At 32.2% G+C, this 110,816-nt stretch overlaps 3 protein-coding genes and 1 non-coding gene across 7 annotated transcripts; 1 reads left to right on the top strand and 3 right to left on the bottom strand.

Annotated features, from left to right (window-relative positions):
* Positions 1-8,701: 8,701 nt before the first annotated feature.
* On the top strand, positions 8,702-13,261 carry LOC102627526 (carbon catabolite repressor protein 4 homolog 4). 2 transcript variants are annotated; one of them, XM_006471570.4, is made up of 9 exons: positions 8,702-8,895; positions 9,002-9,146; positions 9,233-9,282; positions 9,981-10,050; positions 10,202-10,320; positions 11,205-11,332; positions 11,960-12,110; positions 12,241-12,388; positions 12,684-13,261. In XM_006471570.4, exons 1-9 carry the CDS (start codon positions 8,837-8,839, stop codon positions 12,990-12,992), a joined length of 1,179 nt encoding a protein of 392 aa, XP_006471633.2. In that variant the 5' UTR covers positions 8,702-8,836; the 3' UTR covers positions 12,993-13,261. The 2 variants fall into 2 exon arrangements, with proteins under 2 accessions (XP_006471633.2, XP_006471632.2); XM_006471569.4 differs by having other exon boundaries at positions 11,205-11,335.
* Positions 13,262-13,332: 71 nt separating this feature from the next.
* Positions 13,333-14,623, bottom strand: LOC102627240 (universal stress protein PHOS32). The gene is made up of 4 exons (XM_006471568.4): positions 14,291-14,623; positions 14,083-14,192; positions 13,852-13,970; positions 13,333-13,751 (listed from the first exon to the last, which is right to left on the bottom strand). Exons 1-4 carry the CDS (start codon positions 14,463-14,465, stop codon positions 13,661-13,663), a joined length of 495 nt encoding a protein of 164 aa, XP_006471631.2. The 5' UTR covers positions 14,466-14,623; the 3' UTR covers positions 13,333-13,660.
* A 15,672-nt stretch (positions 14,624-30,295) lies between these two features.
* On the bottom strand, positions 30,296-100,669 carry LOC112497538 (uncharacterized). Of its 3 annotated transcripts, none has more exons than XM_052440694.1 (4): positions 100,566-100,642; positions 31,146-31,316; positions 30,973-31,026; positions 30,296-30,716 (listed from the first exon to the last, which is right to left on the bottom strand). In XM_052440694.1, the coding sequence occupies exons 1-4, from the start codon at positions 100,638-100,640 to the stop codon at positions 30,375-30,377; spliced, it is 642 nt and encodes a 213-aa protein (XP_052296654.1). In that variant the 5' UTR covers positions 100,641-100,642; the 3' UTR covers positions 30,296-30,374. The 3 variants fall into 3 exon arrangements, with proteins under 3 accessions (XP_052296654.1, XP_024951772.2, XP_024951771.2); XM_025096004.2 differs by lacking the exon at positions 100,566-100,642 and adding an exon at positions 31,404-31,457; XM_025096003.2 differs by lacking the exons at positions 30,296-30,716; positions 30,973-31,026; positions 31,146-31,316 and adding exons at positions 99,518-99,921; positions 100,136-100,189; positions 100,309-100,479 and having other exon boundaries at positions 100,566-100,669.
* Positions 100,670-107,340: 6,671 nt separating this feature from the next.
* Positions 107,341-107,444, bottom strand: LOC127902900 (small nucleolar RNA R71). Its single transcript, XR_008055537.1, has one exon. It is a non-coding gene; the product is annotated as a small nucleolar RNA R71 (small nucleolar RNA).
* Positions 107,445-110,816: the final 3,372 nt, after the last annotated feature.

Genomic DNA, 110,816 nt, shown 5'->3' with positions numbered 1-110,816 from the left:
CACATGATAAAATATTTTTAATAAATAATATAAATATAGTTTGCTTTTGCGAGAGACAAAATTTGCCCATGACGATAGCTTATTTGCGGATGAGATGAGGGAAAATCAATATTTTCGTGCTTTCATTCGTCTAGCTTTGAAAAAAAAAAAGGAAAAAAAAAGAAAAAAAAATTGTCTGTGTGACTGTATGATTGTTATGCGTCACGACCCACAAAATCACATTGCATCACTAATTCTCTATACTGGATTTCCGAGGAGCCCATGAACCAGTGAGTTAAGAGCAGCCCAAATACAGTTTCTTGAGGCCCACGAGTACTTCCAGCCACATTAGTAGTTACCAAACTGCATTACCTAAAAATTCTTCAGTAAATTTTTCTATACTTAAATAAAAAAATATAATAAAAAGGGGGCTAAATAAAATTTTCTTCCTTTGAGGAGCTCAAAATTTTTTTATTTATTTTCTAAAGGGAATTCATTTTTTCTTTGTAGACTACTTAGCTTAACGATTAAAATCTTACTTTCTTTAAAAAGAAAAACAATGAAACAAGAGGAAAAATCCCATTTGGGTCCATAAGGGCATGTTTGGTTATAATATTAAGAGGGTATTAAAATACTGTTTATATTAACTTAATATCAATATCATGTTTGGTAAAATTTTACAAGGGATTAAGGGGTATGCTAATGCAGCAAACTGCCGCATTAGCTTTTGTGCTTTTGCATTTGCTGCTTTTTTTTTTTTTAACTTTTGCTTTTGCTTTTTTTTTAATAATAACAAATAATATAACTTTTTAATATAATATAATACAATATTTTATTTTATTTTATTTTTATATCATAATTATTAATATAAATTAATAATTTATTATTCATATTTTAATTTTCATTATATTAAAAATATTACTAAATAATGTATTATTTAATTATATAATAATTAATATATCAAATTGATTAATAAGTACTTAAATAATATATAAAAATAAGAATATAACTTGATATTACATTATTTAATTATATTATAGTAATTCATATATAAAAATTTAATATAACTAATAAAAATATTTATATATGAATAAATTTAAAATAATATTAATTTAAAATAAATGTTATGTTGTCGATTATAAGGCTATAAGCTTCAATCTTTATGGAATTTTTTTAATATTTATACTAAAAAATAATGTTAAATTTCTAAAATTTAAGACTTCTATATTTTGTATTTTTCTAGGTACTAATAAATATTATTTTCTAAATATATAATTTAAGTTAATAAAAAAAATAAATACAGTACAATGTAGCACCAAACATTATACAATATTATTATAATACAATGCTAATACAATACACCATAATACAATATACCAATATTAAAATAATGCAATACAACATAATACAATACAGTGTGCTAAATGCACCATAAGTGTCTAAAACTTAACACATAGGTCCATCCTATTTATTTCCATCCACTAAGCCTAAATAAATAAATGATAATTTCTGTCATGATGACTTCGAAAAGGATAGACTTGATAATTTCCCAATCCCATTATTTTTAAGAAAATACATTTGGTTATAACTACTAAATAAAAACCTTAATTAAAAAAAAAAGATGAGATAAAATAATGCATTAAAATTACCTTTTAGTTTTTTCAGTTTTCATTTAAATTCACTCACATTCGTACATAAGAATGATATTGAAAAAGATCACTCATACTCCAAAGTTTATTGAAATGGTCATATAAACTCCTTTAATTTAAAAAATAGTCATGTAGACTCCATTTTCATTTCGTTTATTTAAAAGTGATTCTTCAGCAAGTAATAATAGGATGCCAACATTTGAGTCGGAAATAATGTGACACTCATTATCAAATGATTGAATAGATAAATAAGAAATTTTACATTTATTATCTAATAAATTAGTGACACATAACATATGACTCAAACGTTGAGATCCTTTCGAAAGTAATTCACACTTCTTGAGTATGATTGAACTTTTTTTGCATTTATTTGATTAATATAGGAGAAAAAAATTAGTTGTCACTACTACAAAAATGACTTTTATTGACACTTAGCTACTGACACTTTGTAAAAAATGTCAGTAATTGTGTACATATGCACTATTTTTCGCTTTTAACAAATAAGTATCATAAATTATTGATACTGATGTGTCAGTAAATTAAACATCAGTGATCACTGACATTGAAGTATTAAAGATTAAAAAAAAAATCATTAAAATTTGCTTTAATTCCAACTCGAACCTAGGACTTTTAAAATTCAAAGCTTTAACATATGGACAATACACCATTGGACCTTGTAGAATTAAGATATAATAGCAGTAATAAATTAAAAAACAAAATTAAAATAACAAAAGCAAAATATAACCCAGACTTGAAAACTTTATTTCGTTTATGGATGCAAATATTTGAACCAAACCCTATCACTATGTTGCTTTCTCCTTCTCTTTTTCCTTTTTTCTCTTCTCAATCTCTTTTGTTTCCAGTTGTCCATTTGCAAACTCAATTCAATTAATTCAGACAGATAATGAAAAGCTAAACCCTAATTGAGGCTTCTCTTTTCTTTTTTCCCCATATCGAAAAACAAAGTGAAACCCTAATTGAGGCTTCTCTTTCCTTTTTCCTTTTTTCTCCAAATCGAAAACAAAGCGAAACCTTTTTTTCCCCAAATCGAAGAACAAAGCGAAACCCTAATTGAGGCTTCTTTCATCGGAGTTTTTTTATTTTCCTGCTCAAATTTCACTTTTTTTGTTCGCTACTCAAAACCCATTTGCTTGAATTTGAGATAATTGTTGAGAAGTTAGTTAATTTATTTGCTATAGAAGGTTCGACTATGCCTAGAATTGTAGAGGAGGATTTCAACGATTTTAAAGGCAGAGAGGTTTATTTTAACAATTGGTAATGGCTTAATATTTTTTTGTCAATTTAATTACTGGGTTTGTTTTATTTTAGCTTATGATTATTTTTTGTAATTTTAATTTTCTGGGTTGTTGCCGATGTTGAGAAATTCATGTTTATTTGGAAGGTCGCACTTTTCTTTACGTATTGATTTAAATTCTTGTTTAAGTCTTGTGGCTTTGAGGCTTTAAGCGAAATGAGGTTTATTTTATAAATGAGGATCCTATGTGGGCTTATGGAAATTGGATGTGTTTTAGCTTAGCTGCCTGATTAATAAGTTCTTGTTTTTGTTCTCTGTTGAGCCTTTTTATTTTGGAGTTTGCAGCAATTTGTCATTCCATAGTACGATGGAAGTTTAAAGGGGAGTTTATTGGTGGATTGTGTTAGGAGTTGGCCCCTTTTTTTGTTTGAACTTTATGTGATCTGTTTTAAGATTGAGAACAAAAGCTTTGATCGGTACTTGTGTAATAGTCCATAATTTGAGTAGTAGACAGTAGGACACCATTCCATGATAATGAGCATGGGATGCTCTGTATATGTAAAGCAAGGCAATAGTTTCTTCAGCAGCTGACTGGTCTCCACTGTGAACATGTTATTTCACATTTATATTTTATATATGAAAGTTGTATGAAGTACTTCAAACTGACTGGTGTACTTCAAATTTTTAAGTTTATCCATCAATTGTTTTAAAACCAAATTATGAACTTTTTAAAACTCCATCATGGCTTTTATTATTATTTTGGATATTGTTGTACCCATGGACTTCAGTGCAGGTGGGCTCCTGGCTAGAGAAAATCACAAGCTTTGGTATTCATGACTGTCAGGTTCTTATGGTTATTATAGTGGCAAGAAGCATATGGTTAGTTCAGTCTACTTACTAAAATAATTAACTTTTTGCTTAGTTGTTTTAATTTCATATCCATGCTTGCTGTTGGTGATCTCTGTATGTCTGCTATGTTTTGATGGTCTTTTATTTTTATGTATGCGCGTGCGCACACTCACACACACATAGAGATATATAACACATCAATTTGTGAATAAAATTCAATGAAATTCTTAATTAATCACGTTGCTTTCTACTTTCACTATTCTTTTAATTAAAACTTTAGCTTGGTGTTTTTTCCCCCTTTTGTGTGGATAAAATTTAATTCATAACTAGGTTGTAAAATTGAGCTCTCCCTCTAAATATGCTTTAGACATGAGAAAAAAAAAACTTATACGATAATTAAACAAAATGAAGACATTTTTAATTTAAGTCTTAATTTTTATTAGTTACTTAACTTATGAATTAGCTTGGCTAATTAAAAAGTCATTATGGCTCATCTAACTTGTTCCTCTCTTGTTTTAATTTCAAAGCTTCTTTTGTTTCAATTTTGGGATTTTGTCTGAATTATTATTATAAGTGCTTAATTATAAACCTTCTAAATATCTAATTTTACTCGTCCATCTTCTACTGCTTGTTACTCGCTTACGTTTTAAGAGAGGTTAATAATAGTGATTGGAAAAGTGGTAGCTAGATTTTTATTTTTTATTTTTTTATTTTGGTTTCTCTAGATTAATTAAGTGATGAACATTTGATTGGGCAGAACCAGCTTCCGGATGATCATGTAATATGCGGAATGCACTACTAGATTTATGTGATTTTCTTTTTACACAGTTTTGAAATTTACATTTCTTTGTTTAAGATTGCCACAGTTTCTTATAAATGTCTCTCTAATTTATAGGTGGAGCATCAGTTGCTGGTCAACTAGAGGACATTCCAACAATTTAAGATTGATCAGGATTACTTGTAAGTTGAATGCTTTCAAATTAATACATATGTTCATTGTTAATTTATAAGGTTTTCATTAGATAAGCATGCCATGTAATTTTCGAAAATAAAAATTATTTCAAATTAATATTAGTGTACTGGAAAAATTATTGCACTTTATATATTGTTTCCAAATATCCAAGACTTATTTTTTGAGGTGTACTAATTGATTTTATGTACTTGTAGGTGGGAAAAAAAATGAAGCCATGTGTGGATATTCAGTGACATTCTGCTGCTTAATTTTGTAGGTTAATGTTTGATGACACTTAATTTTGTATTCTGTTGTTTAGAACTGGTCGAAACTCAATTTGGTACTTATATTTTTCTTTTCCAGACAATGATGTAGTTAAATTATATTAATGTAAGTGATGTATTGGGATGTTTATTATATGAATTGTGTTGTGAGATCTGGTATATTTAATATATTTTGAGTTTTATTTTGATTGTAAAACAAGCAGGAAAATAAAAATAAAAATAAAAATATACTATTAACCAACAGTAGCATAATATCATTAAATATTAACGCTAAATATTTAAAATGACAATAATAACTTTTGAGGTTATTGAATCAGTGTGCTCTTGATACTATAGTCACATAAATCACTGAGGTATAAATAATATCATCAAATACTAACACCATCGTGTCATTATTTAGGTGGTACTATAACGACGCTAATTACTGACACAATAATCACTGACACTAAAAATTAGTGTCAGTGTTTTCTGGCTTGAGCATCATTGACACAATTAATAAGTGTCAGAAAAAGTAATTACTGACACTAAATTAGTATCAGTAAAGCCTATTTTTCTAGTAGTATGTGTAACATTTTGCCAATTGGGTTTTGTATTGTAATTTAATTATAATATGTGTACAAAGATGCTGGGGACTTAGACTTTGTTTGGTATATCTTTTTAAAAAGAGCTTATTTAAGTAAAACTTTTATTGATAAATCTTATATATATAGAGTGCTTATCCAAAAAAAAAAAAAAAAAGCTATTTGGTTATCAATAAGAGTTTTTATTAAATATTTAAAATTACTTTAATTGATAGATTCTTAAATATGTTATGAAATGAATGAAATTAGATTGTGAAATAAATTAAAGGTATTATAAATAATTTATCTCTTTAAATAAGTTTTAAAACCCTCAAAAATCTAAAATTTGAGCTTGGGAGAGGTGAAATAACTTATTTAATTCCCAAAAGTTCTACTCAAAATACAATTAAATAATGCTAAATTTGAAAATAACTTATATAATTAAATAAACACTCTCGATCATTAAATAAGTCATGTGAAATAGGTACTTACTCAAGCACAAATTTTCTTAAGAAAAATCCTTTGGGTTTATATCTCTGGGATTATCAGTTTGCTAAGGATTTTTTTTCCCCTTCGAATGCATCTCTCTTGTTTTATTTTTTACCGTAACAAAACTTAATATTTCAACATAGCATGAAAGTTTAGTTGATAATTAAAGAGATAAAGACTACATGAGTCATTGAGTGTTGATGATCGAAGGCATCCCTCCTCAACGTTCAATCTTCATAAAGAAGTTTTGAATGAATTATGAAAAAGCTGACAATGTTGTTACATGATTAAGACACTTGTTAAAGTTTAGAAGATTTTCTGGAATTGAGTTAGAAAATATTTTCAAATCAAATCGATGATGCAGCACTCAATGCGAATAATCACCACAATTCTGCCCTTCACATGATAAAATATTTTCAATAACAATAATATAAATATAGCTTGCTTCGCGGGGGACAAAATGTCCATGACAATAGCTTGCAGACCAAATCCAGAACAAACATAATTTTTTACAGACCCATCAAGGGTGCAAGTTTTTAACTTATCAACTGGTTACCATAAAAAAGAAATCTTGAATTTTCATTTTCCCCCCCTATTCTCTCATAAAATATTGGCAAATTACCTCTCTTTTGTTTTTTCTCTGAGCATGAGGCTTTTTTGAGAAACTGCCATTACCCCACCTTTTTTTTTTCTCCCCTTTGAATATGTTGTGCATAAAAATTACCTTTACCTGCGTTAGCTTTTTCCCTTCCGAAATATGTTATATTAAATGTACAGTTTGAAAATTTGCATTATAACAATATTTATATACAAAAAGAAGATGATGATGCTTTATTTTGCTACCACCACCACCAACATCAAAATTTACAATAAAATGTCAATGGCGACCATCAAATGTCACTAACTGCAGCACCCCGTTTCATGCGCCACTTCAATTTCAACACACCCCACCAACCAAATTCTTCTTGACTTCTAAATCCGATTATTAACAAAATGTTTGGAAACCATCTCAATCTACTTTCGTCGTGGCGACATCTAAACATGAATTTAATTAAACTAGAGATTGCACGATCGTATGTTGGTTGTTGACTGTAAAAAGCTTGCGTCTAATAGGTATTCATTTTTCTTTATCTTTCTTTTTTCAATAAGTTTTAACATGCATATCAACATTAGAAAAACAAAAAAAAAATCTTAAAAAAATCTTGAATTGTTTTTACTATTTTCTGATGGATATAAGTAGAAGAAAATGACGATGATGTTTGTTTACTATAAGCACCAACATGTATATATAGTACCATGATGATGATATTGATTTTATTTTCTGTCTTTTTTTCTTTGAATATGTTTTAACATATTTATATATATGTTTCATTTCTAAGAAAATTAAAAATGGGATTTTTTCTTAGAAGCAGTTATTTACTATCAAGATAATGATTCAATACACTCTTTTGTAAAATTGAGGTTTTCTTTCATTAGAATGAACAAATATTAAAATTGTTATGATGGACTGGTTTCCCTATAAATTATTTTAATTTCCATATGTGGCACGAAGTATAGGAAAGGAAGTTGATTGGTCAAAAAATGGTACCATAAGCCTTTGTTGGGCTGGGCTCGGATTTCTTAGTTTTTCAATTCGTGAGGGGTTACTAGAGGTCTTTCTTGGGGTGGAGCAACAAAAATGTTCGATTACTTAGGCCCCTTTGGCACCGATCCCCTTTAATATCCTCATAGAACCCCTTTTTTGGGATCATAGTTTTATTTTGAGAAGAAATTACAAGAAAGGATAAAATTTCTTTACAAATCATCAAACTTAACTATCTTTAAATCCTAATTTTTTATGTAATTATTTTTTTATAAAATCAAAATAAATTTTGAAACAATGAAAAAAATAAATTCCCTAATAATATGAATATTATTATGAAAAATATATTTACAAATTTAATTAATTTATTCTAGATGATAGTAACTTTAATTAAATTATGTGTAATTTTTTGGGTAATTTTTAAAAACCTCCCCTGAGGTTTGGGCTTGTTGCAAGTAGATGGCGAGAATTTGTTTATTTGTAAAAACCCCCCTACCGTCAGTTAACTTTAACATTGACCGTTAGTTGACTGTGCAAAGATAATATTACCCTTAACAATAGTTTGTAAACGGAAATAACTAAAAAAAAATTAAAATTGTTGGCGCGAAAAGCACAAACCCTATTTTTTGACAATTTTATCCTTGTCAATTCCAAAAATTTACAATATCATAGGTAAAAATTATAACTATTTTATTTTCAAGTTTTTAATTTTATCTTTTTTGTAGGAACTTTAAGAAAATATCAATAATTTAAAGAGGATTTTTAAAATTTTTAATTTTATCTTTCTTGTAGGAACTTTAAGAAAATAACAATAATTTAAATAGAGTAAAATAGCCAACAATTTTAATTTTTTTTTAGTTATTTCCATCTATAAACTATTGTTAAGGGTAATATTGTCTTTGCACAGTCAACTAACGGTCAATGTTAAAGTTAACTGACGGTAGGAGATTTTTTACAAATAAATAAATTCTCACCATCTACTTACAACAAGCCCAAACCTCAGGGGAGGTTTTTAAAAATTACCCGTAATTTTTTTTATCCTTTTTGTGATTTTATTAAATTAATTTGGTTAAGTTATAGTGTCTATGACACATCACATAGACTTTTCCGTTGACGTGTCGGTTTGAGTTTTCACGTAGGTTAACGAAACCGCTGAAAAGGCGGCATTACAACAAACGAGTGGCGTGCACTAGATATATATTCGCTAAATTTCAAAATCTCTCTTCTCTTCGCACTAATGCTGAAGGCTTTGCCTCCGCTTCCGTTTCATCGATTACCTGTTGCGTCTTCCAAAAGGCAACACTCTCTCTTTCTTTCTAATGCGAAGTAACAAACATGTTGATAATATATTGCGTTGCTTAAATTTAAATTTATTTATTTTTTGTCTGTTCAAAATCTGCAGAAGAATTCGTTGTAGCAGAATGAGCACAAATCCCGCTCCAATCTGCCCTAAATTCATTCCCGCCGAAGGCGGCGGCAATATAAACTCCACGAGTAAATTTGAAGGAATCAGATTCAGTCTCGTCTCTTACAACATTTTAGCTCAGGTATCCGAAACTAAATTTCCAATATTTCAATGTGATTATAGTAATTCTTTATTTTAATTTTCTTTTTAATTTTAATGTGTTTTCAGGTTTATGTGAGGAGTGCTCTTTATCCACATTCTCCATCTGCTTGCCTCAAGTAAATCTTCTAAGTTTATTTTATTTTTTTTCGTATTTTAAATATTTATAGGCGGTGGTGGTTATTTATAGGAACCGAAAATTGTAAGCTTAAGCTGTATTTTGAGTTAGGAGAGCGAAAAAAGAAACTGGATTATTTGGAACTTTTATATGATTTATTTATTTCTCTTGCTGAAACAATAGAGCTTAACCAAGTTAGGATTGTGTAAAATAAGACAAAATTATGAAAATTATTACATCTATGACCTAGGCTCTATTTGCTATTGAGGTGCTGTGGAAAGAAAAGTTGTAATTGTAAAAGTTAATACTGTGCGGTAAATCTGTGAAAGAAAAGTTGTAACTATAAAATCAAAGTTAACGGTGTGCGGTAAATATAACTCTTAAAGAACAATTTGACAAAAATAGTGAAGATATTATAGGTTTTTCATCATACAAGTGGTGGATCAAATCAACTTAGCTTCCACGTTGTAGTCGCTAGTGTTTATTGAATATTTTGTGCTGTACTCTTAAGCTACAGCTACCCAACCTTAGTACCAAATAGGGTCTTATAGAGCACTATAAAATCTGAATTCGTTCCATACTGCTTATAAGCTTCTTGTGATAACTTAATAATGTATACTATAGAGGCAGAGTTTAAATCAGACCATATTTATTAACATTATAGGTACTTAACAAATTTGCTAATTGTGCACATTACAGGTGGAAGAATCGTTCAGATGCAGTTTTGACTGTTTTAAAGAGCTTTGGTGCTGACTTCCTCTGCCTGCAGGTTCTGTTTATTCATCTATATACTGTTTTCTGGGGAGGCAAGAAAAAGGGTGGGGGTGGTGGTGGTCGTAGTGGAAGACTTGGCCTTTGTAAATTTTTCCTTCTCGTAAATTAAGTTTCTTTAATATACTAATTTTCTGGTTATACTATAGGAATTAGACAATGAGGACTTTTACAAAGGAAATATGGAGACTGAAGGTTATTCTAGCTTGTATATTCAGAGAAGTGGGCAGAAGCGTGATGGATGTGGAATTTTTTACAAAATCAGCTGGTATGTTAAGACTTCTCTTATTTTGATTAAAGATAGATGGGTTTTGGTCAAGAGTAATGCAGCTCACTTGGGAAAAAGTTTGCTTGAATTGTTTGCTTGCAAGTCACTGAAGTGTTTAATATATGGTTTGAATTTGACTAAACTGTGTTGTGACTACAACAAAATCTGTAGGCATCCATTAGTTCAATCACTAAAGTTAATTTCAACTGAACTCAAATTGTTCAAACTCCACAATTTTTGTTGGCATTTGCTCAAGTGGTCTGCATTGGAATCGCATTGCTTTTTGTCTTGGGTTAAAATATTACAATTTGTTTAAACAATCTAGAGTTTAAATTTATATCAAGCAATGGTAATTAGTAAATAAATTAAAAACATGTTAGGCTACTTATTTAGAATTTAGTTGGCTACTTCATTTAAACTTTTACTTCTAGCTATGCACAGGTAGTTTGAGCCAAATCCATTATTAAACTCATAGCAACCTTGCCATATTTCTGTTTTAACTCATACCTTTTGGTCTTTGTTTCCGTTCTTTGGGAGCTATAACTTCAATCACTGCTATCAAAGTTAAAGGTTCTAGAAAATTTTAAATTTTATCTTCCTAAATTTATGTAATGCTTTATCCCTTGCACAAAATCAGTTCCAAAGGTCCTACAATTTTTTGGATACTATCAAAGTTGAAGGTTCTAGAAAATTTTGAAAATTTATCTTCCTAAATTTATGTTGGAAGTGGAAGAATGCTTTAGTCTTCAATGCATTAACTCATTTTAGACAACATCTTTTTTGTCATCATGTGCATTGAGGAAGATGGCACTGCAGCTTTACAGAATTATGTATTCCTTGAATCATAGGAAAGGACTAAATTATTTCATTGTCATTTGCTTCAGTGCAGAGTTGCTTGTCGAGGACAGAATAGATTACAATGAACTCGTAAACTCAATAAAAGATGGAAGTTCATGTGGCGATGATCAGAATAATACACTGGCTGGAGGAAATAATGATTCTGATTTAAAGAGTGGTAACTTCTTGTTCAGTTTTGTAATTTTTGGTTTACTAATATGAGTTATTAATGTTATGTGGCAAAATAATAATCTGTTTTTCTACAAAGAAATTCTGACTTTTGTGCAATAGGGGAAGCAGAAAAGAATTACGAAGTTGAACCAGCAGATATTACCATTTTATGCTAACAAAATCTGGTCATAGAATGACAATAAGTATATAAATACAATTTGGTTGGCTACTTGATATAATTATTTATTTATTTTTTCCCCATGCATGCACAACTAGTTTGAGCCAGTTAGGTAGTTAAGCCCTTAGCAAGTAGCAACCATGCCTTACTTTCGACTTCTCTCACTTTTTTTCCCTATTCTTTTGGAGCAAAATCTTCAAAAGTACTTCATATCGAGGAGGCTCTTTTATATTGTATCCTGTGCATGAGTCTTTACTAATCAACTGCACAAAAATTGTAGATATCAATGTTTATTTTATCTTTTATTTGAGTCGTGCTTTTCTGTTTCTATAGAACACTTGTTTTTCCTACCAATTTTTTTTCCTTTTTCTTCATTTATAACGATGACCATGCAACTTTAAAATGCCCATTTCATGGTAGCTGGCAGCTTACTTCTTTAATATCTGTCTTCAGGTTCATGGTCAAAAAAGGATTCAAGGGATCATGGAGATCTCAATGACCCTTATGTAAGGCTTAAACGCGATTGTGTAGGAATTATGGCTGCATTTAGACTCAAAGGTCCATTTGATCATGTTGTTATTGTGGCAACAACACACCTTTATTGGTAAGTGGTTCATTTGTAGCTATTATTTGTCTTTTGTTCTTTAGTTTTATTTTGTGGCTTCTATGGTTCTCTAAGTATTAGATATTTTTCTTAATTGAATTTGTGATCGATGTTATTTTTTCTGCTTCAGGGACCCAGAATTGGCTGATGTCAAGCTTGCACAAGCTAAGTATCTATCATCACGATTGGCTGAATTCAGGACACAGGTTTCCGACAGATATGATTGCGTACCTTCTGTAATTGTGGCTGGTGACTTCAATTCAGTCCCGGGGGATAAGGTGTTTATTACTTTCCATTTCTTTTGACTTTTATTCCTCTTTTTCATTCCTACAATATCATTGCATAAGATTGATCTAGATTTTCCCTTGAGGCTTTTATAGGAATACTTGAAGATATATGATAGTGGAGGATATTAAGTATAAAATTATTGCCAAAAGATGCTCATACACTGAGTACTTTGTTGTCTGCTTAGCTTATTACTAAAGTTAGATCAACTTGGTCAGTGACATCAAGCACTTTATTCTTGAATGTCCAATGTTATGTAAGTAGTTCTAAAAGTGCTGCTTCTTCCAGGTCTATCAGTATCTTACTTTGCGTTGCCCAAAATCAGCAACCCTGGTGGAATGTATCGAAGAACATCCTATTCCCTTATGCAGTGTCCATGCTTCTACAAGAGGAGAACCAAGATTCACAAACTGCACCCCTGACTTCACAGATACGCTTGATTATATTTTCTTCTCTCCTTCTGACCGCATAAAACCGGTCAGTATCCTTGAGCTTCCGGACGCAGACTCGCCTAGTGTTGTTGGCTGTTTACCAAATTACTACCACCCAAGTGATCATATCCCAATCGGTGCTGAATTTGAAATCACTAAGGATTGAAAATTTCCTTTGATGTTCTTAGATTTTTTGTCCCTATCTTGTTAGGCAGGCGGGGTAAGAGAGTTTTTTTTTTTTTTTTTTTAATTTTTACTTTTTCATTGATGCAATTAATTCTATTGTTGCAAAATTTTGGTCCTTGTCCTTGTTGCTAAAATTCATGGAAGTCTATAGTGCGTGATTTGATTTTTTCCGTACTGAAACTATGTTCGGATGAATAAATTTGATTTATTACTCTCCCATAGATGTAAAATTGGGAGGCATTTTTGAAAGTGAGATTGAATTTATTTGTCCAACTTATGAACCAAAAACAAAAAAAAAAAAGAAAAAGAAAAAAGAGGACTGCATAATAAATTATCTTAATTTGATGCTTTAAGCATTACATCACTTGAACGAAATTTTCAAATCAACAGTGCTACTCCAAAAAGTAATATTGCATGTATCATGTAAGTTATTTAAAACTTTGCTTTAAATTGGTAATCTGTTTTTTTTTTTTTTTTTAATTTTTAAAATAACTGAACTAAAAATGAAGCCCTTTAGTCATTTACACGAAGACAAAATTATTAATGGCAATAGGGCTAAATAAACACGCACTTCCAATACCAAATCATCAATGGCACACTGATAACAAACATTAATAAGCTCCAAACAAATACTCTCCTTAACAATTATTATTTGGCAGAGACTGGATTTCCCTTGACCACAGTAACCGGACACGAAGAATTTGTCACCACATGGTTGCTGACACTTCCAAGCAAAACCCTGTTAAAAATTTAAACAAATTCATTCAAATTAATTAAATTTAAATTCATTGTATTAATACTTGAACCAAAATTCAATAGAACTAGTTATTGAGGTATACCTTTTGAGAGCACCGAGACCCCTGCTTCCAACAACAAGTGTGTCAAGCTTCAAATCTTCAACAGCATCACACAATTTCTCTCTTGGATCCCCCCAGTAGACCTTCGCCACCACCTTGGCCTGCACATTTTATGCATACAAACGATTCTGTGAGCAACTTCGACTATCATATGGCGAGCATCTGGACACGTGATACAAACACATATTGAGATATATATTACAAGGTACTTACCCCTTTGGTTCTTGATAGTGTATCTAGAATATCGAGAACTTCAGGATCGCTAGTAAGGCCATATTGCTTGGAGAAATTAATCTCCCTGAATTCCTCTAGAGGAACCAGAGCTGCAAATGAAAACCAAAATAATTATTAGACGATTATATCAATATCGAAGTGTTGATTAAAAGCAATTAAATATACATGATTAAGCCTAATCAATTACGCGATCCGGTGTCTTCGAAAAGCTGCTTCCTTGTATGATCAGCGTTCGGAGGTTGGACATGGATTAAAATTATCAGATCGCCGGAGTCAATCAGATTGTCGGCAGCCCACCGGAGGGCTGCTTTGCTGTTGGGAGAATTGTCCATGCCAACACCAACCGTACGTGCCTTGCTCATCTTGGTCTTGATTTGATCTTTCTAATTAATCTCTCTATACTGAGTTTGATAATAGAGTTGCGTGTACTTATAATAAAATGTCTAGCTTGATATTTATTCTGATTGATTTTTTGTGGGGGGTTTAATTTAATTTTGTAGATAGATGGAGGGAGCAGGTTCTTGAAGGTACCATCGACCAAGTCATAATATACGTTGAATAATTTATGTGTGTAATATATATTTAAAATTTTTGTCACTTTATTCTTTGATGATAATGATGTTTATGAAAGGTAAAAGGAAATTAGGACAAAGGGGAGGAATTTTGATTTTAGAATGAAGGTTGGTTGGCCCTACAATGCCACTTGGTCAGTTGGTTGTTATGCACTTATGCTTTAATAATACAACTATACATTTATGTATATATATAAAATTTAAACAAGTGTCCCTCCTCATCTGATTTCGTTGTACTTATATGTGAAAAGTATTGATAGGAATTTGTGACACGGTGGCCCAGAGAAAATTTGAGGCGTTAGACGAAAATTTTAACTTGGACAGTTATTTCAACGGTGGCCCAAAGACAAGTGTATTTTTTTATTTGACCTAAACACGAGAAATAGAATATTGACAATTTGACATGGAAAGTGGACAGACAACCATTAACTAGAAGCTTTTCAAACAAAAGCAGAAATTGATTTCACATGGGAAGTAAGTACTTGACATTTTCAAAACAATAATGGCAAAATTAACCATTAACTTTTTGTTTCTCTTTTTCATTTTTAGAAAATTGACTGTTATAAAATTTCATTTCAGACATGATTTTAATAGAAGTAAGGTACCATTGTTTTTAACAATTAAATTGAGTAATAAACCATTTCAATTATTTACATACTTTTTCCATTTTTTTTCTCTAATGCTAAAAATATGTTACTTGTATATTTGGGTGAAACTAAGAAAAAAAACTTTAATTTGAAAATCATTGCTAAGTATGGTCTGTCATTAGGCTCATTTAAAATTTAGTCAAATAATGTAAAATTGTGCATGTTATATGTAATACCTTTTATTTGAAATATTTATTTATTTTCATATAATATTAATATATGTGGATAAAGAGACCGTTTGTAAAACTAAAATTACAAAATTAAAAGACCATTAGCTAAAGCAAAATAAAATCAAAGTTAGCCTATTTATCTCGAAATGCTTTAATTTGTAGTTTGCAAAAAATTGAAAAAAAACACCATTAACTCTACTTTCTATTTTTCTTTTTGAAAAATTGTCATTGTAAAATTTCACTTTACATGGGAGAATTAGTCTATTTTCCAACAAAATTACGTCTAATATTTTAAATTTTAATTTGTAAACAAGTTCTAGATGACAAGTCCTTTGTCATTTGATAATAAAATGACATGCCATCAAAAGTATTAAAGTAAATAGTATGCAATTTGTGATTTGTCATTTGCCTTTTAGTGTAAAACGGCAGGTTGTTTACTTTATCAATGGTCAGACGGTAAGGCATTTGTATATGTTACTAGAAAATGACATATCATCTATTAAATTGAATTCCACTTGATTTTATGAAAGTAAGAGATTGTTTATATTTTAATAATTAAATAGAATATTAAATCATTTCAATTATTCATATATTTTTACATATTTATTTTCTTTCAAAGAAAATAATTTTGAAAATAACAGTTAAGTACGAATATATACACACACTTATATACAAATAACAATTTTAAATTCTTTTTTAATCAAAAAAGAAAAATAAAATTGGATATATACAAAAAAAATTGATTGAGATGGACGAGATGCTTAATTTTATTAATTTGCTTACTTTCATATACATTGTTCTCTATCTAAAGAAAACTTGGTGCCGAAAACGACATGAAGTTGCGAGTTGCTGCTCATGGCTGCTGATTCGTAATAATAAAAAAACTAGATAAATAAATTAAACTCAGGCCTATATGTTGGATATAATAGGACTAATAAATATTCATTCTTAGAGAGGTGAAATAAATTACAAAACTTCAATAACAAGGAGGAGTTTGCCTCTTAACTTAAGTTGCCCTTCTGTATTAATCGCATTAACAAAGTACCGTGCTTCTAGAAATCTATCCACCAGTGGGTTTTGAAAACATTAATACCATAATTATAGGTGGAATCAAATAGGAGTTTAAATTCTAACAAATTAAATAATGCCGTGACCGACATTCAATTCTGTCGGCCAACTATGCCGTTAGCAACAGGAGAAAATATATGATGTCCTTCTCTTATGTTTTTCGGTGGTCGTTAAATGACATGATCATATGAATTTTATTTTATTTTTTATGGTGGTCGAAATTTGAAAACTTATAAAGATGGGCGTAAGTAATGGAAAAAGATTAAACATTAGATTGGGAAACAAGTACCAATTTGTTCAACACATTAACTGTAAACAGAATGTAATACTCCAGAAGGCCAATACCATTGAAATCAACGGCTGACCTAGACAATTAAATCAGGGGCATAGTTTAAAAAAATTATTTAATTTGGAGTTTTTTTTTTTTTTTTATGTTCACTTGAATATATTTTAAGTCTCATAAACTCAAATTTCATTAATTTCTTTTAAATTTTAAATAATAATAATAATAAAAAATTATTTATTTTAAATGCGTGAAAGTATCTTTTTTTTAAAATAGTTTCCAAAAGATATTTAAAAAATAAAATAATGCGGCTATTAAGGTTTGAACCAAGGCTCTAAAAACATCAAATAACATGCTTACCATTAAAATATAAATTTTTTGTTATATAAAAAGTATATCCCAATTCTTTTTTATTTAACACTTTTAAAAGAGGCTCGGGGTGCATTTAAAAGAAAAATTAATGGTCCAAAATCCCTCTTGAGCCTTAATTGGGTCCATCCATAATTGAATTGACATATATGGTGGCCATTTCTCGTACTACGATTTTGTACATATTATATAGATTGTTTAGTTAAATTTTAAATGAATTTTTTAAAACGTTACAAGCCCATTATGAGTGATTCCAAGTATTGTACACATTATTCTTTAGGAGATCCGTTTCCCATTAGAAGTTTCTAGGTCTTAATTTTAACCATGTATATTCCAGAATCATCTCGTGGTTCGGTAGTTCTCAGGGCCGGCTTTAAAGAATTCGAGACTTTAAGCAAACTTTTTATCAACTGAATGTACATTCAACAACATCAACTCTGAAAAGAATATAAATAACTTAAAATTTGTTTTTAAATTATACAAGTCATATGTCAATATAAAAAACAAAGTAAATTGAATTTTTTTTAAAAAAGCAAAAGAACAACAATAATTTAAAATGGATAATAAAATAATAGCACCCAAAAGGTTGACTAGTTGAGATGCATATGATATTCTGATGATGGCAATACATTTTTTAAAGAATAATTTTCTTTGTAGCGAAAAAAGAAGAATTTTTTTAGTTGAGATAATTGTTGATTCAATGTTCATTGGTTTTGAGGTTTTTAATAGAGTTTAAAGGAATAATAAAAGTCAGTTCTAATATTAATAATTTTAGTAGAGTATTCTTTTTTAGAAGGAGAAAAGTCATCCACACCCCTAAGATTTACTTAAATGGTCATTAAGATCCCCTTAATTTCATAAATGGTCATAAAGACTCATTTTTTTATTATTATACCCGTCGATTACAACAATCCAATAATTGACTTTAAATAAACTTCCACAATAATGATAAGATTATTAATAAAATATACGAATAAAGACATCTACACCCTCAAGATTTGGAGAAATTGTCACCAACTCCCCTAAGTTTTCAAAGAGGGACACCAAAATCTCCTTTCGACCATTATACCGTTTACCTCTATTATTCTAAAAAATTGACTTTAAAATTTTTGGTAAACACAAATACCATAAAAATAATGTAATCTATGTAGTAGACTAATAATATTAAAATATTTAATATTTTAATAAATTTTAATATGTAAATTATTATAGTTATTTAATAATATATTTTTATTCATTGTAGAGATTTTAAATAAATGTTTGCATTAAATACGTTCTACAATTAAAAACATTCTCACATACTAATATTGTTAAAATTATTATTTTGCATAATATTCAAAATAATTTAAAATTTTAATACAATTATTTCAATATTATGATTCTATTTATCATAAAATTTACTTTAATATAATAAAATATATCTAATATATTATAAAATATTAAAATATTTTTAAATATTGAAATTATTTTAAAATTTATATATTATTACATTTATTTTAGTATTATATTTCTATTTACTGTAAAATATTAGAGTTAATTCTTTTGGGATAATAGAAATAAAAGGTATAATCATCAAAAGAGGGTCTTGGTGTCCCTCTTCGAAAACTTAGGGGTGTTGATGACTATTTTCCTAAAACTTAGAGGTGTAGATGTCCTTTTCACTTAATTTTAACCATATATACCATTTTTTAACAATTAAATTGAGTAATAAACCATTTCAATTATTTATATATTTTTTACATTTTTTTTCTATGATGCTAAAAATATGTTATTTGTATATTTGGGCAAAATTAAGAAAAAAAAACTTTAATTTGAAAATCACTGCTAAGTATGGTTTATCATTAGGCTCATTTAAAATTTAGTCAAATAATGTAAAATTGTGCATTCATATGTAATACCTTTTATTTGAAATATTTATTTTTTATTGCATAATATTAATATATCTAGATAAAGAGACAGTTTGTAAAACTAAAATTACAAAACTGAAAGACCATTAGATAAAGCAAAATAAAATCAAAGTTAGACTATTTATTGAAAAAAAAACACCATTAACTCTACTTTCTATTTTCTTTTTGAAAAACCATCATTGTAAAATTTCACTTTACATGGGCAACGTAATCTATTTTCCAACAAAATTACATCTAATATTTTAAATTTTAATTTGTAAGCATGTTTTAGATGACATGTCCTTTGTCATTTAATAATAAAACGACATGCCGTCCAAAGTATTAACGTAAATAGTATGCGTTGGCATATACAATTGTAATTTGTCATTTGCCTTTTGGTGCAAACGACAGATTGTTTACTTTATCAGTGATCAAACGGTAAGACATCTGTATATGTTACTAGAAAATGACATGTCATCTATTAAATTGAATTCCACTTCATTTATGAAAGCAAGAGATTGTTTATATTTTAACAGTTAAATAGAATATTAAATCATTTCAATTATTCATATATTTTTACATGTTTATTTTCTTTCAAAGAATTTTTTTTTTGAAAATAACAGTTAAGTACGAATATATATACGCACATATATACAAATAATAATTTTAAATTATTTTTTAATCAAAAAAGGAAAAATAAAATTGTATATATACAAAAAAAGTTGATCAAGATGGACAAGATGCTTAATTTTATTTATTTGCTTACTTTTGTATACAGTCTTTCTATCTAAAGAAAGCTTAGTGGTCAGAATGACACGAAGTCGGGAGTTGCTGTCCATGGTGTGGATTAATAATAACAAAACTAGAAAAATTGTTGTGGAAGTAAACTGTTTACCATGTTAGGTGTGTGAATTATTGTTAGTGGAAAAAGTTAGGTATGCTTGAATGGATTGAGTTAGGCTTATGTTTTGTTAGTGGAACAAATACATGACTATGAAATAATTGGCTTTGCTTATATGTGTGGTGTGGATTGATCATAAGCTAGTATAAATAGTTTATTGATCACTTGTTTTTAGTATTACAATAAGAAGAAAAATCTAAGTTGTATTGGAGTGAGTTTCGAGCTTTGAGAGTTATATGAGTGTTGAGTTTTAATGATATAAAAGTGTTTGATTTTTCAGAATTCTCAATAAAATTGTACTAGAGCTAATAATCAGTTCTCCACAGTGTAGCATATCAAATCGAAGAGCTTGACGAGAGGAACGTGATGCTGCAAAAATCAGCTTGATCGGAGTAAGCATATCAATACTTGACATCATTATAGAAGGATAACAGGAAATGATGTAAAAGTTAATTATGTGATGTTAAAAGACCAAGTAGGTGATATATTCACCAAGCCACTTAAGCTAGAAGGTTTTATTAGATTAAAAAATTTACTTGGTATTGTAAAATAAGTTTAAGAGGGGGTGTTGTGAAAGTAAACTTGTTTACCATATTAGGCGTGTGAATTGTTAGTGAAATAAGTTAGGTATACTTAAGTGAATTAAGTTAAGTTTATGTTCGGTTAGTGGAATAAATGTATGGTAATGAAATTGGCTTTGTTTATGTGTGTGGTGTGGATTGATCAAGGAGCTATTTATACTAGCTTACGATCAATCCATGCCACACACATAAATAAAACCAATTATTTCATGGCCATGCACTTGTTCCACTAACCAAACATAAACTTAACTCAATCCATTCAAGCATACTAACTTATTCTACTAATAATTCACACACCTAACGTGGTAAACAAGTTTACTTTCATAATGCCCCCTCTTAAACTTGTTTTACAATACCATGTAAATTTCTCAATCTGATAAAATCTTCTAGATTGAGTGGCTTGGTGAAAATATCATCTACTTGGTCTTTTGACATCACATAATCAACTTGAATATCTTTTCTTGTGATGCACTTCCTTATGTAATGATAGCAAGTGTCGATATGCTTAGCTAAATATTTTGCTGACTTGTTATCGATACAAAGCTTGGTGGGTTCTTCTAGCGGTCCTTAACCTATTCAACAAATTTCTGACCAATTTTTTTGAAAAATCAAACACAAATAAATTATTTCAGGCCTATATGTACGTATACTTTCTTATATTATATATATAGAGAGTATGAATATGGTGTCCCATTCATATTAAGACTAAGAAATAATGATTCTTAGAGAGGTGAATAAATTACAAAACTTCAATAAGAAGGAGTTTGCCTATAACTTTACTTGCCCTTCTTTATTAATAACAGTAATAATTAATTCCCTGTAATTAGGGAAGCCTAGCGCAATTAAAATCATACAGGGCATCATCCCTTGTGAAGCTCTAATTTTAATGATGCTCTATTTATTTAATTATTTTATAATCCGTCCGGCCCCCCGAATCTTTTCTGATTTAATCACACGTTCAAGAAGATTTTCCTGAATTTTCTTCAAGAGGAGTTGGATCTGTGTCTCTCCGATTAGCCAAAGAATTCATTACCATATCGTAATGCCCCAATGTTGTGAAAAATTTTAATATACTCGCAAGCACACGAATCTATAAATAGAATAGTGTTAACGAGGTCAAATCTGTAGGGATTGTAATAAATTGAAAAGTCTAATTTAAATATAAAATTAATATTAATTCTAACCTAATTGAGCAAATTGAGTTTTTAAGAGAAATACAACTAATTAAACTAAGAAAACAATTAAAGCAAAGGAAAATTTAATAAGACAAAAATTACCAAGGTTTTAGAATCCACCACTATTCAACTAATAAGTATCTAATTGTTAATTAATCCTCAATTTTTAAGTGACAATTCGAAATCAATCTATGTCATCTTATAGATATAACAATTAAGTTCAATTAAAATTAATCTTGTGTAGGTTATTTTTCTGCTTAAAAGTATGATATCTAAGCATCCCATGCGAATATATTGAATAACATAGAATCAAAGTTTTTCTAAACATTATATGTAAACAATTTAATGAAATACATAGAATCAAAGACAATCATATATCAACTTCATAGGTCCAAGTATAGATTTAGACAAATATTAATCCTAACAATCAATAATGCATGACATAATTGGTGAAAAGATGTAATTACACCCAACTAATTATGTGAAATAAGAACTATAAATATTAAAGAACATATGTAGGGAATTAATTAAATAAAAAGATAATTATTTCATTGAATAGGATTTAATCCGTAACCTCAATATAAGAAAATTAGCTAGACATACTTGAATTGAGAGCAACAAATAAAATAAAACCAGCCATCGGGAATATTAAAGCTCTGCTGCGGCTCACGTCCTTTTCTTCTCTGTGTCTCGCGGCTGCTCCTCTTGCAAAAGCCAAAGTTCGACTTATATGATGTTACCGACCGACCTATTTCATCCAAAGGCTAAAGGCTTGGCTTTCTAAGCTTTGATTTGATCTTGCACGTGCTCTCCACTTAGAATCACATTAGTATTTTCATTCCTTTTTAATGCCATGCATTAAAATGGCAATTGCATCTCCCGTAAATTTATGCATCCCCTCTGAATTAAATCTTAATAAATTAATTCTTTTAATTCTTTTTCCTTCAATTGATTCTCAATTTAATCTCCATTACTTCCTAAATTGAACTTCTTCATGTCCTTTTTATCCATAATCTTCAATTAATTTCCTGTTCAATAAAATAATTCAATTAATTAAAAATGATAAATAAAAATAACTAATAATTATATAATTAAGGGTAAAAAATGTATATATTATATGCTCATCACCCAACAAATTATACGAGTGAATTCTGTCTACCCCCAGTAAATATGGTTAATTATTGTAACAAAAGTTTAATGTGTATAAAAATTCATTAGTTTGATTTCTTTTTTTTTTTTAAATAATTAAGTTCGACAAAGCAAGGAATAACATGGGTTGGGTTCGGTATGTTCAAATGGTGAAAGCCCTGGCAACATTGCCATTAACTTTTCAATGAAAGGCTATTGCTAGAAAGTTTAGGATCAATAGTGATATATAGAAATTTAGACTTTTGAATAAAGGTTAGTGGGCCTACAATGCCGCTTGATTGCTTTGTTTTAATAATACAATTATATGTATATAAATAATTTAAACAAGTGTCTCTACTTGTATGATTTAGTTGTACTTAAGGATGAAAAGTATTGATAGCAATTTGTGACACGGTGGCTCAAACAAATTTGAGGCATTAGAGATTTTTTTTTAAAAACTACATGCAGACACAGGAAAGGAGTAGAATTTGAGTGATTGTGGGTTGGATGCGCAAAACCAAAATCTTGATCAAGGCGGGTCAAAGAGAAAAACATAATAGTTATGTTTTTTTAGTGTAAATAATAGAAAGATCGGGATCCTCTAAAATTTCACAAAAATTTAGTTGCCTATACTCCCATCCCTCCTTTTGTGTAACACAACACCACATTTATTTTATTTTTAGTACTTTCGTTCGTATTGATGAGTAAAATTTTTTTTTGGGTAAGAAAAATTAAAGACTTTTTGACATAAGTTTTAGTAATTAATTAATTATCATCAGTATGCTCTTTGTATACATCTTCTCCCTGCTGTGCTGTTGATTCTCACTATATTAGAAAAATCCAAAAAGAATTTTTGATTTAGAAACTACTGTATGTACATCAGGATGTTGCAACGTCTTCAACCTTGGAACATGTTTCTCTTTTACTTCAAATGAGTCATAGCAATGTTGGGAGAGTAGTCAATGAATGTCTACTTTGATGCCATTGAAATTTCCTCGAGCTACCAAGCTAGAAAATCATCATTACAGGCATTTGTTGATTGCTTTCATCACTTTTACGCTTCAAGTGTAAGCTATAATATGGATAATCAAAGACAAAGTTTTACTGCTAACTGGATATTCTGGTCATTAAAGAAATAAAAAAATATATTATGAAAAAAAAGGTTTGGCACGTACGCATGTTGTTGTCTGCGAAGGAAGTGTGAGAATGGGAAATCCAGTTGCCTAAAAGAGTAAAAATGTCATCCAGTGGGGTTTATTTACAAATTAACATGTTTTCAAAGATTTTAATGGGTTGTGATTAGAATTGGGTGCTATACATCGAAAAACAAAAGGTGGAAATAATAATTAAATCAATATATCGATATCTATGTGTTTTAACTAGATTTGGGGCTGAAAAAAAAAAAGAAACTAAAAACCTACTTAAACACAATAAAATTTGTATTAAAGTGACAAGGTGCCTTCCGTGGTGAGACGCATTACTGGATATGGCCTTAGATGAAGCTTGAGAGTGAAGGGAGGAGGTGAGGGTGTTGTCAGAGACTTAGATCTAGAGTGAGAGTTGAATTGATGGGCTGTGTTTAGCCTACAAAATTGAGAAAAGAGGTTACACATGGAGCTGGTGATGACCGACGACTAACTCTGATGTCAAGTTAGCTTCTAGTACTATTTTTTGGGTGTTAAGAGCTTGCAAGCTCTTAATACTGATGGTTGAATGCTGAAGAAAGCCTCTGCCTTGTTGTGTGTGGATTTTTATGATGAATGAGAAAAATAGAATCTGATCGCTTTATATGGATTGCCTTGATCGCTTTATATGGATTGCCTTGAGGTGCTTGCCAACTTGAGCATTTTTATTGCTTTATACAAAGGACATTCTCGTCCGTTTGGAACATTGGGAGTATGATTGGAGAGTAAGTAGGTGTGCCATTTGTGTATTTTGTTCACACATACTCGTGCTGGACAATGCTTGGTGGTCTTACGTGCTTCTGAGAGGCTGTCTGGCGTGGCAGGTAAGGACAGATGGTCCTAACTCGCTTGATAGGTTGCTTTGGCCGTTTTTACAAACGTGGCAGGCTGCTGCCTCTACTTTTTCGACATGGTATCTCCTCATTGATTCCCCAATATCAGCTAAGGAATCAATATCTTTTTGTGATGATAATCACACCTCACATGCTTGACCTTTTAGGCGTTTTCTCTGACCATTTTGGCTCTGATATAGGAAAGTTCGCATACCAATCTAATTTTTTAGGGTATCCGACATAAGTCAACCTCACTTGGGTGACTTTACAAACTCTATATCCACACGTTGCATTTTATCATTTGTCTTTTATTTCTTCCCCAAACATTATGTTTTATCCATGAACAATAAGAGTGTCTTAATTAAACTGGGATGTTGGAGTCAATTAAAAGATAATAGAATTTATTTATTTTATTTCCTTTATGTATATGGCATTGTCTTTACTTTTAAATTCGTGAGCGAGAGAATTTCACGACATATGTGCAACTTGCGTGGAAACACAACAAGAAATTAAATAATATTTATGCTTGCTCTTCTTTAGATTCAGATAGGGGAGGTAATTTAGGTTAGGATTCGTTTATTCAATATTTAAATGACTTTGGGTTTGAAAAAATTGATTTGTTTAATAAATGGGCGAATTCGATTCTATTCACTAACTAAATGAATTGAATCTGGATTCGAGTACATTGATTCGTTTATTTGTTTATGATTTACTTAATAAATGGATCATAACAAATTAAATATGGTTAATTCGATGAAAATTCATTTATTAAATTACTTATTTATCCTTAAACGTTTTTAAAAAAAATTTAAAGTTGGATGGCTAATATAATAATTTATATTGGTAATAATTCAAATTATATAAGTGAAACAAAAATTAGGGCATAACCGGCCCGAATTTTTGTTCTCATCGTTTCCAATTCCAATCTTTCTTTCGCTTCTCTCATCCCACTCTTCCCTTAGTCTCCACTCTTCATAGCCGACCACAGTCATTTTGTTTTGTCTTGTTTGCAACTTAGCTAGCAGTGTAGAACCATCTCACTCTCACCTAAGACACGGTAAGCTCCTTTTTTTTTTTTTATAATTTTTGAGCTATGTTTTTTTTTATGGTGATTATAAATTCTAAATATTGATTATCAGTTCCAGATTAGAATATAGAGATGTTTAGTGGTCTCTTTGGTTATTCATGAGGATCTAGGAATTTTGTTTAGTGGTGGTCATTTGGGAAGAAAAAAGAAATCCGTGAATGCTTATCCTCAATAGTGATTCCACACTCGTGGCAAGCTAGTTAAGTGATTAATATTTCAACTAAGTTCAGTTTCAATTCTTTTGATTTGTGTACTCGGGAATTGGCATCAGCTTGGTCACTTGAATAAAACAAAAAGAAGAATTTTTACATATGCCCTTGCATATTCAATCTCAATCATCTTAGTGACATCATCGCATGCATCACCGCTGTAGGGCCTACAGTACAATGCAATTTACTTGGCAATTACAGTCCGAATTTAGATAATATCCACGTGACTTAACGGACTTATACAAAGCAATATTCCTAATTGTCAGCAGTTTCTATCGTTTGATTCGTTTCCTTCCGCCAGTAATCTCTGTATAAATAGGAATCAGCAATCACCAGCACTCCAGTTCGTAGTCTTTGAAAGTCGTAGCAGCAACAGCCACCAACAATAGCTTCTATTATCCGACCTTGCATCTACTATTAAAAGTTTTTCCTTTTTTTTTTCCCCTTTTTTGCTTTGTAGATTTAATTATTATTTCCTTAATAATATTACAAATTCACTATATATCTGATATTTTAAAATATTACAATGACTTATCAATGTTGCAATATATTAATATCATCTTATTTACTTTTTATGCGCAGGATTCTTGTTTTCAAGATGACAAAGACAAAATGAGGAGAATTAAAGAAATCATTTTGGTTTATAATTTGAATTTGAATTACTTTTATTTGTATTGTTAAGAATTTGTAATTTGGTGTTTCAATGTTTGTATATTTTAATCTTAGAATATGATTTGGATTATGTGTATTTTGTAGGATGTTAAATTTATGGTATTTTATATTTTCTTTGGCTTAATTTTTGTTTATTAATTATATTTTAGTAAACCAATTCATATTCAATTCGATTCATTGTAGATTTATTATAGGAAAAATGAATAGTAATGAATCCAAATTCGATTTGATTTGTTTATTAAATCCACTAAATGAATTAAGTGAATTGAACTTGATATTTGTTTAATAAATGAATGGAATCTAAATCCTGAGATTTCCATTCTTTTATTTGAATCAGTAGAATTTTGACCGAATTTGTTTATGATTTGATTTGAATTCGATTCATTTATTCATTTTACCGCTCTTAGATTCATGATAATTTGGATAGTTTGCCACTCTTAAAGAGAAATGCTTTAAATTTATTGGGTATCTTGTATTTTATGATATATCAATTTTTTCTAATTCATTTTTTTTTATAAATTCATTATCTTCAAACAAGCATTATTTCTTCAAACAAAATACTCAACTTCATAAAACAAATAAATATGGGGAGAGGAGGCAACCTTGTACGAGCCCTCCTTGTGGAATTATTTTATCTCGAGTCTCTCACCATTAATAAGAAATGTAATGCAAGCAAGCAAATAAAGGACATAATTAAATCAACACACCTGACTGAAAATCCCAGCTTTAGCATATGTACAACCTTTAAAAACGTCTACTTGTAGAACTTAAATTTAAAGGAAAAGAGAAGTTAATAGGTCATTTGCTTGATAATTCATCTTGAAAATATAAAAAAATATATTTATTATACGAAAATGTTTAAAAATAACAAAAAGTTGTAAAAATATCTTATTATTAATTTTTTTATTCTCACTAAAACATGTATTTCTTATTTTTATACTAAAATTTTTTATTTGAACTTTATTTTTTATAGTTTTCAATTTATAATAAATATAAATAAAAATATATTTAAAAATAAGGATAATAGTGTAAGATTATACTGTCAAGGAGGTTATTGACTATTATAAAAGTGCTAGCTGGATATATTGATTTACGTATAAGAAAAGTGAAAATATCCGCATCATTTTACTATATAACTTTTAGATATAGTTCAAATTAGGTATCTACAATATTACTTTTAATCATTATCTTGGGTTAAATAATTCATAATCAAAACTTCAAACTTGTGACCTAACTAGAGTGCCCTGTTATTTTACATTTGCTTTTTTTTTTGGGGGGGGGGGGGGGGTTTGGCGGTGTGTGTGGTGGGGAGATAAATGAAGTTTATAGTATTGTAAATTAGATAAATTTACAATAGTATATTTGACATATGCTTTCGGCAAAATTTGAATTATTAATTTTTATAACATGTGTCTCATGATCGATCGTGAATGTTCTCCTCTCTCTAGTGAGAGGGATATAGTTATGAAGAAATAGTGGATCGCTTCCCGTTAGGACTCAATCTTTCTTGTAACGAGCTAATCATTGAGATTCCTCCTCAAATTGGAAATTTGACTAGGATTCAAATATTAAATCTGTCACACAACAACTGACTGTATCAATCCCTTCAATATTTTCAAACTTGAAGTAAATCGAAAAGTTTGGATTTTTCTGTTGAAAAATAGCGCACCAGTCGCTATTTTGAGGCATGATTTTGAGTGGGACCTTAGTGAAAGTAAAGGTCTAGGGCGATTCAAATGCTCCTTCGCAGGTACTTCAAATTAGTATATTTATATGATCAAAATGATATTAGAGTGAATGAGAAATTGTTACTCAAAGTACAACCATGGAGTTGGAAAAATTAAAGAAAAAATGCACTTGTCTTACACGGGAGAAAGTTAAGGTATGAAAGGTTATATATGATTTCTCATGTCTATTTGATTAAGAATATAAGCACAAAGTCTCCCTCTTGCATGTACTCACGCAGTGGGGTGCAAGTCGCAGCCTGGTTAGCTTGATTCGTGTGCGCTCACATTCTACATACATGAACATCAGCTTGATTTGTATGCAGTCGCATTCTGTGTAGACGAATGTCAGCCCAAATAGTGCCAAGCTCATCTTAGTTGTGTTTTGCAATTTTTATTCAAATTTTTTTTAATGTTTAACTGCAAGGATTATTATTTTTAATTGATTTGCTGATTCAGCATGAATTTAAATTCAAAACAGTGATTATGCCATTTAATCAAACAAATAATGGCTAACAGTTATACATGCTTTTAATTACTAAATTGTAAAAGATTTTTCCTCCCTTGACATTTTCTTTGGCGAACAGTTTAAGCACTTCGGATGTCCTCGGAATAGATTTGTTGATGTGCCAAAATTATTTCATACCCGTTGTATTTTAGGAAACAAATGTCGTCCAATCCTACAGCACCGAACAATAGATGGCGAATGTATTTTAAGAAAACTGTCTAGCACAAGCCTTGGGTGTTCTACAATTTTATATTGTTTACAGCTTCTATTTAGTTACTGTATTTGTTGTAATTTAGCTTTATAGTTTAGTTGCATTTTAGTTCTGTTCTACTCACAATATTATATATTTCAACACTTTCACACAACAAACTGAATGGGAAATCCCTCGTCAACTAGTGGATTTAAACACATTTAGTTGTTTTCAGTGTGCACACTATAACTTTTGAGGCTAACCCCATAGTGGACTGCACAATTTGCAAACAAATAATTTTCAAACGCACGAGGGAAATCCTTTTCTTTGTGGATTGCCATTGCCCAAAGGTTGCAACGAAAATGGAATCCAATTTTAATAACTATATTCAGGGTAAGCTGATAGTATAATTTTCGAGGCTTGATCAAGTTTATAGGAATTTGATATTGCTTTCAGTCCTGATCAAGTAAAAAGTTTAAATATTTAGGTCATCATTACTCATTGCTCTTTCAAGTGGAATAGGAAGAGGAAGATTATGCTACCATACATTCTCCGGGATGCTACCAGATATTTACAAGTCAATGCTCGGAGATTTCAGAATTTTATGATTGGAAATTAAGTTTCACGATGACTCGAGAAATTCTGGATTCAACCTCCATCTGAGGCCAATTCAGGCAGGAAGTGATTATTGATATCAAGCAACTGATCAGGCAGGAATTGAAGTAAAGTAAAACTGGGAAGAAATATTAGTAGAAATTTACCATTAAACATTATATCATCTGATGCCAATTCCTTTATTTGCAAGGAATGAATAAGAATTAGTTGTGCTTACCGCAATAATTGATTGCGTTAACCATGCAACTATATATAATAACAAGATTTCAACTGCTAGCTAGTGACATAATTAACGAGCTGATCTTCAATTGTTATAAGTACACGCACACACACAGATATATATTTACATATATATGTATGTATGCATCGCTCTAGGATCTTGTTATAAAATAAAAACAAATAATTGCAAATGAGTAATTGATTATTAAATAAGACAAAATTAAGTTAAATAATTTTATAAAGAAAGAAGTCACACAATTTCGTCTGAGCCTGAGCTCTCAGCTGGTTCTTTTGCTGTAGTAGCAGCAGCGGTTGTGGTTTCCGAGAAAACGAGGGGTTGGCTCCTAATAAACTTGAAGCTATCAGCATCGCAATTTAGTAGCAGCGGCTGTATAAAACTTATTTGGAGACATGAGAAGCCCGACAGAACATAACACATTAAATAGTAAAAGCCGTCTCCTTGCAGTTCGAGAAACAATACCAGTGGTGCTATGTAAAGGACGGCCGCATTTAGAAAACCCGCAAAATTTAGGAATACAAAGGATGACAACATGAAAGATTTTGGTGTCGCCTGATGGTGATCATACATTATCTGTAAAACAAAAATTAATTAATTGTAGTTCTTTCGTTCGTTCATTAGCTAACTGCAACTGGTTAATTTATTTATTAAACAATATGCAATTAACTAGCAACATACATTATTACTATATAAAAAATTTTCCGATCTATGAATCTCGATTGTATTTTGATCTACTAATAACGAATTTTAATAAAAATTTGAGTTTACTGGATTGGAAGCTGACGACACTGATTATATATATGTAATATTATTAATAATAGATATATACCTGACAATAATGTAGGGTTTCAGTAAATTGAATGATATTCTCCAAATCTGCCTCCTGAAACACAATATACAAAACATAATTAAATAAATTAAAAGAAATAACATTACCAAATTAATCTCCTTCTCATACCAAAACCTCAATAATAACCACATATAATTAGATCTTTTACGTACCTTTTTAAAATATTTGAATAGACACCTCCACCGTACCTCAAACAAAACTGTCAATATTAGTGCCATGGAGCATGTTTCGGCCGTCAAAGTAATGAGAGGGGCGTCGACGCCATACATGACGAACCACCAACAGAATAGCAACAGCACAGGAAAATAATCCAACAAAATCAACTGCATATACGCATATATGCAGATGCAAAGAGTAATTTTAAATTCTTTTTTTTAATAAAAAAGGAAGAAGATAATTAATTTACTTACTTTCATATACATTGTCTTTCTATCTAATGAAAGCTTGGTGGTGAGAACGACATGAAGCTCCGGGTTACTGCCCATAGCAGCTGAATAATAATAAAACGAGGCAAATTAATTAAACTTAGGCCTATATGTATATAAACTTCTTATTTGATTAATATATACAGAGTCTTTCTTATTCCTAACAGGACTAAAATAATCTTTAATAACAAGCTAATAGGAGTTTGCCTCTAACTTTACTTGCCCTTCTTTATCAATAGCATTAATAATTAATCCTCTGCAATTTGGGAAACCTAGCGCAATTAAAATCGTGCTGAGCATTTTCCCTTGTGAAGCTCTAACTTTAATGATGCAATACTTATTTATTTTATAGTCCTTCCGGCCACCACATTCTTTTTATGATATAACCACATTTTCAAGAAGATTTTCCTGATTTTTTTTTCTCCATGAGGATTAGGATCTGATTAACCAAAAATTCGTGGTAATATTATATTGCCCACCCAATAAATATGAGTGAATTCTGCTCGCCCCTAGTAAATGAAGTTAATTATTATAACAAAACTTTAACATACATAAAAATTCATAAATTTAATTTAAAAAAAATTAGTGAAGGTGGACGAAGCAGGGAATCATAGGCCATGTGGTTAATTATTGTAACAAAACTTTAACATACATAAAAATTCATAAATTTGATTTTTTAAAAGTAAAATTGCCCAGGCAACATCTTAATGACTGGCATGTTACTACAACAAAAATGACTTTTAACGGCCCCCACCCCCCCCCCCCCACCCCAAAATGCTGTCAAATAGTTGAACAGCAACAATTGCTCTCCCGTTATAATTAAAATAATGAATTCTATTTGTTAGGGTGAAATTGCCGTGGATTTAGTACATATTTTTTTTTAAAAAATACTTTTTTATATTTATCCGTCACATGCCCCATCCAATAAAAACAGTACTCTTGAAAAAAACAATCAATAATAAATCCAATCAAGCAAAACTGTATAATTCATTAAGATATGAAAGAAAAGTAAAAGCTTTTGAAGTAGAAGGGCAGAAGGAAATAACTAAAACACAGCCTTCTTTTTGCACCTAAATGCTAAAATCACTGCGAAAATAACAAAACAAATGTTAAAGTCTAGAGAAAACAAATGGAATATATTTAATTAAATAACTTTTCATTATTCTATTGAAAACTAATTTTTGTATTCGATATGCTCACCTCAACTTATCACCAACACTTTCTAAATCTTTCGTCCTTTCTTCATTATAGAACTCTATTATAATTATTTCCAAGTAGTTACCTACACTTGCTCAATTCCGATTCATCATATGACTTATCCAATTACAATATTTGATAGTAACGTTGGTTATTTGCCTGATTCGGTTGTATCAAGGAACAAACAAACCAGAAAAATAGAGAAGAAAACAAAATACTTACAGAGAAGACAAGAAAAATGTATCAATTTTATTTCTTAATGATCTTAGTCTTACAATTGAGATATATATATATTGTAGCTTTAACCCTTTGACAATAAGGAGTTTATCTAATCTAATATAATATAAAATTATAGGACTTCCAATTGTTGTGGAAGTGTAGCTTGAGTAAATATCAATATCAAGATGACTGAAACGCAAAGAAAATTATACACAACAATTTACGTGGTTCAGATTAAAACTTACATTCATCAGACAAAGTCTGAAAGATAATTTTACTAATAAATGAGAATTTACAAAATTCAGGAAAAACCCTCAAAACCCACAACCCCAATACACCCATTTATATCCTCACTAAAGCACTCAAGTAGAAGCTCTCTCAAATCTTTCAAGTTGCTTCATTTGCAATTGCTCTCAAACTTGGTATTTTAGGATGGATTACAAATGCATTCTGCTCTATTTATAGGCAAAGCTTACAATATGAACACATGGAAAAAAATAATCTTGGTTGTCTTTCAATTTTAATGGCTTTAGTGTTGACTTTGTTGAAGAGTAGGAAATTTCATGGTAGGACATGTAATTACAGCCAAAAGTTTCTAGCCATACGTATATGTTCAACAAAAGTTGGCTTCGTTGCTGATTTTTCAACAATTCTCCACCTCAGAGATTGTTTCAATCCATAAATTGATTTTGTCAATTTGCAAACCCAATTTTCTTTTCCAATAATCTTGAATCCATCTGGCTGGGTCAAGTAGATTTCCTCTTCGAAATCACCATGTAAAAATGCAATTTTCACATCACGCTGAACTAATTCAAGATTAAATTGTGCGACCATGGTTAACAAAATTTGAATAGACAAGTGTTTCACAATTGGAGAAAACACCTCATTGTAGTCTATTCCTTTCTTCTGAATATAACGTTTCGCTATCAATCTTTCCTTGTATCAAATTTCATTTTAACGAGGAAATCCTTCCTTCTTTGTATATACCCATTTGAACCCAATTAGCTTCTTTTCCTTGGGCAGTGTAACTAAATTTTAAGTTCCATTTTTATGAGGGGATTGTATTTCTTCATCAATTGTTAGCTTGTATACTTTCAGGCTACTTACTAATTCTCTATAAGTGGAAAGAACACCATCATTGTCTACAACTAGAAATGCAGAAGCCACCATATCAATAAAGTGAGCAGATCTAGAATCTCTCTTCGTCCCCTTCTATATGCAATTGAATCTTGTTGCTACGAAAGTTTCTAGGTCAGAACCTCTTCTTTATTCTCGGTTGTTGGAGAATCATTATCTGTTTCCTCAAAACTAATTGGATTATCTTTAATCTTTTCAAACTCCACCTACTGCAAAGTATTATTGGTTTTGTCATCCTTTTGTGAATCTTTTTGTTTCAATAATGACTGATTCATCAAAAGTCACATCTCTACTAAAAATAATATTCTTTGTATGAGGACACTAAAGACAATTTCCTCTTACTTCACTAGTTATACCTATGAACAATGCTTTCTCTACTCTTAGGTCTAACTTAGATTCCTTTACATGATAATAAGTAGTGGAGCCAAAAACATGTAAAGATTCATAATCATTAGTAGGTTTACTAGTCTACATCTCCATGGGTGTTTTGTCCTCAATTACAGTTGAAAAAATGAAATCAAATTTTGTGGGCACCGAATTCAAAGTGCTAAAAAATAAAACTTGGTGCAAACCAAAATTGAATACAATTTGCCAATTTGGCAATGAAGCCAAATTGAAACTTGTGGTAGGTGAGCAATGCTCCCTATAAATAGAAGGTCAATTCTTCATTTCTTACACACCCCACATTTGAGAACAATAGCAAGTGAAGTAATTTGAGTGATTTAAGAGAGTTTTTGCTTGAGTGTTCTAGTGAGGATACAATTAGGTGATTTGTGGTTTTTTTTTTGTTTGTTTTTTAAAATTTTGTAAATTTTCATTTATTAATGAAATTATCTTCCAATTTTTGCTCGTGAACGTAAGCTTTAAGCTGAACCACATAAATTATTGTATCCTTTTTTCTTTGCATTTATTTCTCACCATGTTTATGTTTTTCCAAAAGTCACAGTCACCATAATATTGACAATTGCTTAACCCACGCTTTCACAATAATTGGCATCATAGTAGAGGTTTGTGCTTGGAAGATAGTCTATTGTAACTAATGTGTATTTATGCCGTCTAGGAAAGGTTTGTCAACAAGACAATAAGAATTTAAGGAGTTTGACTTTTAAGTGAGACTTTTGTGATCCCTATATTCTCTTGGAAACTTTCCTACTGCATTTATTCACGCGAATTAATATCATAGAAGATGTTCTTTCAAGTGTAAATAATTGTTGAAGGCATTGGTTATTGGGGTTAAGAAAGATAGCAAAGGTGTCGTCGTCATCTTCGTCAGCAAGGACTGCTATGACTAAGGCGAAATTTAACGCGGAGAAATTCGACAGTACTAATAACTTTGGTATGTGGCGATTTAAGGTGTTGGATGTCTTATGTCAGCAAGAGTTGGATCTCGTCCTTGAAAAAAAGCCTAAAAAGATGAATGATAAGGAGTTAATAAAGATCAATAGACAGGCATGTGGTATTGTTTGCCTATGTCCAGCTAAAAATCAGAAATGTTCTTTCATGAGGGAGACATCAACAAAGAAATTATAGAAGACGCTGGAAGAAAAGTACACAAAAAAGCCTTGAAAATAAGGTTTGTATGAAGAAAAAAAACTATATCGATTCATATATGCACTTGAGGTGTGAACGAATGACTATGTGAACTTATTCAAGAAGATATTGGTGGATTTATTATATTTAGATGAGAAATTTGAAGATTAAGATAAATAATTATTGTCATTGAATTCTCTTCTTGATGAATATAACCATCTCACAACCACTTTACTTTATAGAAAGGACAATGTCACATTCGATGCTACGTGCAGTACGTTATATAACTCTAGAACCAGAAAGATCTACATTGCAGAAGCATTGATAGTGAAAGGTCCTTTATAAATTCCCAAAACCTGTAAGAAGAAGTAAGTCTAAAGGGAGGCATGCCAAAGATGAATGTGCTTTTTGTCCCTAGAAAGGGTATTAGAAAAATAATTGTCTTAAGTTACAAAAGGGTAAGGCTATTTCTGATGCATGTGTAGTATAGCATGATAAAGAGTCATACTTTAGTTTGTCTGGCATAAGATTGAAAAGTCACATAGATGAATAAATTTTGAATTCGGCTTCTACTTATTATATGTGTCTTAACAAAGACTGGATTTCTAGCTTCAAAGAGCTGGAGAGTGGAGTTGTTTTTATAGGTAATGACCATGCCTGTAAACCCATGAGAGTAGTGTAACACTCCACTTAAATATCTATTTTTAAAAAGATGTTTAATACATGATTACTTTTAATACGAATTTTAAAAGTTTAACACAACAAATAAAACTTTTTTACATAAAGTAAAAGTTATACAAAGATTCCATAGTTTATTTCAAAACTTAATTATTACATAAAGCTAAGATACTTATTTTTTTGATTAAAACCAAGCTAAGCCGATTATAAAATCCTAAGGTCGGTTATGTCCATATGCACTTCGTCTTAGTTAGGACTTGGCGTCAGCTTGCCCTACTCATCATTACCTGTAATGTAAGGACTTTATGAGCTAATTCCTAGTAAGATAACACTTTTATGCATGTATAAATTATGATGCATATGGATGACCATATTAAGCTTTTAAAAGAAACATGGAAAATACAAAACAACTTCTCCTTAGGTATGTTGCACTACAAGGTTAGCACTTTTACTCTTTAAACAATATGCCCTTGGGCCTCATTAGTTGATATTTTGGGTGTTACATATTGCCGTCCCTAAAAGATTCATTTTTGCTTATCTTTGAGGGCTTGCCCTCCTTAAAACTTTGCCACCTGGTAGTACAACCAATTATTTTTCATAAATTCATTTTCTAAATTCTTCATAATGTAATCCATGATATGCATGCATCCAATGCAACTTATGTCATAACATTTAAAGTTCTTAAATGCATAACAGAATCAATACACAACACTATTTAAGAACAAGATTCTTTAATGTAGGCGGCATAGCCGACTATAGCATAATTAAGTATAAGTATCATAAATTAGGTGGTAGGGCCGACCATAACATAACCAAGCATCATAGATTAGGCGGCAGAGCCGACCATAATATAACTAAGCATCATAGATTAGGCGGCAGAGCCAACCGTAACATAATTAAGCATCATAGATTAGGCGACATAGCCGACCATATAAGGATAAATACGAAAATATCATAATATAGGCAGCATAACCGATCATATAAGAATTTAGATTATAACTAATCACATTATAATAGCCATCACAATATAAAAGAATGGTTAAAATTGAAGTTAAGTATGAAAAGAATTTTGTCCCTACATTGCAGTTGAAGTGTTACTTACCTCTTGACCTTGACTTCTCTAGACCTTTGTAAATTAAGGATTTCTCTACTCTTGTTGTTATGACTTTAGAATAAAAGAGAATGAAATTTTCTAGGTTGCATTTAAAATGAAGGTGGTGGGGAGTATTTTTAGGATTTCTTAAGGCTAATAGATGACTAGGATTTTGCCACCAATACTCTTGATCAATGGTTGAAATTAACCTTCATAAATACCTTACTAAATTCTAGAATTCTTATCTTTCTTTATATACTTCTCTTATATCATCACTTATGTCATTGCTTATGTCATCATTACCTACGTAATTACTTATGTAATCTTATTAAATATCTAAGTAAAGATGAGATTATCCTTCATAAATATCTTACTAAATTCTAGAATTCTTAACGATCTCTACAAACTTCCTTTACATCATCACTTATGTCATCATTTCTTATGGCATTGCTTATGTCATTATTAACTAAATATTTTATATAATAATAATAATACTACTACTACTACTACTTAAGGGACTGATTAACTTAAAATAAATTATATTATATTTAAGTGAGAAAATTATACCTCACAAATAGGTTTAATCCAATTGAAGAATCATGATGGCTTGATCTAAGTCTTGACAGATATTCGCTACATGCCAAGTTTGAAGAAAAATCTCATCTCCTTAGGAGTCCTAAAATCGTAAGGCTTACAATCACTCTGAGAGATGGATTTTTAAAAGTAGTAGCTGAGGCAATGATAGTGATAAAAGGCACTAAAAGAAATAACTTGTACTGTCTTTAAGCAAGTACAGTTATTGGATCCATGTTAATAATGTCGGGAAAAGTTGCATATTGTGGAACATGCATTTAGACATAGTGGTGAAAAAACTTTGCAAACTTTAGTAAAGCAAAGCTTATTGAAAGGTGAAAATTCTTGTAAATTAAAATTTTGGAAAATTCTTGTAAATTAAAATTTTGTCAACATTGTGTTCTAGGTAAGAAAATAAGGGTAAATGTTTGGCTAAAAAATTCATCGTACAAAAGGAATTCTGGACTATGTTCACAATGATGTTTGGGAACCTATCTCAGCAGCTTCTTCAGGCGGTATGTGTTAAGATATATGTTTCCATAATGTTGATTTTGATGATAACAAACAAGATTAAGAATGATTAATCTTTTAAGCTCAAATTATTTTTTATATATTTTAAATAAATCATTATTTTCACATTATAAAGGTTTCATATTTAATGGAAAAATGATTTTATGAAATTAGTTGTTTTTCAAGTTTATGATTTAATTGAAAGAGTTTTGAAATATTTGAAATCAACAAGTATTGCTTGAAATTTTGGAAAAAGACTTATTTGAAAAGTTTCATATCATTTTGGGCCATATCACAATTTCAAAAAGTTTTGAGATTGACAAAGCATTATTTAAAAATTCTGAAATTGGACCTACTTGAAAGCTTTCATAACGTTTTGGGCCATAATATAGTTTTATACAATTTTGGAGTCAAACTGTAAATTTGGAAAATATTTCACTGTAGCAAGCGGCTAACTAGATATGGTAAACGGCAATTCAGATTTTGGGTAGTAAGCTTCTAGAGCATAAACGGCTATCCGGATTTCCAAATCGGCAATCCGGATTTCAAAAGCGGCTAACCGGATATGAAAAGCGGCATGCCGTATATTCTTAAATTTAAATTTTTACCTTAACGGTAACATAAAAACGGCTAATAGGATTCCATAAACGGTAAGCCGGTTATGACCAAAAAGTGCATAACGGCTAGTTTTTAAGTTCAAACTATATAAACTCAAAACCATTTCATTTTTGGTAATCTTGGCAAGCAAAAATAAGCGCACACAACATATATTGAGCTTCAATTTTGTAAATCATCAATTATTAAATCATCTTTGTTCTTCAATTTGTATATCCACTCTTAAAGAGAGTTTCATTGTTGTAATTTTCATTTCTCATCAAATTGTGAGTGTACAAGTGTGAGAAATACTTGGGGTGAAGAGATTGGAGAGATAATCTCTTGTTGTAAAGGTTCATTGATACCTTGAAGTCAATTGTAAACGTTTGAAGCCTTGGAAAGGGTCGGATAGTGAAATCCTCAAGCTCGGTGTGCTTGGAGGAATGAACGTAGGTAGGGATTGCCGAACCACGTAAAAATCCTTGAGTTTGCTTTCTCTTCCCTTGCTCATTTATTATTGTGCTTTCATTGAATTTATTGTTTTCGAATTTATTAAGGCATTAGATTAGATTGTTGTGTGGTTTGCTTAGCTTAATTTTTAAAATCCCAATTCACCCCCCTCTTGGGTTGCCTAGTTAGTATTTCAGTATGCACTATTTTGTTACTCTTGTTGATGATTATTCAAGAAAAGTATGAGTGTATTTAATGATTATTCAAGAAAAGTATGGGTGTATTTAATGAAAAACAAGAATAAAGCTTTACGCATATTTCTAAAATGAAAGAAGATGGTCGAGATTTAAAATAGTTGAAAAGTCAAAAGAATTCACTCAGAAAATAGTGGTGGTACAGGAATAATCCGTTTCTACAAGCATGCCTAATCGAGGTTATTATGAGACGCCTAATTGTTCGAGATACACCACAATAAAATGGGGTGGGAGAACGCATGAACTAAATTATACTAGAGAAAGTTTGGTGTATGTTGTCTAATGTTAGATTGGACAAGGAGTTTTAGGGGGTTGAGGCAATTGTATATGCATGCCATTCGATCAATCGTTTGCCATTGGCTGCAATTGTGGGCAAAACACTTATAGAGATATGGAGTGGTAAACTTGCTACTAATTATGATTCTTTACATATTTTTAGTTGCACTACTTATTATCATCTAAAGGAATCTAAATTAGACCCAAAAACAAAGAAAACTGTTCATAGGTATAACTGGTGGAGTGAAATGATACCATTTCTGATGTCCTATTACAAAAAAGATTTTTTTTTCAGCAGAGATATGACTTTTGGTGAATCAAGAATGTTGAAACAAAAATATTCACAAAAGGATGACCAAGCAAGTTGTACTTCGTAGTAGGTAAAGTTTGAAAAGGTTAAAGGTGATCCAATTAGTGTTGAGGAAACATATAGTGATTTTTCATCAATTGAAGATCAAGAAGAGGTTTTGTGTAAGGTATAATTTTCTCACTTAAATATAGTAGAATTTATTTTAAGCAAACAAGCCCCTTAAGTTTATAATATTTAATATAAAGGAATGATGACATGAGCAATGACATAAGAAGTGATGACATAAGCGATGATGTAAGAAGAAGTATGTAGAGAAAGTTAAGACTTCTTGAATTTAGTAAGTTATTTATAAAGGTTAATTTTAACCATTGATCAAGAGTTGTGGTGGTAAAATCCTAGCCATCCATTAGCCTTAAGAAATCCTATAAATACCCCCAACCACCTCTAATTTTTAATGCAACTTAGAAATTTCATTTCTTTCTATTCTAAGGCATAATAATAAGAGTAGAGAAATCCTTAACTTAGAATGGTCTAGAGAAGTCAAGATCAAGAGGTAAGTAACACTTCAACTGTAATGTAGGGACAAAATTATTTTCATACTTAAGTATAATTTTAACAATTCCTTTATATTATGATGGCTATTATAGTGTGATTAATTATATTCTAAATCCTCATATGGTCGGCCCTGCCACCTAATATGTAATGCTATGGTCGACTTTGCCGCCTAATATGTAATGTTATGGTCGGCTCTGCCGCCTAATCTGTGATACTTATACTTAATTATAATATGGTCGACTATGCCGCCCATACTAAAGAATCTTGTTCTTAAATAATATTGTGTGTTGATTCTGTTATGCATCTAAGAACTTCAAATGTTATGACATAAGTTGCATTGGATACATGCATATCATGCATTACATTATGTAAAAGATGTTTCAGAAAACGAATTTATGAAAAATAGGTAGTTGTACTATGAGGTGGCAAAGTTTCCAAGGAGGGCAAGCCCTCAAAGCTAAGTAAAAGGAAATCTTTTGGGGACAGTGATACGTAACGCCCAAAAGATCAACTAATGAGGCCCAATGGCATATTGTTTAAAGAGTAAAAGTGCCAGCCTTATAGTGCAACATACATAGGGCCCTAATGAAGTTGTTTTGTAGTTTCTAAGTTTCTTTTAAAAGCTTAAGATGGTCATTCATATGAATCATAATTTATACACGCATAAAAATGTTATCTTACTGGGAATTAGCTCCTAAAATTCTTACATTACAGGTAACGATGAGTAGGGCAAGCTGGCGCCAAGTCCTAACCAAGACAAAGTGCATATGGGCATAACAGACCTTAAGATTTTAAGATGGGCTCAACTTTGTTTAAATAAAAAAAATAAACATCTTAGTTTTATGTAATAATCAAGTTTTGAAATAAACTATGGAGTCTCTGTATGACTTTTGCTTTATAAAGAAAGTTTTGTTTGTTGTGTTAAACTTTTAGAAATTTGTTAAAGGTAACTATGTTTTAAACATTTTAAAAATAGATATTTAAGTGGAGTGTTACATTCTGACCCAGGAATCTTCAAAGTAACAAGATTCAATTGAATGTAGAAGGCCATAAAGAGATATTCATAGACTTGCTCGCTTTGTAGATATGATAGATTACACACTTCTAGTTGTAGATGATAATGTTCCTTCCACTTATAGATAAGCAGTAAGTAGCCCTAAAAGTGTGCAGCGGAAACTAGCAATAGATGAAAAAATGTTGTCACTTTATAAAAATGAAACTTGGGAGCTAGCAATAGATGAAAAATTTGATGACAGAGCTAAGTTACTTGTTACATGATTGTGTGATTGAAATGTGAGTGTTGTTGTCATTACTTGAGGACAAGTAATGGTTTAAGATTGGGGGTGTGAAACTCTATGAGATTAGAGTCACCATGGCACTTTTAGACTTAAATCAAGATTAATTAGAGAGTAAATGACATATTTTTATTACATTGTAGTTTTATTTTGTATGAATACCGATTTTAGTTTATTTTTAATAAATTGCGTTGTTTTAGAATAATTTTATGTGCTTAGATCATATGAAAAAATGTAGGTGACCTTAAGCTTAAATTTTAAAGAAGAAATGCTGCTGCAATAAGCTTGTAAAATATGGAAAAGAACTTGGCTACAGAAGAATTGAAACAAGTCTGAAACAGTACAGATGCTGTATCCATTATTGTAGCAATCCTGGAACAACGACAATGAAGATTTCACGTGAGATACTTAGAAGATTGCGATATAAAGTTTCCTAATCTAGAAGATACACGCCCTAGACTTTTATTTATCATAATTTTCATCTATAAAAGAAGCACAAACGTAAAGGAAAAGGGAGGCCGTCAATTAAGAATAGAAATCGAATAGAAATAAGAGAAAGACAAAATCAAAGACTGAAATAAAATCATAGGAGAAATTGCAGAAATCAATTGGGGAATTTGGTCCGTCTTATTCTTCTCTTGTTTTCTTGTTTACTCTTTAATCACAAGGATGTATTTGATGGTTGAAACTCTTTTGTTTAATTTTCTTTCGCAAACCATGAACTAAATTCAATTGTGGTTGAATAATAAATAATCTTGATGGTTCATTGACTAAATATGTGTTGCTGCATATTTTCTATAGCATTTTGCTTTGATAATATTTATTATTATTTCATTATTTCAGCTGACCACCCATTTAATGTTAATAGCTAAGGAAGAGCCACAAAATAGCCTATCTTAGTGGAACATATCAGTGCAATACTTGGTTTTAGATTGAGTTTCTTGTATTAAGTTTAACTTGAATCCAACAAAGGCCATACTTAATCTAAAATTAGTGATGAACTGGAAATTAACATCTAACCAATAATTCCTAACAATTAATGATTATTTAAAAATTCAACCAACGGTTATTTGAACTGGTCAAAATGGTTACCAATAGTTGTTAACGACGATCTGACAACGATTAGTTCTCAGCTCCAACTATAAAATGACTCCATCAAGTTCAAACAAAATGAGATTCAACAGTTGTCATGGAGCTTGCTACTAAGTATACAGCCATCTTTGAGCATTAAACTTGTTCTTATTTTTTTGGTTTACACATTGAGCTTACATTTGTAATCAAACACATTGTGTGAGAGAAAATTCATTTGTAATCTTGATTTTTGAATGATTGTAAGTGTTGGGATACATTTGGGTTAAGAGGTAAGGGATAATCTCTTGTTGTAAAGATTTATTGACACCTTGAAATTCAATTGTAAGAGTTGATTAAGCTTTTAAGGTTTGCTTAGTGAAATCCTCAAGCCCGGTGAGCTTAGAGGCGTGGACAGGCAGGTTGACCGACCTATGTAAAAATCATGTGTTTGCTCTCTATTACCCAATCTCTTTATTTTTGATTGCTTTGTTTAAATTGCATTAAGTTTTAATTGCTTAAATTTTTAGAAACCCAATTCACCCCTCTCTTGGGTACCTAGTTAGTATTTCATTTGGTATCATATTAAGGAGCTCTTGTTTAGACTTAACCATCTAGAGTTAAAAATCAATGGCAACTCAAAATAATTCTACATTTAGGGAAGGTCAATCCATTACTAGACCATCATTCTTTGATGGTAATGTCTTCCCTTATTGGAAAACTAGGATGCAAATTATTTGCAAGCATTAGATTATGAAATTTAGGAAATTGTATGTGATCGTCCCTTCATGCCTATTACTAAAAGTGAAGTAGGGGAAGATATTCCAAAACCTTCACGAGAATATAATGAATTGAAAAAGAGAAAAGCTTCTCTAAATTTCAAAGTTAAAAATGCCTTATTTTGTGAACTTAACAAGAAATAGTTTCATAGAGTATCTAGTTGTGAAAGTAATCATGAAATCTGGAACAAACTTGAAGTTGTTTATAAAGGCACAAATTAAGTGAAAAAGTCTAAAATTAGTGGATGCACTTGACAATATGAATTGTTCCAAATGGAAAAAAATGAGACTATGTATTCTATGTATACTAGATTTATGGACATAGTGAACACTCTATAAGTCCTAGGAAAGACCTTTTTGAATAGCGAGAAAGTTAAGAAAATTATTAAGTCACTACCAAAGAAATGAAGACTTAAGGGAACTGCCATTGAGGAAGCCAAAAATTTAAATAACTTACCTATTTATGATTTGATTGGTTCTCTTATTTCTTATAAGGAAGACTTGGCAGCAGAAAAAAAAGCAATGAAGAGAAGAAGAAAAGTATTGCTCTTAAAGGCCCAAAATATGAGAGTGATAAGGAAGGCGAGTTGGATGATGAGAAAATGGCTATGCTCGCTAGGAGATTAAGAAAATTCTATAAGAAAACTAGTAAGCGGAGAAAGTTTAAAAACTACAAAAATCAAAAGGGAAAGAAGAAGCCAATTAGTTGCTATGAATGCAAGAAGCTCGGACACATATGATCAGAGTGTCCTCTTCTCAACATGATCAAGAAGAAGGCAATGATAGTTACATGGGATGACAACGATGGGGGAACAAGTGATGATAAAGATCAACAAGAGACGTCAAATCTAGCTCTCATGGCAATTGGGGAAGAATCATTTGACGACCTTGATAAAGTAAGTGATATTCCTACATATGATAAATTACATGATGCTTTTAAAGAATTGCATGATAAGTGTATGAAAATTACATAATGCTTATAAAGAATTGCATGATAAAAAGAATGCATGCCTTAAAAAGAAAATGATAGAACTTTCAAATGAAAAAAGTTGCTTTACAAAAATGCAATGATTTATTAAATGAAAAGATTAAAGGACTAGAGTTAGATAATAAAATGTTACACGATAGAATTGCGTCATTTAAAGGTAAACAAAATATTTCATATGAGCATGAAAAATCACATTTTAATGAATTGATGAAAGAAAATGAAGTGCTTAAGAAAAAGAATAATGAGCCCAATGAATTTGTGTTAAAATTCACAAGTGGTCAAAAGAACTTAGAAAAATTGCTGAGTACAAAAAAAATGTGTGTTTGATAAATGAGGACTTGGGTATAAGCCTAATTTGAAACAAAAATATTATAAGAACTACTTTGTGAAGAATACCCCCATTAACAATCAAGTTGTATGTCATCATTGCAATCAAGATGGTCACATGAAGCTTGAATGTCCAATTAAAAGAAATGCATATTTTGGAGTAAAATATGTTTGGGTTCCAAAAGAAACTATTGCTAACACTCAAGGACCCAAAAATTTTTGGGTACCTAAGACTTGAGATTTCCTCAGTCGGGCTTGAAGAAGAAGAATAATAAATGGTACTTAGACAATGGTTGTTCAAGACATATGACCGAAAACTATACATGGTTTTCAAGTTTCACCAAAATCGAAAATGGTAGAGGTGTTTCCTTTGGAGTCAATTCAAAAGGAAAGATTCTCGGAATTGGTAATGTCGGTAAAGTTTCCTCAACTCTAATTGAAAATGTGTGTTTAGTTGAAAATTTGAAAAACAACTTGATTAGTATTAGTCAATTGTATGACAAGGGGTTACAAAGTTGTTTTTGTATAAAACGAGATGTATTAGTGAGAATGCATGTGATAGCAAAGTTTTATTTGTTGGAAATAGACGTGGTAATGTTTATACCATTGACATAGAATGTGCATCTACCTATGATAAATATTTTTTCGCATTGCATGATGATTATTGGTTATGGCATAAAAGACTAGGACATGCAAGTATGGATTTAATTTCAAAGATTTCCAAAAATGATTTGGTTAAAGGTCTTCCAAAAATTTATTTTAAAAAGATAGAATTTGTGAAGCATGCCAATTTGATAAACAAATTAAAACATCTTTAACAAGCAAAAATCATGTTTCCACATTAAAGCCACTTTAGCTATTTCATATAGATCTATTTGGACTATTTAGATATACTAGCTTGAGTGGCAAGTATTATGCTTTTGTAATTGTTGATGATTTTTCTAGATACACATGGGTATTATTCTTAGCTAACAAGGATGATGCTCTTGATGCTTTTAAAGTGTTTTGTAAAAAGATTCAAAATGAAAAAAAGGTTATGGTATTGCATACGTTAGAAGTGATCATGGAGGAGAAATTGATAATCATGCATTTGAAACTTTTTGCAATGATTTTGGCATTGTGCATCAATTCTCTTCACCAAGAACTTCACAACAAGTTTCATTCTTAATGATTTAATTTAAAATGTAGAAAAAATAATTTGAGCTTTTAAAAACTTAATCATTCTTAATTTTGTTTGTTATCATCAAAATCAACATTATGAATACATAAATGTTAACATAAAGTACATAGGTCAAGGCAGATCCCGACGAGTTTTTTTATTTAATATCATGTTATTGTATTTCAAAAATGTTAAATGAAAACATGCAAATTTTACACTAAAATGAATGGATATATTGGATAGTGTATACACCGGTGAAGGTTAGAAACCAGGTAAAACAAGATCATGCAATATGATATACACACAGATCTGTTGCATTTGATTGGTAAAATGGTATTTTCAAATTTTGATATTTTGCAACATATAACCGTGTGTTACAAAGCCAAGGCATACTGAAAGAACGTATTCTCTGAAGGTTAGCGGTAAAAGCTTAAACAATTCTTGTGCAATCCAATTTGCAGATTATTGGCATTTCTCCTAAAAAAAAAAGGTTTTACCATTAATTCGCTACAGTTTTCAGAATATATTGTTATCCATTAATTTTTAAAATTTTAACAAAGAAAACAGCTGACAACTAAAATTTTTTAAGTGAAGGCATGCATTTCATGAGGGAAAAAACATAAATTCGTGAATGACGCAGATAATGTTAAGAGAATGTTCCTTTTCTACCAATCTATATCCACCACATTGTCAATGCCAGCTTATAGCTTATAAGGAAATTATAAATTGTCAAAGCAATGAGAGTCAAAATATTATTCAAGGCAAACAATCAATCAAATTACTGGAGACCAATCCTGCTTCCTCTATTTTAAAAACTACGTACCTCGTTTAAAAAAAAAAAAAAAAGCTACGTATCTAGATTTCAAAATCAACAGGTCAAATTTAAATTATTTAAAAGAATTTGATTTTTCTCAATTATTTTTAAATAATTTTAGATTTACGATACTCTTTAAAGTGGTGTTGGTGATGAAAATATAATTTTAAATCCACTCTTTTATAAATTATTAAAAAATTGCTGGGCACAAATTATAAATTTTTATGGCAGCAAATACAATTTTTTAGTTGAAATTCGGAAAAAGTTGTTTGCAGATTTTAAGAATGTGGCTCCGCCACTGGACATGAACAAGTTCGTTAGAATTTCATATTGTTTTAAGGCTTGATGAAGTTAAAAGTTTAAAATACAAATTCTCGATCAAAGTAGAGGAAAATGAATATTATGCTACCATACCTCCTCTAGGACGCTACCAGATATTTACAAGTCATTGCCCACAGATTTCACAATTTTATGATTAGATATTAAATTTCAAGACGACTCGAGAAATTCTGGATTCAACCTCCTCCATCAAGGTATTTCGATTGATTATTGAAATTACTTTGTGATTAAGCAACTGATATAAAATTCAGTTCATGCAGTTATAAAATTCAGTTCATGCAGTAACTGAGAAGAAATATTAGTACTAGAAATTTATTGGTACACATGATATGAGCTGCGGCCAATTCCTTGATTTGAAGGGAGTGAAAAAGAATTAGTTATGGTTACTGAAATAATCAATTGCATTAACCATGCAAGTATATATAACAAGATTTCAATTGTTAGAGACATAATTAAAGAGCTGAGCTTAAATTGTAAAATATATACAATATATATATATTGCTCTGGGACCTTTTTTTTTTTGGATGAAATGAAATTTTATTAATCATAAATGACTGTCAACATAGGACGTACATAACCACGGAGGTGGAACATCCCTCCACTCTCCAGGACCTGACATAGAACCCCTCACCCTAGCCACATTATGGGTAGTGACATTCGCAGATCTACGCACAAAAGAGAATCTCACTTCTCCAACTAATTGAGTTAAGGCTTGATAGTCCGCAAACAAATACAAATGAGTAATAACTAATAACAAAATAACACAATTAAATTACTTTTACAAAAACAAAATGATTGTTTAGACAATTTCGGCTGAGCCTGAGCTCTCAGCTGGTTCTTTTGCTGTAGTAGCAGCAGCAGTTGTGGTTTCCGAAAAAACGAGGGGTTGGCTTCTAATAAACTTGAAGGTATCAGCATCACAATTTAGTAGCAACGGCTGTATAAAACTTATTTGGAGACATGAGAAGCCGAACAGAACATAACACATTAAGTAGTAAAAGCCGTCTCCGTGCGGTTTGAGAAACAATACCAGTGGTGCTATGTAGAGGGTGGCCGCATTTAGAAAACCCGCAAAATTTAGGAATACAAGGGATGACAACATGAAAGATTTTGGTGTCGCCTGATGATGATCATACATTATCTGTAAAACAAAAATTAATTAATTTTAATTCTTTCTTTCGTTCGTTCATTAACTGCAACTGGTTAATTTATTTTTTAAACAACATGCAATTAACTAACAACATACATTATTATTATATAAAAAATTTCCGATCTATGAGTCTCAGATTTTATTTTGATCTACTGATTTAAAATTTGAGATTACCGGATTGGAAGCAGACGACACTGATTATATATATGTAATATTATTAATAATAGATATATACCTGACAATAATGTAGAGTTTCAGTAAATTGAATGATATTCTTCAAATCTGCCTCCTGAAACACAATAAACAAAACATAATTAAATAAATTAAAAGAAATAACATTACCAAATTAATCTCCTTCTCATACCATGACCTCAATAATTACCATATATAATTAGATCTTTTCCGTACCTTTTTAAAATATTTGAATAGACACCTCCACCGTACCTCAAACAAAACTGTCAATGTTAGTGCCATGGAGCATGTTTCGGCCGTCAAAGTAATGAGAGGGGCGTCGACGCCATACATGACGAACCACCAACAGAATAGCAACAGCACAGGAAAATAATCCAACAAATCAACTGCATACACGCATATATGCAGATGCAAATAGTAATTTTAAATTATTATTTTTTAAATAAAAAAGGAAAGAAGATAATTAATTTACTTACTTTCATATACATTGTCTTTCTAAGGAAAGCTTGGTGGTGAGAACGACATGAAGCTCCGGGTTGCTGCCCATAGCTGCTGAATAATAATAAAATGAGGCAAATTAATTAAACTCAGGCCTATATGTATATATACTTCTTATTTGATTAATATATACAGAGTGTGTGTGTGTGTGTATGTTTTCTTATTCCTAACAGGACTAAAATAATCTTTAATAACAAGCTAATAGGAGTTTGCCTCTAACTTTACTTGCGCTTCTTTATCAATAGCATTAATAATTAATCCTCTGCAATTTGGGAAACCTAGCGCAATTAAAATCGTGCAGAGCATTTTCCCTTGTGAAGCTCTATCTTTAATGATGCACTACTTATTTATTTTATAGTCTGTCCGGCCGCCACATTCTTTTTATGATATAACCACATTTTCAAGAAGATTTTCCTGAATTTTTTTTCTCCATGAGGATTAGGATCTGATTAACCAAAAATTCATGGTAATATTATATTGCCCACCCAAGAAATATGAGTGAATTCTGCCCGCCCCGAGTAAATGTAGTTAATTATTATAACAAAAATTTAACATACATAAAAATTCATAAATTTAATTTGTTTAAAAAAATTAATGAAATTGGACGAAGCAGGGAATCATGGAGCGGTGTGGTTGGCATGAGAATTCTGCCTGCCCCTAGTAAATGTGGTTAATTATTGTAACAAAACTTTAACATACATAAAAATTCATTAATTTGATTTTTTTAAAGAAAAATTAATGAAGTTGGACGAAGCAAGGAATCATAGGCCGTGCGGTTGGTATGATCAAATGATCAAATTGCCCAGGCAACATCTTAATCACTGTCATGTTACTACAACAAAAACGACTTTTGACGGCAAAAAATAAAAAAAAATGCCTTCAAATAGTTATGTTGACACATCAATGGGTGCGATGTTGATTCACGAACCGTGGAAAGTCATTTAGTTTTTATGACATAGATTTAATGCCGTAAACATTGCCGTTAAAAGAAGTACATGACAAAAGACTTTTACTATTGATGGTCAGTTTAACAGCAACAACTGCTCTCCCGTTATAATTAAAATAATGCATTCTATTTGTTAGAGTGAAACCGCCTTGGATTTATTACTATTTTTTTAAAAAAATTCTTTTTTATATTTATCCGTCACATGCCCCATCCAATAAAAACAATACACTTGAAAAAAAAATCAATAATAAAGCTTTAATTACAACAAATCACCTTTGTCCAATCAAGCAAAATTGTTACAATTCATTAAGATATGAAAGAAAAGAAAAAGCGTTTGAAGTAGAAGTGCAAAAGGAAATAACTAAAACACAGAGCCTTCTTTTTGCACCTAAATGCTAAAGTCATTGCGAAAATAACAAAACAAATGTTAAAGTCTAGAGAAAACAAATGGAATATATGTAATTAAATAACTTTGCATTATTCTATTAAAAACTAATTTTTGTATTCGATATGCCTACCTCGACTTATCAAAAACACTTTCTAAATCTTTCGTCCTTTCTTCATCATAGAACACTATTATAATTATTTCCAAGTAGTTACCTACACTTGCTCAATTCCGATTCATATGACTTATCCAATTACAATATTTCATAGTAACGTTGGTTATTTGCCTGATTCGGTTGTATACAAACCAGAAAAATAGCGAAGAAAACAGAATACTTACAGAGAAGACAAGAAAAATTTATTTATTTTATTTCTTAATGATCTTAATTAGTCTTACAATTGACATATATATAGTAGCTTTAACTCTTTGAAAATAAAGAATTTATCTAATCTAAGGACTTCCAATTGTTGTGGAAGCGCGGCTTAAGTAATTATCAATATTACGATGACTGCGACTTTTAGAGAAATATAAATGTGGTGACAAATAAATACAAAGAAAATCGGACACAACAATTTACGTGGTTCAAATTAAAACTTACATGCATGGACAAAGACTGAAAGATAATTTTACTAATAAATGAGAATTTACCAAGTTTAGGAAAATCTCTCAAAATCCACAACCTTAATACACCCATTTATATCCTCACTAGAACACTCAAGTAGAAGCTCTCTAAATCTCTCAAGTTGCTTCATTTGCAATTGCTCTCAAACTTGGGATATTAGGATGGATTACAAATGGATTCTACTTCTCTATTTATAGGCGAAGCTTACATTATGAATACTTGGAAAAAAAATCTTGGCCGTCTTTCAATTTTAATGGCTTTGGTGCTAACTTTGTTGAAGAGTAGGAAATTTCATGGTAGCACATGCAATTGCAGTAAAAAGTTTCTAACAATATGCAAATGTTCAACAAAGTTGGCTTCGATGTTGACTTTTCAACAATTCTTCACTTCAGAGATTGTTTCAATCCATAAAGCGACTTTGTCAATTTGCAAACCCAATTTTTCATTTCTAGTAATCTTGAATCTATTTGGTTGAGTCATGTAGATTTCCTCTTCGAAATCACCATGTAAAGATACAATTTTTACATCACGCTGAACTAATTCAAGATTAAATTGCGCAACCATGGTTAACAAAATTTGAATAGACAAGTGTTTCAATATTGGAGAAAATACCCCATTGTAGTATATTCCTTCCTTCTGAACATAGCTTTTTGATATCAATCTAGCCTTGTATCAAATTTCATTCTTATGAGGAAATCCTTCTTTCTTTGCATATACCAATTTGCACCCAATTGCCTTCTTTTCCATGGGCATTGTAACTAACTAATAAGTTCCATTTTTATGAAGAGACTGCATTTCTTCATCAATTACTAGCTTCTAAAGTCTACTTTCAGGCTACTTATTGCTTCTCTATAAGTGGAACGAACACCATCATTTTCTTCAACTAGAAATGCATAAGCCACCATATCAACAAAGTAAACAGATCTAGAATCTCTCTTTGTCCCCTTCTATATGCAATTGAATCTTGTTGCTATGAAAGTTCCTGGGTCAGAACCTCTTCTTTATCCTCGGTCGATGGAGAATCACTATTTGTTTCCTCAACACTAGCTGGATTATCTTTAATCTTTTCAAACTCCACCTGCTGCAAAGAACTATTGGTTTTGTCATCCTTTTGTGAATATTTTTGTTTCAACATAACTGATTCATCAAAAGTCACATCAGTACTAAAAATAATATTCTTTGTAATAGGACACTAGAAATAATATCCTTTTACTCCACCAGTTATACCCATAAACAATGCTTTCTTTGCTCTTAGTTGATATGGTGGCTTATGCATTTCTAGTTGTAGACAATGATGGTGCTCCTTCCAATTTTATAGCTAATGCATGTTTTTATTGCTTTCGGGATATAAACTAACAAATTGGAAGGAGTTCGGCCGAATTATATACATTTGAGCCTGAAGAACAAAAGCATGAAAGCAGGTCGATGTTTAAACTTCTTGTACAGTATATACATCTTTAATCGCAGACGTTGTTTGTTAATGAACAATGTAAGTTGATGATAATATATCTTAATTTTCTTTTATTCCATATCTGTGGCATTATTTTTAAAGTTTGACAATAATAATCTTGTGATTAACACTTTAATGGAAAGAAAGCATACACTTAGGATGAACTTGGTGAGGTTCCTTTGGAGTCGGCTAACCATTTTTTTGACATCCTTGTTGCTTTAGCAAAATGGTTGGTATGAGTATAAAACTATAGATGCACCTTGTTATTAGTTGTTACAATTTGTCAAAATTAAAGTTGTGGTATCAAACTCTAATGGTTGTTCTTAAGGATTGTAGTGTAGATGTTATGCATTTGATAACAATAGGTATTTTGATTGATTCTACATAGATTGGGTTACTAGATATAGGTTGGAGCGTTTCTATTTATGTGGTTGGAATTAGAGTGCTACTGGATATAGGTTGGAGTGTTTCTATGTATGTGGTTAGAATTAGAGTGCTACTGGAAGATGTTGGGCTGCTGCATATGAGTTGGACTAATAGTTGGAGTGTTGGAGGGTATGTGGCTGGAATTAGAGTGCTCTTGGACAATTGGATTGCTGTTGGAAGTTTTACTGTAAATCCTGTTGTTGGAATACTTAAATTAATCTTTAGAAGTTTTGTTAAGTAACTTGCCTTCGTGCTTGTAATTTTAATTGCTTTTCTTGGAGGTTGATTATAATTTAATTTTTTTTAATACTTTGGGATGATTTTTTCAATTTGGGATATTTTATTATTTATTAATGGTGCTTTCATTGAATATTAGATGTATTTATTTTGAAATTAGTTTGTTGGATTGAATGGATGTTAATTAATATTAATTTTTTTGGTTTTTTATGATATTAAATAGGAATTCATCAACAAATTATAATTGTAACATATATTTTTTTTAAAAATGAAAACTTTATGACGGGAAATAGCCATCACACATTCTATCATAAATAATTAAATTACTGCTAAAATTGAACAATAAATTTACAAATGATAATTCAATTTTCTGCCAAAATTTTTTAAAAAAGCACGCAAATAAATTTAAATTTTATTTAATTATTTTTATATTAAGATTTTGTGTGACAGATGTATGACTGTGAAAAGTCATCATAAATTAATGACGGAAAATATTCTGTCATAAATTAATGGCAGTGATATAGATGATATATAAACTGTCTGTCATGCACCCTCTTTTATGACAATTATTTTCCGTCATCTATTGCCTGTTTTCTAGTAGTGAATTTGATCGATTGTTTGCCTTGAATAATATTTTGATTCTCATTACTTTGACAATTTGTACTTTCCTTATAAGCTATAAGTTGGCATGGACAATGTGGTAGATATAGATTGGACAAGAGAAGTGCGGTGATAACACTATTAGAAAAATGGGCTTTACTGACACTAATTTAGTGTCAGTAATCACTTTTGCTGACACTTGTTAATTGTGTCAGTAATGCTCAAGATAGAACACACTGACACTAATTTTTGGTGTCAGTGATTTTTGTGTTAGTATTTTGTGTCACTATAGTATCACCACAATAGTGATACTATGATGTTAGTATTAGTTGATACTATTTCTATGTCAATATTTTGTGTCACTAGAGAGTCACAAGGATAGTGACTCAATCGTGTTAGCATTTAATGATACTATTTACATGTCACTGATTTATGTGACTACAGTATCTGGAATCCACTGACGCAGTAACATCAAAAATTCTTATTGTCATTTAAATAATTAGTGTCAGTATTAACGGTGCTATACCGGTTGTGTTTTATTTTTTTAATCACATTATTCATGTTTATTTTACAATTAAAATAAACCCAAAATATATTAAACATACCAAATCTTGTAATGCAATTCACATAATACACATTTCAAATACATCAGTTAAATTAAAATAGTTCAAATACATCATTGTTTGGGGGTAAAAAACAAGTTCAAGTACTAAATTAAGCTTTGAACAAGTAGTATACACGATAAAATACTAAATTAATTTCGAAAAATTTAGCCAAGAAGAAAAAATAGATAACAATGTCACTGATTTTGGAGTCCGCATAGGCCTTTATTTTGTTTCCACCTACAAGTATATAAAATCAATTAGCTCACCACAAAAATAAGTCAGATTTGTTTTAAGGAAAAATAATCATAAATTACTTGTATGTTACCTCGCGATTGTAGTTTGTAATTAACTTGGCAACGTATGTGGCCCATTGATCACGAGTCGCGAGAGGTCCTTGACAGTGTATTCCTCAACTCCCTTGAACCTAAATTTTAAAACAAGTTATTCACTTATACAAAATACCAATTTTACCTTACTTTAAGGAAAAAAAGGAATAGATCTTGATAAAACTTAATGATTTTTATATTGTATTAAACAAAAGTTTACATTTACACAAAAAAATGTAACCTAGGGTTTATGTAATGCATATTACATATTATAACAAATTTTTATTCAATTAAATATCAACTTAATTTTAATAATTAATTATCAATAAAACTTATCAGACAAACATGCATACATACAAACGCATGTATACATAAATACATACATACAGACAATCAAAGATATTTCAAATATTAAATAATAAAATTTACTTTTACTTGGTGACATACAAATTTATAATTTTTTTTATCAAGATCTTTTGGGGTCAACATTTCCTTGTTACTTTAAGTCAAATTTCCCTTATTTTTTCACTTTTCATAATCGATGTTACTGCTCCTGTAATTCATAGAAAAATAATTTAGTCAAATTCCATATAGAGACAAAATTAAAGAGGGCCCAAATTTTACCATATTAGGCATTATATGGAAATACTTATGAAGACTAACATTTGGTACTGCTCCTTGGAACTCCCCAACAGTACGCAATTTAATACAAATATGGATGTAGATACAAAACCTTAATTAGGGTGACAACTTATCCTCGTCAAAGTAAAGTACAAGCAACGACACCATAGCACATCCCCACTAACAACTACTTTGCAACCCAAACAATTGTTTTGCATTGGGATATGCAGTACATTGTGTACATCCCAAATCCTAATTCATGTCTATATGGATATTCATATAATCTATTCAACAGTATGCAACATAGTCACCATTATAAGTAACCTCACAGTTTATAAAATGCATACAATACGCAATAAAAATATAACTGTAAAAAAGCACACATGTGTGTGAGCTGATTCATTTCACAATAAATTAAAACAATATGATGCAATATTGTAAAAATCATTTTCAATACTTACATTATTTTTCAGAACGTTCACATTTGTGATGATATCTTGCATGTATTTCATCACATAGTAACCACATTCAAAGCTGCTCGGCTGCCTTAGACACTACAAGATCAAAATTACATTAATTTTTTACTATACGTTAACAATAATTAGTTAGGTTTGTCTGATTTTTACCTTAACAGGTATCCATTGAACATTGGCCTTTCTATCAGAATTTAAACTCTGATGTATTCGAATCCCCCTACAATTAAGAGACATAGCTAACGTTAGCAAATAATTAGCATAAGACATAAAAATAAAATAGCATGATCAAAGATACAAATAACAAACTTAACTGATTGACAATCTGCCTTAGCTCTTCATCAGGACTACCTTCCAAAGGATCAAGGTAATAGATTGTACGTCTCACCATATCAATTGCCAATAACACCCAGTGGGCACTAAACAAAGTAAAAATTGCTCTCACACATGAATTACAAGTAAAAGTTTTTAACTTTGTGATTAGAGATGGCAAAATAACCCGGACTCGGCCCAGACACGGACGAACCCAGATAATCTGGGTCGAGTTCAACCTAGCCCGGAATGTAAAAAAACCCGGGTCCGGAATAAATTTTAATAACCCGGATATATCCGGGTCCAGGTTTAGGTTAACCCGGACATCCGAAACCTGGACCCGGATATTTAATTTTAATATTATTTTTTATTTTAAATGTATTAACTTTTTATTTTTAGAATTTTAAAAATTGATATTGATTTATTAATCCGGGTTCAAAACTCGGAATCCGAAAACTCAGATTTTTTCGGGTTGAACCGGACCCAAACCCGGGTGAAAAAATCCGGGTTAAAATCTGGGTCTGGGAAAAGAAAATGATATCCGGATCCGAAAAAGGTAAACCTGGACCTGGACCCGGATTTTGCCATCCTTATTCGTGATTAATCTACAAATTAAAGAATATAACTAGCAAATGAAAAAAGGTTATACTCAGGGTTATACGGGAATATGATGACTTGTCCCAATTCTGCCAAGCCTAACAGTTTTGAAATGTATTGAGTCCTCTCTTTGAAGCTGACCCTTGGATATAACTTCTTAAAAAGCCCAAACTGAACTGGTTTAGTACTTCCATTGCTCTCCATCTCCTCATACAGATGTCTAAGAGGAAACATATATATATATAATGAAGTAAGTTTGAAAATAGGAAACAAAATAATAGGGCCAAGTTTACTAAAACATAAGTTATGATTTATTGTACTTGATCCATATGTGAATGATGTAGTTTGAGACCTCTTTAAACTCGATGATTTCGGTACAAATCATTTTTTCCAAGTGTGTTTCCAAAATTTCACCAAAGGTTGCTGTGTCATGCCGAATCCTGATCAACCAAGGTAAAGAATTCTCGATGAACATGGTAAACATGTTCATATATTCACTCCTGTCATTCTTTCTTGATCGTGCTGCTACCCGTGTATCCTTCACACGTACATTGAGGTCTTTTGCTACTGGTCTGATAACTCGGGGTTCTTTTTTGGCTACTTTTGCTGGTCTGATGACCAGTGATTCTTTTTTGGGTACTTCTGCTGGTCTGATGACTAGTGGTTCTTTGTTGGGTAGTTTGTCATGACAGGAGAACTACCTATCTAGTACTTTAGGAGTTAGTCTAGGAGATCTTCTCAGTGTGGGCTTTGAAGTAATTTCACACTCTACTTTTTCGGGGGTTTGTTGAGGAGTAGTTGCTTGAGAAATTGTCGTGGGACTGTCCTTGATTTTACTCTTCACAGATTTTGGAGTCGACTTACCCGATGGGAAATCAGCTTATGCAATAATCAAAATACATACCATTTGTAGTAATACATGCATATACTAATGGAAATAAAATAATGACATGTAACAGGCCATATACCTTTCCTTTTCCAAGAGTTTCAGGGGATTGTTGATCATTGTCAATCTGAACACCAGTGGAAGTTTTGGGCTTCGGAAAGTTAGAACTTCCAACTTCAGTATTGTTGTACGCATTTAACCTTGCATTCATGCGTTCTAATTGAGTAGACATGAATTGGAAACTCTCTTGATACATCTTTTTTTCTCTTACTAACTCAGTGGCATTAGGGAAATGAAAGTACATAGATGGGGTGACGAATTGCCCCACTCCTTGCACCCTGCTTCCATTTGGTTGCTTTTGAAGAGCTTCACCTAGAATGTCATGTGACCCTTGTGATTGGAATGTTCCTTGTTCAACCTGACTCTTCAGCTGATTCACAAAAAAAAAAAAAAAAAATTGTAAATCCGCAATTACGAGTATAAAACATCAGCTAAACTAAACTAATATCCTTCTTGAAATTTTAACAAAGAGCAAATCCATATATAGTTCAAATTGAAACTACAGAAAATATTACAAGACAACACCTCACACAAGTTTTAACCTTTTTATATGCGAAGAAATAAGTTCTGATGAAATCTTACTGTTTTTTTGTAAATTGTAAATGTTGCCATACAATTATTACAAAAAGTAGTATATATGTACGTAAATATCTACCCCCCACACACATATTATAAAGAAAATTCATAAGAATTAAGTATACAAGTGACTTACTATTTTCTCAGCAATTGGCGTCACATCAAAAGCATATTTGCCATCTCGGTCTGCTCGTGCCATTAACCAAGCTTCACTACGATCAATCTCTCACTTAGAAACTCTGCTCTCCTTTTTCTGTTACAAGGTGACAAAAAACATAAATAATTGATTCTATTATATTATACGTACTAGATTACTTATGTTATTGTAACTACTCCATATTACCACACTTACTTTTCTATACAACATGCCACCATATCCTGTACTACCCAAGCGATGGTTGTAGACATTTTTTGCTCTTTTGTCTTTTGCCTTCCCATTTTTTTCCTACACAAACAGTTTATATGAAGAACAAAAGTTACCACTGATTATTAATAACTACCAACAATTAAATCAGGTAATATTAACAAACAGCACACCTGAAATTGTTCAGACAAAACTTTGTTAACAAAAAGTTTCCAATCTTCCAAAAAGTCACCTGTTGAGGAGTATGAAACTCCATATTACAACAAAAGGTGCAAGGACATCTAATTGACATTCGATTTTTAGCATTCAAAATGGCAAAACCTAAGAAATCAGCAACTCCAGAACGATTCTCTATAGACAATCTATCATAAGTTATCCAACTTCTCTCCATTTCAAATATTTTACCAGTTCACATATGTAATGTCAGTTTAAGTTTAATTAAATTGCACGATTAATTTAAAGTTCAATGTTATTATGATTATAGTTGTAATAATAAACTTATAATTCTGGACAATCATTAATAGCCCTTATAAATAATTAATTATAATAATAATTTAGACAAAATCCTGAAATTGAAACAAATTTTGAAACTTAAATAGGATATTAATAGGTAAGATGGGTGCTAATGGCTTTTTAAGTAGTCGAACTAATTCACAAGTCAAGTAACTAACAAAAGTTAAGAGTTCAAATAAATAATGTCTTCATAACACTTTGCAAGCCATTTTTTAAGATTCTATAAATCATTTTTTAACTTCAAATACAACATGCAGAACTACTTTAAAACAAGCATTTCTTTATTGAATTAAACACAAATCATCAACTTTATACAATCTCAAAATACTCACAACCACGAACTTAATTAATTCATATCATAGTCATTGTCTCTATTACAAATCGTCCAACCAAAACAAAATAAATAAACAAGTAGGATTATATAACAAAATTTGCCTCTCTTTACATGAAACAGAGATGTAAATAATTTGTAACCACTAAATACACAGTCATTCAACCAATATAACACCCAAACAATCATCTCCTAATCACAAAGGCAAAAGCTAAAATGAAATTTCATATTTTAGTACATTCAAAATCAACTAACTTATTGCTCATAAGTTAAGAAACGAAGCTAATAGTTTATTTCAGAAACTAAAAAAATGCACATTCTTAGTTTTAAATTACAGTAAATCACATGCACAAAAGTTTGAAACTGACTTCAAATGTGGCAGAAAAAATAGAGTCGCAGCAGCAAGTGTTTTGAGTTTAAGTAATGCACCACTTAAAATGCCTATATTTTTGGACTGCATGTGAGTGAAGATATAGAAAAATAAGAACAAAAATTTCAAGTTACGAATAAATCAAGGAAAAAAAAGATTTGGAAAACAAAACCCACCAGGGTTGCACTACTGTTTAATTTCTAAATATCTAAAACAACCAAAAAATAAAAATTCAAAAATATTATTCATAAGCCAAATTAAAACAAACCCAAAAATTAAATTGCCCAAAAAAAATAAAATATTCTGCCATTACCAACTGATAACCTCCTCTACAGTTCTTTCTCTGGACTTAACTTGTCAGGGAAAATGAGATTACCTGAAAACCGAACTGATGGTGCCACTTCACCCCTTTTCGATGGCTTTTACTTGCTTGCCTAGTATAGGCACTAGATGGTTTAGTTGGAGAAAAACCCCTTCGATAACAAGCGATTAGGGTTTTGGTTTGTGTTTCAATTTGGGGAAAATGGAAAAATGAAACAGAGTTTTAGCTTTTCATTATCTATCTAAATTAATTGAATTTAATTTGTAAATGGATAGTGGAAAACAGAAGAGATCGAGAAGAGAAAAATGAAAGCGAAAGTGAACGACGAAAGCAAGATAGAGATTAGAGACAGTCGATATAACCTAGATGAGGAAACGTCAAGTGTGTTTTATGTTGTTATTATTTATATTTTCATTTTTTAATAATTTAAATATTATTACAACTTTGACTCATCGAGATTTAATGGTCTGTGCTCCAAACATTAAAACTTTAAATCTTAGAGCTCTCAGGTTCAAGTTGGAGCTAAAACAAAATTTTTATGAATTTTTTTTTTATCATTGATAGTTTAGTGTTAGTGATTTTTGATATTTAGTTTACTGACACCTTAGTATCATTAATCTCTGATTCCTATTTGTCAAAAGCAGAAAATGGTGCATATGTACATAAGTACTGACACGTTTTGCAAAGTGTCAGTAACGAAGTGTTAGTAAAGCCCATTTTTCTAGTAGTGTAACCACTGAACCGAGAGATGATTATGGAATATGTATGATTAAAAAGACCTAAAACTTATGGGAAATTGAAGCATAATAAGTTTCTTCTTTTTCTTTATTAATAATGTTATCAATTGCTTGGGGGACAAAGTAGAAGGCCCAACGATAAAGTGCCACATGTCGATATTGTTGCATAAGTGTGGGTTGTGCAATTACTAATATTCTGGTAACTGCGACTTTTGGAGAAATATAAATGTGGTGATAAACAAATGTAAAGATAATAAGACACAATAATTTACGTGGTTCGGCGTAATTCATATGTCTACGGGCAAATACTAGAAGATAATTTTACTAATAATGAGACTTTACAAAAGTTGGAAAAGCTCTCGATATATACAACCCCAATACATCCAATTGAATCATCCTAGCACTCAAGTAGAAGCTCTCTCAAAATTTCTTCACTTACAATTGTTCTTAATTCTCTCAATTTTAGGATCATCAAGCTCAAACCTCTCTTTTCTATTTATATGCTTTTCTCACCTACCATTGCATTCAATTTGGCCAATTTGTCAAATTGGCAAATTAAATTTTGAAATAAAAAAAATCAACTTTGATGGGCATTGAATTCGGTGCTAACCAAAATTGAGTACAATTTGCCAATTTGGGAAATTGAAGCCAAATTGAAACTTGCGGTAGGTGAGCAATGCTCCCTATAAATAGAAGGACAATTCTTCATTTCTTACACATCCCACATTTGAGAATAATAGTAAGTGAAGCAATTTGAGTGATTTGAGAGAGTTTCTACTTGAGTGCTCTAGTGAGGATACAATTGGTGATTTGTTTTTTTTTTTTTTCACAGTTTTGTAAATTTCCATTTATTAATGAAATTATCTTATAGTCTTCACTCGTGGACATAAGCTTTAAGCTGAACCACATAAATTATTGTGTCATCTTTTCTTTGTAGTTATTTATCATTATATTTATGTTTTTCCAAAAGTCACAGTCACCATATTATTGATAATTGCTCAACCCGCACTTTCGCAATAATTGGTATCATAGCAGAGGCTCGTACTTGGGTATACGGTGCTACTTACATATTCGGTACTGTTGATGTATATGGTATTGTTCACCATTTGTACTTAGGAGATAGTTTGTTGTAATTAATGTGAATTTATGCTGTCTAGGAAAGGTTTGTCAGCAAAATAATAAGAATTTAAGGAGTTTGACTTTTAAGTGGGACCTTTGCGACCCCTCTATTCTCCTGAAAAACTTTCTTGGCACAGTTATTCACTCGAATTAACATCATAGAGGTTGTTCTTTCAACTGTAAGTAGTTGTTGAAGGCATTGGTTATTTGGGTTAAGAAAGATGACAAAGGCATTATTGTCGTCTTAATCAGCGAAGACTGCTATGACTATTACGAAATTTGAAGTGGAGAAATTTAACGGTACCAATAACTTCGGTATACATCGGTTTAAGGTGTTGGATGTCTTATGTCAGCAAGAGTTGGATCTTGTCCCTGAAGAAAAGCCTGACAAGATGGATAATAAGGATTTAATAAAGATCAATAAACATGTATGTGTTATTGTTTGTTGATATTTTGGTAAAAATAAAAAATACTCTTTCATGAGGGAGGCATTAGCAAAGAAATTATAGAAGGCACTAGGAGAAAAAGTACATGAAAAAAGCCTTGAAAATAGGCTTTGTATGAAGAAAAAAAACTTCATCGATTTTTATATGCACTTGGGCTATCAACGAATGACTATGTGAACTTATTCAATAAGTTCTTGGTGGATTTATTACATCTGGATGATAAATTTTAAGATTAAGATAAAGAATTGTTGTTATTGAATTCTCTTCCTGATGAATATGGCCATCTCATCACCATTTTACTTTTTAAGAAGGACAGTGTCACATTCGTTGCTATATGCAATGCATTATATAACTCTAAGATCAGAAAGAAAGACATTGCAAAACCATTGACAATGAGATGTCATTCACAAATCCGCAAACTTGGAAAAAGGAGCAAATCTAAAGGGAGGCCTGCCAAAGATGAATGTGCTTTTTGTCCCCAAAAAAGGCATTAGAAAAAGAATTGTTCTAAGTTATGCAAGGGCAAAGCTATTTCTAATGCACGTGTAGTAAAGCATGATAAAGAGTCATACTTTAATTTGTTTGGCATAAGATTAACAAGTCACACAGATGAATAGATTTTGGATTCGGGTTGTACTTATCATGTGTGTCTTAACAAAGGCTGGCTTTCTAGCTTTAAAGAGCTGGATAGTGGAGTTGTTTTAACAAGTAATGACAATGCTTGTAAACCCATGGGAATAGGTTCAATTCAATTAAAGAACCATGATGGCTCAATCTAAGTCTTGGTATATGCTTGCTACATGCCAAGTTTGAAGAAAAATCTCATCTCGTTAGGAGTCCTAAAATCCAAAAGGCTTACAATCACTCTGAGAGATGGATTTTTAAAAATAGTAGCTCATGCACTGATGGTGATAAAAGACACAAAAAGAAATAACTTGTACTATCTCTAAGCAAGTACAGTTATTGGATCCATGTTAATAATGTTTGGAAAAGATGCAGATTTAAAAGTAACCTAGTTGTGGCAAATGCATTTGGACATATTGGTGAAAAAGCTTTGCAGACTTTAGTAAAGCAAGGCTTTTTGAAATGTGCAAATTCTTGTAAATTAAAATTTTATGAACATTGTGTTCTGGGTAAGCAAACACCGGTACATTTTCGACTAAAAAATTCACCGTACAAAATGAATTCTGAACTATGCTCACAATGATGTTTGGGGGCCTATCTCAGCAGCTTCTTTAGGAGGTATGCACTATTTTGTTATTCTTGATGATGATTATTCAAGAAAAGTATATGTGTAATTAACGAAGAACAAGAATAAAGCTTTATGCATATTTCTAAAATGAAAGAAGATGGTCGAGACTTAGACTAGTTGAAAGGTCAAAAGAATTCGCTCAGACAAAAGTGGTGGTACATGAATAATTTGTTTCTACAAGTATGCCTAATTGAGGTTATTATGCGATACCTCATTGTTTGAGATACACCATGGTAAAATAGGGTGGGAGAATGTTGACCATGTTCCCAGAAAAAAGATACTTTCGAGAAATGACGAGCATGACTGATTATTGGAGAAAGTTTGGTGTATGTTGTCTAATGTTAGATTGGGCAAGGAGTTTTAGGCTGAAGCAATTGTATATGCGCGTCATTTGATCAATTGTTTGTCATCGACTGCAATTTAGGGCAAAATACCTATAGAAACGTGGAGTGGTAAACCTACCACTGATTGATTAGTATTAACAATTGTCTAATTATCAAGCGATAATAATATTATTTTGTGCTTATGTTATAATTTATATTTGTGTTTATGCAATATATTAGGAATTATTAATTATGTGTTAAATATATCTCATTTTTTGTGTTTTTGTGTGTTTATTAGGTAAAATATTAATTTCACATGATTTGAGGCTCCAAATAGATAAATGGAGTCAAATTTGGATTCCGGAGGTCTGAAAATCTTAAGATCAATCAAGATCAGCTTAAAATTGGGCATGTGTAAAAAGAGTTGACTTTTTCTGTTGATCGAGCATTGATTGGATGGTGAAATGAGCTTACCATAGACATGAGTGCATGGGATAGTTGGCAATTTTGACTAAATCTCAACCGTTCATGATTCAATGGCCATAATTGTGCCACGTGGCAATGGTTAGTGAAGCAAGTTGTAGGATCCAAATATTTGTATTTGGGTTGACCTGATCCACTCATTAACCTGCCAAATCTCAACCATTCTTTGGGCAAATCGGATGAGTCAAACGATGTCACATGTGATGTTAACTTTTGAAGTTTGACCAGCCATTGGATCTTGATCTAAAGGTTGTGAGGAGCACATGCATGAAGCTTATGATGGACCGCAACATACTAGATTATGAATTTATTTTTCAATAAAGAGAGCTTCATTTTATGTTTTTAATTATCTCTCTACAACTCTCTTCTTCTCCAATTCTCTTCATCTCCATGTAATCTTGATTTTCAGGTGTGTTTTTAATATTTTGTATAATTATTTTTATAAATAAAATTAGTTTTATTTTCAATTTTAGTTATTTTTATTACTTTTAATTATAAGTAATTCAATTTTAATATTTCTTTTTATTTCAATTAAGCTCAACTAAATAATATTAGTTAGGGAAGGTGAAACTCTTAAGAAATAAATATGATTTAATCAAATTCTGTTTTTAATTTTATAAATTAAATTATTTTCTATTTAATTTTATACATATTTTATATTTTAAAATTTTGATTTATTGTAGACAAACAAGTGAATTTGGCACAATAAATTCTTAATATCTTAATATAAGGTATGGTAAAATGGTATTTTGACTTATTGTAGACAAATTAAATTTTGGCACAATAAATACTTAATCCATCATAAAATTAAAGAAAAAATAATAATAATTTATATAATTAATCTTTTGGGCAATAAATCTAAAAAAAAGGCAAAAAGAATTTATTAAGTTTTATTTACTACTAAGAGTGGATCCACAACCCTAACTAGTTCAATTTCATAGTTTCATTTAAATTAAGTTGTTTATATTCAAGTTTAAATTTCAATTTTTAGTTAAAATAAAATAAACAAATTAAATCTTTTCTCTTTGGATCGACCTCGGACTCACCGAGTTATAATATAACAAGACACTCTTATACTTAAGAGTTAAAAATTACTTTTAAGTTGTGTCACTGATTATGATTCTTTACATATTTTTAGTTCCACTACTTATTATCATATAAAGGAATATGAGTTAGACCCAAAAATAAAAGAAGTTATTCATGGGTATAACTGGTGGAGTTAAAGGATACTATTTCTAGTATCCTATTACAAAAAGATATTTTTTAGTAAAGATATGACTTTTGATTAATCAAGAATATTGAAACAAAAGGATGGCAAAGGTAGTCATACTTCGTAGTAGGTAAAATTTGAAAAGGTTAAAGATGATCTAGTTGGTATTAAGGAAACAAATAGTGATTATCCATCGATTGAGGATGAAGAAGAGGTTCTGACCCAGGAATTTTCATAGAAACAAGATTCAATTGAATGTAGAAGGCCATGAAGAGAGATTCATAGACCTGTTGGCTTTGTAGATATGATAGATTATGCACTTCTAATTGTAGATGATAATGCTCCTTCCACTTATAGAGAAGCAGTTATTAGCCCTAAAAGTGTGCAGTAGAAATTAGCAATAGATGAAAAAATCCAGTCACTTTATAAAAATGAAACTTGGGAGCTAGTTACACTATCTAAGAAAAAAAAGGCAATTAGGTGCAAATATGTATATGCAAAAAAAGAAAGATTTCCTCGTAAAAATAAAATTAGATACGAGATTAAATTAGAAGCGAGGGGTTATGCTCAGAAGGAATGAATAGATTATAATGAGGTATTTTCTCTAATTGTGAAACACTCATTTATTTGAATTTTCATAGCCATGATTGCACAGTTTGATCTTGAACTAGTTTAGGTTGATGTGAAAACTACATTTTTACATGGTGATTTAGAAGAGGAAATCTACATGACTCAGCCAGATGGATTCAAAGTTGCTGAAAAAGAAAATTGGATTTGTAAATTGACACAGTCGCTTTATAGATTGAAACAATCTCTAAGGCAGAGATAGAAGTGATTTGATTGGTTTATGAAAGGTTAAAAGTACACAAGAAATAAATTTGATTATTGTGTGTATTTTTGCAAGCTATAAGTAGTATCTTTAATATATTTACTCTTGTATGTTGATGACGTGCTAATAGCATCCAGGAGCAAATATCAGATTGAGAAGTAGAAGAAGCAACTTAATCAAAAATTTGAGATAAAAGATCTGGGTGAAGCTAAGAAAATTCGTGGCCTGGACATATGCAAAGATATAGCTCGTGGCAAAGTCAAATTTTCTCAAAAGCAATATTTAAAGAAGGTACTACAACAGTTTAGCATGATAGAGTGGACAAACTTGTGAGTATCTCGTTGGGTTCTCATTTCAAGCTTTCTACACAACCATATCTTTCGATAGACGTAGAACGAGAGTACATGTTACAAGTTCCATGTTTAAATGCAGTGGGTAGTTTGATATATGGAATGATATGTACAAGGCCTGACATTTCACATGCAATTAGTTTAGTGAGCAAAGATTTGTATAATCCTAGAAAAAGACATTGGCAAGCTGTAAAATGGATTCTGCAATACATTAAAAAAATCGTAGATGTTGGTTTATTGTTTAAGCAGGATGATTCACTCGGTCAAAATATGATTGGATATGTTGATTCTGACTACGCTGGTGATTTAGACAAACAATGATCAACCACTAGATATATATTTACTCTTGTTTGGTGTACCAGTAAGTTGGAAGTCTACCCTATAGTTTACAGTTGCATTGTCGGCCTCAGAGGTTTCATGCATGGCAATTATAGAGGTTATTAAAAAGACTATTTGGTTACAAGGCTCGCTTGCAAACTTGGGCTTGGTCCAAGAACATGTTAACGTGTACTGCGATAATCAAGGTGCAATGACTTAATAAATAATCAAGCTTATCATCCACATACAAAACATATTAATGTATGATTTCATTTTCTACGGAATGTTGTTGATAAAGGGAATATTCTTATTCAGCAAATCAAAACTGTAGAGAATCTCGCAGATATGTTGACTAGGGTGGTGTTGTCGATCAAGTTTGAATATTTTCTAAACTTGATCAATATCCTATAAGTTTGAAAGCACTTAGAGAAGCTAGAGACTGAAGGATGGTTTGTTGATAGTTGGTTCATGTTTAAAAATTTTCATCGAGTTGGAGAATTGTTGGGGAAAAAAAATCAAACTTTGTAGGCACCAAATTCAAAATCTGAAAAATCGAACTTGGTGCCCACCAAAGTTGAGCACAATTTGCCAATTTGGCAAATTGAAGCCAAATTAAAACTTGTAGTAGGATAGCAATGCTCCTTATAAATAAAGGGTAATTCTTCATTTGTTACACATCCCACATTTGAGAGCAATTGCAAGTGAAACAATCTGAGAGATTTGAGAGAACTTCTACTTGAGTGCTCTAGTGAGGATTTAATTCGGGGATTTTGGGTTTTGAGAGTTTTCTCACTTTTGTAAATTTCCATTTATTAGTAAAATTATCTTCCGGTCTTTACCCATGAACGTAAGCTTTAAGCCGAACTAAGTAAATTATTGTGTCCTATTTTCTTTGCATTTATTTATCACCATATTTATGTTTCTCCAAAAGTCACAGTCACCGTAATATTAGTAATTGCTCAATCCACTCTTCCACAACTATTATAGGTTTTAAGAGTTTTTCCCAAATTTTGAAAATTTCCATTTACTAGTAAAATTATGAAAAATTATTACTCTTATACTCTTAGTTTACTCCGTTATCAAACTTAGTACAACACTTTCAAGGTATATTAATCTTCTACCCTAAGCTGACAAAATGTATTTGCCGTCCACTAAATTGTTAGTTTCCGTTTAAATATGTTGATGTCAGATGGGTCATCTGGTCTTTTCATATGAAAATAAAGGATGGAAATGATAATTTAAGGGTATACAAGTGATAATACGAGATTTTAGGGTATACAAATGATATGTTCCTTTACTTTAATTTAAGTTCCAAGGGTAAAATTGTCAATTCATTGTAATTATGTTAACTTTCAAACGACTACTAATGATTTAATGGTCAGCAGATAGCTTTTGTCAATTTTGGGTAGACGATTAACATACCCTTAAATTGTTGTAGTATTTTTTTATAACAGAATACATTTAAGTTATACAAATGATAATTTCCTTAAAATTATCAGATAGTCTTTGTTTATGGAAATAGGATATCAGCAATTTTTTGTTATAATGGTATCACATAAATTTTTATTCTAAGACATCACATAGATATTGATTGTATGGTATCAAAACAATATTGATGCTAAGACATCATATATATATTGATCCTATGGTGTCAAAAAAATTTTGATGCTAGGACATCACGTACATAATGATTCTAAAGTATCAAAAAAATTGTGATTCTATGGTATCAAAGAATTTGTAACTCGATGGTATCAAAGAAATTCTGATGTAATAGTATTAATCAAATTCTGATTGTATAGCAATAGTTTTATAGGGATGCTAATTTGGTGTCACTATTTATTTGAGAAAATAAAAAAATAAATTTGTTTGATACATAAATCAAATTTACAGCTGATTATGAATGCTATTAAGCTCCATTTTAAACATATAAGGTGTGTTTGGTACACTGTATTGTATCATGCTGTATTGCATTATTTTAATGTAGGTATATTGTATTATGCTATATTACATTAGTACTGTATTATAATAATGTTGTACAATGTTTAGTGCTCTACTGTACTGTATTAATTTTTAATTATACTATATTTGATGTTACACTGTACTGTATTAATTTTTTGTGAGTAATTTATATTATATATTTATAAAATAATATTTATTAATACTTAGAAATATATTAAATATAGAAGTTTTAAATTTTAAAACTTTTACATTAATTTCTTGTATTATAAATGTAAAAAAGAATTATAATTCTTCATAAAACATATGTAAATTAACAAATTATAAAATTTTTGGTGACATAATATTTTCTTTTTTAGCATTTCCCAAATTAAATAAACTTTGAAATAACGATCGAATCAAATAATTTAATCAAATAACTTTTAAAAAATTATCATAATATAAATAAATAACAAAACTATCACAATATAAATAAATAATAAAACATACATTTAATAGGAATGAATGACAAACCAATTAATATATATTTTGCTTGTTTAATAAAACAACGGTAAAATAAATTCTATAAAATATTGGTAAAAGAAAATTATAAAATAATAAACACAAGTTGTGTCTAGGCATTGACATGTCATCCTTATCTCTTTATCTCCCTCTTTAACAGGACAAAATTTTCAATCTTCAACCTTCAACCCTCTTTAATTTCTTCTCTGTTCATTTCTTCCTCTATTTCTTTTTTCTCCCCTTGTTATCATTCCACAATCTTTTTTTTTTTGGTTCTTTGCATCTTTCATTTATTTATTTTGTCGATAAATCCTTTTTCCTCCCTTTAAATCTTTTTCTTCCAAAGAAGAAAAGAAAAAAGAAAAAAAGCAAAAAAGAATAAGCAACATTGTCACAGGGGTCTGATTTTTTTTTTTATCTTTTTTTAAAAATAGCTTTTATAATTTAAAACACTCAAGTTATGGACAAAGGCAAAAATGCTAATATGAATTTGTTGTGATATTGTGTAGTGGCTGCGGACCCGCGGCATAGAGATGGTGGAGTACGGGTGCCGCGTGGGAGAACTTGACAGCATTGATAGCATCGAGTACTCAAAGTGGCTGTTGTCGTACTAGTGTTGGTGATAAATGTTATGACTGAGCCGGTGTCGGCGATAGATTGGGTTTTGAAAAGAGAATGGAAGCAAAGAGAAGATGTGTCATGTGGTTTAAATCGTGTTCTGAAGAAGAAAAACTATTACTCTTTTTTTCCCCTTTCTTTATAAGCAATCACTCGTAAACCCGATACCCCCCACAGGTTTAGTTAGTGCAGCTTTAACTGTATAACAACAGTAATGTTATGCGGTATAATACGAAGTCAGTTTTTAGCCAAACATAGGGTTGTATTAATTTAATGCTATACGGGATGGTAATGCTGTGTAATGCTGGATGCCAAACACATCCATAATGTATCATAATCATCCAACAAGACTAAAATTAAAATTACAAACTAAAACAAACAATTACCAAATCAATACACTTTTGACTAAACATTTTCCCACAAGTATCATAAACATTCAAACATGCACAAATTTGTTCATCTTAAAACTAGAAAAAACAATAACCAAATCAATGCACTTTTGGCTAAACATTCTCCGACAAGTATCATAAATATTCAAACATGCACAAATTTGTTCATCTTAAAACTTGAAACAACAATAACCAAATCATTTGAATGAGTTAAAACATAAATTAGTAGCAATGATCTTGAATGAAATCAACATAAATCAGCAGGAAATCAATAGCAACTAGCTTCAAGTAACCTTAATAATAGCAACATTCCTTGAAAGTATAAAGGAAAAATAAAGGCAGCAATATTAAATATCATTCTAATATAAGCTTGGTGACAAAAAAATTATTTATTAAACAATTATATGTACCTTTTCTTAACTGAGTGATTAAATACCCACATAGGTAGCCCACTCATTTCGAACCTTCATAAGATCCTCATCGGAATACTTAGTTATCCCCATAAACTTCATTAAGGAAATGAAAATAATGTTGTAAGCAATATGCTCATAGTTGAAAATAATCAAGTAACAAAGATAAGATTTTAAACTTACATTTTCCTATAAAATGTTCACATTTCCCACAAGATCTTGTATGTACTTCATAATGATGTAACCACATTCAAAACCACCTATTTGTTGGGGGCACTGTACATTTATAAAATTAGTTTCACAACTGAAAACATAAAAAAAGTTAAGTAACAAATTGAAACAAAATAAACAAATATGTAATAAGCCCTTACTTACTTGGACAGTTACCCATTTCAGGTTTAACATGGTTTTGAACTTGATTGAATGATACATTCTAACTCCTCTGAAGGTAATAACCACAATAAATATAGAGATCAACGTAATAACCATAATTTAATAAGCAAGGTATATGAAACATTAAAATAGAATTCTATAGAAACTTAACTGATTTATTATTTGCTCCAAATTGACATCAATCTTTTCTCAAATCGTTGAATCCAAATAATAGACAATGGAGACTAACATATCAATTGCAACTAACACCCAATGATTACTACAATTAAACACTTAAATAATAATATTAGTAACTTGATAAATTAGTTATCTCAATCAACAAAAATAATTATAATAAATGAAGTCAAATTGTATATGAATGGCCTTCACTGGAATTCTATAAAACAAAACCAGACCATATGTAATACCCCGCACCCGATTATTTTTGACTCTCCACTTATATAAATTGAGTGCGATTAAAAGCTCAAGTAGTCGGATTTTATTTTTCGCCTCGGGTCCGGTATTAGCTTAATTTGTATTAAGCTTAAGTTTAAAAAAAAAACGAAGAGAAAAAGAAAAAAAAGTCGGGTTTTATATATGGAAATGGGGGGAACTGTTATGGATTTACAAAGAAAGAGAGAGAAGGCACGAGAGAGAGAGTCTTTGACCCGTTTGACCCGACCCGACCCAACCCGAACCCGCGACTTGACCTGACGAGTTCTCCCGTTTCCGGCCACCTCACCGGCCGTGCTTGGTACCGATTTGAAGCTTGAGAGATGAGCAACGTATCCATGCCGTCCTTGCTGCCAGAAAACGATCGGAAAGTCACCGATCGAAGTGTTGAAGGTTCGCGGAATCGCCGGCTTGATTCGCCGTGATTTTGCCAGATTTGGGTGACACCACCGGTTGGATTTTGTTCCTCATGATTCCCTCTTCCATTTCCAACCATCCATAGGCACCGAGAGTCGTTGTTTTGCCGCCGGTCGATTGTTGGAACTCACGGCGGTCGAGCTAGATTCCGGCGTCGTTGCCGCGCGTCGGAGCTCACCGCCGGTACCATTGAACTCAGCGTGATTGGCACTTTAAGATTTGAGCTTCCCGTCGCCGTCGGATAAATTCCGGTGACCGTTGACCGGCAAGGGCATTTCGGTAATTTCATAACATAAGGGCAATGTTGTAATTTCAGATTTTGTGGGTATTTTGGTAATTGCTGTAATTGAGGATAAAGTTGGTAATTTATGATTTTGAGGTTAATTTGGTAATTTTGATATGAGGGTATTTTGGTAATATTGAATTCAAGGGCAAATCGGTAATTCACAAAACCTAAGGGTGAATATGTAATTTGTGGAATCAGTGGATAAATTGGTAATTTTAAGTTAGGGCAGTGAAGTAATTTGAGATTACGATGGTAATTCGGTAATTTAAGTCGTTAAGGATATTTTGGTAAATTTACGCTCCGAGGGTAATTTCATAATTTTTGACATTGCAGTTATTTATGTGATCTGAATTGAGGACCATTTAGTAATTGAAGATTCTGAGGATAATTTGGTAAAATATTAATGTTGGGAGCATTTTGGTAATTTTGGTATGTAGGGGTATTTCAGTAATTTTGTACATGCGGAAATAGTTTATTGTTGATAGATATTCGTTTCGAGATTTATTATATTAAATTGGTTGTATTTCAAAGTTACGGAGAATGATTTTGGCGTTTCCTTGATTAGGAGGATTCGCGAACGAGAATTAATCCACGGACTTTGTTGACACCGAGTCTGGACATTGTCACTGTGAGTGGAATATACAAAACCTATTTTTAGAGTATATGTTGATTTTATGATACAGTGCAGTATGTTTTTATAAATAAGTATTTGATGCTCGATTTAATGCTTTTCTAGAAAATTGATTTTTTATTTATGTGTTGATATTTATTGTTATTGAGAATGAGTTTGATTAATGATTTTACTATCGTTTTTTTAGTAAAGGCATGATATTAGAATTGAGCAGATTTGAGATATGTTGAATAGAAAGAAAATGAGATTTCAGATGTGATTATATGTTTATATACATGAGTATAAATATTGTTTTTGAAAACATTAGACAGTACCCTTCCCTCCAGATACAGAGATACAGATATGAGATATAGATCAGTTACAGAGATACAGAGATACAAAGATACAGATATGAGATACAGATCAGTTACAGAGATATAGAGATACATATATGAGATACAGATCAGTTACAGAGATACAGTGATACAGATATGGGATACAGATCAGTTATTGAGATACAGTGATACAGATATGAGATACAGACAGTTGAGATACAGATGAGATACAGGCCTTTGGGGCCTGTCTGAGTACACACAGAGGCTTTGGGCCGTGTGCTTGGGCGCTTTTGTCCTTTGGGGACTAGATTATGCATGCACAGATATGATGAGATATGAGATAGTATTTCCCTGTCTATCCGTTGTAGCTCCGGGGCATGACGTTACCCAGATAGTGCGTCATTGCCCGTCCGTTGAGGTCCGGATATGACGAGATTTCCCTGGGTACTTGTTTGATGATAGTTTTGGTATTCAGTATTTGATATAATAAGTATTATGTTTCCATTGATTTTATGCAGATTTACGTAATATAGTATTTCAGTGACTGATTTGAATTAAATAAGTTTATGTAAGTTCTTATGATATTCTGATGAAATTGATTTGAGAAATTGATGATTTGAGAAATTGATTTGAAAAAGATTAAATTATTTTTTAAAAGAATTGATTTTTAAAATTATTATCCACTCACTGAGTTCACTGAGTTTTATACTCATTCCGCTTTTATTATATTTTCTCCCCCCCAGGAGACTTGCAGGTACATCAGTCGACTCAGTAACGATAGTTAGATTTGAAATTGTGGCCACCTAATGGTGCTAGAAGTCGTAGATTTAATTATTTTAATTATTTGGGATATTGCGAATTGTATTTATTTATTATATTTTGTAATTAAGGATTACCAGTGTATTTTATTATTAGAAGGGTTTGGGTGAAATTTGAGGTGTTGACTTGAGAAGTTGGTTATGAAGGATGGTTGGATATCAAATTATTTTGGGAGTGTTGATTTGTAATTTGCAGGATTGGATATGTTTTAATTATAAGGGAGACTTTGCCGAAATTTTTATAGAATAGTTTCGATTTTACGAGTTTAGATAGACTGGTCCTAGGGAGTTGCGGGGCGGGTTGTTTTACCATACTCCTTGTTGTGAAAGCAATCATCCTTCTAGACACAACTTGATGAAAAGCATAAGCTAGTTTTTGTTAATTTTATATTAAATTTTGACAATATTCATTTTAGTAAGACTTGATCTTTGTAGTCAACAACTCAATACCAAATACAAGACACATTAAAACAAAATGACAAAGAAAGTGCATGATGTTATGTCATAAAAAGTAAATTTTAATGGATTAATGGATTAAAAACAACTTATTGCCCATTAGTGTAAGAAAAAGCTAGAAGACCTTACCTTGGATTATATATGATTAATGTAATCTGTCTAGGTAGAGATACTTGCAATAGTTCATATATGTGTCGAGACTTTTGAGTTATATATTCCTCTTACGGTTTGCCTCTACCAAGCATCATCTCCATTATCATTTGAAACTTTTCTTCATGTACCTTTCTTTCAATGACCATTCTTTGCTCAAGCAAGTCCGCAGTATTGGGTATATGAAAATACATTGTTGGGGTGATTAACTTCCCCAGTCCTTGGACTTTACTACTATTCGACTGCTTCTCAAGGGCTGCTGACATAATGTCATTTATTCCATCAGTTTGAAATGACCCTTGGTCAACTTGACTCTTTAATTCATTCTACAATAATAGGCAATTAAACTCAAGCCTTAGAATAAAAAAGTTGCTATTCAAATATACGCAAACATATGCAAACCTTATATAGAAGTAAACCCAATTAATAAAGAATGAACCCTTACAATTTTCTCTGCTACTGGCAACACATCAGCTTCGTAACCACCCTTATTGTTCTTTCAGGCCATCAACCATAACTGACTTCGGTCAAGCTCTTTTTCAAAATCTGTAGTCTTGTCCTTTTATTTCATATTAACGAGTACAAAAGAGAGCTTAATTTTATAAGATAAAAATAAAATTTCTGAATTATCTAGACAAAATTAAATTGAGGAGGCTTTCATATGATACCTTTTTGTGCAGCATGCCACTATAACCTGTACTACCCAAACGATGGTTGTACTTGATTTGCTCACATATCTTTTTCCCTTTATTACTCTTATCCTTCATAAAACAATTTACAGAAATAATTTTCTATTAAACAATTTTTTCTAAGTAATAAAGAATGAACATTGTTGTAAAACATTTTACCTCAAATTTAGGACCAAGAACCTTGTCAACAAACTGTTTCTACTACAATTTTCTAATTCTGGGATACTCCTACGGAGGTATCTTTAATTGACTATGGTTATCCTTGTTAGGTTGGATAAACTCAGTGTTTAAAGCACATATGAAGTTCCTTAAAGCAATTCTCATTGATTGAACCACTTGTTTTTTGCTCCTTATATCAAGTACAAATCTTGTCTGCCCCACCATATAATAAGAAAGAATATTAATATTAGTACAGAGAGAAAAAAAATTAAACCACGAAAGTGAATAAGAAATGACATATTACCTGTAAGTGGTCCCAAAGTTTGTCTTTAATTTCTAGGGGAACACATCGCCAATCATCATACAAGATTGAAATATTATCTCAGACGAGAACACCGATGTAACTTCTAAGATCATTTGCTCCGTCTCCAATATGAACTCTATATTGGTTATACTCCACTATAACCTTATCATCAACTGATCTTTTCAACAAATGTTTCTTTTTTCTGTGCTTTCTCCTCTTTGTTCTCCCACCCAAGTCAAAAAAATTTGTTCATTTTATTTTTCAATGTCAGCCATATCTATAAAATTTTGACAGATAACAGACAAATTAATAAATGAAACATAACCTTGTAACTTGCATTTAACAAATGTATAAACAAAGGAAAATATTAAAAAAAAACACACATGACAGCTTCACATCACTTGCATCTAATTCATAAACAAATAAATAAAAAGACTGAAATAAATATAAGAAAAAGAAAGCATGTGACAACATGAGATATTACATTTGGATTGCCATATTGAAACAAATACAAACATTGAATTCAGTATATGAAAAAAAAAATGCATATGGCACCTTCAAATAACTTGCATTCAGTTTATATACAAAAAAATAAAGACACTGAAATCAAATAACTTATTGTAGTTGTCATTCCTCTGCTAAGTCATCATCAATTACAACATCATCACAATATGGTCTTTCATATATGCCAACATCATCTTTATCCATATCTATTTCTGGGGATGGATATTTTTTACATAAAGGTTCATGTATCACCTTATCAATACTCCCATCAAAACCTATTGATTTATTAACTCTTTAACCCACTGAACAAACAATTGATTTTATTGGATCTACTTGGTCTTGAACATAAAACACTTGCTCTGCATGTGAAGCTAGAATAAAGCAATCAGACAATGAAACCTAAATAATCAACCTTAACCCATCTACTATTAACCCAATCACACTTAAAAAAAACTCTCTTAGCCATGAGATATTGCAGCTCCCAAATTTCAACAAAGACCCCATAATACTCCATCATACCAGTGAAAGGATTTTTATCCTTTAAGTTTGAGACTTGTAGGGCTATTGTTGAGACATTAACCCCATTGTTTTGAGTAACACGGTTGCTATCTCGATCCCTCGTTGCAAACTTAAAACCATTTATAAGTTGCCTGAATATGCAATCACAGTGCAATTAAGTTTGTTTGCCAAAATCCTAATAGTTTCATCAACATCTAATCCATTCACTATCATGTTTGTTATCTACAGTTTCAGAAAAAATTATGAGTTACTAATGCCAAACATAACACTGTTATTAAGGATAAAATTGTCAAATCCTAACCTTTATTTGTAACCAATCAAAAAAGCTACGAGCATGCTCAGTTTTTAACCGATGAGCCCATTTTGACTGCTTTAGAAATTTTGATTGCAAGAATATCTTATGTTCCCTACCATGTCAATACTGAAAAAGTCAATTGTTGTTAGATGAGATTTTGAAAAATTTTCGTAAGTACTAATGAAAATTTATAACTTCCTGTATATAAGATCGCAACTCCAAGGTGTTTTCTAGAATGCAAAAATGTGTTTGCTCTAGTAGTGCAGTGTCAATCATCTTAACATCTCCACCTCCTAAAGGCTTTTCAATTGTATAATCAATTATACAATCAGGTGGCAATCTAATGAAATCATGGTTTGAGAGATATTCAATAAAAAATTCAAATGTTTCCTCTCCAACATAGCATTCCGCAATGCAACCATTGGGTCGATAATGGTTATGAACATAACCCTTTAACGTTTTTATGTTTCTCTCAAATGGATACATAAAAAAAAATGAACCGGTCCACATAAACGAACTTGGTCAACAAGATGTACCATCAAATGGACTATTATGTCAAAAAAGGCGGGTAGGAAATATTGCTCAAATAAGCACATAGTGACGAAATGATCTTTTTCTAATTTGTCAAGAGATTTTGTGTCCAGCACCTTACTACATAGTGAATTGAAGTGAAAGCAAATTCTAATAACAACTTTTCTAACATTTTTCGGTAAACAATCATGGATTGCTAAGGGAAATAGTTGTTGCATCAAAGTGTGACAGTCGTGCGACTTAAGACCTTAAAGCCGACAATCGTTAATAGAAACAAGATTCCTAAAGTTTGAAGAATAACCTTTCGGAACTTTGGTTTCTAATAAAGTTTGATAGAACTTCATTTTTTTTCTTTACTCATAATGAAAGGTGTTGCAGGTATGGTTCTTCTATTATTTTCACTAGGAACCAATTTCTCCATAATTTTTATTTTTATAAGGTCTTTTATAGCCTTTACCCCATCCTTTGTCTTTCCAGGTTGATGAAGTAGTGTGCCATAAATGCTCTCACATACATTTTTCTTAATATTCATCACATCTAACAAATGTTGCCAATATTCTAAATAAAAAGAATTGATTTTCTTTTGAACAATTTGTTACTATCATTATCACATTCATCACGCTTTCGCTTACTGCCTTTGTACTTTCCACTTTGTAGTCAATACCATCCATTAATTTTAAAATATCTTCACCAGTCAAAGTTTTAGGAGGTTCTTCCTTTTGTCTCACTATTAAAGACCTTTTTAAGTGACCTAAATGAGTGGTTACTTGGTAAAAATTAACGGTGCCCTAAATTTACACACTTTCTACTATGTGTAAGCCATGCTGAACACTTGTTTGGGCGACAAACTAGACAAGCATAATGGCCCTTAACAAAACACCCGGAGAGGTTTCCATATGTAGGAAAGTCACTAATAGTTCACAACAATACAGCTCGGAGATTAAAGGTTTCCTTTCTATAAGCATCATAATTTTCTATATCGACATTCTAATGGGTTTTCAAATCATCAATCAAGGGTTGTAGGTAAACATCCAGATCATTTCCAAGTTGTTTAGGCCCAGGTGCCAATAAAGACAGTATGATGAATTTTCTTTTCATGCACATCCATGATGGAAGATTGTAAATGGCTAACATGACTAACCAACACTACAGGTAGTGCTAAGTATGCTGTGTGGATTAACCCCATCAGTTGAAAGAGCTAATTGAAGATATCTAGGTTCTTGGCCAAAATCAGGCCACTTGCTATCAACTAAATGCCATGCTGAGGAGTCTGTTGGATGGCGAAGTTTTCCATTTTTAATTCGGTGATTAGCATGCCAGGATAAGTTTTTGGCAGTTTGAGGTTATTGGAACATACATTTGAACCTATAAATAAGAGGAAAGTATCACAACACCTTTGTAGGCACTTGTTTACTACTTGTTTTGACACTTTTTTCCCTTAGACTCCCCATAAGTAGGGCATGTGTTCAAATTTGCATACTCTTTTGGGTAGAAAATGTAGAATAATAATTCTTACAAGCATGTATTTTTGCATAATCTAATCCAACACTTTCATTACTTTTTTTGTCTTATACGTTGACTCAGGAATGATGTTATTTTCTAGAAACATGTCAGAAAGAACTTCTAACTAAACTATGATGTATTAATCAGATAACCCATACTTGCCTTTCACATTATTCAATTTTATTAACCCGGACAACCTAGAATATTTTGAACCTACATACAAGGGCTTCTCAACATCCTCAAGTATATCCCTAAAACTCTTAAGATTATTATCACATTGTTCGTAAACATCATGGATCATGTCCTCAATATTACTTTGACATTGGAATCTAAATTGATGACTCTGGGAATAGTTATGGCAACTTGTGGAGGCTGTTTTTTGCTCAGCCTCTCCATGCCTATCCTAAACTACGTATGATGGCAGAAACCTGTATGTGAACAAATGATCGCTTATATGTTCAGGAGCATAAAACTCTGTGTTGCAACAATCAGTACAATGATATCTAAGTAACCTATGATTTTTAGAATTAACCATAGCAAAATTTCAAGAACTCTTCTATTTCTTTTTCTATTTCTGGACAATCGACTAGCAGACCATGTCCAAGATTTATCCATATCAAGAATAATACATGTTAATAGAATTATACATGTTAATTCAAGTTTTAAATGTTTTACTTGTACGAATACAATTCAAAATAATAATAATAAATTCATGTTAACACAACAAATTCATATTAACAACAAAATCCTATTAATTATACAACTAACAAAAGAGACTAGAAGCAATCTAATATATGGTGTTGTGGCCTATGACTTTGGAGGTTATATTTCCAGGTGACATACCCACAAACTACACTTACATAAATGTAAACATATAAGAAAATAAACAAAGGAATGTTAGCATTATACACCATTCCTAATATAAACCGAATTATAAAAGCAGTCGTGCATGTAGTTCTCACAAAATAAAATAATAACAGACCAAACAACACATTTGCATTCAAAGAACCATTACAGTTGAAGCAACATGTTAGAAAGCCACACGATTACAATTGAAATGACTACATGTTCGTACCTGAATCAATCAAACACCTTCTCGTCCCACTCAACAAAACTTTTAACCATAGCAGTAATTAAATCAAATAAATAAAAAAGCATGCTGACCGCATTCAATTTATAACAGTATTAATACTTTTATTACTACAAAACCTAACTTAATAAATCACAAAATAAAAATATAATACAATTACTTTAATAACATCTTGCAAAACAACAAATAAACACAATTACCTCATTTAAAAAATTATTTATTTACTAAAAGCCGAAATATAAAGACACACACAAAAGCACATCCTAATGATAAATATTTTTAATAATTAAGGTCAACTTGTCATGAAATAATTAAAAATTTGTTGCCATAAGGATAAGATTTTGACAAAATTAAGGAATTTCCATGCCAAAAAAAAATTAAATTATGCAACATGTCCGACCGTGTGCTACTATATAACAAAAAAAGACAAATACATAATTTTTAAATACTTTAAATCATCAATTCCTAAAATCAAAACTATAAACAAATAGGACATCTTCCTAATCATATTTTATAAACAACCAGTGGAATTTTCTTAGTTATATTTGCAAATCATCGATTCATGTGTTACTGCCCGTCAAAAAGTAAATAAACAAATGATTCATGCATGCAAGCTTATCTAAAGTAAAATCAAGTCAAGAAACAGAAAAATCTAAAACAAATTGACAATTAGGGCTTTACAAAAAATTAGAGGAAAGTACAAAATTCGATATAAAGCAAGGGTGTTCTGACCTAATTACAACTTTTTATTTGCTCTTACTTTCTTAGATCTTTCTTTTTTGCTTCAATAATTTTGGTTCTCTTCTTTCGTTATGTGGGCTTTATAGTCTTCGATCTTCAAGGTTTTCTTGTGCATGTCACCTTTTTTTATCAGCTCAATTTGCTTACTTCATGCTGTGGTTTTGCTTCGTTGTGCTTTTAATTTTGTTTTGCTTCGTTGTGCTTTTAATTTTGTTTTGCTTTGTTCTGACTCTTGCCTTCGTGTTTGTTTTGATTAAGTGTCTAGGTTTTCTGAAGCTGGAGGGAAACAAAAAATCCCTTTGTATTATTAGAAACAATAAACGCTGCCATTTAGCTTAAGTAAAATAAAATAAAAACGTTGACGTTTAGCATTATGAAAATAATAAAAAATTAAACAAAAATCAAATATATGTTCCTTAGTATCAATACAATGTTATGATACTAAGGTATCAACAATCGCTGATACTCATATGTTAAACATGCTAAAATGACTTCAATTACCAAATACTGATACTTTTTAATTTATTATCAGAAGCTTAGTATCAGCAAAGGTCATTTTCCTACTAGTGCACTATTAAGAAATGAAACATAATTTTATTTTCAGAGCCACTTGGAAAACCCCAAAAAAAAATCTGATCTCCTTTTTAGTCTTTCGCCAAACCTATGTGCTGATTGTTTTTATTTCTATAAAAAAACTTTTGCAGGTATGACATTGAGGTTTGCCTTTGAACCAACAATCTTGTTCCAGATGAATGCTCTTTTTGCAAATATTGCATCACTGTTGTGTTTGTGACACTTCTTCATCTTGTGATTTTCTATCATAATTAGATTGTCCTCTTCCTCTCCCCCTTCTTCTTCATTATATATCACCTCTCGAAGAATTGCTTGATTAAAATTAAGATTAGATTGAAATGCAGTCTAACAATTTTTCCGTAGTGTCCCAATAATCTTCGCTAAAAATATTTTAAAGAACTCATCAATTCTTAAATTGTCATTGTAGAAAGATCTTTTGTCTCTTCTATAACAGAAACAATAGAATCCAATTTTTTAGGCAAACTAATCATCGTCTTTTCAACTTTTTTTTTTATCTTCAATTTCATTATCATCATATATTTTCATTTGATTCACAAGTTCTGTAATCTATCTAAAAATTCTTGCATGGTTTCATTCTCCTTTAAATTGACATTTTCAAAATCTCTTTTGAGATCGTGAAGTTTAGAGATTCTCATCTTTGAGCTCCCTTTGAATTCATTATGAAGAATATGCCATGCCTCCTTTGCTTTTGTTGCGCCAATAATTCTTGGAAAAATTGATTTGGACACTCCTTATTGAATTTTCCCAAGAGCACTAGTATTTCTTTATTACTTTTCTTTCAATAATTTTTTTTTGCGCCCGTAACAAATTTTCTGTTGATTTGAGTTCTCCAAATCCTTCCTCTACCAAGTCCCTTAAATCAAGAGAGATGAGAAGAGTTCTCATCCTTACACACCAAAAATCATAGTTTTCACCCTCAAAGAGTGGCACGTATGATTGTTGTCGAATTAGTGTACTTGGTGCACTCATATTTTGTTTTGCTATGTTTTACTTCAATAACAGATTTTCTTTTCAATTTTTCTTTTTTGGTATAGCCCCCTTTGATCTTCAAGCTCTAATACCACTTTATGTTGGTTACTTGAATTAGTTATGTCAAGGAACAAACAAACCAAAAAAATAAAGAAAAAAAGAAGCACTTATAAAGAAGATGAAAATTTTTTATTTATTTTATTTTTTAATGATATTAGTCTTACAATTGAGACATATATATATGTACACACACTAGCTTCAACCATTTGACAATAAGGAATTAATTTAATATGACTTAATATAAAACAATGTTCCTAATATGACTAGGGTTAAATAAACTTGAATATCACTTTAATTAACAATTAATTAGCATAACATTACCTAACAAAGGATTATAACCAAAAGAATTTATTTTGAAAAAAAGTTATACTAATTTGACTGGCAGCAAGACCAATCCAGGGGGTAAAAAAATCCTGTACCATATGTTCAATCAAAACACTACTAAATTTTGTTTGCGGTTTTACAGGCATTAAATCAATGAAAGCACAGTGTCTTAGAATTGTAAACTTCTTCTGCGTATGAACCGTTGTTTTGACCATCAAATCTCTCTAAGCTATTGAAGTACCACGATGGTCCTTCTCAACGTGCTCCACAAGGGTCACTGGATCATGAAATCCTCGGCTGCGCTTGGGACATACATCTACTGTCACCTTTGGCGAGCTTGATTGCCACTCCTATCATGAATTTTCCGAACATTTTCTTTAGAGTTGTGACAGAGGAAACCTTGCCCCACACTAAGGACACAACTCTGTTCCGCCAATGCCACTGCTGCCGCTTCTATTACTCAATTTCGACATGCCTGCTTTAGCCGATGCTTGGAAGCTTGAAGCTGCAGTACGAAAGCTTGAGGTCCACTTGGGTGAAGATTGTGAAAATATTGCAGCAGCTTCTAGATGGTTTGAATTTAAAAGCCTGGGGGCACACGTTTTTAACAGCAGACCAAAGAGAGAAAAGAAAGAGAAAGAAGAAAAAGAAGAAGAAGAAAGAAGCACACGACTTTGAAAAAGAGGAACGCGTTTTTGATTTTCTTGGCCATCATTTTGCTACAAATAGAAGTGCAAATGAAGAGCTCTGGCATTCAATTCCATTTTCATCGAGAGAATAAGAGTTGAGAGAGTTTTTGTGGGCTTGGAATAATAAGCTCTTGTTACAGTGATTTAGAGAGTTTGGGTGTATTGGGGTTTTGGGAAGTGAGCTAAAATACTACAATACTTGTAACTCCTTTTCACTAGTAAAATATTTCCTTCTGTCTTCGCCCGTGGACGTAGGCTAAAAGCCGAACCACGTAATTTCTAGTGTCCTCTTTTACACTTGTTCTTTATTTTCTTACAATTTTACTTTAGCTGCGTGTCTACTTCACCACCAATTTCCTAACAGTGGTATCAGAGCTATTGGTTGTATTTTTGGAGTCAGGTACTATTCACGTAAGGGGTACTGATGTATACGACACTGTTCACGTATACGTTACTATTTACTTATACGGTACTATTCATATGAAACGGTGGGAGTGGTACTGTTTGCGTATATGGTACTATTCACGTATACGGTACTGTTCACAAGAAACGGTGGGAGCGACCTAAGAATTTGGCAGTGCAAAGTAGGGAATAGTGGTGTGAGTAAAACAACTGTGTGGTTTTTTGTACATGTCTAAGAAAGTTCTGTCACAAATGCGATAAGAGCTTAAGGAGTCTGGATTTTAAGTGGGACCATTGTGACCCCTCCAGTCTTTCCTGGGAACTTTCCTGGTGTACATTCTCACACATACTCACAACTATTTAAGGTGGTACACTAGCTTGTGTGCGATATTTATCAACAAAATGGCGGCAAAGTATGAAATTGAGAAATTTAACAGAAATAATTTTTCGTTGTGGAAAATGAAGATGAAAGCTGTATTGAGGAAAAATAATTGCTTGGCAGTAATTGGAGAAAGGCCCATGGAGATAACTGATGACAAGTGGAACGAGGTAGATGGCAACGCTATTTCTGATCTACACTTGGCACTTGCAGATGGAGTATTATCTAGTGGGGCAGAGAAAAACACAGCGAAGGAAATATGGGATACTCTCACAAAATTGTACGAGGCCAAGTCGCTACATAACAAAATCTTCTTGAAGAGAAAACTCTATACTCTTCGAATGGCGGAATTTACAATGGTGACCGACCACATCAACACCTTGAAGACTCTATTTTCACAACTCACAATGTTGGGTCATAATATAGAGGAAAATGAACGTGTAGAGCTTCTACTTCAAAGTCTACCAGATTCGTATGATTAACTAATCATCAGCCTGACGAACAATAATCCAGTGGACAGTCTAGTTTTTGACGATGTTGCAGCCTCCGTATTAAATGAGGAGAGCAAGGGGAAAAATAAGGAAAACAGACAAGCAAGTTCGCAGCAAGCGGAGGCGCTATCGGTGACGAGAGGGAGATCAACGGAACGTGGCCCCAGTGGGAGTCAAAATCATGGTAGATCAAAATCCAGAAGTAAGAAGAATGTGAAATGCTACAACTGTGGCAAGAAAGGGCACGTCAAGAAAGAGTGTTGGAGTAACCAGAAGAGAAAAGAGGGCAAAGAACCTGAGTCATCAAATGCTCAGGGTTGTGTAGCAAGTACCTCAGATGATGGTGAAATTCTTTACAGTGAGGCAACAATTATTTCAGAAGGCAGAAAACGACTATCTGATGTCTGGCTTATAGACTCAGGAGCTACCTGGCACATGACCTCTCGGAGAGAATGGTTCCACACATATGAACCTATCTCAAGAGGATCTGTATATATGGGTAATGATCATGCCTTGGAGATCGCTGGTATTGGTACTATCAAAATAAAAATGTTTGATGGTACAATTCACACAATTGGGGAGGTACGACATATCAATGGCCTGAAGAAAAATCTATTGTCTGTGGGGCAAATGGATAGTCATGGGTACAAAACTCATGTGGAGAATGGAATTATGAAGATCGTTACAAGCGCACTTGTATTGATGAAGGCAGAAAAGATCGGTGCTAATCTATTCATGCTTAAAGGAGAAACACTACGGGAGACTGATGCGTGTGTCGCATTTGAGAAGAGTCAACGATGATGTGGCATCTCAAACTTGGCCACATGTCGGAACAAGGTTTGAAGATTCTCTCTGAGCGAAAATTGCTTCCGGGGCTCAAATCGGTAAGTTTACCATTTTGCGAGCATTGTGTTATTAGTAAGTAGCATAGATTAAAGTTTAGTAGATCTATTATTAGAAGTAAATGCATTCTAGACTTGATTCATTCTGATGTTTGGGAATCACCTGATATATTTATGGGAGGTGCCAAGTACATGGTGACTTTTATTGATGATTATTCCAGAAGATGTTGGGTGTATCCAATTAAGAAAAAGTCAGATGTATTTCCGGTGTTTAAAGAATACAAACTGCGGGTGGAACTTGAATCTGGCAAAAAGATCAAGTGCTTAAGGACGGATAATGGTGGAGAGTATATAGATGGCGAGTTTCTTGCTTTCTGTAAGCAAGAAGTTATTCAGAGGCAGTTCACGGTGGCATACACTCCTCAACAAAATGGAGTGATAGAGCGGATGAACAGAACTCTTACAGAAAGAATAAGAGCTATGTTGAGGACTGCTGGTCTACCCAATTCATTTTGGGCAGAAGCATACAAAACTGCCTGTTATATAGTAAATCGGTTGCCATCTACAGCTATTGGGTTGAAGACGGCGATAGAGATGTGGACTGGAAAGCCAGTTGATTATTCCTACCTACATGCATTTGGATGTCATGTGTACGTGATGTACAACGCCCAAGAAAGAACAAAGCTGGATCCAAAATCTAGAAGATGTATCTTCTTGGGGTATGCTGATGGAGTAAAGGGGTATCGTCTGTGGGACCCCACTGCCCACAAGATCGTCATCAGCAGAGATGTTATCTTTTTAGAAGATCAACTGCAGAGGAAAGATGAGGATGATAGCACTGTAAAAGAAAAGTCAGAGACTGTACCGGTATATGTGGAAAATAATCCAGAAGATTCAGATTCTTCTGAAGCAGCACCAGAGCACGAGGAACAAGAACCAGTCGAGTCCGGGGCTCCAGAAGTTCGTCGGTCAACTCGTGAGAGACGACCGCCAACGTGGCACTCGGAGTATGTGACAGAGATCAACGTTACGTACTGTCTTCTAATAGAGGATAGAGAGCCTTCAACTTTCCATGAAGCTTTAAACAGCTCAGACGTTGCTTTGTGGATGACAGCAATGCAGGAAGAAATTGAAGCTCTGCACAAGAATAAGACATGGGAACTTGTATCACTACCATGTGGAAGAAAAGCCATTAGAAACAAATGGGTCTATAAGATCAAACGTGATGGCAATGACCAAGTGGAGCGGTATCTTGCAAGATTGGTGGTGAAAGGATATGCTCAGAAAGAAGATATTGACTTCAACGAGATATTTTCTCCGGTAGTTCGACTCACAACAGTCAGAGTAGTCTTGGCAATGTGTGCTACATTTGACCTACATTTAAAGCAGTTAGATGTGAAAACTGCATTTCTTCATGGAGAACTTGAAGAAGAAATATATATGCTCCAACCAGAAGGTTTTGCAGAAACAGAAAAAGAGAACTTGGTTTGCAGGTTGAACAAATCTCTATACGGTCTCAAACAGGCGCCGAGGTGTTGTATAAGAGATTTGATTCCTTCATTATGAGCCTTGGATACAACATACACAATTCAGACCATTTTGCATATTACAAAAGGTTTGAAGATAATGATTTCATTATTTTGTTGTTGTATGTGGATGACATGTTGGTAGCAGGCCCCAACAAAGATCGAATCCAAGAATTGAAGGCACAGTTGGCTAGGGAGTTTGAAATGAAGGACTTGGGACTAGCAAACAAGATTCTAGGGATGCAAATTCACCGAGACAGAAATAACAGGAAGATTTGGCTTTCGCAGAAGAATTACTTGAAGAAAATCTTGCGACGCTTCAACATGCAACATTGTAAGTCAATTTCTACCCCACTTCCTGTTAATTTTAAATTATCCTCAAGTATGTGTCCTAGCAATGAAGTGGTGAGGAAGGAGATGTCTCGAGTACCGTATGCATCAGCAGTAGGAAGTTTAATGTTCGCTATGTTATGAACAAGAACCGACATTGCACAAGCAGTGGGAGCAGTAAGTCGATACATGGCGAATCCTGGTGGAGAGCATTGGATAGCTGTGAAGAGGATTCTGAGGTACATCAGAGGAACCTCAGATGTTGCATTATGTTATGGAGGATCAGAGTTTACTGTCAGGGGCTATGTGGATTCAGATTTTACAGGAGACCTTAATAAAAGGAAATCTACTATTGGTTATGTGTTTACACTTGCAGGAGCAGCTGTAAGCTGGGTTTCAAAACTGCAGACCGTTGTGACTTTATCTACAACAGAAGCAGAGTACATGGCAGCTACACAAGCTTGCAAGGAAGCTATATGGATACAAAGGTTATTGGAGGAGCTTGGGCACAAACAACAGAAAATTCTTGTGTTTTGTGACAGTTAGAGTGACTTGCATATTGTAAGGAATCCAGCCTTTCATTCCAGGACAAAGCACATAGGAGTTCAGTATCACTTCGTTCGAGAAGTAGTGGAAGACGGAAATGTGGATTTACAGAAAATCCATACGAAGGAGAACCTAGCAGATGTTTTGACCAAGCCGATAAATACTGACAAGTTTATCTGGAGTAGATCCTCTTGTGGCCTAACAGAAACGTATGCAACATGATTATGGCGAAGCAGAAAGGATGGTGTGGAGATTGATTGATTTTCAATCTAATCTCCAAGTGGGAGAATGTGAAAATATTGCAGCATCTAGAAGCTGTGCTTCTAGATGGTTTGAATTCAAAAGCCTGGGGGCACACGTTTTTTACAGTAGACCAAAGAGAGAAAAGAAAGAGAAAGAAGAAAAAGAAGTAGAAGAAAGAAGCACACGGCTTTGAAAAAGAGGAACGCGTTTTTGATTTTCTTGGCCATCATTTTGCTATAAATAGAAGTGCAAATGAAGAGCTTTGGCATTCAATTCCATTTTCATCGAGACAATAAGAGTTGAGAGAGTTTTTGTGGGCTTGGATTAATAAGCTCTTGTTACAGTGATTTAGAGAGTTTGGGTGTATTGGGGTTTTGGGAAGTGAGCTAAAATACTACAATACTTGTAACTCCTTTTCACTAGTAAAATATTTCCTTCTGTCTTCGCCCGTGGACGTAGGCTAAAAGCCGAACCACGTAATTTCTAGTGTCCTCTTTTACACTTGTTCTTTATTTTCTTACAATTTTACTTTAGTTGCATATCTGCTTCACCACCAATTTCCTAACAAAGATGCGGCCGGAGACTGTTTAGGTTTTGGCTCTTCTTTTCTACTATTTTAAAAGATTCATAAACGAAAAAACCAGGTCAACTTTCTCGGGGCCCAGACAACTCTGTCAGGTCCAAGCCGGTGCTTCAAACAATGGTCAGAGTGCAATCCCGACACTTGATCGTGTTGGAGAATAATTGAATCTCTTTACAACCACGAACGGGCATTTATTCTTCTTAGTAAATTTATCATAGTTTGATAGGTGGCAATAAACTTTAACGTGATTCTTCCAAGTGATGTGTGGATTCTTATCTGGTCTCAGACGAACACCTTGGGGCAGCAATCACAAGTGAAAGGCAAGAAATCGATTTGCTTGCAACCGGGAAGGCTGCAATATTTTCCGAGATCTGGGAATTGCGGAGTCCCCATTTAATTTCAGGAATTTTTTTTCTTTTAATGGATAATTTTTAAAATCCCTTGGAATTGGGTAATTGGATTATTGGGTTTTTGAAGATTTGGAAATCACAAATGCTGGGGAAGCAACGGCAAGGTGTCGTCAAACGTCAATGTACAGCCAAGTCTTCTTACATTTTTTTTTTTGTGTAGACTTGCTATTATAACTGTTGTTACAAACAAAGAAGCTGCTGTTCTTTGTGATTGCTACTGCTACCACTCTCTGTTTCAGCTTATGATCTTTGGTTTCTTTATATCTTCTTGGCTGCTTCTTTTTCTTCTTGGTTGCTTGACTTTAAAGCCTCTTTGAAGTTCTCTGTTATTGGCACTTGCCGCTTCCTTGTTGCCTCTGTGTTAGCCCCCTTTAACTGTCATAATCTTGCCCCTTTTATAGATAATTTTGTGCTTATCTATTACCGGTGTCAATACAAGTTACACATGCCCCACGCCTTGACTCTCCAGCACATTAGACTTATGTTCTTTTATTGTCCAACACGTTGCCACTTCAACACACTAGGCTAGGCTTATACTTCATTAATTTATGCTAGTAATATTTTATTCACTAACAATAACCAATAGAATATATTTGTCATACTTATTAAAAGGAAATACGAATTCGAAAATGATCAGCAGTGAGACTTAGAGTTAATAAACTTTCCCAATAAAAGCATCAACCTAGCTAAGAAAAATAAGAATTCAGAGATTAATGCTAGATCTAGTTAGAGATATAGGAATATAAAAGATTAAAAAAATTTATCGAAGAGACGCATGAGCTAAAAAGTCAAGGAACGTATATGCATATCATCCATGAGAAAGAAACAAGTACTCACATCAGAAAAGCCCCAAATGCCTCGATACATCCAATGGCTCATCGGGGCCACATAGTTCGAAAAACTGAAAAAAATAATTTCAGATAACATACAAGTCATGATGCATTCGCGTAATTTTAATGGATAAATTTCCTTAAAAGAGGAAATAAAAAACAATTTTTATGCCTTTATGAAGGTTTATATCACAAGAAATGCAATGAGAGCATCAGTGCAGTAGCTACAACCTGGACTTACTTTATAATATGCATTTTATAATATGTATAATAAAAAAGAATCTAATTTTTGGGCGATGAAATTCAAAAATTTAAAGAAAATATGTCATTTTCAATTTTGAGTACTTTTTTGGCCCGTTGGGCCTCAACTCTGACTAAACGAAGCTTGCTTGTCAAGAATTAGGCATTCTTTTTCAGTTCACAATCAAAACTACCAATAATAAAATTTTGGGAATAGCATTTAGGTTAAAACAAACACTAGGAATAGAATTGAAAAACCCTAACCAACAAAAAAATCCTTAATATAAATCTATATATATATAGAAATGTTCCAGTCCCGAATTTTAAAGTGCAGGAAAGTCCAGAAAAGCTTTAAAACCGCGTGGTTTAAATTTTAAGCCTTTAAAACCATGCGGTTTTAAAATTTTCCATGACTTTTCGTACACTTTAAGATCCCGGATTAGAAAACTACTATATATATATATATATAGAGAGAGAGAGAGAGAGAGAGATTTCAATAAGATGAAAATCCTAGGAATAATTAAAACAAACATACCGAAATTGAAATAATTAAATGCAATAACCATGCGAGTATATACGATAACAAGATTTCAATTGTTAGTGACATAACTGACGACTTGATCCTCAATTTTTATATATAAATATCGCTCCAGGACAATAAAAACAAATAATTTACAAAGCGACCTAATTTCGGTTGAGCCTGAGCTCTCAGCTGGTTCTTTTGCCGTAGAGGGGTGTCAAAAAACCAGCTCGGATTCAACCAATCTAGTCCGGGCAAAACCCGAACCACATATACTCAAAAAGCGGATCCGTGTTTGAGAATTTCAAACCTACACGTTTTCGGGCACGGTTCCGGGTTCAGTACCAAAAATCCAGAACCCAAACCTAGACCCAGACCCGGTTTCTTAATAAATTTTTTTAGAAAAGAAAAGAAAACATAAAAGCAAAAATCAAAACCCAAAATTGCAAATGTGAAATGCCCAAATCCCTAATTCCCTACGAAAGCAATTTGAAAGGCATAAGCAGCAACGCTGCCACCGGCCACCACCCATTGTCATCGTCGGTACCGTTGCCCGTTAGCATCATTTCTTCTCGTTTGCTGACCGGGCTTGGCACGCGACTTTGCTCAATTGGTTTATCTCTAGTGCAGCTGTGACATGAGTCGTTTGTGCAGCTCCTTCCGGCGCCACTTTCTCAACCACCATCACCGCCATCACAGCTACCACTACCAGCCCTAGGTATTGATTTTTTACTTTTTATTTTTCCGACTTAGTTAAAAAAATGATGAAATTATTTTGATTATTTGGTATTATACTATTTTATTTATGCTTTGTATTTTTTAAGATGCTGATTTGGTTGGTTATTGTATGCTTGAGCTGATTTTTATAATAATAAACATAAGTAATACGGTGATATACTAATATGAGCCGATTTTTTATGATATGAATTGTTGAATTTGATAGTAACTTTGAATCATTACGAACAAGCAAAGAAAGAATTTTCAAATTGAGTTATTGGTCAGAGTCATTTGATAGTAATTTATAATCCCCTTACGCAACCACTACCCTGCCCTTTTTTGCTTTTTCCTCTTTTGATCAATCTTCAATTTCATGACCTAAAAGAAAATTACTAAACTCTAAAATTTATTATTTTGGACAGTTTACTTAATTTCTTTTCTATTGTAACAACAAAGTAGTGCAATGTCGGAGAACGTGGAAATCAATTCATTGAGTGCTCTAGTTTTATCTCATAATGTCGAAAATAAAACTAATAATGAGGTTGAGGAAATTTCAATGTCAACCATGAATGATAAGAAGAGCAAGGAAGAAATTGGAAAAAAGAAGAAAGTCTCTGAAGCTTAGGAGCACTTTACAAAAATAATGGTTAATGGAGAACAAAAGGCAAAGTGCATGCATTGTAGTGCAATTTTAAAAGCAAAATACCAATCAAGGACTTCGACTTTGAATAGACACGTGGCAATTTGTTTTAAGAAGAATAAACCGAAAATAGAAGAAGCACTTCAGGGAAGTCTCAAAGTGATTAAAAGAGAGGATGGAACTTGTGGCAATAGTTATGGCAGCTTTGATCAAAATATTTTACGGAGTTTGATAGCAAGAATGGTTATAATGTATGAGCTTCCACTTAGATTCATGGAATATATAGGCTTCCGAGAAATGATGGCACATGCTAACCCTATGGTTAAGCCAATGAGCAAAAACACTTTGAAGAGGGAGATCTTGAAGTTATATCAAATCGAAAAGGTTAAGACTTTGCATTTATTGGGGAAAAATCATGGTAGAGTGGCCATTACTATAGATTTATGGACAACTAGTAATTAGAAAAAGGGATATATGGTTGTGACGGCCCATTTCATTGACAACTCCTGGAAATTGTATAGTCGAATCTTAAGGTAACTTGTCTATAATTTTTTTATTTACTTTTTTTCTTTTAAGTTTTTTATTACTTATATTAGATTTTTTTCTAGTTTAAATTGTAATATATTTTCAGTTTGTGTATTTAATACCAACTTTTGAATATTTGATAGGTTTATCTATGTTCCAAGCCCTCACACTGCTGATGCCATTTCTAATGAGTTAATACAATGCCTATTGGATTGGAATGTGAATAGAAAATTATCCTCAGTGACATTGGATAATTGTACCACTAATGACTCAATGGTGGAGAAATTGTTGTTAAGGTTGGATGCAGATACCTTAATTTCTAATGGTAAATTTTTTCACATGGGATGTACTGCTCATATATTGAACTTGGCTATATGGGATGGGTTGAAAGTTATAGAAAATGCGGTTAGGAAGATTAGAGAGAGTGTGAGTTATTGGATACAAACACCAAAAGGATATGAAACTTTTGGGCTAGCTGCTAGAAAATTAAAAATTAATTGTAAAAACAATTAAAATTGGATTGACCTACATCCAAAGTAGATGAAATGATTACAGGGAGTGTGTTATTTTGACCACGATAAGCATATTTCAAATGTGAGGGTAACAATTTTAATATGAGAATAAAAGGTGATTCAATAGATGGTAAAAGTGCTTTTACTTCCCTATCTGAAAGATTTAAATGTTCAACAAATCTGCTATGTCTGTTAGATTGCTTTCCTTCCCTCCAATCAATCTGGGTTGCTGTAACATCTTCTTCTTCAAGGCTCTTAAAATTGGCAACTTTGATGATCTCATTACTGCAACATTTGTCAATTCTGTCTGCGACAACAAAATCCACAACTCTCAGGAAATTGCAATCTTTTACCTTATCAGGGTTTTTCATAACCTCTAATACATTGAATGTGACTTGTCATTTATTCACCCTCATTGTTAACTCTCATTTCTGCACATCTATAAGAGTTTTCTCGGTTGTTAGGAAAGGTCTTCTAAGTATGATGGGTACTTCTTTATCAGCCTCTAAGTCTAAAACAATGAAGTTCACTAGAAAGATGAATTTGTTAACCTTCATTAGTACATCCTCAATCTTTCCTTCAGGATATGCATGAGATCTGTCAGCTAATTGCAGAGTGACCGTTGTTGGCTTGCATTCTCCTACTCCCAACTGCTTAAATATAAATAATAGCATCAGATTACTACTGGCTCCCAATTCACATAGTGTTCTGCCATTGTACCTAGTTCCAATGAAACATGGTATTGTGAAGCTTCCTGGATCCTTTAATTTTTTAGGAATCTTAGTTTGGAGCATGTGACTGCTTTCCTTTGTTAGAGCAACAATTTCAAATTCTCATAACCTTCTCTTTCTTTCTAAGATGGCTTTTAGAAATTTCACATAATTAGGCATTTGCTTCAATTCTTCCATAAAAGGGATGTTGATGTGTAATTGCTTCAGCACTTCCAAGAATTTACTAAACTGTTTGTCTTGTTTTTGCTTCTGGAATCTTTGTGGAAATGAGGTGGATGTCTAAATTGCTAAATAGATTCAGGAGGCACCAATCTCTGCTCATTTGGTTTATTGTAATTTGTTACCACTGGCGTTGCAACTTCTGTATCATCATTGATTGGTTGATTCCTTTTCATAGTTGCTGCAGCTTGACCACTGACACCAGTATCTTGATGGTTGGGTTATTGTAATAGGCTCTCCTCTTTAGGTGGTTCTTGTGAAGAATTAAGTTCCACCATTTTTTTAGTCACATTAACAGTGATATAAATATTCTTTCCAGGTCTTAAGTTGATGGCTTTCCAGTGTTCCTTATAGCGCTTGATGGCCTTCCTAGATTCACCAGTTAGGGTAGGTTCATCCGCTATCAATCGAATGTAAACCCCACTTTTGGATCCCTAGGGTGCCTTGAGCTCAGAACTAAAGTCGGCGATTTATCTGCCCTTATCTTACTTCAGAGACTTCTTGGCTTGTCACGTGTTGCCCATAAACTCCTTAAAGTACCAATTCAGGATCAACAACTCGATGTGCTATGGCCGAAATTCTCATAGAATTTACAGTATTTCAAACTATGCTTCATATTGGGTATCTCGATATTAGTTAGCAAACAGAGTAGGCCAGTATCTCTGATTTGGTAAAAGATCTATTCTGGATATTGATTCAAAAGATTAAAAGAATTATATCAGGGTTTTTGTGGCGGTTCGCGTTGTTCTGACGATGGCAACTTACCAAACGGTGGTGCCAAGAGTACACCAAGTACGCTGAATTCCCTATCATGGGAAGTAAGATGGGGTGGGCTACGTATTCGGAGTTTCCTTATTGGGGGTACCTCTATTTTCTTATGTTTCTCCTTACTTTTTACAGCTTTTGCTTTGTCTTCCTCTCATTTTAAATGACACTTCTCATCTATTTTAATTTGTTGTAAGGCCCACGAGCTAGCTTCCCCATATGAGAAGGAGTGGTGCTTTTAGAACGACTGCCATAGTTTCCCTGAACACAAGCTCTTCTCAAAATTAGTGAGTGTTTGTTAGTGGCCAAACACATTCGTATGCAACACTTCTTAGTAGTAGCAGTTTACATATCAGCCAAAGACTTTGATTCTCCTTGCTTAACAAAAGCAAGTTGAAAGAAAGCATAACAAAACTCGTGATCAAAATCTATTATCAACAGGTCTAAAAAGGATACATTACCTACCTTCAATGACCATAACCATGATTTAGCAGGAACAGTGAGAGTATGTGAGAACATCCAACACATAGCATTATCGTCCACACCCTTAATCAACATTTGGTCATGATATAGCTCGGCATGCTCTGTGAAATCTGAGGTACCCGAATATTGTGGTATTTAAGGCATGGCAAATGTTTCCTGGAGAGTTACTATTTGAATCTCAATGGTGAATGGCGAATTATATGTTACTTGTGCTGGAGTACTGATGACATTTTGATTTTCAGAAAAAGGTTTTGCTTGAGGTTAAAAAAACTCCATTTTTGCCATAAACTTGCAGAGCAACCTAGGTGCTCTTGAGAATGCCACTATCTTTTGGGAAGCTCATTTGGTGTTTAACTTATCCCGGAGATCTTTTTGAACCCTTTGTTTGTGCTTAGTACCCTGGCTACTACGGGAGTCGCAAGAGGTGATGGAGCATTCTTCTCAAGAATTGCCAGTTGAACGGGTACCCAGTGGTTCGTGCTTCAGTATACTACTCTGGGGCATTTTCGATCATAGTATGCTCTGCTTTTGCCTCGCAGAAGAGGAATATCACGAATCACAGGGGAGGCAATTGGTTTGGGTACTTGAGATCCTACTATTCTATGGATCGTGTGGGCTAAATCCTAAAAGTGCTTATGAGAAATGGGCTCTTTATCAGGGTAAACACCAATTGACTGCTTGATAGATTCGCCCTCTCATCATTATTGTGATCTTCCAATCTATCATGATCCAGCATCATGTTATTAGTGGGTACATCAGGTGCCATGGTTGTGTGAGCACATGTGCTGACAAACTTATCACCGTGTAGAGGTTTTTTGTGTGCTCCCCATCCAGACGGTGCCAATTGTTTTTAATAGATTTTGGGTGTGTGAGTGAAAACTACAAAATCTAACTAACAACAATGAATTTATTTTTGTTGGGATGTAGGGTACCTAGCTTAGTCAGGGTGTAGTAGTGTACATGTTGTTTTGGTTGTTATGGTGTGAAGGAATAGTGAAAGAAATGGGAATGGTGGGAGGTTTGAATCTGGACTCAAAGAGCTTGCCAAGTCACATTAGACCTGCAATATAATGAGAAAAAGTTCAGAGGTGGAAACTGGGTGGCCCCGCGACCATAATCTTAAGCTCAAGTCAAAGTTAAGTTATCTCAGGTTAGAGAGCTTACATTAGTAATGGTGGCCGAGATTTAATAAAACTTAGCCCTCATGGTGTTTGTGTTATTTACTTTGATAAAATAAAACCTAAGTATTTTCTATGAAGTGCCTTGCCTGCCATACCACCTGACATTATCTTATTAGCATTTCTTACTATCTAGTCAAAGATATTTTTGTCCTTCATAACCATTCAGGTAATTCAAAATATACGTGGAGAACAAGTTTGAGGCATATACACGTGTTGGGTGTAGAGGGTTAGTCCTGCGTACCTCTGCTGAGGCTGTTGGGGATTTGCAGTTGTGGCAGGAGAGGACAGGTAATCCAAACTATCCTGTTAACAACCTTTTTTGGCCCATTTGTAGGTGTGGCATGTTCTTGTCCCCTCTTTTTCAACACAATATTCCGTCATTGATTCCTTATTTTTTGACAGAGATCAACCAATCTTTTTTAGATTAGGCCTCTTTAATCACTAAATATTAACCAATCTTTTTTAGATTAGGCCTCTTTAATCACTAAATATTTTTTTGACTTTTCTACTCTTGCATAATGTACCATAGGTACTCTTCATAATACCTGGGGTGCCCAACATAGGCCAATATCTTTTTGATGACTTTTCTTTTACTATAAAATTTAGCGATATGGAGACTATGGTTTTGGAGGAACTAGTTCTGGGTGAATGGATTAGCTATGGATAGTTTATCCATGGTTAATGATGTCAAGGCTCGCACGGAGGAGGTGAATTTGCTTCAAGGGTCTTCTTTGAGCTTGACAAATAGAAAAGTAAACAAATGGATTGGTTGGTCGCTTCCGAATTGGCCATGGTGCAAGTTGAACTCAGATGGTGCCTGCAAGGCGAATGGTGTAGCTGCTAGGGGGCCTGATTCGAGACCACAATGGACATTGGGTTGCTGGCTTTGGGATGAATCTAGGGAATTGTTAAGTGACTATGGCGGAATTATGGGGTCTTTAACAAGAGTTGATTCTTGCGTGGAATAAAGGGATCCGTTGGCTTTGTGTCGAGGTTGATAGTCGCTGCATTACTCAACTTGTGAAGAATAACATGGTGAATCCCAATGAGTTTTCTACTCTCATTCGTGCTATTCAAGAACTCCTTAGACGCAACTGGCGGGTGGAGATTACTAATGTTTACAGGGAGGCTAATTTTGCCGCGGATAATTTAGCTACTTTAGCTTGTTCCTTCCCGCTAGGACTTCATGTTTTGAACTCTACTCCTAAAGAAGTGCTCCAGTTTATGTCCCAAGACACTTATGGGGTAGTCTATCTCCGCCTTGTTATTTCTTAGCTCTGTTAAGAGCCCCTCTTAATAAAAAAAAAATTAGTACCAACATGTGGCACTTTGTCGTTGGGCCTTCCACTTTGTCCCCTAACAATTGATAACATTATTAATAAAGTAAAAGACGAAACTTATTATGCTTCAGTTTCCCATAAGAAGTTTCAGGTCTTTTTAATAATACGTATTCCATAATCTGGTTCAGTGGTTCTCACAGCACTTCTCCTGGTCAATTTCACTAGTTACATAATTATCCGAAATTGAATGGAAAAAGTAACGGTAAAAAATTTTCTGACTATACAAACGCAAAGACCACTAAAGTACGTAGGTCAAGACGTATCCCGACGAATTTTTTATTTAATATCATATTATTCTATTTCAAAAATGTTAGATGAAAACATGCAAATTTTACACTAAAATGAATGGATATATTGGATAGTGTATAAACTGGTGAAGGTTAGAAACCAGGTAAAAAAAGATCATGCAATATGATAGATACACAGATCTATTGCATTTGATGGGTACAATGGTATTTTCAATTTTTGATATTTTTCAACATATAACTATGTGTTACAAAGCCAATGCATGCTGAAAGAACGTATTCTCTTAAGGTTAACGGTAAAAGTTTAAACAATTCTTGTGCAATCCAATTTGCAGATTATTGAGGGCGATTTTTGGCACTTTCTCTACCAAAAAAAAAAAAAACTGGTTTTACCATTTATTCGCTACAGTTTTCAGAATATATTGTTATCCATTAATTTTTAAAATTTTAACAAAGAAAACAGTCGATAACTAAAATTTTTTAAGTGAAGGCATGCATTTCATGAAGGAAAAAACATAAATTGGTGAATGACGCAGATAAATATAATATATATATATATATAATAAAAGAAAACAATTACAAATGAGTAACAGCTAATAACAAAATAACACAAAATTAAATTATTTTTACAAAAAAAAAAGATAGTTACACAATTTCGACTGAGCCTGAGCTCTCAGGTGGTTCTTTTGCTGTCGTAGCAGCCGCAGTTGTGGTTTCCGAAAAAACGAGGGCTTGGCTTCTAATAAACTTGAAGGTATCAGCATCACAATTTAGTAGCAGCGGCTGTATAAAACTTATTTGGAGACATGAGAAGCCGAACAGAACAAAGCCCATTAAATAGAAAAAGACGTCCCCGTCCGGTTCGAGAAACAATCCCAGTGGTGCTATGTAGAGGACGGCCGCATTTAGAACACCCGCAAAATTTAGGAATACAATGGATGACAACATGAAAGATTTTGGTGGCGCCTGATGATGATCATACATTATCTGTAAAACAAAAATTAATTAATTTTAATTCTTTCTTTCGTTCGTTCATTAACTGCAATTGGTTAATTTATTTTTTAAACAACATGCAATTAACTAACAACATACATTATCATTATATCAAAAATTTCCGATCTATGGGTCTCAGATTGTATTTTGATCTACTAATTTAAAATTTAGGAATACACTGATTATTATTTATTATATATATATATACCTGACAATATTGTAGGGTTTCAGTAAATTGAATGATATTCTTCAAATCTTTTTCCTGAAACACAATATACAAAACATAATTAAATAAATTAAAAGAAATAACATTGCCAAATTAATCTCCTTCTCATACCATAACCTCAATAATTACCATATATAATTAGATCTTTTACGTACCTTTTTAAAATATTTGAAAAGACACCTCCACCGTACCTCAAACAAAACTGTCAATATTAGTGCCATGGAGCATGTTTCGGCTGTCAAAGTAATGAGAGGGGCGTCGACGCCATACATGACGAACCACCAACAGAATAGCAACAGCACAGGAAAATAATCCAACAAAATCAACTGCATACACACATATATGCAGATGCAAATAGTAATTTTAAATTCTTTTTTTAATAAAAAAGGAAAAAGATAATTAATTTACTTACTTTCATATACATTGTCTTTCTATCTAAGGAAAGCATGGTGGTGAGAACGACGTGAAGCTCTGAGTTGCTGCCCATAGCTGCTGAATAATAATAAAACGAGACAAATTAATTAAACTCGGACCTATATGAATATATACTTCTTATTTTATTATTATATACATAGTGTGTGTGTGTGTTTCTTATTCCTAACAGGACTAAAATAATCTTTAATAACAAGCTAATAGGAGTTTGCCTCCAACTTTACTTGCCCTTCTTTATCAATAGCATTAATAATTAATCCTCTGCAATTTGGGAAACCTAGCGCAATTAAAATCGTGCAGAGCACGCATTTTCCCTTGTGAAGCTCTGACTTTAATGATAGACTACTTATTTATTTTATAGTCTGTCCCGCCACCACATTCTTTTTATGATATAACCACATTTCAAGAAGATTTTCCTGAATTTTTTTCTCCATGAGGATTAGGATCTGATGAACCAAAAATTCATGGTAATATTATATTGCCCACCCAAGAAATATGAGTGAATTCTACCCGCCCTAGTAAATGTAGTTAATTATTATAACAAAAATTTAACATGCATAAAAATTCATAAATTTAATTTTTTTAAAAAATTAATGAAGTTGGACGAAGCAGGGAATCATAGTCTACAGTCGCACTGTCGACCACAGAGGCTGCGTGAATGGTAATTATGGAGGCTATTAAAGAGATTATTTGGTTACAAGGTTCGCTTGCAAACTTGGGCCTGGTACAAGAACATGTTAACGTGTACTGTGATAGTCAAGGCACAATCGACTTAGTAAATAATCAAGTTTATCATATACGTACGAAACATATTTTATTCATATTCAAAAAATCAAAACTGCAGAGAATCTCGCATATATATTGACCAGGGTTGTGCCATCGATCAAGTTTGAGCATTTTCTAAACTTGATCAATATCTCCAAGTTTGAAAGTACTCGGAGAAGATAAAGATTGGAGGATGGTTTGTTGACAGTTGGTTCAGGTTTTAAAATTTTTGTCCAGATGGAGAATTGTTGAAAAAAAGTTGAACTTTGTGGGCACTAAATTCAAAGTGCTGAAAAATCGAATTTGGTGCTCACAAAGTTGAGCATAATTTGCCAATTTGCCAATTTGGCAAATTGAAGCCAAATTAAAACTTGTAGTAGGTGAGCAATACTCCCTATAAATAAAGGGTAATTCTTCACTTGTTACACATCCCACATTTGAGAGCAATTTCAAGTGAAGCTATTTGAGAGATTTAAGAGAACTTCTACTTGAGTATTCTAATGAGGATTTAATTAGGTGATTTAGGGTTTTTTGGGTTTTGAGAGTTTTCCCACTTTGTAAATTCCCATTTATTAGTGAAATTATCTTCCAATTTTTACCCGTGGACATAAACTTTAAGCCGCACAAAGTAAATTATTGTGTCTTCTTTTATTTGCATTTGTTTATCATCATATTTATATTTCTCCAAAAGTCACAGTCACCATAACACTGGTAATTACTCAATCCATGCTTCCACATAGGTTTTAAGAGTTTTTCCCAAATTTTGAAAATTTCCATTTACTAGTAACATTATGAAAAATTATTACTCGCATACCCTTAGTTTACTCCATTATCAAACTTACTACAACACTTTCAGGGTATATCAATCGTTTATCATAAGTTGACAAAATGTATCTCCCATTCACTAAATTGTTAGTTTCTGTTTAAATATGCTGATGTCAGAGGACTCATCTAGTTTTTTCATATGAAAATAAATGATACAAGTGATAATTTAAAGGTATATAAGTGATAATACGAGAATTTAGGGTATACAAGTAATAATTTTTCTTTAATTTAATTTTAGTTCCAAGGGTAAAATCATCAATTCGGTGTAATTCTGTTAACTTTCAAATGACGGCTAATGATTTAGTGGTCGGCAAATAACTCTTATCAATTTAAGATAGACGATTGATATACCCTCAAAGTGTTATAGTATTTGATGAGTAAATTAACAAGTGTACTAGTCGGCATAAGTAATATAATAAAGAGTAGAGTATCTTTCCACCGAGATTATATATCATATTAGCTACCGAAATTATCTAACCCTAATTTAGTTGAACAGTCAAATAGGCGAATTTAGATTAAAATTAAATAACTAAAAATTAAATAAAGATGCAGGTAATAATAGAAATCACCAAGAGATTAAAACACTAGGATATCCGATTTCACCATAACTAATCTAATTTAATCCTCCATCTATGCTATTAAATTTTATTACACATGTTGACAGTCAATTTCCCTAATCTATTCAATACCCTCTCTCGAGTATTATCAAAAATACTTTCACGTATTAACCCACTATATCTCTATGTGAAATTAAATATACAAAGATTCATTAAGCTCTATGAAAATTCTTAGATAAAAATGCACGAATCACATTGGCACATCTTTGTCTTTTGTTCAATTCATGGCATCCATTACACAAAACAAAAATACATAAATCTCCTCTCGGTCTCATTATGTATCCTCAAATTATTCAAATATTGGTCAGATATTTAAAAGCATTAAGCAAAATAATGAACACTCAACCATGAAATAATAAATTAAAAATAACACAGATTTATTGAATTAAATCTTCATACTTAGGCTATATCGTAGCCCTAGCAAAATAAATTAGTTCATGGGAATATAAAGAGAATTCATGAATTTAATTGGGAACATTCAAGTAAGATAATAGAGAAGAGGAAAAAAAACACTCAAGAAGTTGTCTCTCTCCAATCTCTACAATTGACTTCTCTAAATTGTTGCTCTTGAATTTGCAGCGGTGGCTTCTCTTCTTCTTCTTTTCTTTTTTTTCTTGCTCTGGGTTTTCTCTCCAATTTTCAATTTTTTTGCGGCTGCCTTCTTCACTTTTCTTTTTATATTGTTGCGCCCTAAATCCTCACATGGAAAGGATTAAAATTGCAGCCACCACCTTTACAATCTTAGGCCATTATCTTGCAAAATCAAAAGGCCCAACTTCACGTGAAAGCCATATTTTCTTTGAAAAATAATTCTTCAATGCTTCCCCACGCGATTGCATGCATGTTGCTACATTTAATAAAATCTTCCTTGAATTATTTCAATTAAATCTCTTTATTGCGATCCCTTTTTTATTCCTTCAAGTTGATTTCCTCCTAAATGTTCCAATTTAATTCCTTTTTAATCTCATACTATACTTAATATAACAAATATAAAAATTAAAATAAAATTAATATAATAAAATACAATTTAACCTAAAATTAAGTTAAAGAAGTATTAAAATAATAAATAAATTATGAGCACATCAGTACTTTTTATAACATAATAAATTTAAGGTATACAAATGATAATTGTCCTTAAATTATCTTGCAGTTTTTGTCTATGGAAGTAGGCTTTACATCAAACTATATAAATTATTGTACCTGATTTTCTTTGCATTTACTTGTCACTATAATTTATATTTCTCTAAAAGTCGAAACCACCGTGATATTGATGATTATGCAACCTATGCTTTGGCAATAATTGGTTACTAGGATACTCAACTAAAAGCTCTCAAATTGCTAAAGGTACTTCACTTGCAATTGCTCTCAAACTTGGGATTTTAGGATGGACTACGACCGCATTATGCTTATCTATTTATAGGCAAAGCTTACAATATGAACGCATGGAAAAAATCTTGGCCATCTTTCAGTTTTAATGGCTTCAGTGCTGACTTTGATGAAAAGTAAGAAATTTCATGCTAGCATATGCAATTGCAGTCAAGAGTTGCTAACCATATGCATACGTTCAACAAAAGTTGGCTTTGGAACTGGCTTTTCAAGACTAATATGACTAGGATTAAAGAAAATTGAACATAACTTTAATCAACATTCTCCCCCTTTAGGTGATGTTTTTCAACTCCCAAAAGTTCCCTTAGCTGATGGAATGTCACTTCTGGCAGAGCTTTTGTGAATATGTCAGTCGTCTGCTCTTTAAACTTGCAATGCTTGAGCTAAATGTCTCCATTGCCAATTGCTTCTCATATAAAATGATACTTTATGCTTATGCTTCTTGTTCTGCTGTGATAAGCTAAATTTTTTACCATGCTTATAGTTGATTTAATGTCATAAAACAACTTTTTGTCATCATCTTATTTCTCTTATATGTCTCCTAAAATTCATCGTTGCCAAATAGTTTAAGAAGTTACCAATGAAGCATAAATATGTTCGGCTCAAGTAGTGGATAATGCCACTATTAGTTGCTTCTATAATGCCTAAGAGATTATGTCAAAACTAACCCGAGGTGCTTTTCATATCATCAAGACAGCCACCCCAATCACTATCACCGAAACTAATTAAGTTCACATCTATATCTCTATTAAAATTTCCAGCCATAATTCATTGTGACTTGTGAGTATCTTAGCACTCTTCTTGCTACCCTAAGATGAAGGGTAAAAGCTCATTTAGTCCATGTATTTTAAGATTAGCGCTTATTTAGTCCCTATAGTTTTAAAATACCTTGAAAGATCCATGTCGTTAAAGTATTAATACCCATACCATTCATTTTTATTTCTTTTGGCTTACTTTTATAATAATTTTTTTGGATATTGTTGAGTGTTAGAAAATACATATTTATAAAGGAGAAAATCGTTATTTTACATATCAAGTATTACTAACAACCCTTACTTTTATGAGTTTAAGTTTCTTGTACTTTAATTATGTGTGTTTTATTTTAATTAAGTATTTTATGTATTTTAGGGGCATCATAGTCATTTCACAATAAACAAGAGATCAAATGGCAAAACGGACATCATTTTTTAACTCAGGACGGTCGAAAATCTTACGAGGAGCATAAAAGGAAAAATGGCACTGTTCACATGTACGGGTACTATTCACGGCACTGTTCACATGTACGAATCGATGACGTGGCATTGACTGATGACGTGTCAAGATCCTGTTGGACTAAAATTCTCATGTACTGTTTATGGTGACGTGGCAGCATATTAGTGGACCAAAAAATGCGCTTACGGTACATGCAACACAGGGGATTATTTACTGTGCAAACCGCGTTACTGTTCAAACCGTGTGTAAACTGTGTTACTGTTCAAACCGCGTTACTGTTCACACGTGCTGTTGACTTTACTGTTGAATGATGACGTGGCACAATCTTGAGCGTCCAAACTATTTTTAATCCGATGGCCATGATTTACTCGATGTATCTATAAAAAGGGGGCCTCCCCCCCTAATTTGGCACCTCTGAATCCATTTTTGGGATACATTTTCTGTAATTCTCTCTCTATCTTGTATTTTCTACGTATTTTAATAAATTTTCATTTTGCCCCTAGTTCAACTATGAGTGGCTAATTTTCTTTCAAGCTTGGGTTGAAGGTGAAGTCTCAACATGTGTCATGGGCTTGATTTGGTAAATTTTTTTTCCCTTCCCCTCTAGTTTTTGTGGATGTTTTGACTTCTCGTTGATAGATAATAATAATCTTCTCCAGTACTGCCCTGGTTTCACTGGCTCTCTAGTATAAGATTATTATTATTTGGCACGATAAGCCCTTAGCACCATATTTATTAAAGTGTGGTTCATGAGGTGTGGATTCCCCCCTCATGATTTAATTGGCATTAATAAGGATTATTTAGCCCATGATACATGTTGATATGGATCCAGATACCCAAGTACGTCATTTTATTAGAATTCTCTTCATTTTATTATTGCCATTTCAATTCCAATTTCAGAATTTATTCTCGCCATTTTAATTTAGTTTTAGCATATTCTAAATTATTTCCACCACAAATCCAACCACCCATTTACAAAATTAATTCTATAAATAATTAAAATCCACCTCATCGTGGGATCGACACTCGTCACCATTAATCTATACTACAACAGATTCGTGCGCTTGCGAGTTCAATAAAATTTGCACAACAAGTTTTTGGCGCCGTTGCCGAGGAGGTAAGTAATTTTAATTCATAGATTTAATTTTTGTGAATATTTCCATTTAATTATTTTCTTGTATTTTTTTACCAAAAAAAGAAAAGAAAAAAAAAAGTAAATCTACATTTAGAGGTTAGTATTTTTGTTCTTTTTCTCTTCTTTAAAATTCTATAATTTAATTTTCAAGTTATTTTTTTATTTCTTCGTTGTGATTTTTATTTATCTTATTAATTTATTTTTAGTTAATTTATTTTGCGTATTTATTTTTTTGTTTTTATAGTAAGGTTGTAATAGCGCAATAAAGTTAGTATCGTAATTTCTCATTCTTCTTTATTTTTATTTGTTTTGTTCCCATTTATTTTTGTGTTTCTTGCATGCATGGTCGTAGGTCATTATTACCTAATCTTGAACCTATAGACCTTGAACTAGAGAAAACACTTCGCACACGCCAAAACATTAAAAACAAAATGGATTTACAAGCACCACAGGAGAGGCCATTTAAGGACTACTTTAGTCCCTTAGCTAATTTGAGCACATCATGCATACGATACCCAAATGTAGCTGCTAGGAGTTTTGAATTAAAACCTAGTGTGTTAAATTGTCTCTCCACATTCTATGGCTTAGAAAATGAGGACCCATACAATCATTTGAATAATTTTCACCCAATTTTTCAAACATTTAAATATGAGAATTTTTCAGATGATGATGTAAAACTCAGATTATTCCAATTTTCTTTGAAGGATAGAGCTCGTTCATGGCTTAATACATTACCTGCTAATAGCATTGCATCATGGGAACAAATGGTTACAAAATTTTTAAATAAACATTTCCCAGTACATAAAACCAATGCTATTCGCAAGAAAATCTCAGAGTTTACCCAGAGAGATGACGAGCAATTTTTCGAAACATAGGAGCGATTCAATGGGCTACTTTTGAAGTGTCCACATCATGGGTACGAGAAATGGCACCAATGCCAATACTTCTTGGAGGGATTATTACCGAATATGCAAGAATGGCTAATGGCAACAAGTGGAGGAAAGCTAATGTCAAAAAGTGCATCAGAGATTTGGGAATTCTTCCAGCGACAAGCGGATAATTCCCAACAACAGAGTCGATCACTCAGGAGTACTAGAAGAGCGGGCTTCAACTCACAAGCTCAATCAGTTTTAAGCCTTGAGAAGATAGTGGGACAACTTGCTTCTTCAATTCAGACTTTGGCAATGACTGTCGAGAAAGGTAAATTTCCAAGTCAACCAGTGCCTAACCCTAAAGGAGTGCATGAAGCAAGTACCAGTTCACCGCAGTAGCATAGAGAGGTCAAAGCCGTCATGACCTTGCGAAAAGGAAAAGAAGTCGACAATAAAGTGGAGATGCCGGTGACGAAAGAAAATCAAATTGTACCTGTGAATGTTGAGGACTCATCATCGGAGGAGAAAGAAGAAATCAACCCACGAGAATATGTTCCCAGAGCTCCATTTCCTCAAAGGTTAGCTAAAGGGAAAAAGGGAAAATCTACAGGTGAGATTCTCGAAATCTTCAAACAGGTAAGTGTTAACATCCGATTGCTTGATGCTATTAAACAAGTTCCATCTTATGCCAAGTTTCTTAAAGACTTGTGTACTAAAAAGAGAAATATGCATGTTCAAAAGAAGGCATTTTTAACAGAAAACGTTAGTTCTATACTCCAACATAAAATTCCTCTAAAATGCAAAGATCCGGGTTCCCCCACTATCTCATGTAGCATAGGGAACCACACAATTGAGAATGCTTTGTTAGATTTAGGAGCTAGTGTAAATTTGTTGCCTTACTCTGTTTTCGTGAAACTTAGACTGGGAGAATTACACCCAACTCCAGTGGTATTACAACTTGCAGATCAGTCCACGAAAATACCTCGTGATATTGTGGAGGACGTGCTTATCCAGGTAGACAAGTTTTATTTTCCTATTGACTTCATTGTAATTGACACTCAACCAATACAGGATTCAAGGAAGCACATCCCCATTATTCTAGGCCGACCTTTCTTGGCAACTGCAGATGCTCATATTTAATGCAAGACTAGAAATATGCAGTTGTCCTTCGGCAACATGACTATGGAGCTGAACATCTTCAACATTGCCAAACAACCTCACAATACAGATGATGGAATCGTTGATGTGGATTTAATTGAAGCATTAGTTGATGACACTTTTGTTTCAAACCTTAGTGATGACCTTTTACAAACATGTTTAACTCACTTTGGTTTAAATTTTGATATTGACAGATCGGTCGATGAGGTCAACGCCCTACTTGACTTAGCACCATCCATGGACACTAATAAATGGAAGCCAAGAGTTGAACAACTAGCACCATCAGAGAAGAAACTCATCCCATCATTAGAATCACCACCGAAACTCGAGCTCAAACCATTGCCCAACACTTTGGAATATGCATTTTTGGGGGAAGAAAGTACTCTACCGGTAATCATCTCAGCATCCCTCAATGACGAACAAAAAGGTAAGTTGTTGGATGTTTTAAAAGAGCACAAAGGAGCATTAGGATGGACCATAGCAGACATAAAAGGTATAAATCCCGTAGACTGCATGCATTACATTCACCTTGATGAAAATGCTAAATCTACTAGGGAAATGCAACGTCGGTTAAATCCTAATATGAAAGAAGTAGTTAGAATTGAAGTCCTTAAGCTATTAGATGCAAGTATCATTTACCCCATTTCTGATAGTTCATGGGTCAGTCATGTGCAAGTTGTCCCCAAAAAGTCAGGAGTCACTGTAGTTACAAATGCCGATAATGAATTGAAACCAACTAGAGTAACTACAGAATGGCGTGTATGCATTGATTATAGGAAGTTGAATTCTGTCACACGTAAAGATCATTTTCCTTTACCATTTATCGATCAAATGCTTGATAGATTAGCAGGCCATGAATTTTATTGCCTTCTAGATGGCTACTCAGGATATAATCAAATTCTCATAGCACCAAAAGATCAAGAGAAGACCACTTTCACTTGCCCTTTTAGCACTTTTGCATATAGGAGAATGCCATTTGGATTATGTAATGCACCTGCTACATTTCAACGATGCATGTTGAGCATTTTTTCTGATATAGTTGAACGATTCCTTAAAGTCTTTATGGATGACTTTTCTGTCTTTGGTGATTCATTTGATCAATGTTTACGTCATCTAACACTAGCTCTGCAGAGATGTATCAAAAAGAACTTGGTCTTAAATTGGGAGAAGTGTCATTTTATGGTAAAACAAGGTATTGTTCTCGGTCACATCATTTCGAGCAAAGGTATTGAGGTTGACAAAGCCAAGGTGGATCTCATTTCTAATCTTCCTCCACCCAAAACAGTCAGAGAAGTAAGATCTTTCCTTGGGCATGCTGGTTTCTATAGATGTTTCATTAAAGATTTTAGCAAAGTTTCTAGACCCTTATACAATTTACTTGCTAAAGATGTACATTTTATCTTTAATGATTCATGTCTTGTGGCATTTGAAAAATTAAAGCAGTTGTTGACATCATCACCCATCATTCAGCCCCCAAATTGGAACTTACCATTTGAGTTAATGTGTGATGCATCTGATTATGCAGTAGGAGCAGTATTATGACAAAGAGTTTATCGAATTCTCCATGTTATTTATTATGCTAGTATGACATTGAATGATGCACAGTTGAACTATTCAACTACTGAAAAAGAAATGCTAGCAATAGTTTTTGCATTGGAAAAATTTCGATCTTATCTTATTGGTTGTAAAATAATTGTATTCACAGATCATGCTGCTCTTAAATATCTTCTCACAAAGAAAGATGCAAAAGCTAGACTAATTCGTTGGGTGTTACTTCTGCAGAAATTTGACTTGGAATTCAAATATAAGAAAGGCACAAAAAATGTTGTGGCAGACCATCTCTCTCGTCTCTATTTTGACACAATTACAGAGCCATTAACATTGAATGAGTCCTTTCCAGATGAACAATTAATGAGTGTGGAAGTTTTACCTTGGTATGCTGATATAGTTAATTATCTTGTTACATGTAAACTTCCAGAGCATTGGACCAAGCAAGACAAGGTTAAATTCTTTGCAGAAATAAAGAATTTCTTTTGGGATGACCCATATTTGTTCAAGTATTGTGCAGATCAAATTGTCAGACGATGTGTCCCAGAAAATGAAATTCAGAATATCATTTCATTCTGCCATGATCAAGCTTGTGGAGGTCATTTCAGTGCTAAGAAAATAGCTACAAAAGTTTTACAATGTGGTTTCTATTGGCCAACTATATTTCGAGATGCTTACACTTTCTGTTCTTCATGTGATAGGTGTCAACGAAT

Source organism: Citrus sinensis, chromosome 5 (assembly GCF_022201045.2).
Source record: "Citrus sinensis cultivar Valencia sweet orange chromosome 5, DVS_A1.0, whole genome shotgun sequence".
Classification (NCBI taxonomy): Eukaryota; Viridiplantae; Streptophyta; class Magnoliopsida; order Sapindales; family Rutaceae; genus Citrus; species Citrus sinensis.
This window is presented reverse-complemented; position numbering and strand designations above follow the sequence as displayed.

Coding starts and splice junctions, on each gene's coding strand:
- LOC102627526 (XM_006471569.4), top strand. CDS start 8,837: ATGCTGAAGGCTTTGCCTCCGCTTCCGTTTCATCGATTACCTGTTGCG. Junction 9,147..9,232: donor CTTACAACATTTTAGCTCAG/GTATCCGAAACT, acceptor ATGTGTTTTCAG/GTTTATGTGAGGAGTGCTCT. Junction 10,321..11,204: donor ATTTTTTACAAAATCAGCTG/GTATGTTAAGAC, acceptor CATTTGCTTCAG/TGCAGAGTTGCTTGTCGAGG.
- LOC102627240 (XM_006471568.4), bottom strand. CDS start 14,465: ATGAGCAAGGCACGTACGGTTGGTGTTGGCATGGACAATTCTCCCAAC. Junction 13,971..14,082: donor CACTATCAAGAACCAAAGGG/GTAAGTACCTTG, acceptor TAAAATGTGCAG/GCCAAGGTGGTGGCGAAGGT. Junction 13,752..13,851: donor GGTCTCGGTGCTCTCAAAAG/GTATACCTCAAT, acceptor AATTTTTAACAG/GGTTTTGCTTGGAAGTGTCA.
- LOC112497538 (XM_025096003.2), bottom strand. CDS start 100,640: ATGGGCAGCAACTCAGAGCTTCACGTCGTTCTCACCACCATGCTTTCC. Junction 100,480..100,565: donor GAAAGACAATGTATATGAAA/GTAAGTAAATTA, acceptor GTGTGTATGCAG/TTGATTTTGTTGGATTATTT. Junction 100,190..100,308: donor TTTTCAAATATTTTAAAAAG/GTACGTAAAAGA, acceptor ATTGTGTTTCAG/GAAAAAGATTTGAAGAATAT.